Here is a 132,220-nt window from a genome sequence, read left to right on the forward strand (position 1 = left end):
CCTGAACATTACACACTTACACGTGCAAGACTAATTCCCTGCACTCCTGAAATGCAGCCCGCTATGGGTGGAACTCAGCAGCTGTTTAACAATGGACAGTAACACCAACACAGAAGCTAAAAGGCAGCGAAGAACACCCTGGCTAGTTGAACTAGCAGGGGACTCTAGATAGGAAGAATACAATTATCCACAATGGACTCTTACCCAGAGACCATTTCAGCTGGGCACAGGCAGGTCTGGATCAAAGCCATACGGGGAAACATCCCCCACAGCAACCACCCCAGCAGAAGGAGACCCACCCCCTCCCAAAGCAGAGTGGGGGCCTAGGCTTTTCTGAGGCTGGGTCTCCGGCCACCTGGCTTCCTCCTTGGCGCGAGCGGTTGCTGCTCCCCCTCCACTGCAGGCTGGCTGCAGACTCAGGCAGATATCACGGTTACCCTCAGCAGCACGGCTAGCAGGAAGACTAGAAACGACAATGAAAGCTGAGATACTGGCATCGCCACATGGACAGGGGTGGGGAGAGGTAGCACCTCGTCCTGGGCCTCTCTGCCTTAACCCGGCCAGGGGACAGGCACTTGTCTGTCCGTCTATTGCTGTTTGTGGGGCACCCTTCGCTGTAGCCTCTCAGCCCCAGCTGGGCACAGAAAGCCACCTGCTGCCGACCGTTCTCCCAGGGGGTGGCTCTGCAGACCCCACCCCAGGGCAAGCAAAGGAATCCAGGCCACGATCTCCTCCCCCAGTTCCACGGGCAGCCCAAGGACGACGTGTGCTGTCAGACAGGAGACAATCCCAGAGGGGACTTTGTTGGTGGGGGGGGATCCAGAGCCCACAGCTTGTTTCTCACAGGATGTAAAGCCTCCTGCTTCATGGTTTAAGCCATTCTAACTCGTAGGGAGAGGGCTGTGTAGGCTCTGTAGACTCTGGGCCTGGCCCAATCTGGCAGCGTCTACGTTCCTAACAGTGGCTCATGCACTGTCCCAGTGGCAGGCATGTCTACAGGCTTCTCATGAATGGGAGCTGCTCCCCACCTCCTGTCCAGCCCCAGCCATGCCTGTGTGGTTTCAAAGCTCCTTCCACATGCACAGCTCCGTCGCCGCCTGGGCGATCCCGTTCACACGGCAGCACGATGGTCCCGGCCAGCTGGTGAAACTCGACCATGAGAGACCGCCAGGCTCGGAACAAAAAATAAACCAATAAATCAGATGTTACGGAGAATCTGGAGGCGAAAACAGGAGAAAGAGCGACAGCTGGAGAGATCAAAGCACCCTGCCCGACTCCACTGCAGAGGCACTGCCCTGCTCCTGACCCGTTCTCTCGCTCCAGTGCACGAGAGAGAGAAGCCGAGTGAATGAGGATAAGGGGTGTCTGCAGGGGAGTAGCCCCCTGTGGCGTGTGCGTGGTGCTCACACACCCCAGAGGTGGCTGCATTTCACAGGTGCCGGCTGTACACAGGGTAGTTGGAAAGCGTTGTGTGAGCCTGCTTTTATAGAGCACCCAAAGAGCTGCTGTGTGTAGAGCCAGCACCCCTGAGAGCAGCCCAGAGGACAGCAGAGGAGGGGGATTTTTGGTTAGGACAGTGGGGCAAGCCCCTGGCTTAGGGAAGTCCCCTGGGAGCTGCATGCCATCACTGCTGAATCGGTCTCGTCACTAAGGCGCGGCAAGGAACTCGGCAACGCACGGGGCGGGGTGCTGGGGGGGAGGGGGAGAACTGAAGCAGCCCCACTGGAATTGGAACCTGCTGTCCCAGAGCGTTTATTAAAGCAGGACTCAGAGACTGTGGCACCCGGCACCCCCTGTCATGAGCCAGCTGGAGAGGGCCCGATCCCGGGCTGCTTGCACGCTCTCAACTCCCATTGGCTTCAAGGCGAGCTGGCTTCGAACATCAGCCTTCCTTGTGCTCTGTCTTAAGTGCCCAGGGCCGTTGCTGGCCATTCCCCTAGCCTGGCAAGGGAAGCCATTTGCAGGGCACAAGAACCAGGGGATTTTGTCAGCCCAGCTACAGTGCTGCTCCTTGTCCAGCCCCGTCCTCTATTAACCCTTTACACACACAGACGTAGCTTGCACAGAGGCTTAGATCGTACAGCGGGAAGGCCCATTGTGATCGCTAGCCTGAGCTCCTGCGTAGCACGGGCCAGGGGACCGAGCTGAATTAATTCCTGCCTCAGTAGAGCAGATCTTTCGGGAAACCAGCCAGTCTCGACTGAAAAATTGCCACTGCTGGCTGGGTAACCCGGATGCAGACGAGCCAGCCCCAGCTGTGCCGAGGACTTGAAAACCGGCCCCGGAGCCCCTTCCTATTCTTACATATCTCAACTGATTCCAGTCCTGTCCAGAGTCGGACGCCCTGTAGAGTGGCAGCCCCTCTGCACTGCTGTGCTAACGTAGGAAGGGCGCCTGCGGTAGCAGCCAGAACTCCTGGGTCCTCAGCACACGTGCTGCCTTGCGAGGTAAAGGTGGGGAGCAGACCTAGGGCCAGACTCAGACTCGAGGGCTGCACGCCTGCATCACCCAGACGTCAGTGGGAATTCTGGGTGCTCAGCCCCTCTGAGAACCAAGCACCTGGTGTTTCAAGTCACCGAACCCCAGGTCTGTGCGGTGACATACGCTCCCAGACAGCCCTTTGTAATGAGAGGTGCTGGGTGAAGCCCAGACACCAGGCAAAGCAAGCATGCCTCATTGTTCAATATTACAGCAGCTGGAGAGCCCAACCAAGAGTGGGGCCTCCCTGTGCCAAGCACTGCACAGCCACACAGCGCGAGACAGGCCCTGCCCCAAAGAGCTCACAGGCTAAACAGACAAAGGGTGGGAGAGGAAACTGAGGCACAGAGCAGGGAAGTGACATGCCCAAGGTCACCCAGCAGGCCAGTGGCAGAGTCTCCTGTGTCCCCGTCCAATGCTGTGACCACTAGACATCCCTGCCTCCCATCACCCCATGTATTTGCTCTGGTTAAGCAGCTCCCCCTTCCTCTCCTCAGCGTTAGCTTTGCAGATGGGCATATTCCGGGGTATCTCTCGTCATACCAGGGTTAATTACAGCCCAGACTCACCCCCTCAAATTCCTGAATAATTTCTCCCACCTCTGAAATGCAGCCAGCTCTGGGGTGCAACATGACAGGCAGGTGAAACAGCATGCTGCCCCTATAGGAGGGGAAATGTTGCCTGATGACACAGAGCCAACTCTCTTACACTTGAGAGAGGTGCATTATTCTCGTCTGTGTTACCGGAGTGCCTCCATTGTGCGGGGGGCTGTACAAACACACACCAAAGAGCTGGTCTGTGGGCCCAAGCGCCAACAGGCGGGTACAGAGAGAGCCAGGAAGCAATGAGACAATCCTGATCAGCGCCATGGCAGCTGGTGTGCTGCACCTAGGGACCAAAGAGCAAGTGTGAAAAATGGGGATGGGGGGCGGGGGTTAATAGGCGCCTCTATAAGACAAAGCCCCAACGATCAGGACTCACTGTAAAATCAGGACATCTGGTCACCCTGGCTGAGCTCAGAGCCGGAATCATTGTCAAGTGTGTTATCAGCATCACAGCAAAGGAGGGATTTGCAGGACAAGGAGCGGGTTTGTGGGGGTTTCCAGGGAGCTGTTAATTTCAAAGGATGAATGGCCCCAGACAGTCAGAGGTGTGAACATGAGCCTGTCACCACCCCAGGTCTGAGGTCCAGAGACCTCGGCCTGCTTAGTCCCATGGCAAATGAGCTCGAAAGTTCACGCCAAAGACTGGGAATTATTGATCAGGGGACACAAGAGAAACAGGTTCAAACCCAAACCCGAAAGCCTTCTGCGATTGACGCGGAGTGGTTCTGCAGGAGAAACGATCCAATGTATCACAGGGCATTGGCTAGAGTCGCTTATTCTGTCCCTCTTAGCAGACAGGAAAGGGTTCGTTCTGTAGCTGGATTGCTGTGAATGGGGATCACTTTCCTGGCTTTTGACCCAAGAGACCGATGCAGAAGGAGAAGAGACAGGGTAGTAAAGGTGGGGCAGTACGGCTTTCCACCACCTTCTCAGGATACAAGTCACTGGCTGATACCTGGGCTGGCAGGTCGGCCTCCCCCCAGCTCACTTCCCCAGGCTGGGGTGTCATCTGGCTGGTCTGGTCCCTCTCCTTCGCTGGCAGGGCAGAGCCGGGGGGGACTGTCTCCTCCTGTCATGCTGGTGTTGGGCCGTGCTGATGGTCTCACATCAGGTGAAAAGCGGAGAGAGAGAGAGAGAGAGAGAGAGGACAGGAGGAAGACGGTGGGGGGTAGAAAGGAACACACGGGGAAGGGGAAAGCAGAGCAGGTTCTCACCTGTATTAGGTGTGGTCCTCGCTGTCCAGCGGCGACGGGCCGGTGTCCTCACTGGCGGGCTGCTGCGGATGTCCCGATGATCGAGGCTCGCCAACCAAGGGCAGAGCGTCTGCGGTGTCTCTGTTAGCACAAGAGAGCTCCTGCCACGCCGGCTCGGGCCATGCTACAAAGCACAAGGGCCCACGCAGCAGAGCTTTTAATGCCCCTGCAGTGCAGACATGGTTTGGCCTCATTTGCAGGATCCCTTGCCTGGAAAACGTTAGCTGGGAGTCAGTTTCTCCATCACGTTTCTGGGAGGGGAGTCCAACCTGCGCTTGTGTAGCGCGTTTCACACGGCCCCAGCCGTCGCCTCCTGCTGGGCTTGGGGTGGGTTTGATTTCTGGGCCCATTTCCAACCCAGGCCCCTCACAATGACCCAATCTCCGGAGACCCCCTCAGAGCTCTCCCCCTTTGCCTCCCTGACAGGGCTGGAGTCGTTTAGCCAGCAGCAGCCTGCCGTCGCTGCTGCATCCAGGCCAGGACGCAGGGAGACACCAGAGAGAACCACTGGGTCTGGCTGTGTCCAGCAGCCTCAGTGGAGGGTCTCCTGTGTATCCATGACAGGCCAGGCCGGTCTCTCCCCTGCCCCGAGGGACACAGCAGTGCTTGGGCGGTTGGCACTGATAGGTGAGTGTCGGCTTAGACTTGAGCCGGGCCTGAACCAAGAGCTGATCCCAGGCACGTAGAGAGTGGGAAGCTTTTTCCTCCCTGCTGACCAGCTCAGTGGGGAACGCACTAGACCGGGCTGGAGGCCAGCGACCCCCTGAGCCACCCATCGTCCACCTCCCCCACTGAACCACAGCCAGTCCCCAGGGCACGGGACACCTAGGCGCAGAGCCAGCGCTTTGATGTCCCTGGGTGGAGGCTGATCCCCTTGGTCACATGAGCCCAGTGAGGCGCTGGGAGGCCCTGACAAAGCCCCATTGTGGGGCAGGAAGTGGGAACAGCCTGTCCGGCGGGGGGAGGAGGGGATCTGGCTGCACAGAGAGAGCTGTTCCTGGGAGTCAGCTGGAATGAGATCAGCAGGTCGCGGGTGTCCTGCAAAGCTCGTGCTACGGGGCGAGCCAAGGGGAGACTCGGTGGCTGGAAGCTGAAGCTGGAGACGTTCAGGCTAAACATAAGAGGCCCTTTTTCACCGATAAAAGGCCCTTAGCCAGTGGAACAACGCACCAGGGCGGGGTGCGTTCACCATCACTTGGAATCTTGCACGGGGATCAGCTGGGACGGGCTCAGAAGCAGGCGCCAACTCTGCCAGGAGTCATGGGCTGGATGCAGGAATCACTGGGGGACAGTCTCCATCCGGGGCGATGCAGGAGGCCAGGCAGGCTGGTCACTGCGGTCCCTTCTGGCCTGAAGCTCTTGGAACTGGTTTCCTGCCCCGTGGGACCTGCCTCTCCCCAATTTCTGAGTTAACTCCTGAGCAAAAGGGAGGGGTAAGACTTGGAGTTGGACAACCGGCCCCCTTTAATGAGGATACGTCTGAATTACATCCCAGATGCCCCATCCACAAACATGGGCTAGTTTACCTCACTCCCCATGGGTAGGTCAGGTGGGGAAACCGAGGCACAAAGCGATTGAGGCCATTAGTATTTGTATTTCACCTAGGGGTACATCCACACTGAACCCCCCTCCCCCCATGACAGTAAGTCTCAGAGCCTGGGACAATGGGCTCAGGCTTGTGGGGTCATGCTCTGGGGTTAACAACAGCAGTGTGGACGTTCCCACTTGGGCTGGAGCCCTCCCCTCTCGCCGGGTCTCAGATCCCGGGCTCCCGCCCAAGCGGGAACGTCTGCCCTGCTATTAGCCCCAGCCTGAGCCAGTTGACACGGGCTCTGAGATTTGTGGCGCGTGGTTTTCATTGCGGTGCTGACATACCCCTGGAGACCCCAGCCGAGAGCGGGGCCCTGCCGGGCTGGTCGCACAGGTCCTGCCTGGACGAGCTAACAGCCCGCCTCGACGAGTCCACCCTCGGTTTGGGAGCCCAGCCTGAGGCACCTCAGGCGGGACGTTCCAGGGGTGCTGAGCCCCTGCAATGCCCATTGATTGCAGCTTGAGCAGAGGGCATTTGGCACTTCCTATCAGGCCTCAAGTGTCTCCAACTGGGGCTCCCCAGAACGAAGGCTCTGGCAGTCAGCCGAGAGTGGCTGGCCTGAGGTCACGCAATGAGGCAGAAGTGGAACCCAGGCATCCTGGCTCAGTCCAATAGACCCCAACTCCCGCTTCTGCGGCACGAGGGAGATCCTGGCACCACCTGTGTATCATAGACTCAGAGAATCATAGAAGATTAGGGTTGGAAGAGACCTCAGGAGATCATCTAGTCCCACCCCCTGCTCAAAGCAGGACCAACCCCAACTAAATCATCCCAGCCAGGGCTTTGTCAAGCCAGACCTTAAAAACCTCTAAGGATGGAGATTCCACCCCCTCCCTAGGTAACCAGGGCCGGCTCCAGGCACCAGCTAAAGAAGCAGGTGCTTGGGGCGGCCAATACCAAGGGGCGGCACTCCGTCCGCTATTGGGGCAGCGTGTCCGGGTCTTCGGCGGCAATTCGGCGGCAGGTCCCTCAGTCCCTCTCGGAGCGAAGGACCTGCCGCCAAATTGCCGCCGAAGAGTGGAGCGGCGCGATCGCGCTGCCATGGCTTTTTTTTTTTTTTTTGCCGCTTGGGGCGGCAGAAAACCTGGAGCCGGCCCTGTAGGTAACCCATTCCAGTGCTTCACCACCCCCCTAGTGAAATAGTGTTTCCTAATATCCAGCCTAGACCTCCCCCACTGCAACTTGAGACCACCGTAGAGTGCACCAGGCTGCAGCCTCTCGGCCAGATCCTCCAGGGCCTCTCACTGCACTTTGCCCCTCACTAGCTCAGTCTCGCATGCCCATTCGGAGCCCCAGGAAATCGCGGGACCTCCTGGTCAACCTCCTGCGGGCGCTGGGCAGGACAACCGGCCGTCACAGCAGGAGGAGGACGCTGGGCGGAGGCTGCTCTGCGACTGTTTCCGATCCCTCGTTGTGTCACACCTCCACGCAGCGTCCACCGACTCTCTGCAGGCAGTGGGTGCTGTCTGGGGTTCTCTGCTCGGGCACCCCACCCGCAGCCCTGAGCTTCAACCTTTCAGCCAGGCTCCCGGAGCTGGGTTTTGCCTTTGTTGTTTCCCGAATTCAGCTGTGGCCTGAGTGTATTGGTGCTTCCCCTTGGCAGAGGGTGGTCGACCTGCCCGTCCCAGCACTTGCAACAGGTGTACCCCGAGTCCTTATCCCTTGTGCTGCTGGGACGTCCCGGCCACAGGGAACGCACAAGGGCAGAAAGCAAGACCTTTGCCACAGAGGGCGTGTTTAAAGCAAGCTAAGCTAGGACACCCCAAAGGTACCCCCATTCCCCAGCCCTGCGACCACAGATCCCAGCCTCCCCCCAGCCCAGCCCCAGCTCAAGGGGAGGGGAAGCGGGGCTGAGGTTAACCACTTGTTTCCTTGGCACCAGGCGATGCTCCAGCCCCAGATGAGCTGCAGCGTTTGGGCTCTTTACGGCAGGGAGAGGGCCCCAGTTTGGCCAGCCGGGAGCGTCATAGTCCTGGCCGGCTCTTGCTGCACAGAGCTCCCGCGTTTGCTGGCAACCCAGTGCCCCCCCCACCCCCCATTAAACATACAGCGCAAGCGGATTAAGGGGCCCCCATTGTTTGATGAAGCCTATTTTGCTCAGGTCCCCAGGAATCCCATTCGCTCTGTTCCACCTTCATGTTACTCTTTCTACCCCGCTCCAATGGCCCCAGCCTCCCTAGGTCCCCTTGCCTGGGCGCGGGTCAGCACACATACTTTAAGGCCAGAAGGGACCATCATCATTCAGCTAGTCTGACCACCTCTGGCTGAGTTACCGACGTCCTCAAATCAGGGTTTAACGACTCCACGTTACAGAGAATCCACCACTGACACTAGTTTAAACCTGCAAGTGACCCGTGCCCCATGCTGCAGAAGGAGGCGAAAACCCCCCAGGGTCTCTGCCAATCTGACCTGGGGGGAAATTCCTTCCTGACCTCCAAATATAGTGACCAGTTAGACCCTGAACATGTGGGCAAGACCCAGCAGCCGGACACCTGGGAAAGAATCTGCAGTGTTGTCCTAGCTGTGTTGGTCCCGGGCGATGAGACAGACAAGGTGCGGGAGGGAATATCTTTGATTGGACCAACTTCTCTTGGTGAGAGATACCAGGACCTGTAGAAGAGCTCTGTGTAGCTCGAACGCTCCTCTCTCTCACCCGCAGGAGTTGGGCCAACTAAAGATATTCCCTCCCCTCCCCTCTCTCTAAGAAAGAGGCTCACAGTGTCAGCTGGGACAAGCGCTCACTGATTTAAAGAGCAGCTGAGCCCCCAAGGAGTGTTTGCCGGTGGGGGACTCTGCCCTACTGGTCAAAACATGGGCTCTAGCTTCCCTGTTCTGTGTCCCCAGGCCGTCTTGTATGAAGACAGGAGCCAGCACCCCCAGCTAATCATTCCTAGGCCTGAAGGCCTCTCTCCAGGAGGTCATAATTATCCGGCCAAGTGGCCTTGATCCAAATGGCTCATCCCAAAACTAAGGAGTGAAAAAGCCGCTGGAGCCTCATCCCCATGCAAGCTGTTCTCAGTAGCCTGCAGCCAGGACCAGAGGCAGATTAAGGTTTTGTGGGGCCCTGGGTCAGAGCACCTCTTCTGCCTCTAGTCCCATCCCCCCTGCACTCCTGGTGCTCCTGCCAGGGAAATGGGGTCAGGGCGTGGGGGCTTTCCCCACCCCCAGGCAGGAATGCTGGGTGGGCAGAGCAGGTCACGGGGGTGCCCATTTTTCCAGGGCCCCCCAATTGCCAAGGCCCATGGGCATGGGACCCATTGGCCCAGTAGCTAATCCGCCACTGCCCAGGATTTCAGAGCTACAGAGAGGAGAAAGGAAGGATAAGCATAATGATACACTGGATTATTATAGATCTCATTCCTTATTGACAGTAGCAGTGTGGCTCAGGCACAGAACTGGGGACCAGGAGGCATGGATTCTGTCCCCAGCTCTGACACTGACTCCCTTGTGTGACCCGGGGCAAGTCACTTCCTTTTGCTGTGCCTCAGTTTCCCCCCACCTCAGCCACACACCCTTAAGATCTCTGGCTGGATCATGATTAATGAAGTTTCACAACTCCCCCGTGAGGCAGATGGGTACCATTATCCCCACATTACAGGGAGGGAAACTGAGGCACGGAGCAGGGCGAGTGATTTGCCCATGGGCACACAGTGTGCCAGAGCTGGGAACAGACTCCAGGAGGCCTGGCCCACGGTCCCCTGTTCCAACCTCTAGACAATGCTCAGTTCCTACAGCGTGTGTCTGATTAAACACTTCGCGGGGGGGCCAGCCACTCCTTAAACCCCCAGGGATGCCCACTGACTTCTGGGGGAAGAGCCCTGAGTTCCGTCTGAGCACAGGCTTAATTTCCCTGCCAACTCCCCGGCTCTCCACCCCCAGAGACAGGGCCGGCTCTGGCTTTTTTGCCGCCCCAGGCAAAAAAGCCTCCCGCCGCCCCTCCCCGCCCCCCGGCGGGGAGCGCAGCAGGGGAGGGCGCCGAGCCCGGCCACGGCCCCGCTCTCCCCGACCAGCCGGAGCGCCGGGAGGAGGGCGGAGAGCCCGGCCGCGGGCCCGCTCTCCCTGGCGGCAGGAACGCCTGGGGGAGGGCGACGAGCCCGCGGCGGCTCCACTCTCCCCGGCGGCAGGAGCGCCGGGGAGGGGGGAGGGCAGCGAGCCCACCGCAGCCCCACTCTCCCCGGCCGGCCGGAGCGCCGCAGGGAGGGCAGCGAGCCCGGCCGGGGCCCCACTCTCCCCGACTGGCCGGAGCGCTGGGAGGAGGGCGGCGAGCCCGGCCGCGGGCCCGCTCTCCCTGGCGGCAGGAGCGCCTGGGGGAGGGCGGCGAGCCCGCCGCGGCTCCGCACTCCCCGGCGGCAGGAGCGCCGTGGAGGGGGGAGGGCGGCGAGCCCGCCGCGGGCCCTGCTCTCCTGGACCGGCAGGAGCACCGGGAGGAGGGCGGAGAGCCCAGCCGCGGGCCCACTCTCCCCGGCGGCAGGAGCACCTGGGGGAGGGCGGCGAGCCCGCCGTGGCTCCGCTCTCCCCAGCGGCAGGAGCGCCGTGGAGGGGGGAGGGCGGCGAGCCCGCCGCGGGCCCCGCTCTCCTGGACCGGCCGGAGCGCCGGGAGGAGGGCGGCGAGCCCGCCGTGGCGCCGCTCTCCCCGGCGGCAGGAGCGCCGCAAGAGGGCGGAGAGCCCGGCCGGGGCCCCGCTCTCCCCGACCGGCCGGAGCGCCGGGGGGAGGGCGGCGAGCCCGCCGCGGCTCCACTCTCCCTAGCGGCAGGAGAGCCGGGGGGAGGGCGGCGAGCCCGCCGCGGGCCCCGCTCTCCCCGACCGGCCAGAGGGCGGAGAGCCCGGCCGCGGCCCCGCTCTCCCCGGCCGGCCGGAGCGCCGGGGGAGGGCGGCCCCGCTCTCCCCGGCTGGCCGGAGCACCGCGGGTAGTCGCGGCCCCGCTCTCGGGCCTGAGCGCCGCCCCCCTCCAGGTGCCGCCCCAAGCACATGCCTGGTAGGCTGGTGCCTGGAGCCGGCCCTGCCCAGAGAGCCGCTGACTGCCTGGCTCCTTTCCCCTCCCCCGCACCCCCCCCCAGGGGGACCCCCTGCTGTCACTCGCCAGGGCTTGGCCGCAGATGGTCCCTGCGACAGCCACTTCCCGTTTATTAAGTTAATAAATAAACAACATGGCTGAGAGCAGATGGGCTCTATTGATTCCTTCCTATGTACCCCCATTGTCCTCCTTTCTTTCCTATTCTCTACAGCCTCATTCTGGCTCCTTTCTCTTTTCCCTCTTGTGCCCGCCTCACCTATCTCTTTAGGCAGAGGCCGCATAGCCCTTGGCCCAACGTGCAGTGGGGCTGAAGTGGTGTTGGGACATCTGTGGTCCTTTGATTATAGAGAAGCCTAACTCTGATTTAGTTGGGGATTGGTTGATTTAGTTGGTGTTGGTCCTGCCATGAGCAGGGGGTTGGACTAGATGACCTCCTGAGGTCCCTTCCAACCCTGATATTCTATGATTCTATGATTCAGCACGTCCCACGGGACCCATAATTTCTCTGCATTTTAATCTAGATTAGCCGGGGAGGAGCCAGGGACTGGGCTAGCAATGGGCTTGCACTGCTTCAAACCAGAGCGTGCAGCCCAGGGGGCCAGAGGGGAGGAGAAGCACTGTCCAGCAGGGGGTACCGTGCAGCCACCCCCACCGCACACCATGACAGAAGTGCCGTCCTGGCAGCACTGGCTGGGCAATGCTGTCTTGGCTGGGGTGGGGTGTCTCTGGCCTTGTCCCAGATCACGCCACGCTGGCAGGACAGCACGGACCCCTGGAAGCCACGGCAGGCCAGATTCTCCCAAGAGCCCAGTCCCCAGCATCGGGCTCCTTGGGCAAGTTTGCACAGCGAGGGAGAGGACGAATTCAGCAGATCAGCCATTCGCTACAAATCCCGACCCCAGCACATCTGCTCCCTCCACGACTTTCAAGCCCTATCGGGTTCCTTTCCTGGTACGAATGAATTTGGCTCCGGTTCGTCGCCGTAGAAGCAACGGGGCTGGATTATCAACTAATCCAGGGGTCGGCAACCCACGGCACAAGAGCCAAACACGGCACAAGAGCCGATTCTGAGTGGCACGCTGCCTGTCCGGTGAGAGGAGGAGGAGGAGGAGGGGCGGAGCGGCCGGAAAGCGCCACGCTGGGGGAAGAAGGGGGAGGGGGGGAGCTTGGCTGCCGCAGGACCAAGCTTCTGCCTCCTGCCCCTGCAGTGGAGAGCGGGGGGGGGTCCCGGCCCCCCGCCCCCCTCAGCCCCCCCCCCCGCCCACTGCTCTCCCCTGCGGGGGCAGGAGGCAGAAACTTGGTCCTGCGGCAGCCAAGCTCCCCCCCTCCCCCGTTTCTCCCCACAACGTGGTGCATTCCGGCTCCTCCTCCTCCTCCCCCCCCCCCCTGCCGGGACGGCCCTTACGAGGGGGAGCGGAGCCCAGCAACAGCGTGTTCCCTGCTCCGTAGAGGAGGCAGAGAGAGGTAGGGACGGGCCTTGGGGAAGGGGGTGGAACAGGGCATATCCCTCCCAGCCCCCTGCCATGAGCCGCTCAGGGCGGGGGCCTGGGAGCACTCCCACGAGCCGAGCACCCCAGCCCTCTGCCCTGAACCCCCCCACACACACCCTCCAGCCCTCTGCCCTGCACCTCCCCCCTCTGCCCTGAACCCCCCCACACACACCCTCCAGCCCTCTGCCCTGCACCTCCCCCCTCTGCCCTGAACCCCCCCACACACACCCTCCAGCCCTCTGCCCTGACCTCACCCCAACACCCAGCCCTCTGCCCTGCACCTCCACACACACCCCAGCCCTCTGCCCTGCACCTCCCCCTCTGCCCTGAACCCCCCCACACCCCCCCCAGCCCTCTGCCCTGCACCTCCACACCCCTCTGCCCTGCACCTCCACACACACCCCAGCCCTCTGCCCTGAACCCCCCCCACACACACACCCCCAGCCCTCTGCCCTGCACCCCAGCCCTCTGCCCTGCACCCCAGCCCTCTGCCCTGCACCCCAGCCCTCTGCCCTGCACCCCAGCCCTCTGCCCTGCACCTTCACACCCCCCAGCCCTCTGCCCTGCACCTCCACACACCCCTCTGCCCTGCACCTCCACACACCCCTCTGCCCTGCACCTCCACACACCCCTCTGCCCTGCACCCCACCCCTCTGCCCTGCACCTCCCCCCCCAGCCCTCTGCCCTGAACCCCCCCACACACATCCTCCAGCCCTCTGCCCTGACCTACCCCCAACACCCAGCCCTCTGCCCTGCACCCCCACACACACCCCAGCCCTCTGCCCTGCACCCCCACACACACCCCAGCCCTCTGCCCTGCACCTCCCCCCATCCCTCTGCCCTCTGCCCTGCACCTCCCCCCATCCCTCTGCCCTCTGCCCTGCACCTCCCCCCACCCCTCTGCCCTGCACCCCCCACCCCTCTGCCCTGCACCTCCACACACACACCACGCCTCTGCCCTGCACCTCCCCCCAGCCCTCTGCCCTGCACCTCCACACACACCCCAGCCCTCTGCCCTGCACCTCCACACACACCCCAGCCCTCTGCCCTGCACCTCCCCCCTCCAGCCCTCTGCCCTGAACCCCCCCACACACACCCTCCAGCCCTCTGCCCTGACCTCCCCCCAACACCCAGCCCTCTGCCCTGCACCCCCAGCCCTCTGCCCTGCACCTCCACACCCCCCCACCCCTCTGCCCTGCACCTCCCCCCACCCCTCTGCCCTGCACCTCCACACACACCCCACCCCTCTGCCCTGCACCTCCACACACACCCCAGCCTTCTGCCCTGCACCTCCCCCCCCAGCCCTCTGCCCTGAACCCCCCCACACACCCTCCAGCCCTCTGCCCTGACCTCCCCCCAACACCCAGCCTTCTGCCCTGCACCTCCACACACCCCTCTGCCCTGCACCCCACCCCTCTGCCCTGCACCTCCACACACACCCCACCCCTCTGCCCTGCACCTCCCCCCACCCCTCTGCCCTGCACCTCCACACACACACACCACGCCTCTGCCCTGCACCTCCCCCCAGCCCTCTGCCCTGCACCTCCACACACACCCCAGCCCTCTGCCCTGCACCTCCCCCCTCCAGCCCTCTGCCCTGAACCCCCCCACACACACCCTCCAGCCCTCTGCCCTGACCTCCCCCCAACACCCAGCCCTCTGCCCTGCACCTCCACACACCCCTCTGCCCTGCACCCCCAGCCCTCTGCCCTGCACCTCCACACACACCCCAGCCCTCTGCCCTGCACCTCCACACACACCCCAGCCCTCTGCCCTGCACCTCCACACACCCCTCTGCCCTCTGCCCTGCACCCCCCCACCCCTCTGCCCTGCACCTCCACACACACACCACCCCTCTGCCCTGCACCTCCCCCCACCCCTCTGCCCTGCACCTCCACACACACCCCAGCCTTCTGCCCTGCACCTCCCCCCCCCAGCCCTCTGCCCTGAACCCCCCCACACACCCTCCAGCCCTCTGCCCTGACCTCCCCCCAACACCCAGCCTTCTGCCCTGCACCTCCACACACACCCCTCTGCCCTCTGCCCTGCACCTCCACACACACCCCTCTGCCCTGCACCTCCCCCCACCCCTCTGCCCTGCACCTCCCCCCACCCCTCTGCCCTGCACCTCCACACACACCCCAGCCTTCTGCCCTGCACCTCCCCCCTCCAGCCCTCTGCCCTGAACCCCCCCACACACACCCTCCAGCCCTCTGCCCTGACCTCCCCCCAACACCCAGCCCTCTGCCCTGCACCTCCACACCCCCCTCTGCCCTGCACCCCCAGCCCTCTGCCCTGCACCTCCACACACCCCTCTGCCCTCTGCCCTGCACCCCCCCACCCCTCTGCCCTGCACCTCCACACACACACCACCCCTCTGCCCTGCACCTCCCCCCACCCCTCTGCCCTGCACCTCCACACACACCCCAGCCTTCTGCCCTGCACCTCCCCCCCCCAGCCCTCTGCCCTGAACCCCCCCACACACCCTCCAGCCCTCTGCCCTGACCTCCCCCCAACACCCAGCCTTCTGCCCTGCACCTCCACACACACCCCTCTGCCCTCTGCCCTGCACCTCCACACACACCCCTCTGCCCTGCACCTCCACACACACCCCTCTGCCCTCTGCCCTGCACCCCCCCACACACCCCTCTGCCCTCTGCCCTGCACCCCCCCACCCCTCTGCCCTCTGCCCTGCACCTCCACACACCCCACCCCTCTGCCCTGCACCTCCCCCCAGCCCTCTGCCCTGATTCTCCCCACACACACCCCAGCCCTCTGCCCTGATTCTCCCCACACACACCCCAGCCCTCTGCCCTGATTCTCCCCACACACACCCCAGCCCTCTGCCCTGATTCTCCCCACACACACCCCAGCCCTCTGCCCTGATTCTCCCCACACACACCCCAGCCCTCTGCCCTGATTCTCCCCACACACACCCCAGCCTTGTGCCCTGCACCTCCACACTCACACCCAGCCCTCTGCCCTGATCCTCCACACACACACCAGCCTTCTGCCCTGCACTCCCCCCACACCCAGCCTTCTGCCCTGCACCTCCACACACACACCCAGCCTTCTGCCCTGACCTCGAGTCGCCCCGCTCAGCCCGCTGCAGGCCTAGGTGAACAGAACCCCAGGCTGGAAGCGGGCTGAGCAAGCTGGCGGCGTAAGATCAGCATTTTAATTTAATTTTAAAGGAAGCTTCTTAAACATTTCGAAAACCTTGTTTACTTTACATACAACAATAGTTTAGTTATATAATATAGACTTATAGAGAGAGACCTTCTAAAAAACGTTAACATGTATTACCGGCCCACGAAACCTTAAATTAAAGTGAATAAATGAAGACTCGGCCCAGCACTTCTGAAAGGTTGCCGACCCCTGAGCTAATCACAGAGAAGCCACATCCTCGGCTGGCCCAGCTCCATTGACAGCAATGGCACGATGCTGATTTACCCCAGCAGGGACCCCTGCGCTCCCCTCGTCTGACCTTCTGTTTAACCCAGGCTGGAGAATTTCAACCCATTGTTCCTGCCTCAAGCCCCTGCCTTGTGGTTTTTGGAAGGAGCCATCCAGATGCAGCAGTTGTTCTGATTGTTAATTTCCACCCCCACACACTAAGAAGAGGCGCTGTATCTGAGCTAGATTTCACCTAGAGCACTTATTCCTGCTTTGAAACAGAGCGAGGCAGCCCCACTTTTGAACCCAGCCAGGGAAATTTACCACAAAAGGCACCAAATCTCCTCTTTATTGGGCTGATTAGACCACACGTGTGATTTTACTCAGCGGCCGGAAATGCCACCTGTCCTGGGCGAAGACAGTGCGACACGGGAGATTGACCCAGGGCTTACGTGGTGAGCCGGCCCCTTAGGGCACGGACCTTCTTTCTGTCCTGGGCTGGCACAGCCCCGAGCATCACGCCGGGGGCTCCTAGGCACTAGGGTAATAGCAATAATAAATCACCACAGGGCAAGCTGCCCCTCCCAGCTCAGGGTCCAAGCCAAGGGCAGGCTCAGGCCGAGGCTCCTGGGACAGAGGAAGGGAGGCCGTGTCAGAGGAAGGGTGGGCTCGTGGTTAAGGCTCTGGCCGGGACTCAGATGTGGGGTCAGTTCCCACGTTGGCCACAGACTCCCCCTGTGACCTTCGGCCAGTCACGCCGGCGTTGGTTTGCAAAGGCTCACGTGACAATGAGAGGCGAGGCCTCCCGGCACGTCACAGGGAGCGAGATAAATAGTGAGAATCTCCCCCTTCCCCTCGCTGGGCCTCGTCCCCCATCTGTAGCAGGTGCCTTGTCTAGATGGCAAGGGCCGGCTCTGGCTATGTATGTTCAGCCCCACAGTTGGAAAGTGGCCGCTCATTCGGCAGGCCTGACTGGAGACACCTGGGGGGCTGGTGTTCAGAGGGACGGGCACCCACGCCTCCCGCTGGCGTTGGCTGGAGCTGCGGGTGCTCAGCACTGCTGGAAAGCAGGCCCCCAAGGGTCTCCGCTGGCCCCCCTCTGATCGAAGACCAGAGCACTGAAGGACAGAGCGGAGCAGCGCGATCGCAGTGCCAGGGATTTAATGACCCGTCCGGCGCACACGTTACAGCTCTTGAGAGGGCAGGGGGCGCACCTTGCCCACACAGCACCAGACACCCCTGTAGGAAATGCCCCCGGAGTTCAGGCCCTCACCGCTCCTCCCCAAACAGCCCGGCGAGTCCTCCTCTGGCTCCCATCTGCCTGGCCCGGGGCAGAGAGCAACCAGTCAAGGCTGTGCGTGGGAGGAGATGGCGCTGTGTTTCCATGGTAACCCTCTCAAAGCCCACAAACGGGCAGCACCTCCCGGCTGGCACCGTTGGCGAGGGGGATCCTCGGCAGCGTCTCACAGGCAGGGCTGGAGATGGCCTCTGGGAGCCAGGCGTGCCGGGCCCAGGGGAGCTATGCAGGGACGTGGCCAACGCGTGTCAGTGGGTGGAACCGGCCTCTGCTCCCTCCGGGCTTTCCCTTCCCCTCAGCAGCTCGGCCACGACCTCTTCCATCAGCACCATCTCCAGCTGGCAGGTGGCAGCCACCTCGGCTCTCATGGCCGTCACAAAGGATGGGTCGCGGGCCAGAGCGCCCAGGCCCCTGGAGAGCAGAGCCTGCAGCAGAAGAAAGGGATCAGCATAGCCTGGCTGCTCGGGCTGTGAAGAAACGACCTCTGGGCTCTGTGCAGCTGATGCCTGCGCTTCCCAGCTTAGCACAAACCCGTGGAGCTGGGAATGTTCACACTCGGGAGCAAACCGGGCCTAGAGCAAAGTGTGAGCAGATGCTCGGCAAATTCCCCATATGCAGCTCCGCCGGTGCGCCTCAATCCCGACCCACAGCCCCTGCTATCCCAGCCCTGGGCTCGCCCCAGCTCCACCGGAGCCCCTCAATCCCGACCCACAGCCCCTGCTATCCCAGCCCTGGGCTCCCCCCAGCTCCACCGGTGCCTCGCAATCCCGACCTGTAACCCCCTGCTATCCCAGCCCTGGGACCCTGGACTCCCCCCCCACCCCCCCCGGCTCCACCAGTGCCCCGCAATTCCGACCCACAGCCCCTGCTATCCCAGCCCTGGGCTCCCTCCAGCTCCACCGGTGCCCCTCAATCCCGACCCACAGCCTCTGCTATCCCAGCCTTGGGCTCCTCACACACACAGCTCCGCTGGTGCTCCTCACTCCCAACCCACAGCCCCCTTCCTGTGTCTATCCCACAGCTGGCTTTCTGCCTGTCTTACCGCTGTGCCAGCACCATTGCTGATCTCTGCTTTCACCCCATTCCGATCCCTCCAAGTCCCCCCATTGCCCCTACTTTACCACCCCATAGATGACCTTCGACCCCTCTAACTGGGGATGAACTCTGCTCCCATCCCATCCGTAGGCTCAGGGCTGGCAACTCCCCACATCCCATCCTGCCTCTGCCCCCGCCCCCTGGCCTCACCCCATCCCACTCCAGGAGCTGTGGCCTCTCTCCTCCTTTCACCGCTCCCCCAGGAACAGTCTCTCCAGTCCCACCCCAGCCAGTCCCCCTGCTGGGTGCTGCCCCACTGCTACCTCCTGGATGAGTAAGGTGGTGGCTGGGGTGGAGGCAGCAGCGTCTCCCTCCCCGTTCATGTCACTGCCGCCATCCAGCTGGCACTCGGAGGTCAGGTCCGCTCCCCGCTCCTGGGCAGCAGCCTCCTCTCTGGGCAGCTGGGCAGAGAAGGAGCCAAGAGTCACATCCTGGGGGGTGAGCAATACTGAACGTGCTGCAACAGCCTCGACAGGTGGGCGAGGTGGGGGCTGGTCCGTGGAATCGCCCAGGGGCCACCCCCCAGGCTTGCAGAGCAGCTCAGATCCCTCTCGCCCGCCGTGGCGTCCGCTAGCCGCCCGGTGGCACCCCTTTGGAGGAAGAGCGCAGCCTCTTCCGGGGAAATGACTCGGCACTTGGACAGCGCTACCTGCGCCTGCCCTGCTCCACGCCGGGCTCCGGGAACAGCCGGGTGCCCCGGTTAGTTTAAGGAGAGGTGGCGATCATTGGCGATGGTACAGAACCCGAGGGCCAGTCCTGCCTGGCTGGGCACTAGAGCAGGGACCAAGCTCTGAGCTCCAGGATACTGCCCAGTCACTTGAACTTGGCTCCTGTAGAGTCAATGGCCAACTCCCCCAGGCTAGCAACAGCCCCGTCCATAGCCCCAGGGGCCTTCTTTCCTCTGGAGCGCAGGGCGGAAGAGGACAGGGGAATGGGCAGAGAAGGGGCAAGGCTACAGAGCCTCATCTCCTTACATAGCGGAGCCGTGATTACCTGGATATAACAAGGCACGACCCCCGCCCCCCAGTGCTCCATTCCCTGGTACGCCCATCCCCACTCCTGGCCACCGGTGGCCCCGGCAGAGGCTCCAGCCCTGTGGGCCGTTCCAGTTCCAGTTGCCATTGGGAAGAGGGCAGGGGTGCCGGAGACGAGGGTCTTTGCGCCTGAGCCATTCGGGGGGCTTGTGGCTGGACACCGGGACACCCCCAGCTTCCTCCAGCCCCATGGCCGCGTCTCTGCTGCGGATAGGCCAGGAGTGCAGGCTCCGTTCTGCTTCCCAGGGGCCAACCAGGCTGGGGCGGACGCAGCGCACGAGGCAGATGCCAAGCTGGGATCTCCTGCTAGCTGGCCCCAGGGGACCCGGCGCCTCTAGTGCACAGTTGTCTTGGCCAGCCCAAAGTGGGAGGGGGACTAGCCTCCCCCTGCCGCAGATGAGCCAAATGATATCCCAGCACCATTTACCTGCAGCTCCAATCCCGGGCATCCGCCGACACTGGCTGCACGCCTCCTGTCCAGCCACCGCTGCCGCTTCTCCAGGCGGAAGGAGCGGTTGTGGCCTGAGGGGAAGGGAACGGGGGCATCACGTGGGGAGCCCACGGGAAGGGCACTGCTGTGGCCCTGAGGCATAGGGGGTGCCAGCTGGGAAGGGGCTGACTAGTGCGGGGGCTGGGGAAGCAGAGCTGGTGCACTTGGAGGTCCTGTGCACATGCCCCAGCCAGCCCTGGGCCAGCCCCCTCCCCGGCAAACCCCCGAGAGAGGCAGAGGGAACCGGATGCGCCCCTTGCTCACAGGGAAAGAGCTGAGCACGGGCCTTCCCTCGGCCTTACACCCAGCCCGCCCCTGCCCCCGGCGAGGCCTGCACATGGGGATGGGAAAACGGAGACCTGGATGAGACCTGGATGACCCCTCCTGGGAACCACGACCTCCTGTCTCTGCCGGCTGAGGGGGAACTCAGCCTGCAGCACCCCAGGAAATTCAGCCTCCTGCTTCACCTCCCCTTGAGGGCCATGGCGCCCTGGGAAAAGGACCCCCCCCCCCCGAACTGGCATCCCTAGGGAAGGAGGTTATCTGCATTCGCTGCTGCAGGGAATTCCAGTGTTGGCTTCTCTTTCTATTGCTTAGTTCATCCTTAGGCCATGAAGAGACAGCCCCTGCTCCCCGATAAAAGGGGGCTCACCAGCTGCCTTGGTGAAAAATGGAGTCCCACCCCCACATAAAATGGGGCCCCTCCCTTCCACGCCTTATGGGGTCCCCCCAATAAAAGGGGGGCCTCCCTCCCAACCCTCTGACAAAAGAGGGTCCATCCTCCAGGCAACTTGGTGAAACATGGGGTCCCACCCTATGCCCATCTGGCAAGCTGGGAGTTTCCCCAGGCCATGACCCTGCCCCCCCAGGACACCCCTCCCAGTAAGGCCAGGAAGTGCCCGGTGTGACGATGCTGCAGGTACTGACCCAGGGCAGAGTGTGGCTGTGGCTGTGGCTGGCAGGATGCCGGCAGCATCCTCTCCCTCCGCAGCTCGTCCTCGTACTGCATCCTGTCAGGGACAGGAAAGAGCGTCAGGCTGGCGCAGGGACCACCACCCAGCCACCCCTCCAAGGGCTTCCATTCACAAGCGTCAGTCACCATGCGAGACCCTAACTTCCTCCTGCCCTCTGTCCACCACAGCTCCCTCCTCTACCCCGCATCCTCTTCTTCAGCACCTCTGGGCTCCTCCCCTCCCTCCTCTACCCTCCCTCCTCTTCTTCAGCACCTCTGGCCTCCTCCCCTCCCTCCTCTACCCTCCCTCCTCTTCTTCGGCACCTCTGGTCTCCTCCCCTCCCTCCTCTACCCTCCCTCCTCTTCTTCAGCACCTCTGGCCTCCTCCCCTCCCTCCTCTACCCTCCATGCTCTTCTTCAGCACCTCTGGTCTCCTCCCCTCCCTCCTCTACCCTCCATCCTCTTCTTCAGCACCTCTGGTCTCCTCCCCTCCCTCCTCTACCCTCCATCCTCTTCTTCAGCACCTCTGGTCTCCTCCCCTCCCTCCTCTACCCCGCATCCTCTTCTTCAGCACCTCTGGGCTCCTCCCCTCCCTCCTCTACCCTCCCTCCTCTTCTTCAGCACCTCTGGCCTCCTCCCCTCCCTCCTCTACCCTCCCTCCTCTTCTTCGGCACCTCTGGTCTCCTCCCCTCCCTCCTCTACCCTCCCTCCTCTTCTTCAGCACCTCTGGTCTCCTCCCCTCCCTCCTCTACCCTCCATCCTCTTCTTCAGCACCTCTGGTCTCCTCCCCTCCCTCCTCTACCCTCCATCCTCTTCTTCAGCACCTCTGGTCTCCTCCCCTCCCTCCTCTACCCCCCCATCCTCTTCTTCAGCACCTCTGGCCTCATCCCCTCCCTCCTCTACCCTCCATCCTCTTCTTCAGCACCTCTGGCCTCATCCCCTCCCTCCTCTACCCCCCCTCCCCTTCTTCAGCACCTCTGGCCTCCTCCCCTCCCTCCTCTACCCTCCATGCTCTTCTTCAGCACCTCTGGTGTCCTCCCCTCCCTCTTCTACTCCCCATCCTCTTCTTCAGCACCTCTGGCCACATCCCCTCCCTCCTCTACCCTCCATCCCCTTCTTCAGCACCTCTGGGCTCCTCCCCTCCCTCCTCTACCCTCCATCCTCTTCTTCAGCACCTCTGGCCTCATCCCCTCCCTCCTCTACCCTCCATCCTCTTCTTCAGCACCTCTGGTCTCATCCCCTCCCTCCTCTACCCTCCATCCCCTTCTTCAGCACCCCTGGTCTCATCCCCTCCCTCCTCTACCCTCCATCCCCTTCTTCAGCACCTCTGGTCTCCTCCCCTCCCTCCTCTACCCTCCATCCCCTTCTTCAGCACCTCTGGTCTCATCCCCTCCCTCCTTTACCCTCCATCCCCTTCTTTAGCACCTCTGGGCTCCTCCCCTCCCTCCTCTACCCTCCCTCCTCTTCTTCAGCACCTCTGGGCTCCTCCCCTCCTTCCTCTACCCTCCCTCCTCTTCTTCAGCACCTCTGGCCTCATCCCCTCCCTCCTCTACCCTCCCTCCTCTTCTTCAGCACCTCTGGGCTCCTCCCCTCCCTCCTCTACCCTCCATCCTCTTCTTCAGCACCTCTGGGCTCATCTCCTCCCCGCCATAATCACCCCCCACCCAATCATATTAATAAAAACAGCACAAACACCACTTGTATTAGAGAGAGAACCAATGACTGGACAGACAGACACTCTAGGTACTGGATGGATGGATGGATGGATGTGTAAGATGGACAGATGGATGGATACATGATGGAAGGGTCTGTCTCGGGATAGATAGATAGATAGATGAGGTGAATGGGGACAGACAGGACAGCATCACTAAGTGTGAAGAAGGAGAGGTGACTTACCCTGGGTTCTTTTGGCACCTTAGAGACTAACAAATTTATTTGGGCATAAGCTTTCGTGGGCTAGAACCCACTTCATCAGATGCATGAAGTGAAAAAAAGTAGGCAGGTATAAATATACAGCACATGAAAAGATGGGAGTTGCCTTACCAAGTGGGGGGTCAGTGCTAACGAGGCCAATTCAATTAGGGTGAATGTGGCCCATTCCCAACAGAGGACAAGAAGGGGTGAATATCAACAGGGGTGAACACAGACTAACATGGCTACCCCTCTGAAACCTGGGTTCTTTGAGATGTTCTGGCCCGATGGGTGCTCCACCACAGGATGTGCATGCGGAGACGGCAGTCGTGCTGGCAGGCCTGCACAGAGTCACACCTTGTACTCTGAAGGAGGGAAACGGGGCGACGTATCTGCAGCGGAGGGGAAGGAGGCCGGGAAGGTGGAGCACCCATAGGAACAAAGCATCTCGAAGAACTCAAGTTATGTAAGGTAAGTCACCGTCCCTTCTTCGTCGAGCGTATGTCCCTGTGGCGCCCCACTGCAGGGCACTCCAGAGCAGTAACTCAGAGAGGAGGGGCATGCCACAGAGGTGAGTCAAGGACTGTTCGGAGAACGATATCACCAAAGGCAGCGTCCTCTCTGGAAGCAGGGGACATGGCACATGCTTGGCACAGGGCTGGCAGAAGACCAGTCGCAGTCCTGCAGATTTCTGCTATGGGAACGTACTGGATGTGGACTGAGTTCCAGTGGAATGTGCTGTCACCGTGGGGGGCGGGGGGGACGCACCCCCATTCTGTCATAACAGGTTAAAATACAACCTGCAACACACAGACAACCCCTGTATGGACTAGGAACAGGTTGGCCCTTCATTCATTCTGTTAGCAACACAAGTAGCCTGGGAGAGGCCCTCAAGGACCTAGTCCTGTCCACAGAGAAGGCAAGGGCCCATCAAACATCCAGCGAATGAAGGCTTGAGACCTCTCTGGAGGCCTGAGGATGTGGGTAGAACACTGGCAGGCGAATCTCCTGGTTAATGTGATCTTCCAAGGAGACCTTAGGAAGAAAATAGGGCTGGGGACACAGTAGAACCTTGTCCCTATGAAAGGGTGGGATATGGTGTGTCAGCCAGGAGTGCCCCCCGCTCTCCAATTCGTCTTGCTGAAGTAATGGCGCCCAGGAATGAAATTTTGAAGGCGATATGGAGGAGAGAGCAGGTGGTCGTTGGTTCAAAGGAGACTTTCCTTGGAGCATTAAGAAGCAGGTTGAGGTCCCACTGGGTCCCAAACAGGAGGAAACCAATTGTATAGAGCCTGGAGGAATCTGGCTGTGACAGGGTGGGCAAAAACCGAGAAGCCCTGGATGGGTGACTGGAAAACTGTGAGAGCAGCCACCTGCACTCTAACAAAGCTCACGGAGAGACCCTGTATCTTTAATTCCAGCTGGCGGTCAAGTAGTTTGGAAAGGGAAACTTCTAGGGCTTGGGAAGAAGAAAGAGAGCATCAAGAGTGAAAGTGTTTCCATTCCGGAGATAAGTCTTGCCGGTACTGGGCCATCTGCCAAACGAACTGACTGAACTGCAGCCAAATGAGTTAACTCCATGGTCGAGAGAACCATTCGGGAGCCAGGCCCTGGGGTTCAGAGAGGACGTATCTGTCATGAGGATCTTTGATGGTGTGCGATGCAAGAATGGGGTTCCCACACCGACCCTATGTGGGTCTTTCTGTCATGTAAGGGAATCCAACACCTTCTGAGGCACCGTGACCCCTTTGGACAGGTGGTGTCTGTCTGGGATATTTACTGTTCTAAACCACATCCTGGAGACATCTGAGATGGAGTCTCACATAGGAAGTCATGAACGTGCAGGAGGATGTATGTCCCAAGAGTGGAAGACGAGCCCTCATGATTGTTTATGGGCTGAACTGTAGCACCAAGATTAGGCCAGGTAGGGTGGAAGATGTCTCCCAGAATAGATAGGCTCTTGCTGTTGTGGGCTCGAGTGGCTCCTATGCAGTTTATCCTTTACACTGGAGTTAGTATCAATTTTTTGTGATTGATGCGAAGTCCTAGTTAACGCCTTGGCCATGGCTGGTTGGACCTCTTGGAGTGATCAACCCCTGATCAACCAGGTGTCCAAATATGGGAATACCAAGATCCCCCATTGACAGAGACCAGCTACTACTGCCAAGAGGAACTTCGTAAACACCCTCGGCACCGTGGAGAGTCCGGAGGGGAGAACTTGATGTTGATCGTGGTCCAATTACAAGGCAAAGCAAACACTTGTGGTGATGGGCGTCCTGTAGGTCGTGGGCGACGAGCCCGTGTCCTGGATCCAACAATGGGAGCGAGTGTCACCATGCTGAACTGTTGTGCTAGAACTTAGTTGCTCAAGTTTCTGAGGTCAAGAATCGGCCTCCCGCCTCCGTCTCTCGCGGGAACTAGGAAGTAGTTGGAATAGAATCCTTTCCTGATGGATGCTGTTGGAACCAGCTTGATTGGCCCCAGGAGGAGGAAGGATGGGACCTCCACAACACTGGACTGAAACCGGTCTCTTTGGTCTTGTGGCAGATGTTCAATGAAGTGTGTACGTTCTGAGTATGTGGTAAAGTCCCATTTCACCACCCAGGCCCGAAATTGCCACTACGGAATTGAAGAGCAGCTGGTGAGTTGCTTTCTGCCCCATACGTCCAGTCTCCTGGATTCATTGTCTATTGGAGAGGGTCTAGATCGAGTCTGACGGCTCCTTTCATTGGCTGCTAAGGAATTAGTGCGAGGGTGGGAAAAGAAGTGCTCCCTCCCCTTTGGTGGGATGTAGTACTTCTTATCAGATCTCTCTCAGGTGGGAGGAATTGTGCTGGGGATAGCAATGCCTCATTAACGGGGGGAGCAATCTTTCCTTGGGGATTGATATTCACCAAAGAATGTTATGACTCCTGGACTTCCTCTAGCGGGATTTGGAGAGAGTCTGCCAGCCTCTTCATGAGTTCCTGGAATGTTTCGAACTCATCAGCAGAGGAGGGCTGGGATGGCGTTACCGCCTGGGCCACAGATGAAGAGGACTCAGCTGAAGGAGGTGAGACCTCCTCAGGTGGAGGCTCTGACTCCTGCTGTGTATTGTCCGGTACCGAAGACGTGCATGGTACTGGGAGAGAGACAGCTGCTTGCCATGGATGGCATGGGACCAGTGGGTGCCTGTAATCTCTTCTTGGCATCCTGTGGAACTGGTCACCAAAATGGCCCCCAGGACTCCTATTGATGGGGGGGAGGAACAGGGAGAGTGTCCCCAATGACAGTTATCGTCTCTGGGTCTGTGAGACCTGGCGGGTTCTCTAGGGTCCTCCTTGGTACAGGGACCCTTGGCAGCCGGATGGTATGGCACCAGGAAGGATTCCTGTACCGAGACCTGAGAGGCTACTTGATGGCTCAGGTAATGTGGCGGATGCTGACTGCTGGAGGCTTGGGTGGGTTTTGGCCTGCAGGTGCCTGGGCTGTACCGGTGAGGAGGCTCTGACGGATCCCATAGCAATGGCGTCAGGCTCATCTGAAATGATGAGATCTTCAGATAACTGAAACCTGGAAGGAGCTGGAGGGCACTGACAGCCGCTGACAGCCAGAGGTGAAAATGTGGACCTTGAGATGGAGACTGCTGCAGTACTGAGGCGGATGCAGGGTCCTGTATCACTTCAGAGCTGGGGTCAGAAGCCGATGCCAAGGGATGTGCGGTAGCCCCATGCGGATCATGGTGCCACGGAGGATCAGGTACATGGTACCGACACCTCGATACCGGACTCAGTCGGAGCCTCTACGGTAACCCTTAATGGACACGAGGGCTCCTGAGAGTGGGTCTTATGAGGTGACCTACCCCTTTTCTCCCTGTCTCTGGATGGGAAGGAGTGCTTTCTCCTCTTCAAAGGCTTTGTCTCCGTGGTCCCAGCTGAGGCTGGGCTGATGCCTGAAGGAGCCAGTGCTAATGCCTGGGGGGAAGCGGACCTCTCCAGAGCTAGAGCATGTCCCATTAACAGGACTGCTAGTCTCGTCTCCCTGTCATTTTGGGGCCTGCCCCCAAACCCCAGACAGATCACACACTTTGAGGGGATGGGGGAGTTCCCCAAACACCGTAGGTAACTCCAATGTCCGTCACTGTGGGGAAAAGACCTGTGGCAAGTCTGGAAGGGCTTAGCCCTTGGGGTGTTAGGCACGACAGATTGATCGGCACAAAGAAAGGTGCAGGAGTAGATGGGGAACCCCCTCTCCCAGAGCACAGAAACGTGCCAGATGAAATACAAATGAAAATAAAATATAGGGCAGGAAAACAAATGAGAAACGAAAATACGCGAGAAAAGTCCCAAGGTGAGAGAAAGGCGGGAAGCAGAACACAGCTACCCGCCGAAAACTCGGTCTCGAGCCACAGGCGGCTGAGAAGGAACTGAATGGCGGTGGGCTCTCGCCTCCCTGTATCCCGTCGCTCGGAGCCGGCGCAGGCCCACCAGCACGACGTCGCAGGCTCCAGTCCAGGACGCACACATCCTACGGTGGAGCACCCACCAGGATGGATAGCGGAAGGACTCATGAGGGCAACCTAGTTATGTTTGTGGGGTAACCCTTGTCCCCCCATTTCGCCGCCCTCCTGTTTCTGTCCCTCCTGTGTTGTTTTGTCCAGGTGTCCGGGCCCCGGGCTAGCACAACGCTGCAGTCTATCGCCCCCTGCTGGCTGGACCATGCGAAGATATTCCTGGGTCTGCTGCTGCTGAGCTACAGGCCTTAAAGCAGTAGCAGCTGATGCGTTCAGATCCGAGGTTCGCCTCCTCAACCAACCCCTGCTGATGACCCTGCCAGGGGCATGTCATGCTTCAATTACAAGCGCTCTGGGCGGTGGCTGTGTCTTTTCTGCACTCTCTGGAGCTGTCTAACTACATAACATCACCGCCAGGGCCAGAGGGAGCGAAGAAGTGTTTGGGAAACCGAAAGCCACATGCAGATGGGCACAACTGGGTTCAGGCCAAAGGAGTCACGCTGCTTATGCCAGCCCTGGGGCCAGCCCAAGGTCCTTGCAGCGTCCATATGGATAACAGTCACAGGGGCAGCCTTGGAGGGGCAGTCTGCCAGCAGGCGCCATTCATTACACCTACAGCTGTCCGGGGCTTCACAAAAGCTGTACATCTGCGCACAGAACTAGTCTCAGTGACCAGAGCTTTAGCCTGGGCGCCTGAAATCACGCGGCCCGATTCGAAGTGGGGCTGAGCCGCCCCCGGTGTCAGAGCAGCTCTGCTCGCTGCTGCTCTAAATCGCTCTCTGCTCTGTTCGAGACTCTAAAGTGCCCCACCAATAATCTGGGGCCACATCTTCCTCTGGGGTAAAACAGCCTGGCAGCTGCACCGTGCCTGTTGCTGGGATTAGTCTGACATCTGCTGGTGTAAACAGGATCTGCGCCGGCTGTACTGGGATAGTCGCTTTCAAAGGCACTGTGCTCAGGGCCAGCTCCAGGCACCAGCTTACCAAGCAGGTGCTTGGGGCGGCCACTTCGGAGAGGGGCGGCACGTCCAGCTATTCGGCGGCAATTCGGTGGACGGTCCCTCACTCCTGCTCGGAGCCAAGGACCTCCCGCCGAATTGCCACCGCAGATTGCAATCGCGATTGCGATCGCGGCTTTTTTTGTTTTTGTTTTTGTTTGGCTGCTTGGGGCGGCCAAAACCCTGGAGCCGGCCCTGACTGTGCTCCCACTTTTTTTAAGAGGCGCTGTATTCTCCTTAACCCCGCGTGTGCCCTATGGGAAGCACAGTGTAGAACAGCGGTTCTCAACCCGTGGCCCGCGTAGGGTGACCAGATGTCCCGATTTTATAGGGACAGTCCCGATTTTTGGGTCTCTTTCTTATATAGGCTCCTATTACCCCCCACCCTCCGTCCCGATTTTTCACACTTGCTGTCTGGTCACCCTAGGCGGGCCGCATGCGGCCCAATTAGTACACAGCTGCGGCCCGCTCAGCTGTGTGATAGAGGCCGCAAGGCGGGCCCTGGGACCAGGCAACTAGCTACCTCGTGGCAGGGTCCAGGCAGACGGCTGCTGCTGGGCCCTGTACAGTGGGGTCCTGGTAGGGTCTGGAGTCAGGGTCCTGGCTGCCCCCCAGCCCCACACAGTGGGGGTTGGGGTTAGGGGTCCCCGCACAGCAGTGTCCAGGTTGGGGTCCCTGCCCCACACCCCACATCCAATTCTCCGCTTCTGCCCCCACTCTGTGGAGGGGTCTGTGGGCGGAGGGCACTGAGCATAGGGGTTTGTGGGGGGATTAGATGGGGGGCCCTGTGGTTCTTAGCCTGTGGCCCAGGTAACACTTTGTGGGCCACAATGATAAATAGGTTGAGAACCACTGGTGAAGGGGTGAAGCTGCCTGGCCATGGGGAGGCATGTGCCATGCTCTGTAAATGAGACCTGGGCAATGCAGGCATCTGGTTTTGCCTGAGACCTGAAGGCAGAAACTGCACCCTCCCATGGTTAAAGGGGAGTAAGGTGGCCAGTGTCTGGCCCGACCCACACAAGAGTAAACATATGCACGGGTGCACACTCACATGTGCACGCACGCACAAGCACCCACGGCTGCACCCGGGCTCATAGTCCCCGAGCGCCGAGCTTCCCCCTGCTCCCCAAGTCACAGCAGCCGTGCAGTCGGGTTCCTCTCTTATGGAGACTGCGCCGTTTATACAGACTGCACATTGCCTTGTGGCCCCCACTGCCACACGCCCTGGGGGGCTGTCTCCGACCGCCGAGCATTACCGTGTGGCTGTGTTGCTGTTGTTGGTGTTGGTGTTCCTGTCCGGGGGGAAGTCATCGAGGAAGACAGGGGAGTCCAAGTCTTCACTCCCCACTTCGGTGAACTGCAGGGGTCTCTGGCTGGTCACGTGGGGCTGCAGGGGGCTGTTCCGCTCCATGAAGGAGTCAACATGACCGAACAAGCCACCCGTCCTCTGGAACCAAGAGGGGAGAGGTCAGAGCGGGCCTTGACAGTGGTGCTTCTCGAGGCTTCCCTGCCTGTGGCACATGCTGCCCGAGGCACATGCTGCCCGACGGTCCGGATGGGTTTGGACCCATGGTGAGCCAGCAAAGGCCAGTCATGATGGCTGAATTTAAGATCATGCACAGCAGGGCAGCAGTAATAACAGTCCCAGTTCTTACAGAGCTGTTCTCAAAGCACTTTATAAATAGGGGGGTCAGCTCCTCACTTCACAGTGGGGGAAACTGAGGCACAGAGCAGGGAAGTGAGTTGCCTTAGGTTACCCAGTAGGTCCATGGCAGAGCTGGGAATAGAACCCAGGTCTCCTGAGTTGCAGCCCAGTCCCAGCCCATCCACTAGGCAGCACTGCCTCTCCTACCAGATAAACCCTCCCATACTCACAGGCAGCTCTGAATGTGAGGGATTCCCTGAGGAGTGAGACTGGGCAGGACACTGTCACAGACTGCTGGCAACCTGGGTTGCCATGGTTATCATTACACCACAGCCAATTGGAAGCTCCCAGCATAGTGATTGCAGAGGGAATCTCTGTCAGCAGTGTTCGGTCTGTGCACATAGTTGTGCACCTGGCAGAGGTGCCAATACACACTAGCCAGTCCATCCCAGGAACCAGCACTCTTCCATCACGTTAACTGGTTAATATCCCGCTCTGCAGTCCGGGGGGGGGGGGGGGGGGGAGGGGGTCAGTACCATTATCCCCATTGTACAGGGGAGGGGAAGGGACAGCCAGGGAGATAACACCAGTGCTGGGATTAGAACCCAGAGATCCCTGAGCTCAGGTCACCAGCCCACAGCTCCACCTAACACAGGGGTGGGCAGACTATGGCCTGCAGGCCGGATCTGGCCCACCAGCCGCTTTAATCCGGCCCTCAAGTTCCTGCTGGGGAGCGGGGTCTGGGGCTTGCCCCGCTCCAGCCAGGGAGCAGGGTCAGGGGCCGCTCCACGTGGCTCCTGGAAGCAGCAGCATGTCCCCGCTCCTATGCGTAGGGGCAGCCAGGGGACTCCGCTCTGCACACTGCTTCTGCCCCAAGCACTGCCCCTGCAGCTCCCATTGGTCGGGAACCACGGCCAATGGGAGCTGCAGGGGCGGCGCCTGCAGGTGGGGCTGGTCGTGCCTCCACATAGGAGCCAGAGGGGGGACATGTCGCTGCTTCTGGGAGCTGCTTGAGGTAAGTGCCGCCTGGAGCCTGCACTCCTAAGCCCCCCCTCCATGCCCCAACCCACTGCCCCAGCCCTGATACCCCTTCCACGCTCCGAACCCCTCGGTCCCAGCCCAGAGCACCCTCCTACACCCCAAACCCCTCATTCCCAGCCCCACCCCAGAGCCCGCACCCCCAGCCGGAGCTCTCAACACCCCCTGCACCCTACCCCCCCGACCCAGCCCGGAGCCCCCTCCCACATCCTGAACTCCTCATTTCTGGCCCCACCCCGGAGCCCGCACCCCCAGCCAGAGCCCTCACCTCGTCCCGCACCCCAACCCCAATTTCGTGAGCATTCAGGGCCTGCCATACAATTCTATACCCAGATGTGGCCCTCGGGCCAAAAACTTTGCCCACCCTAACGCCTGGGAACAGAGGAGACGGTGACCCAGGACCCACCTAGCCAGTCGGTGACGTGGTTTCCTGTGACTGACACTCTCCTCTGTGATCAGGCCCATCTCCACGGACTGTGGCATCTCCCGTGCTAGTGGCTTTGTGCCCCCCAGCCAACTCACGTGCTCACACAGAGCTGGGTCCTGCCCAAGCGTTTGGCACCAAGCGGCCATGACAATATGACTATGATCTCGGGCATCATCACTCACCCCTGGCACCTGCTGGCTGGCCCCTACCCTGTCTGCAGCAGTCACCTCTCAGTGTGCTAGGCTCTGCATGGGACACAGACAGTGGGGCTGGTATGTGTGGGGTTAGAGGGTGGTACCTCCCACTGTGCTCACCCTGTATATCCCTTCCTCAATCGCTGCCTCCATCATGGCCCTCTCCAGCTCCTCCTCGGCGGTCAGGTCCCCAGAGATCGCTCGGTGTATCTCGGGCGCGGCTTCCTCTTCGATGCTTCTCAGACCAGCCTGGTGGGATGGACAGAGATGGGGAGGTCGCTCACGGGGCTGCTGGTGGCAGGGTGAGCTTTTCCTCACCGGGCAAGGGGAGAAGGAGGCTCAGCAAAGTCCGGTGGCCTGGCAGCTCCAGCTTCCTTCCCCGAACCCTCAGCCCTGGCCCCGCAACTGCCTTCACCGAGCCCAGGCTGCCCTGCCTACTTCCCAAAGGGGGCGCTCTGGTGCCTGCTGGTTCAGCAGCCTCTCCCACGGCGCTAGCTCTGTGCACTGGGTGTGGAGGAAAGGGGGACTTCACACAATGGGGCTGGAGGAGGGTAAACGGGCTGAGCCGTGGGGTGGGGGGTGACTCTCTAGGGCAGCGGCATCTCTGCCCCTCTCGCAGGGCCATGGGGGCTGGCACATCTCACCTTGCACATGTTGGAATTGGATTTAATACCCAGGGACAGATGATCCTACACCCCGCAGGGAGGCCATGGGAAGCCCGAGACATGGCTCCATTCCAGGTTGGACAAGAGAAATGCCCCCATCTCCCCAGGGGAGGAGTCCTCTGTGCTTGGGACATGCCCCCCAGGACCTCTGATGCAGGGAGACTGGACTCCAGTTTGAAACTCTTGCGTGGGGCTGTTCGTTCCATCAGCCAGAACGGGGGGCAGGGAGCGACACGAGCCTCAGACCTTCCCCTTGTCCCTGCCTCTTTGTCCCCATTTCATGGGTGGAGAAACCAAGGCAGACAGGAGGGAAGTGACTTGCCCATGGCTACACGAGTCAGTGGCAGAGCGGGAAAAGAACCCAGGAGTCCTGCTGCTCACCACTGTGCTTACTCCTCTAGAGCGCGCTGCCTCAGTAGAGACTGAGCCTGGGCTCTTGTGGAAGGAGCAGGGCTGCAGGAAGGGTGGTGTGAGGGCACCAGCTCTGAGATTCCATCATGGGAAGCCCTTGAAAGCCCAGACCTCAGTCAAGGCCCCAGTCCAAGCTGTGTGCAGCAGAGACCAACTGCCAGGCCCCGAGGAGGCAGCCTCCAAGCGCTCCCTTAGGCCGGGCTAGCCTCCTCCGTTTCAGGACTGTTCCTCTTAACATGAGGTCCCCTCACTTACACACTGAGACCTGTTTGGGGTCATCCACGGGCTTGCCCATGCAACGTACCCTTTGTGCAGCCCCATTTCCAGTGTTCTAAGGGACAGAGCTTCCACCCACAGACTGTTCCCCTGTCTCCATTTCCCTTTGTTCAGCTCCGTCCCAGTGCTTCCTCTCCAGCCATCCTCGAGAATTCCTCGGCCAGGTGTCGTACCGACACCTTCAAATACTTAGGCCTGCTTCCCACCTTGCCCAGCATATAACAACACCACCACCTAGCTCTTGTGAAGCACTTTTCACGAGGAGATCCCAATGTGCTTTACCACAGAGGTCAGTGTCCCTATCCCAATTTTACAGCTGGGGGAACTGAGGAACAGAGAGGGGAAATGACTTGCCCAGCGGCGCTGGTGGCCGAGCCCGGGTCTCTATCCACTAGGCAATTCTGCCCCCTGAGCCCTGCCCTGCCCTTGTGCAGGAGGGACAAGCTGGCTGCTTTATCCAGGCAAGAGGAGCGGCTGGGATCCCCAGACCTGTTTGCACTGACCTGGATAGCAATGGCGTTCTTTTTGGGCCGATACCCATAATACTCCTCCTGGCGCTTCATGAACTTCCTAAAGTGATCCTGGATGAGGAAGGTCGCGTAGAACTTGCCCACGGTCACCTCATCCTCTGGAGGGGAGAAAGCCAAGTGAGGCCATTAACACTGCCCAGTGGCTATACCCAGCCCCCGTCCGAGTGGTGTGGGGCAGCGGAGGGGGCAGGCAGAGGGTGCCAGGGAGAAATAAGCCAGGGAGCATGGCAAAGACGCACCTCCAATTGGTGGAATGACCTGGTCCAGGAGTTTCATGCTAGTTCTCTTCCAGATCTTCTTGATAATGGCCCTCAGCTCCTCGTTGGCCTGCTCAAAGTTACCTGTGGGGAAACAAACCACCGATCCATTCGTTCCGCCCCGAGGGAACACCGCACACAGCCAATGGCTAAAGGGAAAGCCAAGATGCAGTGGGTGAAATCCATCCTGTCAGCGGTCACCCGCGTGAAGGCCCATCCGTGTTTTCTAGAGCACTCGGGGTTCCCCTCGCAGCTGCGTCTGTGTTCCCACCACTTGCGTTAGGTTCATTCGGGAAAAAAACCACTGTCTCTTGTCATCCTGACTTTGTGGCTCTGTCCTGGCATGGTGCCTGAAGAGTGGGAGGCGGCAGGATGGGATGACACGCCCTGGCCTTGTTGAAACTGGGACAAGCCTAGAAAAATGGGAGGGGTGAGCCTAGGGAGGGGGCTCACTCAGCATGCTGTGATGGCTATCTTGGGCTGTGAGCTTGGGCTTTAACATGCTAAACAGGGAACAGTCTGGCCTGGCTGTGGATGCTACAGGAAACAGCTTTGGTAACATGGGAAGTAGTCAGTGCCCTAAGAGAGGGCTGTTAGGGGTCACCATGTGGACGAGGCTATTGGTTTTTGAGATACGAAACTGTTGCCTTGGCCATTTATGGCCATTAAAAATGCAAGGGCACCTTTTTACAAGTGCTGACCCTGACGGCCTTCCCAGCTTCCATCTAGGGTTGCCAACCCTCCCGGATTGGCCGGGAGTCTCCTGGAATCGGGCTCGATCTCCCAGAGGCTACTGACGCCAATCCGGGAGATTTTAGGCTACTAAAAGTCTGGCAGCGCAGCGGGGCTAAGGTAGGCTCCCTACCTGCCCTGGCTCTGCGCCGCTCCCAAAGGCAGCTGGTAAGACCCTCTAGCTTCTAGGCAGAGAGGCAGCCAGGGAGGGTCTCTACACGCTTCCCCCCACCCTGAGTGCCGACTCTGCAGCTCCCATTGGCTGGGAATTGCAGCCAATGGGAGCTGCGGGGGAGGTGCCTGCAGGCAGGGGCAGCACGCGGAGCAGTCTAGGAGCCGGACATGCCGGGTACTTTCGGGAGTGGCCCGAGGTAAGTGCCGCCCGGCTGGAGCCTGCATCCCAACCTCCTGCCCCAGCCCTGGGCCCCCTCCCAAATGCAAACTCCCTTCCAGAGCCCGCACCCCCTTCTGCACCCCAACCTCCTGCCCCAGGCTCAGCCCACAGCCCCCTTCCACACTCTGAACCCCTCAGCCCCAGCCCAAAGCCTGCACCACCTCCCACACCCCAACCCCCTGCCCCAGCCCAGTGAAAGTGAGTGAGGGTGGAAGAGAGCGAGCAACGGAGGAAGGGGGGATGGAGTGAGAGGGGGGCACCTCAAAGAAGAGGCGGGGCCTCAGGAAGAGGCAGGGCAAGGGTGTTTGGGTTTGTGGGATTAGACAGTTGGCAACCCTACTTCCATCTCAATCCCACCTCCCGAATTTCCCTCTGCCATTTGAAATAGATGGAATTGCGGTTCACCTTCCTGTCTTTACCTGCTGGGTGGTGTCGCTTCCTGCGCTCCGACGGCTGCTGTATCCCCCCCAGAGAAGGAGAGGTTACTCACCTTGTGCAGTAACTGGAGGTCTTCGAGAGGTGTGTCCCTATAGGTGCTCCACTTCAGGTGCGCATGTGCCCCATGCGCCTCTGACTGGATATTTTTGGTAGCCGTTCCCATTCGGCCCATGCATGCCCTCCCAGCAGCCTCCTACCCTGTACCGGGGATAAACAGGGCTGCGCAAGTGAACTGCCCTCAGTTCCTTCTTGACCCTGAAGTCCCGTGAGACAGAACTCCAAAGCAGAGGGGAAGGAGAGTGGGTAGTGGAGCACCCATAACAACACACATCTTGAAGACCTCCAGCTACTGCACAAGGTGAGTAACCGCTCCTTCTTCTACAAGGAGTGTCCCAATGGGTGCTCCACTGCAGTAGCCCCTGAAGGAGGAGGGAACAGTGGAGCTGCCTCTGACCTAGAGGCGTGTACCAGGGCGCAGCGTTCGGGAAAAGTGTGCACCGAGGCCTCGGTTGTCACTCTGCAAATTTCAGCAATGGCTGCATTTTTAAGAGTGCCATGGAGGCAGGCTGGAGAATGGGCTATTCTTCTCGAAGGGGGATGACCATTAGCAGCCTGGTAACGAGCACGAATGTAACTGGGAACCCACTTTGAAAGTCTCTGGGGGGAGACTGTGGATCCTTTGGATCTGTCCACAACTGAGATAAACAGTCTGGGAGACTGTCTAAATGGCTTGGTTCTGTCCAAATAGAAGCTACCGCCCCTCTAACATCCAAGCTGTGGAGGGCAGCTTCCTCTCTAGTCTGGCGTGGTTCTGGGGGAAACACAGGAAGGTGGATAACTTGGTTAATGAGCAAATCAGAGGATATTTTAGGTATGAACTTGGGATGTGGGCCTAACAAAACGTTATCCTTGAAGAAAACAGGGAAGGGGGGCGGGAAATCAGCCATCAATGCTCCTAATTCCCCAGTGCTAATTCCCCAATGCTCCTAATTCCCCAATGCTGCCTCTAAGAATGCCACTTTCGTAGGTAAGTGCACCAGAGAGCACTTAGTGAGCAGCTCAAAGGGAGATTTCATGAGACAGTTCAAATCCCATACGGGAGCAGGCTCTGCGGGAAAAGGTTAACCAATTCCTTGATGAATTTTGCTGTCATGGGATGAGCAAAGCCTGAATGAATCCCTGCACAGGGGAACGTAAGGCTGTCGTAGCTGATGAATGAACTCTGACGGAACTCACAGAAAGAGCTGAATACTTTAAATCCAATAGATAACCAAAAACAGGGGAGAGGGAAGAAGGAACAAGGTCCATTTCTGAAGGTATTTCTAATAGAGATCTTTCTGATGTTTCTAATAGGACCTGTTGGTTCTCTGTCGAACAGGAAACCTCTATCCCCAAAAACCACTGAGGAACCAAGCTCGGAGTCAGCAGATGGCCAGGTTGGGATGGAGAGTCCGACTGGAGTCCTGGGACAGCACATAGGACATGGCTGGAAGCTGCAATGCTGGACAGGAAGTGAAGTGAGTCATGGAAGGGTACCAGACCTGCCTCAGCTCAGCTGGTGCAACTAGACTGACTCTGGCTTTGTCTCGTTTGATCTTGTTCAACACCCTCTGAATCAACGGTGTCAGAGATGTATGGAGTAGGCCCAAGGAATGAGAAAGGTGTCTCCCAACGACTGATGGCCCAGTCCTCCTCTCAAGGAGAATTTCTTGCACTTTCTGTTGGCGGTAATTGCAAAGATGTCTGCTTCTGTAAACCCCAGGTCAGGAATCTCTGTTTGAGGATCTGAGGGTCCAGTTCCCACTCGTAATCGTGGGAGAAATGTCTGCTCAGATCATTGGCCATGGTGCTCTGCATGCCCGGAAGGTAAGCGGCTGTGAGGATGTGACTGGGGCTTGACACCAATTCCATAGCTTTATTGCTTCAGCACAAAGAGAAGGGGATCTCGCCCCTCCCTGAGATTTACGTGGAACATGCAGGTTACATTGTCTGTCATGACCTTCATGGATTGGCCCTTGCTTAAGGGAGTGAAGTGGATTCAGGCATTCCTGACTGCTCCTAATTCTAGGAGGTTGATGTGCAGGAGAGACTCTTGAGACAACCATTTCCCTTGGACAGTGTGTCCCATTAGCTGCACTCCCCATCCCACAAGTGAGGCATCCAAAGTTATGGCGATGGTAGGAGGCGGCTGGGCGATAGGTACTCCTGCACGGACTTTGGACAGGTCCTTCACTTGAGCGAGTGTAGCACGTGATGAGGGCCAGACACCAGATTGTCTTGACTGTTTGTTTGTTCGGGTGATAGACTATTCTGAGCCAACCCTGGAAGCAGCAAGATGTAACCTGGCATGTTGTGTTATGAAAGTACAAGCTGCCATATGAGCCAGCAGTTGGAGGCAATTTCTTGCTGTTGTCAGGGGGTTATTTGAATCTTGGCACTAAGACTCATCAGTATCAGAAATCTGTCGGAAGGAAGGTAAGCTCTGGATCTTAGGGCATTCAGAGATGCTCCTGTGAAGTTTATCTGTTGAACTGGAGTCAAAGTGGACATTACAGATGGCTTCTGTATTGCAGAGAAGACTTTGACATACAATGGTCCTTGAACAGCCAGTTGTCGTGGTAGGAAAGATGATTATTCCCCACCTGTGCACAGCTACTATTGCCAGGACTTTGGAGAAAACACTTGGGGCAGATATGCTTTGTTCTGTCTGCTACCTCCTTAACTACTTAAAATACACCTGTTCTAGTTAATACATTTATTTCTGGTTTACAATAGAACCCAGTCGATGTGATTTCTAACGGGGGGGGGGGGGGAAGATGTGCACACCCTCCTCCACACTGAGAGAAGAGGCGAATCTCATATAATTTCGGGTTTGTACTCCAAGGGAGGGTGGACATCTGGGTGCTGTGGCAAGCTCCTTAAGCTGAGCCTTCCCAGAGCGGATCTCTGTCTCTCTGTGCAGATGGGTGTGGCCCTGCCTGTGTGCTGGGCTGGAAAAGACGGGGGAGCCGAGCCCAGCAAGACCAGGTAAAGGGGGGCCCAGGCTGGCAGAATGGTCTGACTCAGTGAAATCCCAGCACAGCAGGTGACATCCCAGGGGGTCCAGCCCGTCACAAAGGTATCAGGAGAGATGCTGCTATGGTGGTACCTAGGGGATCCCTGCACAGATAGCTGAGAATCTGAAGTGGAGTCCTCAGCACAGTCCAGAGGAGGAGCAGACATTGGAGGCGAGGATGGTTCTCCACCTGGGACAGGTGGTACAGGAGAACCCGGGGGTACCGGAGGAAAGTAAGGTCTCAGAGGCCCTGCAGATTTCACTACCGATACCCATGTGGTACCCATTCTGGCTCATCAGACTCCAACAAGTCTTTGGAGAATCTAAAACTTCTGTGGTACTGGGTGAACCTGGACTGGATGGGGCTCTGACGCGACCAGTGTCAGTACCGAGGATGTGGATTGTTCTGGTGGTATCTGTCTAGTCAATAGCGCTGATACTGAAGATGCTGAGCTCGGAGGAACCGATGTTGCTGTCAGGGTCACATGTTTAGGCACCGGAGGTGGTATTGAAAAGTCTGTTTATGCTACAGACTTTTTAGAGGCAGAGCGTTTAGGGTCGTTTCTATAGCAGGATGGAGCCTCAGCGGTGCCCTTCCCGGTGTCAGGACTGGGGCAGCCCAGCCTACTAGTTGGAGCCAGAGCAAGGAGGGACTGGGAACCAGAACCAAGGATCAGAGCTTTAGTCCGGAGCCAAGGGGCAGAACCGGAGTCAGGAAGAAGGAGTCAGAGTCCAGAGCCAGAGTAAACTGGGTTTAAACAGGAATCAGGCTGGGGCAGGGCTGGGAGTGGGCAGAACAAGGCTGGAGCAAGATAGGTCTGGGGTGACTGCAGCTGTGGGCAAAGCATTGAGCAGCCAGTGACCTGCTGCTGCTGCTGGGCTTACAAGCACACTGGCTGGTTCCCTTCAGCCAGTCAGGCGGTCCTGCTGCAGCCCATCTGGGCTTGCTATGCCTGGAGACTAGCTAGTCCCAGGCTCAGCTGCAGGCCCTCATTCCTGACACCTGGGACAGGAGGTCTCTGAAACGGTCAATCTTGACGGTGACTGAGGGTCGTTTGAAGTGGGCCGTCCAGGAGGAGAGCCGGAACTCCGCTTGGGAATTTTAGCAGTGCGCTCTGTCTTCCTACCCGCAAAGTCCGAGGCGAGCGGGGTACGGCGATTGAGGGGCACTGTGCTCACTTGGCTGCGGCTGTACAGGGGGTCTCTTGGGCCTGGACCCTGAGCTGGTTGGACGGCGAGCTCCATCATGAGGATCCTAAGCTGAATCTCCAGGAGTTTTTAGATCTGCTTTGAAAAGCTGAGCAGATCTTGGAGTTGGCTGGAATTGGAGGCGTGTCCCAGACAGCGGATACACTGGGAATGTCCGTCGCTGACCAGGGTCGATTCCCAGCGGGAAAGGCAGCGCTTGCATCCCAGGAAGCCCGGCACACCAGGTTGATGACAATCCCCAAGGCAAACCCCTCAGAAAGGGGGAGGAGGAAAAAAGGGGCTATTAAGCAGAACCTCCCCAAATTAACCGAAGAGGGACAATTATAAAATAAAGGAGAGAGGCAAGTAAACTAAACTAAACCTTGAACTAGGAACTCGAGGCTAAGCTAGAGCAAAGCGGAAGCGGGCAAGCTTGACGCTCTGTCTCAGGCCAGCGGGTAGTTGAGAAGGAATCGAGGGCAATTTGCCTGGGCAGCTCTATATACCCTCAATACGGAGCCCGGGGATGTCTGGAGTGCATGCATGGGACGAACAGGCACTGCTAGTGAACATCTCCAATCAAAGGTGCTCGGGGTGGAGCACCGCCAGGGACACTCCTCAAAGAAGAAGGCAGCATTCTGTGGATGGGTAAAAGGATCCCTACACAACCCTCACCTACCTCACATGGGCGATGTGAGGCTAAATTATAAGGGGCCAAGTTCCCAGCAGGTGTAAACAGGCGTCTCTCCTTTGAAGTCAAGTCATGCTGATTTGCAGCAGCAAAGGATCTGGCCCTCGGTGCCCAGATGAAATGCACCAGGGTAGCCGATATTACTCACGTCTCACGCTGATGGCTGGGGAGGGACCCCTGCATGGGTGGGGCTAGGGAAGCATTCTGGAGGCGGTCTCTATAGATGCACCAGCCAGCGCTATGCTGGCAGGGCAGGGCACCAAAGCAGACAGAGCGTGTCCCTCACCTTCCGTCTTGATCTTGAGGGCTGTCCGCACCAGAGCGAAGAGAGTGGCGTTGAAGGTGACGGTGCCATCGCTGTTCAGAGGCATGTTCATGCACACCAGGCGCTGCACAACAAATGACAACTGCGTTCACCCCCAGCCCGGAGCACACTTCCCACGCACAGGGCCGGCAGCAGACCCCGGCAGGACCGCTCAGGCCAGGCCTAAGGGAGATGCTGCGCCGTGACAATGGCAGCACAGTCTGAGAGCTAGGGAACCAGAGAGACCCTCCTGGTCCATCTGTGTCCAGCAGCCCCCTTAGAGAGAGTCCCCTTTATATTCATGACAACGGAGATCCGTCTCTATTGCACGGCACTTGTGCAAAGGACGCTCTCCAGAGCACAGCTCACCAGTCAGCAAAGACAGACCACGGAGGCATAGGCTGCATGGGAACAGTCAGGTTAAAGGTTATAACTCAGACGGGTTGGGTTATTCGGCAGGCTGCATATGGCAGGTGTGGCCTCACCAGTGGAGATGTCGAAGGTGAGGGAATTGGGAAGACATAGAATCATAGAATATCAGGGTTGGAAGGGACCTCAGGAGGCCATCTAGTCCCACCCCCTGCTCAAAGCAGGACCAAGACATCCTTCTATCAGGGATGGGATCAGTGAAATCCATTCAACCACAAAGGCAGCGGGGTGCACTAGAAGATCCACTAGAGAGCCCGTCCAACCCAAAGGATTCTGGGATAAGACCGCATGGCCTTTTGATAACATGCCATTTCACCCAGTGCTCCAGAATCCACAGCTGGTTTAAAATGGCAAAACTGCCTTGAACTCTGACCCAGGAACTGGGTGGCTTTGTTAACGCTTTGATGGCATGAGTCAGAAATGTCTCCCATGCTCTGTGGAGAATGAGCGGGTGCAGGAAGAAGTGCCGCCCACTCTCCCTGCTCCCTCTGCAGCCCCCGGCTTTTGGAGAGCTGCCCCCTGCGGACAACGGGACACGTTCCCCGCTGAGGAGTTTGGACTCCCACCATAAGAGCTTTCATGCAGCTACAATGGGACCCACCGAAGCTGAAGAAAGGCCTGGTCCCCAACCCCAGACCTGAACATGGGGACACTAGAGCTGAGCCGTGCAGCTTGGACCCATCTCTAGCTGAGATTTGTGTCTGACCAAGAGTTTGGGGGTCTTCTCAGAGCTGGGGGCCTCTGCCTTGTATTGGACTGACGGTACCATGGGGGATTATAATTCAGGAAACCTGAAGTGTGTCAGCCTCCGCCCGTTTAAATTGTCTCGCTCCCCCCAAAAGCCTCCTTCTCCATTAAACACTTGATATCAGATCATGAGGATACACAAAACCAACCCTGGATTTCTCCCCAGCCCCTTTCGGTGGGAGCTGGGGAACCCAGAGGCTGCAGGGTGTGCTGGAGGGAGGGGGCCGGGACTGGGATAGAGCCGTCCAGCATGTCAATCATGGAACCTTACCCTTTGCAAAGGGGTTGTTACCTTGCAAGCCACGTGGTGCGGACAGAACTTCCCAAAGCCCAGGGGAGGCTGGATGCGTCTCAGCAGGGTCACCACATCCAGATGTTTGATTCTTCCCCTGCAGGAGTCAAGAGACAGCTGTGCTTTACCCATCTGCTCCAGTGGTAGAATTGCAAACCCTGGCTGGGGATGGGGAGTTAATTGGCTTGGGGGGCAGGAGCTCAAGGTCCGATCTGTGGCTCAGCCACTGACTGCCTGTGTGACCTTGGGGAAGTCACTTAGGCCCAGATTTTAACGGTATCAGACGTTGCTCCGCTGAGTGATGCAACACCGAATTGATTCAGGAGCCAAAGGCTCGTTTCCAAAGGGATATAGATGCTGGCAATGGGATTTTTGGCTCTTTACGGCCTAAATCTCTTTTGAAAATGAACCTTAGGCTCCTAAATCAATTAGGCATTGCAAAACTCAGTGCAGCAATGCCAAAAACCTTGAAAAATCTGGGCTTTAAGTCTGTCTGTACTTCAGTTTCTCCATGTAGCAGGGTGGACACCCGCTCCTGCCCTGAAGGGCTTGAAATCAGCCCTGAAGGAGGGCTGCAGGGGTAAAAGCAGCCCTGGAGAGGGCTGGTGCTCTAAAAGCCGGGCTGATTGGGGAAGTGGCCGTAGCTGAGCCACACCCCAATCAGGCCACAGCTGGCCTGTATAAGAGGCTGGGAGCCAGGAGCCTCTTTCTGCATTCAGAGAGAGAAGGGCCTGGCTGCAGGGAGGTTAACAAGATATCTGGAGTGGAGCAGAGCTGGGGAAAGGCCAAGGGAGCCAGGGAGGCTCCGGCCTAGGAAAGCCCCAGGCTGCAGGCCTGGTAAGGCCTATTAGGTACTGGGTTGCAGGGGGCAGCCCGTGGGTAGGCAGAGGCAGCAGGTCCGAACCCCTTTGCCTGTGATGAGTGGCTGATACTGCAGTCTGCCCCAGTGAACGGGGGCTAGACGGAGACTGGGCAGTAGCCAAGACTGAGGCGAAGTGGGGATAGTGGGTGGGGGTTCCCCTGGGAGGGGGAGACCCAGAACTGTGGGGTACTGCCAGGGGGCAGCACCCAGAGAAAGGGGCACTGGGGTCCTGGGAGGGACACGGGGCCAGTGGCAAGGCGGATCACCAGCCTGCAGAGGGCGCTCCAAGGCTGGCAGAGCTAATTCCCAAGGACAACCAGCAGGAGGCGCCGCAGGGGTGAGTCCCTCACTGCTACACTCCATCTTCAACATGGACACTTCTGTGCTGCACAGACTGGTGCGAGGGTAAATTCATTAATGTAGGCAAGGCCCCCAGGCACTACAGAGATGGGGGGCAGAGAAGTATGTAGGTAGACAGATAATTTTGGAACTGATGGGGTTTCATATTGCAGGCCATTGTAGAATGACACTACAGTGCTGACATATTATGTCACTGGGGACTGGATGCTTCAATATTATGTCACTGGGGACTGGAAGCTCCCAAGTCTAGAATCCAGCTGGGGGCAGTTTGGGGGCCTGCGTTAAATGAGTTGGTGTGTCTCAGGCCAGTTCTTAACAGGTCTCAGAAAGCCACTGTTATAACTAGCACCTCGGATGATCATCTCAGCAGGGCTTTAGAGCCATAAGCCAAAAGAGCCTACTGTGCTCATCCAGTCTGACCTCCTTGTAGGATATGTAACATGTAGCATGTATATTTTTGGTGTTGGGACATGGTCTGGCAGGGAGGGAGAACAGCTGGGCGAAAAGATGAGCCAGCAACCTGATCAGCTTAACAACTGGGTCAGCAGTTCAATCAAGTGAACATCTTGGTCAGCAACCTCATCAGGTAAACAACTGACTTAGCCAGCTAATCTCGGCTAGGCAGGAAAGTGTTTATACCGTATATAATGAATAACTTTGTAACAATGTATTCGAGGCGAGTACCTGAACCTGGGGGTGCGCCTGTTTGGCCCTGTTTCGGTGGCCTGATCACTCACTGAAGCAGTGAAGAAATGACATTCTTTTTCAAGCTCAAGGGCCTGTCTGTGACCCTGTGCGTTCTGGGTAGCGGGGAATAGAACCGGTCAACGCTCCTGTATAATACCGGCCAGAGAACTTGCCCCAAATAATTCCTTTTGAACTAATGCACATCTTGAAAAACGTACAGGCTTGATTTAAAAATTGCCAGCACTGGAGAATCTGCCACAGTCCTTGGTATTGACGCTAACTGTGCTATGGCTGAGCTGTGGATAAACAGGGGACTTCAGTCCCACAGGCTGCCAATCCAGCACCTTCCAGCTGTGCTAACTTCTCTCAGCCTTTTAAGGAAATAATCCGCTGGCCTCCCTGGCTGCCACTCAGACCCAGGCCAGCCACAGACCAGTGCTCACTCACTTGGCTTCCGGGTCGTATTCTGCCCAGATTCTTTTGAATTCGTCCAGATGGTGAGGACCCAGGATGGACCAGTCCCGCGTGAGGTAGTCAAAGTTGTCCATGATGACAGCGACAAAGAGGTTGATAATCTGGCAAGAGAGGAGCGTACGTGAAGGGGACCAGATGCGGAGCCAGATCCTCAGCTGGCACAAAGCAGCTCCCATTGAAGTCAGCTGAGCGTCTGTCCCACAATGCACCAGAGAGGGCAGGACATGAGGTCTCCAAATGTGAAGGACGTATATAAAATGACAGCGCACGGCCTGGTGCCCTGCTATCTTCCCTGTGCTCTAAACTGCTACTGGTTGGTCTCCTCTGACAAATTACACACTTTGTACAAAATTCTCCTCTCCAACCTGCCTGCTAGATCTCCGCCCCGATATCCTCGTTCAGACATTCTCTGTCTTCTCCCTGGGGGACCCATCGTGCAGGGACCAGGCCTGCTGTGTGGATTAGGGAGAATTTGGTCTTTACATCGATACGCGATGGGCAGCCAATCCAAGCCGGAGAGCGTTTCACAGCCTGTCTAGTAGAACTACTGCATGGAGAACACACTAGAGGGTCGTTTTTACATGCCTCGCTCTCACCAGAGCAAGACCCAACCCAGGACCCATGTGCCCCACAGGATCCCAGGCTGAAAAAAGAGGGTGAAAAGGGTCAGTGGATGGATCCCCTCATGCAGGGGCTGAGTGAGGGCCAAGCAGAGAGGGTTTCCTGAAGCCAGCAGAGTCTGCAGCTACCGTTGGGCAGGGAACAGACCTTAGCTCCCTGGAAATATTTCATACCCAGCCAGTAAAACCTGTGACAACCACAGGCGAATCCTCCCCTCGCCCCTGCAAGATGGATGCTGACATTTGTCCTCAATCCGCATGGCAGCCCATTCATGTCAACCCCTCCAGCGTGACTGTGGGTAGCTCAGTGGCTTGCCAGGGGGTGGGCTCTGGAGGGTGGAGGACAGCGCCTCCTGGTGACTGAGTTCTGGAGCAGCACTGGTGTTTTTCTTCCCAGCCTTCCTTCTGCCACTGGCGAATGAAGCGTGCTATACCCTCAGCCTCGCAGGAAGGGGGGTGGCAGCTGCACATTGCAGAACACCCTGAACCCTTTGGACCCTGTCTGGACTGCTCTGGACTGCCCCGGACCTGGGGTGCCACGGGAGACCTCATGGGAGAAAGCCTTGGCATTCGCTCTCTGGTTGGTCCCCGGCTGGCACAATCCTATGGCCTCCACTTTCACCCTTCTCCTGTTAAGGACAATGAAGGGACCGGGAGCTAAACACCAGGGGATCCGGAATCAGGAGCCGTACCAGGAAGGCGCAGAGCATGGAGAAGCTGATGAAGTAGAAGTAGGCGAAACCTGTGCCACAGGTGTACTCCTCCCCTGGGGTCCAGTCAGACTCGGGGTCACACTTTTTCCCGTAGCTGCAGGCCAGCAGGATCTCCTGCCAGGCCTCGCCTGTCGCACACCTAGGGAGAAAGGGAGAATGCCAGCTAGGCTCTGCAGGGAAGGGCTACCCTGCCCAGGAAGTATGGGATGAGATTAGCTGGAAGGGAGCAGGAGCTAGTGGTTACAGCAGGGGCCGAGAATCAATATTATTGGGTGCTAGTCCCAGCTGTGGATGGGCAGGGGACTAGGCGTCCGGACTCCTGGGTCCTAGCCCCCGCTCGGGGAGGGGAGTACGATGCAGCAGGTAAAACAGGGGACTGAGTCAGGACTCCTGGATTCAATCCCTGGATCTGGGAGAAGAGTGACGTCTAGCAGTTAGAACAGAGGAGTGGAAGTCAGGGCTCCAGTCAAAAGTATTTCATTTCTGAAACATCGAATGTTAGGGACAATTTGGTCCTTACATCGATACACGATGGGCAGCCAATCCAAGCCGGAGAGCGTTTCACAGCCTGTCTAGTAGAACTACTGCATGGAGAACACACCACTTCATTTCCACAACGTGGAAACAAACCTAACCTAAGCTGACGAGGAATTAAACATTTTTAAAGTTTTGATTCAAATCATTTGGAAACGTTGCCATCAGAACTGGTGTTGAAATCAACACGTTCCCAAGAAACTTTGCAATTTCAGCCCAACAGCGTCTTTGGGTGGTGAAAAACTAAAACTTTCCGACCCGCTCTGCTCCAGCTTGGCCTTGCGTTCAGCACCAAGCCCAGCTGACCTCTGACTTGTGAGTCAGGCACCACTGATGGGCTGGGGCTCTGTGGGCATCCCCAACAGGGCTCATGTGTCTTCTTTGGGCGAGTTCTGGGGAGCCCAGTGTGGGCCCCAAGGCACATTCAGGCCACAACCTGAACCCACAGTGTATTTTCCCTGGAACCTGTTGCAACCGTAACCAGCTGGTCAGCGAGCCATACTTCCCCCTCTGTGCCAGGTCCCCAGCGGCTAGGACGAGCCCGTGCCAGCTGCGGGACTTACGCCCAGATCCTCAAAGGTATTTCGATGCCACCGATTTCAGGGGCCGCGTGTGATGCCGAAATATCTTTGAGGCTCTGGATCGTAGCCCCGCAGCACAAGCTCCATGTTCAGCTCTGGAGGTGCTGGGTCCAGCTCCTGGGGATGGCCAGGATGACAGTGCCAGGATGGTTACACCTCATTGTTGCTTCCGTGTAGGGAGACCCAGGCCCTTGTGTTGCACCACCATGGACTGGTGCATTGTGATCCAGTGCAACCTCATGGCACATATGAGGGGCCCTTTAATGACCCGTGGGAGTGAGGGACTAGCCTGGGGTCTTTGCTCCTCGAGGAAGTCAGGCTGGCTTCCCCCAGCAGTGGCTCTGCATTACAAATGCCCCCAGGCTGGCTGTACCGGGCACCCCCAGGGGATGGAATGGGAAGGGATGAGGTGGGATGAGGAAGGGGTGGAGCCTACACAGACCTGAAGAGCAGCAGGATGGCTTGTGGGAAGGTCTGGAAGTTGTTGTTCCGGTTGATTTGGGTTCCATCCACCAGGGCGATTTTTCCCAAACATCTGTGAATGACATGCTCAGGTCCCAGCTGCCCTGCAGAGGAACGCCCTGCCATAGGCATTCATTGCTACCCTCCACCCCACGTGCTCCCGCTCCTGGCCTCACCACTGCTCCCGCTGGCTCCTTTCCAGCCAATAGCCTGGCACCACAGGGAAAGGGCTGGCCTGGCAGGATGACCTTGTGGACTGGGCACAGCGCTGGGAGTCAGGGGCCCAAGGTGTGTTCCCAGCTCTGCGACTGACTTGCTGTGTGAAGCCGGGGGAGTTTGACAGCTCTGTGCCTCAGTTTCCCCATCAGCGGAATGGGGATAATAACAGTGGCCTCCCCCTGGCAGGGAGGCTGCTGGGGCTTGATTCACTAGTGACTGCAGAGCACTCTGAGACCCCCCTGGTGGAAAGACAGTGGGGTTGTATCTGTCGTGCGGCAGGAGTGCCCGAGGGGTGACCCCTGCTCCCTGGATCCTGGCTCTCCCACGCCCTGCCAGCCGGGGCCCCAGCGCTGTCCCCACCTCCTTACCTGCAGCCCGATCACAGCGTACGTAGATGAAGAACAGCATCACGATCAGCAATGCCACGTAGGGCAGGGCCTGTGAGACAAAGGGTCCAGGGCTCATGTGGGAGTGGAGCTGAGAGGGAGCAGCCTATCCCCGCTGTGGATCCCGCCTGCTTTAGGAGTAGGAGTTCTCCGGGCTGGAGCTACCAAGCTCTGGTGCCAGCCAGGGTTCCAGCGGGGCAGCTGGCCGGAGAGTGAGGCTGTCTGCTGCTGGCTGGGGCTGGAAGTTGACACTAAAAACACCCGTTCTCCAGCATTCCTGCTGCTGTCACTCACTCCACAGCCTGCACAGGGAGCTCCCTGCCCCTGCAGCTAGGAAAAGCACTGGGGGGGGGGGGGGGGGCAGGGAGAAAGGGACATGCACAATCTCAGCACAAAGAGGTGCCTACGACTGAGGTGCTGGAGAGCACCCTCAGCGCCCCTCCAGTCCTGGAAGTTCCTGTCCAAGGGAGCTGGCGATCTTACTGATCTGGTCTGGGGAATATGGGGCCAGCTGAGGCTCTGAGACATGCTGACACCAGTATGAATGAGCATCTGGGAAGCCCTTCGTGGCTCCTCCTGAACTCCTAGATGCTTGGGTAACATACATGTCAAGTGCGTGCCAGCTAGTGACCAGTCCATATCGAGGTTAACAGCCTGCTGCTGCTACCGGCTAATGGAGCTCTTGAGCAGTAGAGGCCTGTGCTTTGGGGCTGAAGGTCCCATCTTCAAAGCCAGTTGCCCAGCCACACTGGGGATTGGTCCATACGCACCTGGAAGGACTTGATGAAGGTCCAGAGCAGGGTCCTGACTCCTTCCCCCCGGCTCAACAGCTTCACCAACCTCATCACCCAGAAACGTCGGAAGAAGGTGATGGAGACGCGGGTATTGTCTGCAGAATCCTGCAGGCAAAGCACGCCCCTTAGCTGCTCAGTGGGAACAGAAGCCCCAGGGAGGGGAGGGAGGGAGCAGGCCCAGGAGACCTGCTGAGCTCTTCGGGGCTGCTTGGCCACAGGGAGGAGCCACTGCTGTGCGGAACTGGTGGCATTTCCCCCACTGTTCACCACTACAGCCCAGGGATCTCTCGGATCTGCAGCCCGGCTCAGGGCTCTCCTGCAGTTGGGTGTTATGTGTGTTAGAGTAAGCCCACTCGCTGGGCCGGCTCAGGGGAGCTGCATGCTGTAGTGAGGGTGGAGGAGTGCTACCAAGTCAGTACATTCCAGCGAGGGTGATCCAGAAGAGAGCCTCCCTCCCCCATGCTCAGCTCCACTGGCAAGGGTTACATGATGGAATCCGGTCCCTCCTGCTTCACCTGGGGCTCTGGTTGCCACCACACTGGGCCCGAGAGCCTCCTGGCTGCAGCAGGTCTACGGCAGGGGGCAAAGGGTTTGAGCTGGCTGGGCATGTTTGGTTTGGGGTCATAGAGCGGGGCCGACCAGGGTGGGGTGGGAGGAAGGGAAGGAAGGAATAGGGTAGGTTAGGGTGGGGGAGACCTTCGAAAGACGATATTGCTGCCCTAAGTCCCCGCGAGTCCCTCCCTGTCTGGAGGGAAGTGGGGATCGGAGCCCTCCCGAGGGGGAGGTGCAGCAAAGGAGGCTATCAGGAGAGAAAAGCTCTTGGCAAGAGTGGGAACTCTCCGCTCCGCGACAGGGGCCACAGACACACAACTGACAGCACGACACCCGCTCGAGTAGCCAAACGCTGCTGGGCATGGGACCTGCAGTAATAACACCTCCTAGCTCTTCGTGTCAGCAGATCTCGAAGCAATTCACAGATCCCAGTCTTCGCACCCGCCGGGCGGTAAGGCAGGGCTAGGTTCTGACGGGGATCTGAGGCCCAGCGTGACTTCCCCAGGGAGCCTGGGGCAGGGAATTGAACCTGGACCTTCCGTCTCCTTAGCTAGAGCCCTAACCCCATCTTCCCTGTAGCTCACACGCTGCCTTCCCCACCAGGAGCCCCAGGTGTCTGCGTCGGAGCAAAGGCTCCCAATAACTTTTGGAACAAGCTGAGCAAACACTCCATAGTGCTGATCAGCCAGGATCACAGCTTGTGGGGAAAAGCCCCCGCCACGCCCACGTCAGCGTTGTCTTGTCTCATTGCACCGTCCTGTTCGGTAGCGTTCGCTGGGGAGCAGCCAGGAGCTGCTGTGGCTGGCACACTGACTCACTGGGCGGCGTGGGGCAGACGGGGGAGCAGAGACCTGACCTGCCTGTATGGACAGAGGGGGTGTGCCAGGCACAGGCCATGGGCATGAGATCAGATGATCATAGTACAAGATCCCACTCCCCACAAGGCAGCTGTGGCCTAATGCTCGATGTGGGGAGCCACGAGTCCTGGGTTCTAATCCCGACTCCACCAGCAACTTGCTGGGTGACCTTGGGCAAATCACTGACCCGCTCTGTGCCTCAGTTTCCCCAGCTGCCCAATGGGGATAGTGACATTTGGTCACCAGGCTTTAACACCACAGTGGTGCCAGTGCCAGAGGCAGCAGTCCAGCAAAAACAGCAGGTCATCTCCAGCCGCTCCAGGTTGCCACACTGAAACCCCAGCTGCCCCTCTTGATAGCCATGGGGCTGGCTCGTATGGGGGGAGCTCTGCAAAGGACAGAGTGGGTTTATCCCGAGGGGTTTAGTGAAGTGTCCCAAATTCTGCTCTCCAAAGGACTCCTGGTCTGAAAAATCAGCCTGTTGTGATCCCTGCCCCAGCTCCATCTCGGCCCCAAATCGCATCCCAGCCTCCATCTCTGGCCTCTCCTCACGTTCCAGCGTGCTGCTGTCCACCCAGAGCAGTATCAGCACCAGCAGCAAAAGCCCTTCCAGGTCTCTGGGTACCGCCTTCTGCTTTAAAACACCCCCACTTGTTCCAGCCAAACTGATGGAGTTTGTTTCTATCTGTTCCCCTCCATCTGTCCACCGCCGACTTCCTTCATGACTGCTGGCGCGAGAGCCTTCTCCTCTGCATCGCCGGCTGTCGGAAATTGCCTCCCTGTGCTATTCCGCTTCACTGAGCTTTGATCGCACGTCACATCTCAGCTGGAAAACGTGCTTCTCGCTTGCCTTCTCCTCCCTTCCTTTCTCTCTCTTGCCTTCTCTTTCCCCTTTTCTTTCTGTCTCAATTCATAAACACTGCCTGCCATCTCCCCTAGGGGTGTGTGCAGCCGCTCGAAACACCTGACTCAGTGACGCACCGCCAGCTCCAAAGAACTCGGCACTGCCCCGAGCCCAAAGAAAACTAGCCAGCACCTGGGCAAATGCCTAATAGCCCTGGGCCCCATTGTACCAAAGAGGGGAAGGAAACTGCAGTCAGGGCCCCTGCCCAGCACTAAGGATCCCCAGACTCTTGTCCCCCCGGCATTCAAAGCTGGGGGCTGCCAGGGACTGTCTCAGCTGATCTCGGCTGTTGGGGTGGAGCACGGGGAGAGTGTCTGAGGCGGCTAGGAAAGCGGCTATGTAGAGCTTCACTGTGGGGGGGGGGAGGTGTTAAAGGGCCCACGTGACTTAGGAGCACAGAAAAGTAAAATTAGACAAAACACCCACGCAGATGTCTAGAGACCTTTACCTGAACCAATAGCAATAAAGGGTAAAAAAGGGGGGGTTTGCCCACAATTCTAACAGATACACCACAAATGCGTACATACCTGTCATCCATACGCACATACATACTAGCCTATGGGGTAAGTGTACCCTAACATTTCCGTGGGGGAAGAATGAAATTTGGGCATAAGAGGAAGGATTTCCGACTAATGCCCTATAAAAAGGAGAAGCAGCTCACCATTAGGCAGGCAATCTACCCACCTATCTGCTCCTGTCTACTCTTCATTGCCTCAACTACGTATTGATGCTACCCATCGACCACGGCTATTAACTATTAATAGGCCATATTTCTATTTCTTTTCAAATTGTAAGTTAAATAGGGATTTGAGCTCCCTTATATTTTATTTTAGTACAGCTTAGAGTTAAATTAAAAGAGAGTAAACAGCTCTGCATTAGCTTCCTCTGCCAGAGGTGTGAAAACGGAAATTGCCATAGGCGTGGTATCACATCTCCCAACACCGGGTTATCAAAACAGGGTGTGAGTATTAAATCAACTGTGCAGCTTATAATCTTATATTCATATATCTATATCTATATCTTAAAGAACTGTGATATTTGTAACTCTGTAATTCTAACTGTTTTACCATTTGCTTACTATCTTCATTGATTTTAATAAAAAGGTCTTTATGACTATATCTGTCTCAGTGTAAACTTCCTGTCATACCCCCGAAGTTCCTTTTATAAACTCTGTGAAGCCTGATTCAGGACGAACTTTATCTTCTGATCAAACAACTTGGCGAGCCAAAACCCATACTAATTAATATCCACAATAATAATTAGTAAAATTATTAAACTTATTAATTAATTAAAAATGTATTTAAATAAAATTAAATTAAGTGGATACATTAAATTAACACTACTAACACACCCCAAATCAGGCTACACCCACAGCCCGAACCTTCACCCCCTACACTCAACCCTCTGCCCCAGCCCTAAGCCCCTCATCCCCGGCCCCACCCCAGAGCCCACACTCCCAGCTGGAGCCCGCACACCCCTGCACCCCAACCCTCTGCCCCCTTCCACACTCCGAGCCCCTCAACCCCACCCCCACCACATGAATTTTGTTATGTTCACCAATATGGAGGTGATGTGTCACACGTCACCTCCATATTGGTGCACATAACAAACTTCATTCCGCACATGGGTGGGAAAAATTAGAGGGAACATTGCTTCTGGGACTCCTGACTTTTGTCCATCACCAGGGGATCAATTACCACCGACACCAGCACAGGCTCTGTACCATACACAGCCGAACAGGGACTGAGGGAACCCAGAGCCCAGGGCAATGTCAGGCCAGGAGGGAAACTAACCTTCCGCAGAGAAAGGGAGGTTCGAGAAACGTATCCCTGCAATTGCACCAAATCACATTGTAAGAAGCTGTGCGCATACAGCTGGGGGGAGAGACCTTCTACAAACTAACGTTGCGTTAGATGATACAATGAACAGATAGAGCGACTGTCCTGTCTGTACAACAGCTGGATGGAACCTTAGTTAGATGGTTCTGTCTCTGGTTGAGTTTTGCTGTATTTCATGGACGAAGGATGGATGGATAGAAGAAAAGTGTAATATGGATGGATGGGTCGGGGTGGGATAGGGAGGGGTGGATGGATAGACAGATGGATGGAGATCACATTTCAATGTGAGGTAAGAAGATCTCCTAGAGGTTGGGTGTGTTTGCTCCCAGACCATTGGTGTCTTTAGCTCCTACCCCCGCTCCGCTATGGGAGAGTCACCCTGTGCATTGCAGAGCAGCTCCCTGGATTCACACCATGCAATCCACGCAAACACAGCAGCCGAGTGCAGCAGAGAAACAACTAGAGGAAGAAAAATAAGGAGACCCACTGCAAGCACATGCAGCTGATATTTACAATGCCATTACAGCCTCCGCTTAGGCAGTACAGTCCGCCACTGGAAGCAAGAAACGTCTGTCGAGAGAACAAGAGAGTCAGCAAGAGAAACTGTCAGAGAGGCAGGAAACAAAAGAGAGACAGAGAGAGAAAGAGAAACAGGCGGCTGGGTTCCAGAGAGAGCCAGACAGAGACACAGATCCTTGGAGGGAAGGGAAAGACGGGAAACAGAGAGAGAGAGAGAGAGAGACAGAAAGAAGACAGGGTAGGATGGCCCAAAATCTAACACACAGAACAAGGCAGATCTGAATCCAGGCCCAACCCCTAGGGCAGTTTGAAGGAAATATCAAGCTGGGTAAGACTGGAAGAGAAATGTTCTGACTTGGGAACCTAAAGATAGGCACTAGGGGAAACATCTGCAAAAGTACCAGAGCAACTTAAAGGCCTAAGCCCCCAGTGACGTTCAATGAGACATAGGCCTTGTCTACACTAGAAAGTTGTTCTGCTTGAACTGTTCCGGGGTAGTTAGAGCAATACAACCTGCCTTGGTGTGGACGCAATTATACTGGTGTAGAAGGTGCTTTATACAGGGATAGCTATTCCCATATGGGAACGGGAATACAAGTACATAGCAGCTTTATATTGGCATTGTTATAGCTACATATTGGTCAAAAATTCATGCCTGTTGCCAACATACACAACAGTTACATTTTCAAGTGCAGAGCAGGTCTTACGCTCCCAGGTGTCTGAGCCACTTTTGAAATGAGACTTCAGCTCCTAAGTCACTTCGGGTTCATCTTCACTATCAAGTTAATGCAGGCTCTTTCTCGGGTGTTGCCCTGACCCCAGCTCGCGTCCACACACAAAACCCTCTCACCCAAGTGTGCTGAATTCGTTAATTCCTAGAGAGTAGCTATTCCTAGAGCCCTGCGCGGATACAAAATTTGTATCCACATTCGATCCGCAAAAATGGTCCGCGGATAGAAAGCAATTCTCCCCTATGCCCAGAATACAGCTACAAGCACCACTTACAGCGTCACACCAGGCCTAAGTGGTGTCTAGCCCTTGTTCTGGCCCTGTGTGCAGGAGTGAATTTCACTCATAAGGCCTTACCCACCGTGCAGTGATGTCAACGAGTGTATTGACTTAGTGGGCTTTGGATCACGGTCACAAGGCATGATCCAGCAACAGTGCTTAACTTTAAGTCCCATTGGGACCACTTGCATGTGCTTCAATGTTTTGCTGGATCGGGACCTGAGTGACTCAGGAAAGGGCTTCAAATAGCAAGGCCTTCTCCTCCCCATCTTGCACGAGTCAGTGAACAGCCGTACACAGAAACAGGAGAGAGAAAGGAAGCAGAGAGAAAGCAAGAGAGGATAGACATAGCAAACCAGCGTTAACATTTTTCTGGGAGAAAACAACTGCCAGGGACGGCTTTGTTACTGGTGAACCCGTCCCAGTGGCGCCGCTGGGACCCAGTTGGCAGAGTTTTGTGAGGGTACTGTTTCCCTAAACCACGGTGCTCCCGGGGTCTGTGCGCTTGGGCAGGAAGCAGCATTCCAGAGCCAGAGGCAGTGCTAGCCCATTGGGCTAAGCAGGAACATTTTGAGGGGCCCCCACACAGCACATACTGAAAAAGCCAGTAGGGAGCCCCCATCAGCTGCTCGGGGCCCTAAGCAATCGCTCAGTCTCCAGAGCAGACAAGGCTACAGACTCCAGGTGAGACAGGTGCAAACACATACCCTGATGGGCAATGACCACTTGCAATGACCCAGAAACCCCAGCTGCCAACGGCGGGCAGAGAGGAGTACTTACCGGGTGGGGTTGATGCTCTCCAGCTACATGCCCGGCTTCACTAAGCCTAGTTCCCCCTAACCAAAACCTCCAGCACGGTCCCTAGAACTCTGGGTCCCTTAGCTCCTGGTGGCCAGGCAGGGTCTCCCCTTACCCCTGGAGCTTTGACAGTGGCCATGAGGGGGGCTGTCAAGGTGCGTGCCTGGGAGCGATGTCAAGGGGGAAATGAGGGGTGGGGGGATCGTGGGGTGGCCGAGTGAACCCTCTGGAAGGAGACCAAAAAACCAGCCCCGAGGTCTCTTGTTGGAGGAGGGGATGTGGGGTGATTTGGGCAGCGTGCCCAACCCGTTAGTGTTTCTCGATACCCACTGAATGCCAAGCTCTTTCCAGTGGGAAGCCAGAGCTCCAGTGGATCCCTTCCCAAGCAACAATGGGATCTGGAGCCCAGGTGCCCTCATGTCTGAGAACTGCTGGGAAGGACACAGCAGCCCAGAACGTGTTTCAAGGCCCCCCGGGCAGACAGAGAGCACTCCGTGGGCACAGAGCCGCTCGATGGCAACTCGGCGCTTGGGGAAAGAGGCTGGTAGCTGCTGCTCTGCCTGGAACTCCTGACAGCAGCTGGCAACTGCCCAAATGAGCAGGCAATTTGGGGACCTCTGCAAGCTCCCTAAGGGGTTTGTCCTTTGTGCTGGCTGGGAATGGTGAAAAAGCAGAGGGGCTGACACAGTGCCGGTCACTAAAGCTGGGGTGGCAGTCCTGCTTAGGAGGGCTTTTGGTTGCTGTTAGCTGGTGGTGACATGGGAATGGAGCCAATGACCCAATACCTGGTGCGGGGGCGGCTCTGAGGAGTCCTGCTCTCTGGAGTTCGGCAGCTCGCTCAGCCAGTGCAGTTGCCCCAGGAGAACGGAGCCAGCCAGAGGGCTCCTCTGGGCTGTAGGGATGGCAATCCACCATGCAGGACTGGTGTGCATTGGGGCTGGGAAGCTGTGCCCGAGAACAGGAGAGGATGACATTTCATCTCCTCCGGGCCGGATCTCCTTGCCGATGGTTCGCTCTCAGATGCAGGGGAACGGATCAATGCTACTCTGGGACAGCACAAAGAGCGGGGACTCTCTGCAGTGACAACTGGATGGGCTTTTTTATTAGCGAGGATGTGCTAACCCCACTGGAGTGCTCACTTCAGAAGCTACTTCTCCGACTACAGCTGGGTCGATTGTACGCACCGCACACCCGATGTGTGTATGGAGCCGGTTTCCATGCCACGTGCTAGCAACGAGGTACACAGCTCCCAGCAATGCACCGTGCACGCCTCTCTGACAATGCTTCTGTATGCAGGCTGCTCAGTACATACACACTGCAGCGTACACGTGTGGTATCATGTAGACGGTATATACCGAATATACTCCGGTGTATATTGGATATACAGGCACACATATACAGAGTAGGCACCGGGTATATGTGGCAATCGTCATACACACTGACACACTCCAAGCACATGCAGCAGATTGAAACGGTGCCTGACCCTCACAGAGCGCAGGGCAGAAACTTCTTATAGGGACCATGAGGCAAGGGGAACCCTTTCAGCCATCTCTATGGTGATCTCAGGCCAATGAGCTGATTACTAGCCATCTGGGCATGAGTTTAAAGAACACGGGCAGGGCACGGCATGGGTGCAGCCTCTGGGGAGTACTGGCATATGTCACTGCGGAGTCAGCTTGAGGTTCTGGTTCTGTCCCAGGACAAGGGCAGTTTCCACAGGGTACCTCTCCAGGCAGATTCAGGAGGAGGGGTGGGGCGAGGGCCACTGAGGCTAGGGGGGGTCCACCATGGCTGTGTAATGGCTGAGGAGAGATCCCGTCAGCGCTGTCTCTTAAACAGCAAGGAGAAGGTTAACCCGTGTGCCCATGCCCCTGCCCCATTCTCCTTCTGCCCGGCCCAGGTTGCTCTGCCAGCCGGACCGGTGTCCCACGCAGTCCTGCAGGAACCCGGGCCTCCCATGTGACAGTGGGACGCTGGCAGCCTGCCAAGGCTGTCACTGCCATGACATCACTGTCCTGCCCGTGCTCTCGGACACGTTCCCTCTGCCCATCGCGGCACTTACATCGATCTCGCTCAGGATGACGTCAATGATGCTACCGATGATGATGAGGAAATCAAAGATGTTCCAGGGGTCGCTGAAATAGCCCTGAGATTGGAGAGAGTAATGAGGTGGGAATGACTGGGGGGGCCGAACAGGGGGAAAGGAAAGGAAGAAGCTGAGGGTCAGACAGGGGGGTTATAAACTCCCTGCGGAGGAGACCTGCCGTTCCTGAGCGCAGCGCGCTTTCTCCCTTGCAAACCGCTGCCCCGCTCACCGCGCCAGAGGGAGGGTCTCCGTTCGCCCACACAGAACACAGCCAGCATGGCCAGCCTGCCCCCCATGCCTCGAGATGGAGAGAGCACTGCAGAGCTTGGATTTAGATTTCCTTCCATGTCTACTCTTATCCGCTGGCACCCAGCACCCACTGAGCTCTTGGGGTCAGACCTTCCCAGCTGATTGGTGCCGATGCTTATTCTGGGAGAGTCCTCGGCACGCCAGGGAACGAACGCTCCTAGCCCCCAACAGGCCCAGCAACAGTGTGATTGTCCATCAAGGGAGCTCGAGTCAGGGCTGGGATGGCGGGGAAGACACGGCTCGCAAGTACAGGGGAGGTGTGTGGCCAAGGAGCTGCACTGGGAAACATTCCCTGCAGTGCACCTGCCCCGGCCCACATCACTGTGTATGGGTCGCAAGCAGCGGCTCTTGCGGCATGCCCCACGCTGGCTGCCTGGGGCTACAGGCGTATAGGGAAGGCAGGGGGAGGCTGGAGGAGGCTGTTCTTGTACTAGGTAAGTGCCCGGTGGGCATGGATCTGTTTGAACCAAGTGGCAGCAAGACAACCTGTGATTATCCCTTACGCTCAGAGGGATGACCTGGAGGGGGCTTGGTTCCCAGAGGACCATCCACATTTGGGGTTCTCTACCCCCGAGGGCTGGCATTGGTGGGGTTCAGGGAAAAGCGACCATTGGATGCCAAGGCAGCCCATGGAGCAGCGGCTCACGTGGCTGAATCGCTCGTGAGGTCGGGCAGGGGAGGGATTCCCCTCCGGGCACATCGACAGGGACCACGGAGGTGATGGCCGTCTCTCAGTGGCATTGGGGACAGGCCTGCGGGGCGGGGCGGGGGGCTCTGCCTCGCCTCTCACGTGGCTCAGTGGCTGTGGTGGGGGGAGGTTCAGGGGCTCTCCCAGGGCCGCTCACACGCAAGCCTGGTTTGATGGGGGGTCCGGAGAGCTCCAGGGAGGACCACTAGCCTCCCACCCCCATTGGAGAGACACCCAGGACAGTGAGAGCAGCGGAGTGGGGGTGGGGGTGTTGGGCGAACAGGTAGCTGGAGGAAGGGCTCCCCCTTGTGGCCTGGATTGGCCCTGCTCTTCCCCTCAGGAGCTGCCAGGTCAGCCTGCAGCCCTTGCCCAGGTGACTTCAGTGGCACTGTCCACATGAGTGACTGGGCGTGGGCAGGTCTCTCCGGGGCCCCAGGCTCCGAGGGGATTGTGTTCCCGGGACGCCGCATGGGGAGAAAATGCCATGCCCACTGCTTGGGGTGAGCCCCTGCCCTCCTCCAGATTCACACCCCCTGGGCCCCCTTCCGGACTCGCACCTGCCAGTCAGGAATCGGGGTCTGCAGCGGAGCCAGTCTCCAGGCAACCCAACGAGCACAGCTGGCCTGCAGCAGGCTGCCTGTGGATACCGCGCTTGAGGGGTGGGGAGAGCCAGCAGACAAGCTCTTAAGCCCAGCAGCGGCAGTAGCAGCAGTCCAGTGGCTACTCAAAGCATTTGTCCATGGCTGGGACAGCTCCTGCCTTGTCTCAGCTCAGGTAACTCGGTTCTGACCCTGGGCTCTGACTCCTGCTCCAACCACTGGGCACGGCTGCCCACATCCTGGTCACGTTATGCACCCCCCCAGCACCCCTCTCCAGACTCATGCCCCCCAGACTTTCACCCCACACTCACCTTGGCTTTGAAGGCCATGAGCTTGAGGAACATCTCCAGGGTGAAGAGGATGGTGAAGGCCACGTTCAAGTTGTCCGAGAGGTGGTTCATCTCAGCTGACTGGTTGTAGTGCTGGGGAGCCAGGAAGAGGCACAGGTTAGCCCACTGGGCTATGGGGAGCAGGTATGAGGCTGGGCTCTCAGATTCTGGGCCAGATGTGAGAGTCTGAGACCAACATACAAAGCTAGAGCTCTGGCGGGGTTGGAATGTGAGCAGAAGTTGTGATGCTTTCCCCCATTCCACACACAGCTCTGCCAATAGTCCTGCCACCTAGCCCCCTCCCTGTTCCAGCCCTGGGTCCTGCCCCACAGCTCTGTAGATGTTCCTGACTCCTGATCCGCAGCCCGGGGCATCTCCACACTCACACACAGCTGTGCCACCGTCCCTCCCTCCTCACCTATAGCACCCGCGGCTTTTACATAGGAGGGGCCTCCCTGGAGCAGTGATGCTGAACTGCCTGAAGTATTCCAAGCCAAGATCCAAACCCAGATATCCAGGGGCACCCGACCAGTGGGCCAGCCTGAGTCTCACTTTGATGGCTTGCTAGTCTGCTATCAAGAGCAGGGTGGTCTCGGACACCCCACCCCCAGGTCCCATGGACAGTGATCAAAGGTTGCCACCCAACAGCGAGGTCGTTAGCTTTGCTCCCTCCTCACCTGCATGCCCAGGCAGATGGTGTTCAGCATGATCAGGAAGAACATGAGGTACTCGAAGTAGTAGGAGGTCACCACATACCAGGTCTGGTACTGATAGGGGTTCTTGGGGATGTAGCGTCTCAGAGGGCGGGCTTTCAGCGCGTACTGGACACACTGGCGCTGAGGCAACAGGAGGAAAAAGGTCAAGCGTTGACGCCCGTGGAGCAGAGGTGGCACCGTGGGCAATTATGAAACACTCCCAGCTATAAAACCTCCAGCTCCGCTCCCTGCCCCTCTCCCCTGCAGAGCCAGGCCAGACCCGATTTCTCACTGCGCAGGAAATCCTGTGATTTTGAACATTTTTTTCCCTGTTCTGAAAACATAAAAATTAGAAAGTTCCCATGAAACAAAAGTTGTGTTTGGAGCCGATCTAAATGTTTTGCTCTGAGAAAACGGGAATGTTTCCCGCCGCCTTCGACCTTCGTCAGCTTAAATCTGTGGTTTGGTTCGAAATGAAAAATCAAACCAACCCCCCCCCAAACATTCCATTCAGAAAATGGCTGAATGGCTGACGCTAGCAAAACGCTTCATTGCGGGAGGGGGTTCCAAATGATATTTCATCAGAAGGGAACGTTTTCAACAGCATCAGCATTTTCCACAGGAGAATTGTTGTGATGAAACATTTCTGCCCCTCTCTGACTCCAGGCTGCCCTGGTGCACGGTTACCAGCAATCGCTTGGGCGTTCTGCTCTCGGCCCCTTCTGGCCCAGGTCGCCTGGGTTAACTCCCTCTGTTCTTGCACATTGGGCACGAGACTCATAACAACCCCAGGTGCTCAGGATCTGAGATCCACCCATCCATCTGTGAAGCTGGACCACAAGTCCATAGGGCCATTTGTGATCACAGAAAAACTTGACCCGGTAACCTTTTGATTGCAGCTGCCAGAATCCCTCAAGGTCCACCCCTTGTTCCACATCTCCTTCCTGAAACCTTTCACCGAGAATCCCTTCCCACCCCATGCTACTCCTCCCCCTCTGCCAATAACTGGGCTGGGCCAAGAGGAACGCATGGGCCAGCGGATTCGGGACTCCCGCCAAGTCCGGGGGCGACTCCAATAGCTGAGTGATGGGGAGGGATGCGGCCCAGAAGAGCATTTGTGGGAATCCCTGGAACACGTCCATGCCCTGGACCTCCTGCAGGCTCCCCAAGAAACCCAGCCCAAGGGCTCCAGGGAGGCAACCCTAAAAGAAGCGGGGTGCTGTCAGGTATCAGACCAGCTAGGCCCAGCCGCTGGCCTAGTCCCTGACTAACTTCGCTGCAAAGCAATCAGTGAGCCTATCTGCACTACCTTGGAACTGACAGAGAGGTCACAGCCCCTGACGGTTCTAAGCCCGGCCCCCACCGCAGATCAGCAGCTGCTTACCGGGTACCTTGCCTGCAGCATCACTTGCCCTTGTTCCAGTCCCTGCTCCCTTCCAGCTTCAAATTTCTGGCTTCGATCCCCAGCTCTGCCCATGGCTTACCACACCTTCGGCTCTGGCATTTGGCTTCTGACCCTCGGCTCATTCCTGGACTTTGCCCTCCCTGGACCCAGTTCTAACCAGTTATTAGTCTGAGTGGGAAGCCGGAGCCCCTTGCACTCCCAGGCAGGAATGGGCCATATAGGGCCATATTCTAGCTTTCCTTGGGCGGGGGAGAGGGCACGGGGGCAGTATGAATCCTGCATGACAGTCGTGGCGGGGACTAGCACCACTGGGAATGCCGGAGGTCCCTCATGGGGTGTGGCTGGGGCCCAGCTGCGAGGCCAGTGTGCAACGGTGGGAGCATTTTCTGCACCTTCTTAAAGGGAGCAGCAGGTCCCACTCCCGAGGGGGCTCCCCAGCCCACCGCCACCCCTTGTTGGCAGGCCACCGCCAGTCACTGACCTGTAGGGTGACCAGATCTCAAGAGTAAAATATCAGGACACATGGGGGGGCACACCGGAGGCATGGGGGAGGGGAGTGCACAACCCTAGGAAGCTGCGAGGGGGGTGCATGGCCCCAGCTCCGGCCCCCTCTGCAAGCCGCGGGTCGGGGACACATGGCTCCGGTTCCGGCCCCCTCTGCAAGCCGCAGGTCAGGGACGCACGGCCTTGCTCTGGCCCCCGCCGCAAGAGGGGGTCACAGGGCTGGTGCAGGGGGTTGGGGCGCAGGAAGGGGGTTCGGGGTGCTGACTCCGGGAGAGAATTTGGGTGCGGGAGGGGGCTCAGGGCTGGGGCAGAGGTGCGGGCTCCGGGCGGCGCTTACATCAGGCAGCTCCCCAGAAGTGGCAACATCTCCCTCTGGCTTCTAGGCAGAGGGGCGGTTAGGTGGCTCTGTGCACTGCCTCGCCCACAGGTGCCGCCACAGCATCTCCCATTGGCCGCGGTCCCCAGCCAATGGGAGCTGCGGAGCCGGTGCTCATGGCGGGGCAGTGCGCAGAGCCCCCCTGGCCGTCCCTGCACCTAGGACCCAGAGGGAGATTTTACCACTAGCCATCTGGGTAGGGAGCCTACCAGCTCTGCACCAACCGGAGGCCTGGCAGCCCTACAATATTGGGACAAATGGGGTGAGGAGCCCCCTCGGGAGTGGGACCTGCTGCTCCCTTTAAGAAGGTGCAGAAAATGCTCCCACCGTTGCACACTGGCCTCGCAGCTGGGCCCGAGCCACACCACATGAAGGACCTCCGGCATTCCCAGTGGTGCTAGTTCCCGCCACGACTGTCATGCAGGATTCATGTCCATCATACATCGGTCGGGACACAGGACAGAGAGTTAAATATCGGGAAAGTCTGGTCACCCTACTGACTTGGGGCAGGCCCCCACTGCAGCTCAAAGGGTCGATACTGTGCTGCTCCCACATAGCCAATACGCTAGTGTGGTGGGGCGGCTGCCCCACACAGGGAGGAAGGATTAAAGCAGGCCAGAGGGAGCCTGCGCAGAACCCTCCCATTAGAGAGGCGAGCCAATCAGGAGGCTTGTTGCAGCGGCCAATCAGGGCCAGCAGAAGCCATATATAAAGGGCTGCTCAACAGAGCAAAAGGCAGTCTCTCCCTGGCCTGCTAGGGAGAAGGACTGGGTGCCTAGGAGCACCGTGGCTAGAGCAGAGCAGAGCAGAGCAGTGCTGGGCAGGGTAGCAGAGCAGAAGGAGCTTCTGGCTGACCGCTGCCAGACTGAGGCCCCGGAGGAAGGGCAGACAACATGCTAGGGCTGCCCCCCACTTGCCCTGAGGGAAGTGGCCCACACAGACTGCAGTTTGCCCCTGGAGCAAGGGACTAGACTGGTGACTGCAGCAGGCCACTGAGGCGAGTGGCTGGACTATAGACTGCCAGTCCCCCCGAAAGGGGTGGGAGACAGCGGAGAGAAGAGGACGCCGGGGAGCAACGCGGGTCACAGAGTGTTGGAGACAGCAAAGCGGGAGTAACGGCGAGCGAGACACCACCGGAGGAGGCCGCCCTGTGGAAGGATTTGAGCTAATTCCAGAACGGCCAGCAGGAGGCGCCATGGTGGTGAGTCTCGCTCCGTCACAACTAGTTAGTGTAGGGTTACCATACGTCCAGGTTTCCTCGGACATGTCCGGCTTTTCGCTCTTTAAATAGCCGTCCGGGGGGGATTTCTAATAATCTAAAAATGTCCGGGATTTCCCCCGGTCGGCTATTTAAAGAGTGAAAAGCGGCTGACAGGGCGGCCGAGCGCCGCTCGCATTGGGGCCTCGGCAGTCAAAGCCCCTTCCCAGCTCCCCACATCCCCTGCAGCCTTAGCACGCCGCCCGGCGACGCAGTGGCCAGAGCCCCTCCCCCGCTTCCCCCCTCCTCCATAGCCTCAGCACGCCGCTCGGGCGGGGCGGAGCCAGACACCTGCTCTAAGCCGAGCGGCACGGTAAGGGGGCCGGGGAGTTGGAGAAGGGGGGCAGTCAGGGGGAGGGCTGGATGGGTCGGGGGTTCTGGGGGGGCTGTCAGGGGGGCAGGGGTGTGGAGAGGGGTTAGAACAGTCAGGGACAGGGAGCAGGGGGGGTTAGATGGGTTGGGGGTTCTGGGGGGGCTGTCAGGGGGGCAGGGGTGTGGAGAGGGGTCAAGGCAGCCAGGGAGCAGAGGGGGTTGGATGGGTCGGGAGTTCTGGGGTTCCTGTCAGGGGGCGGGGAGCAGTTGGATAGGGCATGGGAGTCCCAGGGGTCTGTCTGGGGGCGGGGGTGTGAATATGGGGTGGGGATGTGGATATGGGTCTGGGCAGTCAGGGGACAGGTAGGGTCCTAGGGGGGCAGTTAGGGTGGGGGGTTCTCAGGAGGGGGCAGTCAGGGGACAAGGACCGGGGGGGGGGGTTGGGAGTTCTGAGGGGGGCAGTCAGGGGGTGGGAAGTGGGTTGGAGTGGATGGGGGCAGGGCGGGGCTAGAGCGGGACTCCCCCCCCCCCCCCCCCCCAGTGTCCTCTTTTTTGATTGTGGAAATATGGTAACCCTAAATTAGTGGTCTGTGCAGCCTGGCTTATGGGAACCATCCTGGGCTCCCAGTGTGGTGGCCAAGCCTGGATGTGTCGGTGAAGGTGTCAGAGAGCAGACAGAGAGAGGCACAGAAGAACAGGGGGTCTCGTCTTTCAACTCTGCAGCTTGGACACACCCTCGTGCCTGGGCTCCCGGCCTCTCCTGCCTGGGGTCCCCTGCACCTTGGTCTTGCCTAGTTCACACCCAGCTAGGGCACCCCGGCTCTCGTCCGGCTGGCACTCATCCCGCACGCTTAGCCACGTCCAGACCCTGGCACCTAGCTCTGGTACAACTGGCTCCTCGCACCCAGAGCCTGGGCATCCCTGGAACCGGGAGTTACCCATGTCATGGGGGCTGGGGTGGGAGGAGACTGGGGGGTCGGAGGGAGGTCTCTGCAGGGTGGGGGAGGTTCCATGGGGGGGATTCCACGGGGAGTACCTGATTCTTGTCCAGCTCGCAGTTCTTGTATTCGCTCTCGCCCTGCTCCTGGAAGGTGATGATGACAAAGCCGACGAAGATGTTCATCATGAAGAAGGCGATGAGGATGATGTAGATGATGAAGAAGGTGGCGATCTCCACCCGGTAGTTGTAGATGGGGCCCATGTCCTCGGTGTGGGTGTCAATGGCCTTGTACAGCAGCCTGGGGGGGTGGCGAGTAGAGAGCATGCAGTTTACCAGGCTGCATGGGGGGGCGGCTCAGTCCAGCTGAGCTAAGGCAGAGAGGTCAGGACATCCCAGACAGCTGCTTCCCCTTTGACTGCACTGGCACCTCTGTGCCCCTGATCGGGGGTGGGGGGGTCTGACCCCTCTCTCCATCTTCGGGAGAAGTCCCCTCACATGGCATTCCCCAGCCAGGCAGCAGCGTCAGTGGGGTGCTGGGATCTCCCCCCATGCAGCCGGACCCAGTGCCCGGCCCCCATGCTGCGTGCTCCCCCCGGCGGACTCACTGCGGCCAGCCCTCGAAGGTGGAGATGGTGAAGAGCGACATCATGGCTGAGAGGACGTTGTCGAAGTGGAAATCGTTGTGCACCCACTCGCGCGGGTACAGCTCTTGCATGCGTGTGTCTCTTCACCCCCTCCCGCAAGGCTCCCCTGCAAGCAGACTGGGGACAGGAAGAGGACGAGTGGGAGCGGGAGCTCAAGTGGAGTGCGGGCAGGACCACAGCCGGGCTGCCCACCCTTTTGGCAGCGGTGGGCTCCAAAGGCGGCAGGCCGTCTGTTTGGGGAGGCTTGGCTAAGCCTCTGGCCTCTTATACCCACCACCCATGCCTGGGGGCTGCCATCTTCTGCTCCTGCTTTTAATGATGAGTGAAGAAGGCCTGAAAGAGCTTTTCCAGGTCGTTCCATAAAACACAAGACAGTCCCAGGCTTAGGGTTGCCAACTTTCTACTCACACAAAACTGAACAGCCCTGCCCTGCCTCCCAGGCCCCGCTCCCCGCTCACTCCCTCTGTCACTTGCTCTCCCCACCCTTACTCACTCCCTCATTTCCACCAGGCTGGGGCAGGGGGTTGGGATGCGTGAGGGGGTGAGGGCTCCGGCTGGGGATGCGGGTTCTGGGGTGGGGCCAAAAATGAGGGGTTTGAGGTATAGGAGGGGCTCCGGGCTGGGGGATGGAGCCGAGGGGTTCGGAGTATGGGAGGGGGTTCCGGGCTGAGGCAGGGGACTGGGGGGTGGGAGGGGGTACGGGCTCTGGGCTGGGGGTGTGTGTTCCGGAGTGGGGCCAGAAATGAGGGGTTCAGGGTGCGTGAGAGGGCTCCGGGCTGGGGCAGGGGGTTGGGGGGTGGAGGTACAGACTCTGGGGTGGGGCTGGGGATGAGGGGTTTGGGGTGTGGGAGGGTGCTCCGAGCCAAGGGCGTGAGGGGGATCAGGGCTGGGGTAGGGGGTTGGGGCGTGGGAGGGGGTCAGGGGTGCAGGTTCTGGGCGGCGGTTACCTCAAGCAGCTCCCGGAAGCAGTGGCTTGTCCTCCCTCTGGCTCCTATGCGGAGGCGCTGCCAGGTGGCTCTGCGCGCTGCCCTGTCCGCAGGCACCCCCCCTGCAGCTTCCATTGGCTGTAGTTTCTGGCCAATGGGAGCTGCAGAGCTGGCACTTGGGGCGGGGACAGCGTACGGAGCCCCCTGGCTGCCCCTACACATAGGAGCCAAAGGGGGGACATGCTCCTGCTTCCAGAAGCCGCGGCTGACTTATCCCTGCTGTGCCGCTGACCGGACTTTTAATGGCCTGGTCAGTGGTGCTGACCGGAGCCACCAGGGTCCCTTTTCGACCAGGCGTTCCGGTCAAAACCCGGACACCTGGCCACCCTGCTAGTGCCTTAACCGTTGGCCTGGCCTTCCTCTGGCTTACGAGCCCAACTCCTCCTTGGTCCTGGCCATTCAACACTCCCCTCGGCTCTCTGCCCCCTAGAGCAAACTGCCCTGTGCTGCAGGCTTTGCTCTGCATAGAGACCCACGCCTGGGCTCCTCTGCTCAGCAGACTCCCGGGAACAGGCTGTGAGCACAAGAGACCAGGACTGGTTCCTCACCTTCCCCACCAGTCCCACCTCAGGCAATGACACCCCCAGTCACTGCGCTCTGGCTGCGATGTACATGCAGTGACGACAGGGGGCGCCTACCTGCATTCCTCTTCTGTCATCTTGGCCGGATCTGTACAGCTGCTAAACTTCCCCTAGGTTTAAGCAGAGAGCAGAAGAATCAGGGATTGTACTGTGAACTGCAGGGGGCCTGACTGATAGACCTGGGGAGCAAGGACAAGGGCGGCTGCTGGCAACTGCAGTACATCCTGACATGACCCCACGGCTTGGCCCTGACCCAGGGGGCAGCGTCTCCACAGCCCATTCCAGCCTGAAAGGGGGCTGGTTAGTGCCGGCCGTGAGCGTCTGGGCCCTACCCCAGCTGGGCCTTTCCTTAGAGGTGGTTAGAGCCCAGCCAGATGTGCCAGCCCTCAACTCTCCCTGCGCAGTCAGCAGCACCAACAACCCCTAGGAGCCCTGCAGGGCCCGAAGGCCAGACCACTGCTGCAGCAACCCATAGCACTTCTAGCCAAAGAGTCACGTCAACCTCATCCATTCGCACAACAGCGCAAGCGCAGACCTGCCTGCAGTGCCACGGGTGGTCAGGAGGAAACACCTGTGATCCTGCAACACGGTGGGGAGCTGGAGCGGGCGGGGGAAACCGAGTCACAGGTGGGGAAGGGACTGGCCCAAGGCTACCTGGCTGGTCAGCACGAAAGCTGTGAAGAGACCCCCAAATTGGCTGACTCCCACTGGGCCATGGGGCTGCCTTGCTTGGGCACAGATTATGCATACACTGCCCTGTTCTGCTTGCAGCGTGCTGGTACCCCAAGGGGATGGCCGGGGATGGTCCTCGGCCTCCCTCTGAATTTCTGACATGGGAGAATCCCCTCTCTTAAAAGAAACGAAGGGGAGCCACTTCCTGGCACTTCCCTGAGCTCAGCTCCACCCCAGCTCTCCCCAGGACAGGGAGGGTTGGGGGATACCAGCACTGGGTTCTGGCCGGGAGGGGCTCTCACCTTGAAGAGCTGCACCCCGATGCAGGCGAACATGAACTGCAGCAGGGTGGTAACAATCACAATGTTGCCGATGGTCTTGATGGCCACGAACACGCACTGGACTACGTGCTAGAGAGAGAGAGAGGCCAATGCAGAGATGGGCCAGGCCTGCAGCACCACGACCTGCTGTGGGTATCGGCCGTGCCCGTGTGCAGGGGAAGGGGCCATCCCAGACACGGACGGGGGACACAGCACCACACCGGTGTGCCGGGGACGCGGCCGTCCCAGACACGGATGAGGGACCCAGCACCACACCAGGGGAAGCGGCCATCCCAGACACGGACGGGGGACCCGGCACCACACTGGTGTGCAGGGGAAACGGCTGTTCCAGATGCAGCCAGGGGACCTAGTACAAAACCAGTGGGTTGCCTCCCAGCTGCCCACAGACACCTAACAAAACACCCGGGTGAGAGTGAAATCAGGTGGCCTGAGCCCTGGGACGTGCAGTCCTGGGATCCTGCTCAGATGGCCCATGATCTGGCAGGCCCTGGATTCCTGTGGCAGATCTGAGGGGGGCCGTGTCCACCCCCTATGGAGGGCCCTTGTCCCCGCCTTGCTCTCACCTTCAGCCCCTTCGCTCTGTTAATGGCCCGCAGTGGCCACAGGACTCTCAGCACCCTCAGGATTTTCACCACGGAGATGGCGCTGGACCTGGGGAGGGCGGGGGGAGACGGGGTGACTCAGCCAGCTTGGGGTCTGGCCAGACAAATCAGCTCCTCACACGCCGTCAGGAGCCAAACCGGCCTGCAGCGATGCATCGGGGGAGAGCCAACACCTGTGCCCCTCCAACATGGGCAGGGGAGCTGTACCTGCCAGGGACAGGAGGGGACAGACTGGGGGGACAGACAGGGGAGGACGGGGCATGCTGGAGGGGGCAGGCTGGGGGACATGCTTGGAGGGCAGGCCGGGGGTTGCAGAGCAGCAGGGGCAGGAGGGGGCAGGCTGGGGGGCAGGCTGGCGGTGTGCTGCAGGGGACAGGCTGGGGGGTGTGGAGTGGCAGGGGCAGGAGGGGGTAGTCTGTGGGGCATGCTTGGGGGGCAGGCCGGGAGGTACAGAGCAGGAAGGGGCATGCTGGGGGGGCCGGCTGGCGGTGTGCTGCAGGGGGCAGGCTGGGGGGTGCGGAGCGGGAGGGGGCGCGCTGGGGGGCAGGCTGGCGGTGTGCTGCAGGGGGCAGGCCGGGGGGTGCAGAGCGGCAGGGGCAGGAGGACAGGCCGGGAGCATGCTCTGGCGGGGCCAGGCTGTCATGTGTTCTAGGAGGGAATTGCAATCCAGTTTGACAGAGCTCCCCAAGGGCAGCACTTCCAGGCGCTTCCCACCATTCCTGTAAGGGGCAGGCGGCTGCACAGTACATCAGTAGCAGAGTTGGGCCTAGCCCCCAGGATCGCTGACATCCCTGTCCTGAGCCCTAGCCCCTAGGCCACATTCCCACCCACTGTGAGGAACAGAACCCAGGAGTCCTGAAGGAACTTGGGGGAGGAGGAAGGCAATTCCAGATTGAAGTGGGTGCCTGCCCACAAAATCCTTGTGTATCCAATTCATGGCATAGCCTCTCCTCCCCATTCTCAGGGGTTGTTTATTTCCTTACTCCCAACAGCGTGGCTGGATGACTTAGTGGCACTGAATAGTGTATGAATGCTAATGCAAGGGGAATCAACCAACTCACATGCTTCTTGGCACAGGCTGATTGTCACAGGGATCAGGAGGGAATTACTCCCCACCCTTCATCTACAGCCCTGCATCTGCCCAGGTGCATCCTTACCATCTGCAGCATCAGTTACTGGTCATTGCTGGAGGTGAGATACTAGGCTAGACAGACCAATGGCCTATCCCATCCTACGTCTCTATTGCCAACGTAGATGACAGCACAGCAGATGGCCCTATCCTCTGCTGAACAGGCAGACCTGTTGCTACAACGGGTGCTTACTCAATTCCCATGGAGATGAGGGAGACAGCAACCACCAGCAGATCCAGGATGTTGAAGTAGTTCCGGCAGAAAGACCCCTTGTGAAGGAATGCACCGTATGCGGTCATCTGAAGGGGAGCAGAGGGGAGTTAATGGGAACGGGGCAGATCACCTCTGATCCTCTTTCTTTTTAGTGACTGCTGCTCATGAAAGAAGCCAGATTGGAGCCCTGGACACTTAAGTCCTCTCTAGATCCACAGAATAGGCACAGTAAAGGAAGCTTATCATGTACCACCGAGCCAGCGAGCCTCAGCCCCACCCCACAGGAGTCTCTCCAGGGAGTTCATTCTCCACAGCCCGTTCTTGGCCCAGCTGCCAATTGTGACGGTGCTTTTCTCACGCAGACACCTGTGGCCTAGGAACTGGGCTGACAGCCACTAAACAAATGCTTCCCTGGGCGCCCAACCGGCCACAGTAGAGCACGGCCCGCAGGGCCTTCTCTGACTGCTCCGTCTAGGGCAGGACTCAGGAGCGGAGCTGGTCAAAACTCGGCATTTCTGTTTCGGGGGAAATTTCGACACATCATCATTTGGTTTTGGTCCCGATTGGAACAAAAAAACTATTTTCAAAATATCGCATGAAATGGAAGTTTTGAAAAATGTTGGTTCTGGAACACTGAAATTTTGTTTTGTTTTATTTTCTTTTATTTTCTTTCTTTTTATTGTTTGTTTAATATTTTTATTTTTCTATTATTTAATGACATGCCTGTGGCATACACTACTACTACTGGTGTCGTAAAATGACATAATCGTTTAATTATTCTATTGATTTTATTTTAAATATTTAATAACGGGTGCTTCAGTCTAGCAGAGAAAGGCATAATATAGTCCCATGGCTGGAAGTTGAAACTAGACAAATTCAGACTGGAAAGAAGGTGTAAATTGTTTACAGTGAAGGTAATTAATCATTGGAGCAATTTACCCAGGGACGTGGTGGAGACTCCACCACTGACAATTTTTAAATCAAGAGGGGATGTTTTTCTAAAGGCATTCTCTAGGTTCTATGGTCTGTGTCACATAGTAGGTCAAACCAGATGATCGTAATGGTCCCTTCTGGCCTTGGAATGGATTAATCTGTGCATTTTTAAAACAGTTAAGGGCAGCTGCTACTTAGCACTGATTGAAACATCTTCTCTTCTCTTCTAGGTCAAAACATCTGCTGTTTGCATTGTAACTCCAGTGTCAAACTATTTCATTACAACACAAACAGGAGACATTTTGATCTAAAAGAAAAGCGAAGCTGTTTCAATCCATGCTAAGTGGCAGCTGCCCTTAATAAGTTTTAAAATAAACGATATTAAAATAATATTTCTACTAGGGCTGTCAAGCGATTAAAAAAATTAATCGCGATTAAAAAAAATAATATTGATTAATCTTGCTGTTAAACAATAGAATACCATTTGTTTAAATATTTTTGGATGTTTTCTACATTTTCAAATATATTGATTTCAATTACAACACAGAATACAAAGTGTACAGCGCTCACTTTATATTTATTTTTGATTACAAATACTTGCACTGTAAAAAACAAATGAAATAGTATTTTTCAATTCACCCAATACAAGTACTGTAGTGCAATCTCTTTATCATGAAAGTTGAACTTAAAAATGTAGAATTATGTACAAAAAATAACTGCATTCAAACATAAAACAATGTAAAACTTTAGAGCCTACAAGTCCACTCAGTCCTATTTCTTGTTCAGCCAATCGCTCAGACAAACAAGTTTGTTTACATTTGCAGGAGATAATGCTGCCCGCTTCTTATTTACAATATCACCTGAAAGTGAGAACAGGTGTTCTCATGGCACTGTTGTAGCCGGCGTCACTAGTTATTTACATGCCAGATGCGCTAAAGATTCATATGTCCCTTCATGCTTCATCCACCATTCCAGAGGACATGCGTCCGTGCTGATGACGGGTTCTGATTGATAACAATCCAAAGCAGTGCGGACCGATGCATGTTCATTTTCATAATCTGAGTCAGATGCCACTAGCAGAAGGTTGATTTTCTTTTTTGGTGGTTCGGGTTCTGTAGTTTTTGCATCAGAATATTGCACTTTTAAGACTTCCGAAAGCATGTGCCACACCTTGTCCCTCTCAGATTTTGGAAGGCACTTCAGATTCTTAAACCTTGGGTTGAGTGCTGTAGCTATCTTTAGAAATCTCACATGGTACCTTCTTTGCGTTTTGTCAAATCTGCAGCAAAAGTGTTCTTAAAATGAACAACATGTGCTGGGTCATCATCTGAGACTGCTATAACATGATATATGGCAGAATGCGGGTAAAACAGAGCCAGAGACATACAGTTCTCCCCCAAGGAGTTCAGTCACAAATTTTATTAATGCATTATTTTTTTAACGAGCGTCATCAGCATGGAAGCCTGTCCTCTGGAATGGTGGCCGAAGCATGAAGGGGCATACGAATATTTAGCATATCTGGCACATAAATACTTTGTAATGCCAGCTACAAAAGTGCCATGTGAACGCCTGTTCTCACTTTCTGGTGACATTGTAAATAAGAAGCAGGCAGCAGTATCTCCCATCAATGTAAACAAACTTTAGAGACTGGGAATGGTTGGGTCATTACACTAATTGAATTTTTTTCCCCCATGTTAAGTTCTCCTCACACCTTCTATGGGTCATCTCGATTATCACTTCAAAGGTTTTTTTTCTTCTGCTGCTGATAGCTCATCTCAATCGATTGGCCTCTTACAGTTGGTATGCGTACTTCCACCTTTTCATGTTCTCTGTATGTATAAATATCTTCTGTCTGTGTGTTCCATTCTATGCAGCCGAAGAAGTGAGCTGTAGCCCACGAAAGCTTATGCTGAAATAAATTTGTTAGTCTCTAAGGTGCCACAAGTACTCCTGTTCTTTTTGCGGATACAGACTAACACGGCTGCTACTTTGAAACCTTTTTTGTCTTAGTGATTGGCTGAACAAGAAGTAGGATTGAGTGGACTTGTAGGCTCTAAAGCAGGGGTTCTCAAACTGGGGTTTGGGACCTCTCAGGGGGTCACAAGGTTATTACATGGGGGGTTGTGAGCTGTCAACCTCCATCCCAAACCCCGCTTTGCCTCCAGCATTTATAATGGTGTTAAATATATTAAAAAGTGTTCTTAATTTATAATGGGGGTCACACTCAGAAGCTTCCTATGTGAAAGGGGTCACCAGTAAAAAAGGTTTGAGAGCCACTGCTCTAAAGCAAGGGTGGCCAACCTGAGCCTGAGAAGGAGCCAGAATTTACCAATGTACATTGCCAAAGAGCCACAGTAATATGTCAGCAGCCCCCCATCAGCTCCCCCCCCCACCTCCCGCCCACCAGCAGCCCCGCCGATCAGCGCCTCCCCCTCCCTGCCCGCACCTCCCAATCAGCTGTTTCGTGGCGTGCAGGAGGCTCTGGGGGGGGGGGGAGGAACGAGGGCACGGCAGGCTCAGGGAAGGGCACGGGAAGGGGTGGAGTGGGACCAGGGCCTGTGGCAGAGCCAGGGGTAGAGCAGTGAGCACCCCCCGGGCACATTGGAAAGTTGGCGCCTGTAGCTCCAGCCCCGGAGTTGGTGCCTATACAAGGAGCCGCATATTAACCTCTGAAGAGCTGCATGTGGCTCCGGAGCCACAGGTTGGCCACCCCTGCTCTAAAGTTTTGCATTGTTTTGTTTTTGAATGCAATTATGGAACCAAAAAAATCTACATTTGTAAGTTGCATTTTCACAATAAAGAGATTGCACTCCAGTACTTGTATGAGGTGAACTCAAAAATACTATTTCTTTTATTTATCATTTTTACAGTGCAAATATCTGTAATCAACAATAATATAAAGTGAGCACTGTACACTTTGTATTCTGTGTTGTAATTGAAATCAATATATTTGAAAATGTAGAAAAACATCCACAAATATTTAACAAATTTCAAGTGGCATTCTATCGATTAACAGTGCAATTAAAACTGCGACTAATCGTGATTTTTTTATTTAATCGCATGAGTTAACTGCGATTAATTGACAGCCCTAATTTCTATTATATTATGACATGTCACAGTAATAGGGCATATTATGGGCGTACATTAATGGCAGTTGCTAGTTCGTATTGATGGAAACCTATTATGCGCTGTTACTCCTGCCATGGTATGAAATAATGTAAACATGAAAAAAGAAAGGACATCAAATTCTAAACAACATTTTGAACATTTCCAAACCTCTTTTTTTTGGCAGGAATTTTTGTCAGAATCAACACAATTTCATGACAAATTTCAGTTTTGGAGAAACTAACGAAAAACGTTTGAGGAAAATGTTCTGACCAGCTGTACGGAGGTGGCCGTCCTAGTGGTAACAGTAAGTGGCACAGGCTGGCCAGCGAAACCCCAGTGTCTGTCTGTGTGCAGCAGCCTCAATCAAAGATTCCCCATTCACTGCAGCCACTGCTGACGCCTGCCTCTGCTCTGCCCCGATCAGCAGCTCCCCTCACGGCATCACCCCATTATGCACCGTCTCCAGAAAGATGGGGTGTGACTCACCTTCAGGACTATTTCAACTGTGAACACGGAGGTGAAGACGATGTCAAAATATCCCAGAACCTGAAGATAAAAATCAGGCAGAGGTTTTGGTAACTCAGGAGACCAGATATTATTTGAACGTCCTACAACCGGGAGCTTTGGCAGACAGACGGCACACTGCCCGCTGAATGGAAACTGCACACCTGGTGCTAATAATAAATACAACAATAATACATACATGCTTTGCACTGTGACTGCTTCTTTCACGCCAGCATCTTTACGACACTAATGAATTAAGCCTCCCAGCCCCCACAGCAGTCAGGAAAGGATTATCCTTGGCAGAGCACAGCAGTCCAAGGGTTAGAGCCCGGGAGCCAGGATTCCTAGCTACTGTTCCCATCTTTGGGAGGGGAGAGTGTTCATAGAATCATAGAAGATTAGGGTTGGAAGGGACCTCAGGAGGTCATCAATTCCAACCCCCTGCTCAGAGCAGGAACAACCCCAACTAAATCATCCCAGACAGGGCTGTGTCGAGCCGGAACTTAAAAACCACTAAGGATGGAGATTCCACCACCTCCCTAGGGAACCCATTCCAGTGCTTCACCACCCTCCTAGTGAAATAGGTTTTCCTAATATCCAACCTAGACCTCTCCCACTGCAACTTGAGACCATTACTCCTTGTTCTGTCATCTGCCACCACTGAGAACAGCCGAGCTTCATCCTCTTTGGAACCCCTGTTCAGGTAGTTGAAGGCTGCTATCAAATCCCCTCTCACTCTTCTCTTCTGCAGACTAAATAAGCCCAGTTCCCTCAGCCTCTCCTCGTAAGTCATGTGCCCCAACCCCCCGATCATTTTCATTGCCCTCCGCTGGACTCTCTCCAATTTGTCCACATCCTTTTTGTAGTGGGGGGCCCAAAACTGGACACAGTACTCCAGATGTGGCCTCGCCAGTCAGTGTTCTAGTGGTTAATGCTGGCGATTTAGGGTCAGGACTCCTGGGTTCAATTCCTGGTTCTGGGAAAGGACCATGGCCTAAGGTGTCAGGATTCCTGGGTTCTTTTCCCAGCTCTGTAAGCATCTAGCTGGGTGACCTTGGGCAAGTAATTTCCCCTCTCTGGGCCTCAGTTTCCCTATGTGTAAAACGAGGTTAGTGACAGTGCTTTGGGGTCCTCAGATGAAAGGCTCTGTACATTCACAGTATTACAATCCAAGACCATTTAAAGGTGGGGAATCTGAGGCACAGAGTGATGTTAAGTGACTTGCCAGTGATCACACAGGCAGTTAGTGGCAGTGGTAGGGGCAGAAGCCAGGAGTCCTGATTCCAGTTTTTTAGAGCAGTCCCATTTTACCTCAGCTGTGTGCCCCACGCTGCTGAGGTTTCCACGGAAACCTGAGCCAGCAGTCCAGTGATCGAGGGGCCCACCAATGGCTCAGGCCCCTGCAATGGCAGGGATTTGTTTTATTGAGACATACCCAGCGGGTCCTTGCAAGTGATCTGTGCCCCAGAGGAAGGCAAAACCAGCCAGCCCCAAGATGCCAGCCGGTGTGACCTGGGGGGAAACTCCTTCCTGACCCCAAATATGGTGATCGGTTGGACCCTGAGCACGTGAGCAAGAACCAGCCAGCCGAGCGCCTGAGAGCACGAATGCTCGGTGCCACCTCTGCACCCTGCTCAACGGCCCACCTCCAGCCGTGGAGTTCTGATGAATAACTCCATCCACACTTGTGGGGTCTCCGAGTGCTTCACAGGGCAATGGACTGCTCTGCGGGCATCCCTACCGCTCCCTGCACCACAGGGGCCGAGCAGATCCCAGCGGGGAACGAATGTAACCTCACAGGGCAGCTTTATCATCCCTCTGCTACAGACTGGGATGGTGAGGCACAGAGAGGAAGTGACTTGCCCAGGGCCACAAAGTAAAGTTAGTGCCAGGCCAGGAATGAGAACCCAGAATCCCCTGCTGCAGCCCTGAAACAGGTTTCCCTTCCAGAGCCAGGAAAAGAACCAAGGACTCCTGATTCCTCATCCCCTGCACTAAACTCTCCTTGGGCACAAGGCAATAGCCTGGCAAGCAGCTCCCCTGAAGCTGCACGTTTCTGGTGGCTCAAACTGCTTTCCCCAACAGCCCATCCTGGGAACCTTGTTCCTGAAGGACACAGGCCGGATGGGATCCTCAGCCGCCAGGGAGACGCTGCTGAGCAGGATGAAGTTGGTGAACCAGGTGGCGTTGACGATTCGGTGGCACAGCACTCGGATCCTGGGGAAGGGAGAGAGGGGAGGCAGGCAGTCAAAGCATTGTCAGCTCCAAGGGGCTGAGTGACAGCCCAGGTTAGAGCTTGGGGACTGGTGCAGCTGGGGAGATCCCTGCGTGAATCTCGGGGGTGGCACCCCTCATTCTGTGTGCCCGGCATGCTTCTACCCTGGGACAGCTTGTGGGCACAGCTGGCTCCAGAGGCTGTAACAGCCCATTATAGTTAAAGGTGTTACTTTATAGCTCAGTCGGGAGGTTCCAGGTTCTATCCTCGCTGATCACTGCTGGGTTTCTGACAGATGGGAGGAGAAGCAGCACCTACTTGTTGGTTGGGCTGAAGATGAAGAAGGCACTGGCTTTGGGCATGGGTACTGCTTTCTCCTTGAGCTGCAGCTCTGCCAGGGGGCGTGGCCGAGGGCTCAGGGGGATTTCGGGCTCATCTTCCTCATCGTCACCTGTGGAGCAGCCAGAGGGAGGGAAACATAGTCAGTCACTTTGAGCTCGCATGTTGGGGTCATTCACTTAGCAGCAGCCAAAAAAAAAAAAAAAAAAACTTAGCAGAAGCTGAAACTTAGAGGTAGAGAAGGATCACTTGGCCCCTCTCCATCCTGGGCAGCCAATGAGGGATTGTTTCCTTAACCATCCGGAGTTGGGGATGATGAGACCCCCGTGGTCCAACTGCAGGATGAGTCAGCAGAACAGCTCTGACCCTCCATGCAGGGATCAGGAACCTGACATCTGGCCATGTTTCCTTTTATGCTGGGCAGAGAGATTGTGGCCACCACAGTTAGATGAAGGGCTGTGGCTCCCCTCGCACCCCACAGCCCCTGGGGGTACTCACACTCCCGCTGTGGAGCAAGATGCTGCTTGCCATTAGAGACCCATAGGACAAAACCCTGGGGTATCCCCCGACGTCCTGACTTCAAATCCTCCTGGCCAAACCCAGCTCCCATTGTTCTCAGTGTGTGTGCGGGGATCCCCCATTTTATGTCTCCTAGTGCGCTCCCTAGTGGCCAGCAGGACTCACCCGTCAGTGAGGCAAGTAACACCCCACAAGCAATGGAAGAGGCATGTGCAGAGTCTGGTATCCTCCCCAGAGAGACGTAGAACTCCCTGATCACGCCCCTACCCTCATACACAGACCAAGTGCTGCAGAGAACTGCACAGAGTTTATTCCAGCTCGGCGTCTGCTGGAAACAAACCATGTGGCTTTCTGCATCGTAATAAGCCACTAGCTGAGCTGCACTCTTGGGACCAGAGCCCTCCAATGGGATTTCTCTCTGCAAGCCACCCCAACCCTTTCCATCGCTCCCTCAATCTCTCCGGCTGGAGGCAAGGATCAAGCCAGAGCCTTACCTGGGAAGTCAGCAGAAGGGTAGGGGTTTTTGATCTCATTCACGTTTGATTCAAACTCGTCCACTTTTAACTGAGAAGGAGAGAGAGAGGCGACTAGCTGAGCATCCCAGAAACACCACCCATGGCACTGCCAGGGCTCTGCGTGCCAGCCTTCCCCAGGCCAGCGGGACAATGCTGCAGGCGAGAGGCAGGGAGAGCTCCCCCGATCTCCCATTGGGGCAGGAGCCATCTGTTTGTTCTGTGTTTGTACAGTGCCTGGCACAATGGGGCTCTGACCCACGATGGAGGCTCCTAGGCAGAGGCGGATTAAGGTTCCCTGGGGCCTTGGGCCAGAGCAAGTGGGGGGCCCCTCCCCACCCCTTCCGCCTGTGGCCCCACCCACAGCCCCACCCCTTTCTGCCCCTTCCCCTGGGGCCCGCCCCTGTTCCACCCAGGGTCCTCCTCATTCTGCCCCCCCACTGCAGCCCCACAACCCCTTTTGCTCCTTTCTGCCCCCCCCACTGCGCCCCAAGACCAAGAAGCTCTGTCCCGTGCCACGGCAGGGTGTGAGAGCTCCTTCAGTCCCAGGATCTGGATGCTGAGGCTTCCCCCGCCACCCCCGTGCTTCTCTGTGGGACCAGGGTCTGGCTGCTGTGGAGGGGGCTTCCCCTGCCCAACACTTCTGCCACGGAACAGGGTCAGTGCGTGGGGGCTTTCCAGCCTCACCCGCCCGGCGGCCGCAGCTCCAGGCTTTCGCTGCCGCCGGCAGATTTTTTCCGGGGGCCCCCCAGTTGGCTGGGGCCCCGGGCCCAGTGACTAATCTGCCACTGCTCCTAGGCGCTACCATAATAGAAATAATTAATAATAAACAACACGAGGCAGGGGAGCCAGGATCACTGGCCAGTTGGACAAGGGCCTCTGATGGGCCCTACATGTGTGTGTGTCTGTGAACACGTGTGTGTAGAAAGATCTTGAGTGGAAACTCCACCGAGACAGTCCTTTGATACAGGACCTTTGATCCTGGGCCTGTACCCACTGAGTCCCACTCCCCGTCCCCCCGCCACGCGTTTTGGGGGGGGGGCAGGAAAAGCAGGCTCGCTCGTCAGAGGAATGATCCGGGCCTACAGGGCATACAGAATGGATGTCTTGCTACAAGACTCTGGAGATGCGTCTGCTGAAGCTCAGGATTTTGTCCCCAGTCATTCGGTGGGCCCTGGGGAAATCTCCCTCCCTCCCCCCATGGCCATCCACCTTTCATGCACGACAGGACAAATAATGGGAAGACATTACTGCTCGGTACCGTACTCCTCAACTGCCGGGGAAAGTTCCCCTAGACATTTGTTCAGACGAGCTCAGAGGGGTCGCGGCACTGACCTTGGCTGTGGTGGGGATTCCTTCAGCCTTGGCTTTCTGTCCAGCTTCTTGGCCAGCAGGAGCTGTTCCTCCTCAGATTTCTCTGGGTAACTTCTGGACGGGGGAACCGAAAAGGAGAGGTGAGGAGTGAGGCCATGGCAGAGACGCAATGAATGCTGCTGAGATGATGCCCAAGACCAGCAGCTCACACTGATTTGCAAGCCCTGGGCCCTTGGGGGTTCCCGCTTTTAAGCAGCAGAGAGCAGCACCGACCTGGACATTTTCCTCCGCTTCTTCTCCTCGGCTTTGGCTTTCTGGGCCAACGTCAGGCTCTCGGCCTCGGCCAGATTGTCCACAGCGATGGCCAGGAAGACATTGAGCAGGATATCTGAGAGGGGGTGGGGCTAAGGAGCTTAGGGAGCATGCTCATATGTAAGGAATGAGTCCCTTCCATGGCCCAGGCTTAGCGAGAGCCTGTGTGGTGACACTAAGCAATGTACGCAGGCAGCTGGGGAGAACCCCAGGTTCAGCAACGAGCCCTCTGTGTACCCATGACAGCTGCCTCTTGGCTGTCACCAGTGAATCTCTGTTGGTGTTCAGTGGGATCCAAAGCCATGAGACCAAGAGAGCTACCCAACTGATTTTTTCATCCCTTTTAACCCCCACTCCTGTTTCACCATTTCCCTCACTCCTGGTACTATGATGTCTGAACATACCATACCCAGCCCCATAGCCCTTCCCCGATGTGTACTTGAACCTAGATGTGACTGTGCTGGATAAGACAAGAAAACGCCCAGCTGTTACTCCCCAACTGACTAGAAAGAGGATACAGTTCCCGCAGACAAGGAGGAGGATGAAGTAAATGCATACCAGCACACCGGGGAAGGAGGGCCCTTTATAAGCCACGATCCCATTGTACATGATTGAATTCCAGTCTTCTCCGGTCAGGATCTGGGAGACGGGGTGAGTGAAAGAACAGGTCAGGTAGAACCATTCCACTGGACCAGAAAGAACAGAACCCAGGAGTCCTGACTGCTTGTTCCCTGCTCTAACCACTAAGTCACACTGTCCCCCAGAGCCCAGGTATCCTGACTTCAGCCCCTCCTCTATGCGTTAGACCAGCGGGATTGATGCCCGCTGCACCCCATGCCCCGTACCTGGAAGACACTGATGAGCGCCTGGGGGAAGTTATCGAAGGTGCTGCGCTGCACCTCCATGTCTTCAAAGTCGAACTTCCCGCCGAAGAGCTGCATCCCCAGCAGGGAGAAGATGATGATGAAGAGGAAGAGGAGGAGGAGCAGGGAGGCGATGGAGCGGACCGAGTTTAGCAGGGATGCCACCAGGTTGCTCAGAGAGGTCCAGTACCTAGCGTGAGGAGAGGCACACAGGCTACTTACGTCGAGGGGCGCCGCTGGGGCGCACAAGCAGAAATGGGGGCAGGGTGATGAGGGGAATGCCCTGCTCAGTTCGAGGGGGACACTCCATCATCTCATCTCCACTTGGCCAAATGTCTCCCGTGTGGTCCTGGGACCAGGTGTTAGACAGGAGATGATAAGAATAATGCCTAGCTCTTCTGTGGAGCTTTTCATCAGTAGATCTCAAAGTGCTTTGCAAAGGAGGCCAGGTTCCTTGTCCCCATCTCACAAGTGGGGAAACTGAGGCACTGGGCAGGGTCATGACTTGCCCCAGGTCCCCCAGCAGGCCAGTGGCAGAGCTGGGAGTAGAAGCCAGGTCTCCTGATTCCCATTCAAGTGTGCTCTCCATTAGGAAACACATCCTAGTACTCAGTTCCTGGCTTCGCCACAGATGTCTTGTGCAACCATGGGCCTGGCACTTAGCCCCTCCGTGCCTCCGTTCCCCATGCATGAAACAGGAATAAGGATGCTGCCCTGCCGCACAGGGGGCGTGAGGAGGAATCCGTTGCTCTGATGTTATGGTGATGAGGGCAGATAAGTACCTATCTAGATAGATCTGGGGAGCCAGGTGAACCCCATGCCCAGCTTCCCCCCATTTTCATTATTGCCACCAAATATCCCAACCTAGGGAAGTGAGGTTCATGAATCCGGTGGCATTCTCAGCTCCCAGCTCTGTTGTGTCTCCGGGACCCCTCTGGCAGAGCGGGTTCCTGCTCCTGCTCCGGGTAGCTGGGAGGAGCCTCGCTGGGTCCCAAAGGACAGGCTGAGCTGCTGGTTTGTCTCGTGGCAGGAGGGCTCAGACCCTGCACTCTCCACGCCCTCCTTCCAGCAGGGCCGCAGGTAACTACTCAGAGTGTGGTTTGCCCCACCACGCACAGGACAGCCTGATCAGCTGGGGGCTGATAGCGGTGAGCCAGTGTCAGATTAGAGCCCCAGAGTTCTGTGTCCCAGCCCCCCACCTCCCCTGCTCTGATCCACTAGACCCCCCTCCCCTCCCCTCCCAGAGCCAGGGAGAGAACCCAGGAGTCCTGGCTCCCCGCCCCCTGCTTTGACCCACAAGACCCCACTCCCCTCCCAGAGCTGGGAACAGAACCCAGGAGTCCTGACTCCCAGCCTCCCTGCTCTAACCACTAGACCCCACCCCCCTCGTGTGGCTGGGATAGAACCCAGGAGTCCTGACTCCTAAGCCCTTGCTCTAACCACTAGACCCCACTCCCCTCCCAGAGTTGTAAACAGACACTAGGTATCCTGACCCTGGCCACACAGAGGCCAGAGAACTCACCAGTTCCCCTTCCTCAGCCTCTGGCAGCTCATAGTTGTAGTCATGCCTGAGGCCTCAGAAGGGGTAAGGACAGCCCAGCCTCCCAGTGCAAGCCCCCCTGCCCGTACTGCCTGACCCCAGGCCCTGAGGAGAGGTGCCCCCACCTGGTTATCTTGAAGATCCTCAGCAGGCGAATGCACCGCAGGACGGAGATGCCCAGGGGTGACATGACGTTGATCTCCACCAGGATAATCTCCAGGATGCCGACGCACACCACGAAGCAGTCGAAGCGGTTGAAGAGGGACATGAAGTACTGGCGCAGGCCCAGCGCATACATCTTCAGCAGCATCTCGGCCGCAAAGAGCGCCAGCAGCACCCGGTTGGCGCTGTCTGCAAGCAGCGAACCCAGCCAGTCAGCGCTCTGGACTGAGGCGGCAGATCCCCCGATGGCCACTAGCAGCTGCTCATGAGACCACATCCTCCTCCGCCCTCTCACTACACCCCCTGCTGCCTCCCTCTCCCCCAGCCTACGATCCTGGGGCAGCGCAGCAGGGAGGAAGAGGAGCCTGACTCACACTTACCTGCCCAGCTCCTAGCCCTGAGCAGCAGCAGCAGAACGCTCCCTTCCCCACCCCAGCAAGAGGTGGGTCTGTGCGCAGGAGGGGAAACACAAGACCGGGAGGAAACTACATGTGCACAAAGGCACGGGGGTGTGCGTGCACTTTTGCGTGTGTGTGTGGAGCGCAGGCGCATGCACGTGTGTGCGTTGGTGTGTGTGTGTGTCTATGTGGGTGTTCACGTGTGGGCAGGCGTGTGCGCACGCACGCCCGTGGATGCACTGAACCGGCAGCGGATCCCCAGCCCCGGGCCGCCCTGCTCACCTTGCACACGGGTCAGCCACTCGGGCTGCCAGTGATGCTCGGAGGCGATTGACAGGGTGTTCAGCGAGATGAGCAGGATCACCAGCCAATAGAAAAACTTGGACTTCACCACCTCGCAGCACTTCCTGCGGAACAGGCGGTTCCATCGCCTCCACTGCTGGCTAGAGAGATGGGCCAAGAGGGGTGACTTCAGGGCTCCCTGCCCCCCCAGCACCCAGCCCCAGAGGGCAGAGTCACTGCAAAGCGCCCTGCCCACCAGCTCCTATGGACCCACGCAAACGCATAGGAGAGGGGTTCTGCAGGCAGGGATACCGCTTTGCCCCTCTCTACCACCTTTCCTCCATCCCAAACTATTATCAGCATGGGGTCAAAGTCCCCACTCAATCACCACGACGCCAAATGGGGATGCACCAGGATAACAAAGGAGACACTGGTGTGTTAGTGAACAACTTGTTTCAAAGCCCTGGGGAAGTGTGCTTCATTTATCCCCATTTTACAGATGGTGAAACTAAGGCACTTGCCCAAGGAATAGAACCCAGGTGTCCGGGCTGCTCGCCCAGCGCAGGATCCATGAGATGCCTTCCCTTCCGCATGGTGGCCGGTTCTGTGCATGCTCTGGAGAGGACACTGCCCCTTAAAGAGTGCACTGGCCTCACCTGTTCATCAGTCGGAATGACCTTGGATTTCCTGACACCACTCATGCAGTTCCCGGAGCCCTGGGGTGTGCTGGGTAGGAGGAGGGATAGTGGAGAGGAGCTTGACGCATGGTCCCCCAAAAGAAGAGGAGGGATACCACCTGAACTAGCCTTTTTCCAGAGCCGGACATAGCAAAATCCACCTTTGCGTGGGCTGCACTGAACATGGTGTATCCCCCCACCCCCCAACAAAACTACCAGCTCTTCCGATAGGGGCTCTCACAACAGGATTGATTCCAAGAGCAGGAGAGTCAGGATCAGGCAGGAGAGAGAGAGACTGTGTGTGTGTGTGTGTACTCACAAGAAGAGAATCCATTTGTTCATGCCCTCAATTTCATACAGGCTCTCGGTCTCTGAACCCCCTTCCTCTGATGGCAGCATCCCTATGAAAGAGAGAGATCTTCAGTGAGCTGGGGACCCCCTCAAGAGACACATGGGGACGTCGGCAATGGATTCCCACCGGGGAGGGAAGGGGAACTCTAAGGGTATGTCCACACTGCAATCGGAGGTGTGATCGCAGCTTGTGCAGATGCACCCGAGCAAACTTTAATCTCGCTAGCTCCGATACTGGAGCGGTGAAATCGGCGCATAATCACTCACGGGGCTATTGCGGCGTCACCCACTCTGGTGACCGAGCTGGCTAGGTGAAAGTGATTGCAGTGTAGGTATACCCTGAGAAGCACATCTGCAAAGGAAGGGTTCCCATCTAATAACTCCCTAAGAGACACAAACCTCCTCAAGAGACACGTCCACGCTCAAGAGAACAAGTTTGGGAAGGAGGTTTTTTTTGGCATCGTAATGTGCGAAGAAATGGAGCGATACTAGACACCACGGGAGTGTAACCGGTGGCAATAGAGAGCAGGGGACCAGCGATGGCGTTCAGAATTGTGATCATTACATATAGCTCCACAGCTGTGTAAAATGCCCCACAGAGTAAACAAAGAGCCAAGGGATTATATCCAAGCACATAGCATCCCAGGGAGGTAATGGGGAAGGGGGCCAATAACTCTCTTCTATAGCAACTTCCACTTCAGGTTCTCAAAAATCCTTAGCATATGTGACTAATTTCAGCCCAAAATGGGCAAGTGTTAGTACATCCCACTACACATGGGGAAACAGAGGCACGGATTGGTGAAGTGACTTGCCCGAGGTCACCCAGTAAGTCAGTGGCAGAGCCAGGAACAGCCTACAGACTTCCCAAGACCTTGGCCTGTCCTATGCCATAAGACTGTCTTTCCTCTCCAAAAACTCTTCATCTCTGGCGGGTCTGAAGCAGCTTCTAATCCTTGAACCTGGATAATGTCAAGGGAGGGGCAGCATCCCTCAATGAGTAAACTAGGAGCAAGTGCACACCTTCCCCCGGCCTCCCACCCCGCTCATCCCACAGACACCCGCCCCCCCCCGCCCCCCCGGTGGAGGATTTAACCATTCTCCAGAAGCGAGAGGGAAGCCAGGCCTGGGCGTGTCCTGCCTGGCTTTGCCCAGGTGAGGATGGTACCTTCTCCCCTGGCCCGGTGGCTGTCCATGACTTCGGCATGGGTGATCCAGTCCATGTAGTCCTTCAGATCCTCCTCCAGCTGCTGCTTCTCCCGCAGCTTCTGGAACGTGCCCCGTGACTTGGCCTTCTCACGCTCCTTGGTGAACTCCCTGGAACAAACCCAGACGGTTGGCATGAGACCAATGGAGAGGGGGCTCTGAGGGCAGCTTCAATCCAGACCTTGCTCAAGGGACACACTCATCAAGTGTGTGCCATGTCCTATTCTAGTGGCTAGTCCCCAGAGAGGATAAGAGCCTACTACTGCTGCCAGCTGGTGGAATTACTCCTTTAACTCAACTGAAGACTGAGAATGGATCAGTCCTGCCTTTTACCTTTGTTATATAATACAAAATTGCGGGGGGGGAGAGGGAGGAATACAGACCTAATAACAGGAAATGCTTCCTTATTCCTCATTTTTTTATCATCCTGTGGAACTCCTTGCCACAGCACACCACAGAACCAACTACTACAGCTAGATTGTAAAGAGGGCAGGTTAACATTAGGAGCACTAATGGCTGTCCCCACTGCTGCTGTTGAGGCACACAGGAGTATCCGATACTGGAAAGCCTTGAGGAAATCATAACAGAGTGTCAGAGCTAAAGGGGAAGCTCACACAGCTGGAGGGTGCAGAGAGATTGCCAGCTGTGCCCACTTTCCCATCTGTCAAGGGGGAAAAACATCGGGCTTGGCCTTTTTTTGCTCCCTTCTGAGGGATAAAGCAGGCCTGGAAAGGACGGGTGGGTTTGTTTTCAGTGGTATTTTACCCGTTTGCTTTAATTCATGTCTTGGCTATGCTGGAAGACTCGAGGACTAGTAAGATTGTGACACTGCAGGGACCAAGGAAGTGACACCTTGTTAACTGAGAAGGGAAGGGAATTTTACAGGGACTATTTAAAACTGCTGTTGGGGCAGGGACTGTCTTTTTGTTCTGTGTTTGCACAGCACCTAGCACCATGGGGTCCTGGGCCAGGATGGGGGCTGCTAGGTGCTACCACAATACAACTGAATAATTACAATGTGTTCATTGTCTGGTTTTGTTAAGGCTGGGGAGAAAAGCTCTCTGTGTTAAGAATTCCGCCATCCTGTCCCTTCAATTAAGGGCTGAGAGCGCCCCTGCCCCACATTCCTGAGTTATCCAAAGAGCTCTCCAAGAGAAAAGGGAAGACAAGGCTTGATAGCCTTGGTAGCCAAGGTACCAAGGAAGAAGGGAAGAAAAAGGTTAAAAACCCCCTTCAGACTTTCTGTTCATATCCCCAAACTCAATAAGGGCCCGGCCCGGCCCCTCCCTCGGGGCAGACCCCTGCTGGGACAGAGAGAAAGGAGAGCGGCACCATGCAGCCCACACGCCTTACCCGCTGAGCACGCCCAGCACCAGGTTGAGAATGAAGAAAGAGCCCAGCAGAATGAGGCTGATGAAATAGATCCAGGGCCACTCGTTCCCGAGGGCGTCGTTCACCTGAGCAGGACAGAGGCAGATGAAGATCCAGGGGGAGAACCAAATCCACCTGGCTCAGGTAAGCCCATTACTGGAGTAGCTGAGCACCTCACAGTCTTTACGCATGGGGAACTGAGACACAGAACGACTAAGAGACTTGCCCACGGTCACAATGGGAGTCTGTGGCAGAGCAGGGAATTGAACCTGGGTCTCCCAGGTTTCAGACTTGTCCCTATTCATTGACCAGCCTTCCTCCCAGGAACCCAGTGGTTAGGGCACTAGTTTAAGGCTTTGAAGACCCAACTCCCTACTCTGCCACAGACTCCTTGTGTGACCTAGAGCAAGTCACTTAGCCTCTGGGCCTCAGCTCCCCATCTGTGCAATGGGGATAATAGCACTGTCCTGCCTGCCTCCCGGGGGGGGAGGTATAACGACGGTGAAATGCTTTAAGATCTAATGGTGAAAAGCACTGTATAAGAGCTAGGTGGTGTTATTATTAAAAGCCACCAGATACAATATCAGACACTGGCCCAGCAACCTGTGTCTCAAGCTGCCCTCAGCCCACACTCCTGGGAACAAAGGATACCCAGAAGGGTAACACACCAAGCGCTTTCCAGAGGCAGAGGCGGGACTGGAACTCAGCTCTGCAATTCCCAGCCTGTCCCTGAGCCGTCACACCATCCTTCCTCCCCTACCATTCTTCGTGGCTTGGAGGGCAAGTTTATGGTCGCATAAGCATACCTGAGCTCCAGAGCTGAGGAGCCGTCCGAGGACTCGCTCCCACCAGGCTCCTGTCTTTTAAGGCAAGGGTAGGGTTCGTTTGAGAGTCTCAGCGGTACTTGGACAGGGACTCTCTTGGCTAGGCAGGGTTCAAACACTCTGCTGCACTGGCGGGTGCCACTTTCTCCCTGGGAGCTCATTGCTCAGTGGATGCATCATCCAATAGCTGCAGAGTCTGCGGGGCTCGCTGCCCCGGAAGGATTCCCACCCTTTGGGAAGCCTGGCCAGCCCAACCCGCTTAGTACCATGTTCTTGTTCAAAGAGCGTGCCGGCGTCTCCTCCCTCGCAGCCAGCGGGCTCAGGCCTGCACCTACCCAGTAGAGGACTTCCGTCCATCCCTCCATGGTGATGCACTGGTACACGGTCAGCACGGCGAAGCCAAAATGATCAAAATGGGTGATACCGTTCCGTTGTTGGGCCCCGGCCACCCGCTCCTGCACTCAGTGCCGTTGAGGGTGCAGTGATACCCGTGGCCGGTGCTGGTGCATGGGGATGGCTTCTCCATTTCCCCTTTGGCAATGATATCTGAGGGTGAAACCGAAGCACAGAAGTCAGGCTGAGCAGAGGAGAAGGACAACTACACTCCTGCTGCTGCTTGTGCCTTAGCCCCCGGCCCCACCCAGAGGAGGGCTCTGGTGCAGTGCAATATACCTCCTAGCCACACCATATAGCCATATAACGCCCCCAGCCATGCCATAACCCTCCCAGCCATGCCATATAGCCATATAATGCCCCCAGCCATGCCATACACTTCCCAGCCATGCCATATAGCCATATAATGCCCCCAGCCATGCCATAACCCTCCCAGCCATACCATATAGCCATATAATGCCCCCAGCCATGCCATAACCCTCCCAGCCACACCATATAACCATATAACGCCCCCAGCCATGCCATAACCCTCCCAGCCACACCATATAGCCATATAATGCCCCCAGATATGCCATACATCTCCCAGCCATGCCATACAGCCATATAACACCCCCAGATATGCCATATACCTCTCCATCATGCCATATAGCCTTATAATGCCCCCAACCATGCCATACACTTCCCAGCCATGCCATACAGCCATATAACGCCCCCAGATATGCCATACACATCTCAGTCATGCCATATAGCCTTATAATGCCCCCAATCATGCCATACACCTCCCAGCCATGCCATGTAGTCATATAACGCCCCCAGATATGGCATACACCTCCCAGCCACGTCATATGGTTATATGGCTATATGGTGTGGCTGGGAGGGTTATGGCATGGCCCCCCGGCTGGTGGGAGGGTCGCCCACGTTCCAGACCTGTCCCGATGTAGTAGCAGGTCTTGTGCAACTTTCCCTTGAACAGCTCCTGCCCGACGATGGCGTAGATGATGATCATGAAGAGGACCAGCAGGGCGATGTGGAGCAGGGGCACCATGGCCTTGATGATGGAGTTCAGGACCACCTGCAGGCCTGCAGCCGAGAGAGAGAGAGAGAGAAGGGTAACATGTCACACCCCCTCCCCTCCTAACTGGCAGCACGGCTCTCACAGACACATTGAACTGCTTCACCACCCCAGCACATGGCAGGGAAGAGAGGGAGGGACCTGGGCCCAGCTCTCACGGGTGTCAACCACTAGGCCATCCTTCCTCCCTAGCATGTGTCCCTACATGTCCCAGGAGGGGTGTGTGTGAGAAGGAAAGCCCTGGTGACTGAAATCTCTCAATCCCATTACAGGCAGCAGCAGCTCCAGGCCCCCTCACACTGCCCCAGAGGGATTGGGGAAGGCTGAGTCCCCGCAGTCCATCTCCTTGGGAGATGGTCTCAGGATGGGGGCATCTGGCTCCTAGAAACTGGGGTGACCCCCACCAGCTCCTTTCACAACAGGCTATGGTGGGATTGGCGCATGCTGGGTCTTGGTGGGTTATGTCTCCGCGAGGGGCACTAGCACTGGGACTATCTAGTTCAGGGGTGGCCAACCTGTGGCTCCGGAGCCACATGCGGCTCTTCAGAAGTTAACATGCAGCTCCTTGTATAGGCACCGACTCTGGGACTGGAGCTACAGGCGCCAACTTTCCAGTGTGCCGGGGGGTGCTCACTGCTCAACCCCTGGCTCTGCCATAGGCCCTGCCCCCACTTCACCCCTTCCTGCCCCCTCCCCTGAGCCTGCCGTGCCCTCGCTCTTCCCCCTCCCACCCAGACAGGGCCGGCTCCAGGCACCAGCTTGTCAAGCAGGTGCTTGGGGCGGCCACTCCAGAGAGGGGCGGCACGTCCAGCTATTCGGCGGCAATTCGGCAGACGGTCCCTCATTCCGGCTCGGAGCGAAGGACCTCCCGCCAAATTGCCGCCACAGATCGCGATCGCGGCTTTTTTTTTTTTTTGTTTGGCTGCTTGGGGCGGCCAAAACCCTGGAGCCAGCCCTGCCCCCAGAGCCTCCTGCACGCCACGAAACAGCTGATCGGGAGGTGCGGGGAGGTAGGGGGAGATGCTGATCAGCGGGGCTGTCAAGAGGGTGGGAGGCTCTGGGAGCGGGGGGGAGGGAGCTGATTGGGGGCTGCTGACGTATTACTGTGGCTCTTTGGCAATGTACATTGGTCAATACTGGCTCCTTCTCAGACTCAGGTTGGCCACCCCTGATCTAGACTTTGCTGATCGGTTGGAATTCCGCTGAGGCCCAGCTGGGGGCTGGCCACAGACCCGTGCGAAGGGGAAGCCTACTGCAGCTGCTGTGACCCTAGCCTCCCGCCAGCGAGCCGCCTGCCGTCCGGGCAGCTTTCACCCACTTGGCACTCCCGACACCAGGCGCAGGGGTCTCAGCACGCGGAAGGCTCGCAGGGCTTTGATGTTAAAGCCGTCCTTCCCCGACGGCAGTATGCCCTGCATCACGTTGATCTGCTCCACAACCACCGTGACCAGCCTGCCAGAGCGGGTGAGGAAGGGAATGGGACAGGGAAGAGAGGGGAAAGGGGAGGAGGGGGGCGAGAGAAGGAACGTGGAGGGGGAGGGAAAGGGGGGAAGGAGACAGGGAAAAAAAAATCCAAGCAAGGAAAGTCAATCTCACCCTGTACAGGCCGCACCAGGGAAGTTCACACCAGAGCCCCTGCCAGCACAGCTAAACCATAACCTCATCTCAGACCGGTTCAGTGCGGCTTTTTTTCTGTTTTTCGGCATGGCCAGTGAATCGAAAGATCGGTTATTCTCCCAGCTCTGATTTCAAGCCAGCCCGTGTGCAGAACCTGTAGGTCTCGAAGGAGGACTTAAAAGTGGAGAGGGCATGCGGGCGAGCTCAGGGGAGTCATCTCAGGCAGAGGGGCGCCGTGTGGGAAAAGGCAAGTGAACCTCCTCCAAGGGGAGTCACTAGAAACGCTCCCACCGGCTTCAGTGAGCTTTGGCTCCAACTCCAGGTGTCGGGCCTGGTCACGCTCTCCCTACCGTGGTCTCACAACCCGCCCCAAGAACAAACAGGACATTTTCTAAGAAACCTTCTGCCCACCCCACCAAACCAGCTCTCCTTTACCCCAAAGAGACAATGGCGAAGTCCAGCACGTTCCAGCCGTTTCGGAGGTAGGCATCCGTGTGAAGTAGAAACCCATAGGCGATGATCTTGAGTGTGGCTTCAATGGTAAAGATGATCAGGAAGACGTATTCTATCTTCTCCTATGAGAGACAAAGGGCAGGAGGGAACCAGGAGTGAGGTGGGTAACAGACCAGCGATGCCTAGTGAGGGGGAACGACCCAGCAGCCCTGGGACCCCCCACAGCAGTCATGCAGCAAAGTGCAGCTTCTGATTTTATAGTGGGTGACCGGATTTCAGGGGGGTCTGGAGCCTGTCTGGCATTGACGCAAGAAGCTACAGCCCTCTTGCGAAGTTTGGTCCTGCTGGAAGCTGGCTGAGCCAGCACTGGCTCCGTTCCCTCCTCCCATCCTGTGAAAAACATGGACAGGGCAGGACCTCTGCTCTTTTCCCCTCCAGCACCTGGCCTGGAAAGGGACAGAGGGAGCCATCCCTAACCCCCCAGCCTGGGAAAGGGGAGATGAGAGGGGACCCCACTACAACCCCCAGGCCTGGGAAAGGGGGGTGAGGAAACCTAGGAGGAGCAGAGGTGAGGCTCCGGGGGCTGGATTGAGGGGTTGGGGACTGATGGGGGGCCTGAACTGATGGGGGGATGGGGAGGCTGCGAAAGAGAAGACTATTTAAAATTAAAAATGATTTATGTTTAGTTATTTGGACAATTATTAATTAAAAACCAAATTATTCATTGTAATTACTGGATCGTGTACATATGTATGTAGTTATCAAAATTATACAACAACAGAAGACGGTCGAAATGCTTTGAATGTGACTGAATTGATTATTTTAAAAAAAAATCATATTCAGGGATTATGACTGTAACTACTGCACTGAGCTAAGGAAAGCTCTGAAAGGGGCTTGCTGTTGTAAAGATCTTCTTACGTGTCAAGATCTTTACAGCTCACCTCATTATTCAAAAATCGTTGGAAAACGTGCTGCACAGAGAGAATGCTTTGTGTTTCTCAGCTGTTCATTGCTCATTTGCCGGCTCCATGTTATAGGCCTTGTTCAGTCTATTTCTAAATGTGTGTGAATTAGGTTTTTCTATCATATTGTAACTTTGTCACACGACAGAGCTCTCCACTGAGTACTTAGGGTTATACCTGTGTACAAGAACTTCCCATACATCCTCCCCTTTTTCCAACCAGCATGGATGCCTTCCCTCTACGATAGCTCTCCATTTTGGAATGGATACTTTTGAGGGGCTCCATCCTCATAAGGAGATACCATTACCAGAAGCACGACTATTATATTGAAATGAATCTCTTGGTACTGAGGACTAGCCCAAATACAACATCTTCTGCATCTTCTCCTTTTGAATTCTCCTGAAGTATGTCTGTCTACTTGCAGCTTCCATTCAAGCAGCCAGAGAGAGGCACGTGTTCATTAAAGGTTGACTTGTCAACCGGACATTATCTCTCTCTCTCTCTCTCTCTCTCTCTCTCTCTCTCACATACACACACACACACACACACACAAGCAGAGGAGAGTTCGAAAGGCAAAAGACAGATTGAAAAACAGAGTTTGATTTTTTTTTTTAAATGTCACTGGTTGTGGGGCCAATCACATGATTTTAGAGGATGTGAGTCATGGTCCTGCTTTGAGCAGGGGGTTGGACTAGATGACCTCCTGAGGTCTCCTCCAACCCTGATCTTCTATGATTCTTGATCTCTTGAGGTTGGCAATACTGCTATTGGGTGAGAATCTCTAATTCACGTATCCCCTGTTGTTAAGAGGGAAAATGGAGCAAACCAGTTTAATACTCTTTGAGAGAAGCCCCCCACTCTCTCACTAAGTGGCTTGCTGATCTGCATGTGATTTGCATCCATAGCCTCCCAATAACTCTGTACCCAGCTAGCATTCCTTCCACAGCCAACTCCCAGGTCACCTCCACACCTGCTGCTCCTGCTCACGCACAGCCTCTTACTCCTTGGGGGAATTCTGCGCTGCCACACAATGCAAAATTTTGCAGAATTCCCTGTTGCCACTGCAGAATTTCTAACTGCCACTAGGGGCCGCTGGACTCTGCAGAGTGGAGCACTTTGATCCTCATTCTCCCAGGGACGGAGAGGGCCTTGGAGATGCAGCCAGCTCTGGCAAAGGCTGAGGAAGGACAGGGCTGCACCACACCATGTCCCCCGGTGGGACAGTAAAGAAGCTGGGGGGAGTAAAGGCTCTGGGGGTGCTGGTGTCTGTGCCGGGGGCTGCCCCGCGACTGGGCTCTGGGGGGAGGGGGCGTTGGTCTCTGGGCCAGGGGGTGCAGTGTGGCTTGGCTCTGGGGGGATGGGAGTGCAGGTGTCTGGGCTCTGGGGGGGCCCCACACAACTCCTTCCAGCACCCCTCAACTGGAACTGGGTCATCATAGGGGTTTCTTTAATTCTCTACTCCTGGGAGAATCTTTTTTGCTGTTGTCTGTATTTTGTTGACATACTTGTTGACAGGTATTTTGAAATAAATTACCAAAATAATTGAAACTAAAGGGATTATATTGTGTCATTTTGACAAATAAAATATGCAGAATTTTTAAAATTTTGGCACAGAATTTTTTAAATTTTGGTGCAGAATCCCCCCAGAAGTAGCCTCTGTCTTCCTCCTGAGCCCGGCCCCCTCTGATCCATTCCACCGTGATCTTGTCCCTCTTTATTAAGTACAGTTGAATATGACATCTGAGCCCCTCACCCCCACTGCGGCCAGTCCCCCCAGCTGGGCCCCTCACCCCCACTGCGGTCAGTCCCCCCAGCTGCCCCAGGCCCCACTGAGGCCAATTCTCCCATCTGGGCCCCTCACCTCCACTCTGGCCAGGCACCCCAGCAGAGCCCCTTTCCCCCACTTCAGCCAGTTTCCCATCAGTGGGGCCCCTCGCTCCCATCGAAACCCAAACTGAGCCCTGGTTTTGCCCATGGCTGTGCTTGATGGGTTTGAGCTAGGGTGACCAGGTGTCCTGATTTTATAGGGACAGTCCCAATATTTGTGGCTTTCTCTTATATAGGCACCTATTATCCCCCACCCCCTGTCCTGATTTTTCACACTTGCTGTCTGGTCACCCTAATTCCAGCTCCCTTTGTGTTGTGAGCCCCTCTTGCCACTCGTGGCAGGAAACTGAGGTTTGGCAAACCAGGGGAAGGGGAGAGAACTCTAAACTCCATTTGGGCAGAGAGGATGCTGCCCCCCTCCTCTCCTGCCTTCATCCAGAGGCTTTGCTGTCTGGCGCTTCAGCTGACTCAGCGCAGCTGCCTGCGGCCATCAGGGCCCGGAATAGTTGCTGCGTTTTGCACCGGGCACAGCAGTGCCGGCCGCCTGTCCATCACCCCAGCTGACGCTAATCACTGCCTGTTGCTGGGGCCTCTTCCAGGTCAGGATTTAAATACTTTAGAACCAGCCAGATATGGGGGGGGGGGGTATTTATATTGATGTTTTTACATTCACACCCCACAGTAACAGGGCAGGGAGATTCCCCACTTTCAGTTTGCTCTGGGGGCCGCTGAAATCCTGACCCCACCTGGAATTACACCCTGAATGCTCTTCGGGGCCAGACTCTAAGACAGATGCCCATCTCCTGCTGCCATCAATAGGGGTGCATGCCAGGTTTGGCCCACACATATTTTCCTAAGTATTCATTTGACTGGTAGATTAGAAAATGCCAGAACTGAAAGAGCGAATTCACCCTAACAGAGGATAGGACCCAGGATTGAAATCTCCTGCCTCTAGGTGCTGTGCAAGAAATCAGACCAAAGCCCACGTAGCTCCCTTTTCACCCCCACACAGACAGCGAACATGCCAGGTATCACTTTATAGCTAGCAGCCCCATTCCATATTGTGACCCGAGAACCTGTTAATGCCAACCAACAAGGAGGTACAGAGGGGTACAGGTGTACCCTGAGGCCAGTATGCACCTTCTCATTCACCCAAGAATGTCATGAGAGGTCTCCACTGAAAGCCGGTGTCACATTGGTTATTGATATCATTGTGAGATGTATGTACTGATATTATGTAAGGAGTTAGAATCATAGAATCATCGAGTATCAGGGTTGGAAGGGACCTCAGGAGGTCATCTAGTCCAACCCCCTGCTCAAAGCAGGACCAAAGTATATATACTGAAAACATGGTCTTATAGAATGGATTAAGGTGTGGTGGAAATCTATGAAGTCTGGGCTACAAACTTAAAACTGCCTTCACCAAACAAGGGCACTCCACCAGAGAAACAGATCACATCAAGGAACGACCCCACACTGGAACCCATATCATTGGACATCATCGAACAGTTACAACCTATACTCGATTGGGACCACATCCTGAAAGAGCTTTCCTGAACTCTCTCTTCTGGCCTTCAAACAACCCCCCATCCTCTCCAAACTCATCATCAGAAGCAAGCTCCCCACAGACCAGGACACACCGACTCAAAGTGGCACCAGAACTGCCAGAACAACAGATGTAAAACCTGCAGACATAGGTCCACTGCTGCGATGACCAACACCCCACACAACACACCTTTCAAGATCCATGGGTCCTACACATGCCTATCACAACAAGTGGTGTACCTCACCCAGGGCACTAAGTGCCCAACAACAACTACGTGGGTGAAACCAAACAATCACTACACTCTCGAATGAACTTGCACAGTAAAATGATAAAAAACAAAAACACCCAATCACCTGCGGGCGAACACTTTTCACCAAACAACCACTCCGTATCTGGCCTCTCAGTTCTCGACCTCAAAGGAAACCTGCACGACGCTTTCAAAAGACAAGCCTGGGGGTACGTCCGGACTACCCGCCGATACGGGTAGTTATATCGATTTATCGGGGATCGATATAACGCGTCTCGTTAAGACGCGATATATTGATCCCCAAACACGCTCCCCGTTGATTCTGGAACTCCACCGGAGCGAGTGGCGGTAGCGGAGTCGACGGGGGAGCCGCGGCCGTCGATCCCACGCCGTGAGGATGGGGGGTAAGTCGGAATAAGATATGTCGACTTCAGCTACGGTATTCCTGTAGCTGAAGTTGCGTATCTTACATTGACACACACACACACCCAGTGTAGACCAGGCCTGGGAGCTTAAATTCATAATGTTGCTAGACACGAAAAATCACCATCTTAATAAGAGGCCCTGGGGTTTTTTTGCCTTCCTCTGCAGCGTGGGGTATGGGTCACTTGCTGGAAGATTGTCTGCATCTTGAAGTCTTTAAACCATGATTTGAGGACTTCAGTGGCTCAGACACAGGTTTGATACAGGAGTGGGTGGGTGAGATTCTGTGGCCTGCGTTGTGCAGGAGGTCAGACTAGATGATCATAATGGTCCCTTCTGACCTTAAAGTCTTTGATTCTATGACACTGGATTTATGGCTTATTACAACAATCTGTAACCCACTAACCCCCTTTGTTTGTCCCATGACTGCAGAGGTGGTAACGGGCCACTTCACCTTGAATGGTCCCTTAGAATATGTGCAAGACTAGGTGGGTGAATGTGTTAACTACTTATGCTAAACCATCTGTTCCACCTTGTATTTAGTACAGAGCACCTTTCCCAGACCGGAAGAAGAGCTCTGTGTAGCGCCAAAGCTTGTCTCTCTCGCCAACAGATGTTGGTCCAATAAAAGATATTCCCTCACCCGCCTTGTCTCTATAGTCTTTTTAAGCAGAGCAAAGTCCCCTCCCCGGTTCTGCTTTTTACAAGTCTCTTTGGGTCTGTACCACAGCCCATACACTCCATGTAGCAAGGAAGTACTGTCTTATAGACCAACACTGGCTAGCCATGTGGCACATGTTTGTCTCATAGCTGTCCAGTAGGCCACCCCTCCTACTGCCAGTGGACTACTATCCCCTCTGCCACAGCATTCACGCTGGCAACACACAGGGACAAGGCAGGGAGGGAGGTGACACTGCAGGCATTGGGGTTTCCAGGGTAGGATGTATGCAGGGAATTGCTCAGACATGGGCCATGGCCCAGTTAAATCTGGCAGCCAGAGTGCTGACCTGCAGGATCCAGACATGCATGGATAGTCGACAATCAGGAGAAGGATGCTAAATTTAAGGGGCACCTGCTATCTTGAAGGCCTTCATCTTGACTAAGGACTTGTCTACGTGGATAAGCTATTCCAGAATAAGGTAGGGTGTGAATTTAAAGCATGATACCTATTGCAGAATGGCTCCCGTGTAGACACACTTTTTCCAGTAGGAGTGCTTTTTTATGATGTAGCTTCATCAAACTTTGGAAGTGGATTATGCTAAACTGGAAAAAGGCACTTTTATAATGGAAGAAGAGTGTCTACATGGGAAGCTATTCTGCAAAAGCTGTTCCAGTCAACTTCCCCGTGTAGACAAGCCCTAACTAAAGCCCTTTTCTGAATGGTATATCCTAAAATTGAAGTGTCCCTCTGCTCCTTTGCTTGTGTTTAGGATCATTTGGGTGCACCCAAGAGCAACACCACCACATGCCCAGTTCCACCCTCCCTTTTCTCTCTATGGAGATGCTTGTGCTCTTGCTGCTTTGGTTTCAGATTTGCTGGTGGTGGTTTCAGAGTAGCAGCCGTGTTAGTCTGTATCCGCAAAAAGAACAGGAGTACTTGTGGCACCTTAGAGACTAACACATTTATTAGAGCATAAGCTTTCGTGGGCTACAGCCCACTTCTTCGGATGCATATAGAGTGGAACATATATTGAGGAGATATATATATACACATACAGAGAGCATGAACAGATGGGAGTTGTCTTACCAACTCTGAGAGGCCAATTAAGTAAGAGAAAAAAACTTTTGAAGTGATAATCAAGATAACTCAGTACAGACAGCTTGAAAAGAAGTGTGAGAATACTTACAAGGGGAGATAGATTCAATGTTTGTAATGGCTCAGCCATTCCCAGTCCTTATTCAATCCTGAGTTGATTGTATCTAGTTTGCATATCAATTCCAGCTCAGCAGTCTCTCGTTGGAGTCTGTTTTTGAAGTTTTTCTGTTGTAAGATAGCCACCCGCAGGTCTGTCATTGAATGGCCAGACAGGTTAAAGTGTTCTCCCACTGGTTTTTGAGTATTATGATTCCTGATGTCAGATTTGTGTCCATTAATTCTTTTGCGTAGAGACTGTCCGGTTTGGCCAATGTACATGGCAGAGGGGCATTGCTGGCACATGATGGCATATATCACATTGGTAGATGTGCAGGTGAACGAGCCCCTGATGGTATGGCTGATGTGATTAGGTCCTATGATGATGTCACTTGAATAGATATGTGGACAAAGTTGGCATCGGGCTTTGTTACAAGGATAGGTTCCTGGGTCAGTGTTTTTGTTCAGTGATGTGTGGTTGCTGGTGAGTATTTGCTTTAGGTTGGGGGGTTGTCTGTAAGCGAGGACAGGTCTGTCTCCCAAGATCTGTGAGAGTAAAGGATCATCTTTCAGGATAGGTTGTAGATCTCTGATGATGCGCTGGAGAGGTTTTAGTTGGGGGCTGAAGGTGACAGCTAGTGGTGTTCTGTTATTTTCTTTGTTGGGCCTGTCTTGTAGGAGGTGACTTCTGGGTACTCGTCTGGCTCTGTCAATCTGTTTTTTCACTTCAGCAGGTGGGTATTGTAGTTTTAAGAATGCTTGATAGAGATCTTGTAGGTGCTTGTCTCTATCTGAGGGATTGGAGCAAATGCGGTTATATCTTAGAGCTTGGCTGTAGACAATGGATCGTGTGGTGTGTCCTGGATGGAAGCTGGAGGCATGTAGGTAAGTGTAGCGGTCAGTAGGTTTCCGGTATAGGGTGGTATTTATGTGACCATCGCTTATTAGCACAGTAGTGTCCAGGAAATGGACCGCTTGTGTGGATTGATCTAGGCTGAGGTTGATGGTGGGATGGAAATTATTGAATTCATGGTGGAATTCCTCAAGGGCTTCTTTTCCATGGGTCCAGATGATGAAGATGTCATCAATGTAGCGCAAGTAGAGTAGGGGCGTTAGGGGACGAGAGCTAAGGAAGCGTTGTTCTAAGTCAGCCATAAAAATGATGGCATACTGTGGGGCCATGCGGGTACCCATAGCAGTGCCGCTGACTTAAAGGTATATATTGTCCCCAAATGTGAAATAGTTGTGGGTGAGGACAAAGTCACAAAGTTCAGCCACCAGGTTAGCTGTGACATTATCGGGGATACTGTTCCTGATAGCTTGTAGTCCATCTTTGTGTGGAATATTGGTGTAGAGGGCTTCTACGTCCATAGTGGCCAGGATGGTGTTTTCTGGAAGATCACCGATGGATTGTAGTTTCCTCAGGAAGTCAGTGGTGTCTCGAAGATAGCTGGGAGTGTGGGTAGCGTAGGGTCTGAGGAGAGAGTCCACATAACCAGACAAGCCTGATGTTAGGGTGCCAATGCCTGAGATGATGGGGCGTCCAGGATTTCCAGGTTTATGGATCTTGGGTAGCAAATAGAATACCCCTGGTCGGGGTTCTAGGCATGTGTCTGTACAGATTTGTTCCTGTGCTTTGTCAGGGAGTTTTTTTAGCAGATGGTGTAGTTTCTTTAGGTAATCCTCAGTGGGATCAGAGGATAATGGCCTGTAGAATGTGGTATTAGAGAGCTGTCTAGCAGCCTCTTGGTCATATTCCAATTTATTCATGATGACAACAGCACCTCCTTTGTCAGCCTTTTTGATTATGATGTCAGGGTTGTTTCTGAGGCTGTAGATGGCGTTATGTTCAGCATGGCTGAGGTTATGGGGCAAGTGATGTTGCTTTTCCACAATTTCAGCCTTTGCACATTGACGGAAGCAATCTATGTAGAAATCCAGTCTGTTGTTTCGACCGTCCGGAGGAGTCCACGCAGAATCCTTTTTTTTGTAGTGCTGGTAGGGGGGATTCTGTGGGTTAGTATGCTGTTCAGAGGTATGTTGGAAATATTCTTTGAGTCGGAGACGTCGAAAGTAGGATTCTAGGTCACCGCAGAACTGTATCATGTTTGTGGGTCTGGAGGGACAAAAGGAGAGGCCCCGAGATAGGACAGACTCTTCTGCTGGGCTAAGAGTATAGCTGGAAAGATTAACAATATTGCTGGGTGGGTTAAGGGAACTACTGTTGTGGCTCCTTGTGGCATGTAGCAGTTTAGATAGTTTAGTGTCCTTTTTCCTTTGTAGAGAGGCAAAGTTTGTCTTGTAAATGGCTTGTCTAGTTTTTGTAAAGTCAATCCACACAAGCGGTCCATTTCCTGGACACTACTGTGCTAATAAGCGATGGTCACATAAATACCACCCTATACCGGAAACCTACTGACCGCTACACTTACCTACATGCCTCCAGCTTCCATCCAGGACACACCACACGATCCATTGTCTACAGCCAAGCTCTAAGATATAACCGCATTTGCTCCAATCCCTCAGATAGAGACAAGCACCTACAAGATCTCTATCAAGCATTCTTAAAACTACAATACCCACCTGCTGAAGTGAAAAAACAGATTGACAGAGCCAGACGAGTACCCAGAAGTCACCTCCTACAAGACAGGCCCAACAAAGAAAATAACAGAACACCACTAGCTGTCACCTTCAGCCCCCAACTAAAACCTCTCCAGCGCATCATCAGAGATCTACAACCTATCCTGAAAGATGATCCTTTACTCTCACAGGTCTTGGGAGACAGACCTGTCCTCGCTTACAGACAACCCCCCAACCTAAAGCAAATACTCACCAGCAACCACACATCACTGAACAAAAACACTGACCCAGGAACCTATCCTTATAACAAAGCCCGATGCCAACTTTGTCCACATATCTATTCAAGTGACATCATCATAGGACCTAATCACATCAGCCATACCATCAGGGGCTCGTTCACCTGCACATCTACCAATGTGATATATGCCATCATGTGCCAGCAATGCCCCTCTGCCATGTACATTGGCCAAACCAGACAGTCTCCACGCAAAAGAATTAATGGACACAAATCTGACATCAGGAATCATAATACTCAAAAACCAGTGGGAGAACACTTTAACCTGTCTGGCCATTCTATGACAGACCTGCGGGTGGCTATCTTACAACAGAAAAACTTCAAAAACAGACTCCAACGAGAGACTGCTGAGCTGGAATTGATATGCAAACTAGATACAATCAACTCAGGATTGAATAAGGACTGGGAATGGCTGAGCCATTACAAACATTGAATCTATCTCCCCTTGTAAGTATTCTCACACTTCTTATCAGACTGTCTGTACTGAGCTATCTTGATTATCACTTCAAAAGTTTTTTTCTCTTACTTAATTGGCCTCTCAGAGTTGGTAAGACAACTCCCATCTGTTCATGCTCTCTGTATGTGTATATATATATATCTCCTCAATATATGTTCCACTCTATGCATCCGAAGAAGTGGGCTGTAGCCCACGAAAGCTTATGCTCTAATAAATTTGTTAGTCTCTAAGGTGCCACAAGTCCTCCTGTTCTTTTTTTGGTGGTGGTTTGTGTTTGTATTGTAATAGCACCTAGCCCCGTCCTGGACCAGGACCTCACCGCTAAGCATGCTGCAAAACATCCTTTTGCAAATGTTTTGGTGTGTGGGAAGAGCATGGAAACAAGCTCTTTCTAGAGTAGCACGAGGTGCCCCCAAACATCAGCAAAATAGTGAAGTAGCTTGCTAATAAATCCACAAAGTAAACACTTGAAAGCTGTTTCGTCTATTTTTTCTGCTGCAGTGATTTTTGTCAAGTAACGAAATGGCCAGAGGAGAAGTGCAATAGTTCAAGTGGATGGCGATCCCTCTTTAGTGTGACAAATCATACGCTTGTAAGCTCCATTTTAAAAAGCAAAATGTGTCACTGGTACATTGTAACGCCCGTAAGACTCTACACTTGCACCTTTTCCACTACCTGGAACTGCATCCTAAGCATCAGCGAATTGGGCTGAGGTAAAGGAGCAGTGAAGAGGTCTCCAGTCGTTGTTTGACTTCACCTACTGCAGAACTGCAATCTTCTCTCATTGTGCATGTGGCAGTTTAATAATGAAAAGCAACCCTACAGCGTGGCAGGCAGCGAAGAATACCTTAAGCAGTCCAAACTACTGGGGAAATTTAGCTGCACAGAATGCATTACTCAAATTGGAACTGATTTAGAACCGTGGGACCAAACTCCCCACCCCATGTTATTTTTCAAAAATGCCACAATCTATAATAGAGACAAGGGAGGTGAGGTAATATCTTCTTTGGGACCAACTTCAATCTAGAATAATCTCTAATCAGAAGTGGTTAAAACCTCAATTTTATTTAGGTCTCATCTGAAATATAGGAACTCCACAAAATCACGCCGTGCCATTGGGTCCCTATTGACCCAGAAGGAAGAGTGCCATCTACTGAATTATTAGTACAAATCTTTGCACTCCACTGCGCTATCGCTGGAGATTCTCTCTGTATACTGACTATACCTGAGCCTGCTTAACTTACAAGATCGCACAGCCTGAGACTACCTAGCTTCGTGCCCCACTGTAAAGAAACAAATAATCTTTTCCAGAAAAGAAGTTGCTTGCTGATCCAAATCCCAAGTGCCATCTTCCTCAATAGAAAGCTGGCTCAGATACTCTCTATAGAGGTATCAGTGTTACCAGTAGTTTTCCTTCCCTCACACTAATGCAGTGTTTGGGTGTGTGGCTAATCCTCTGCCTTCTCTAACCAGTGATGTTAAAGCTTCTTATCAACAGACTTCACCAAAGCTGAGAGTTAACAGAACTTAAAGCTCACGCTGATGGTTTAGAGATGATTTCAAAGCAATCTTTCAGGGGGGAAAAGGAAACCCTGTCTGAATAATGTAAATCGGGTGACAAAACAGCCTTAAGTGGGGGTTAGACATGTTACAGCAGAGAGATCTATTTCACTGACTTGTGCCAAGTACTGTATGTGGCTGGATAAAAATAACCATTGCACCACTTGTAGTAGTACTTCATGTCTGGCAAAGTTGGTTACCTTTATCCTGTGCTATTACATTAATTAATGGTTTCAGTCTTTGTGCCATTTGATGCTGCTGCAACCAGCAAGAGGATGGCAAAAAGCTTTATGGAGATGGTCATTTAGATCCTGAAGGGAAAGAGAGCAAACACGAAAGGCAAGGCTTGAAGGGGAATTGGCTTCGAGACAAGAGCACGAGTGTCAATGTGACTGCATGCCCCATGTGTAACTGTATCCCTCTAATGCTAGGCATGGGAAGAAGGGAGGGGTATGGCAGCCTCCTCTGGGGTGGCCCTGCTTTCCTAGAGTTCAGGCATTACATTTAATGTCAGGTTCCCTGTCTCGGATTGTAGCTATACCCGGGGAGCTGATAGAAGAAAAACCCCGCTGTGCCTGCTTGCCTAATAGCCCAACCACTAACAGCATGATGGCACATCAGTAACCAGGCTGTAATTTAACATTACACTTACATATTGCCTTTTAGCAGAGGATCTCCGCAAGCACTTGTCACAGTTTCAGGGTAAGTGCACCTGTATCTCCCCTCAGGTCTTAAGCCATTATATGTCTCTGGGCAGGGACCCTTATCCTACTCCCTTCTTCCTGAGGGCTTTAAAGCTGCCAAGCTCCCTGCCTTGTGCTGTGATATCCCCAGCAAACCAGGCTGCCTAAAGCCCAGCACGGGTGGTTGCTTTCTCTCCAGGGGCTATGCACAGTATAGTTACCACCTGGTTCCTTCTAAGCAAGCACATTTATTCTTAAGGTAAAATAATTACAGAGAAAACATCAAAACAATAGATTTAAACACACACTCAACATACCAGGAGTCACCCCTTAGTCTTAATGCCCTGGCAGGCTAAAGTCTTTGCAACCCTTCCACAAGGGTTGGGGGGTCACCCGTGAACAGAAGGCCCTGTCTGTTTGCTGGATCAGAAGCAAGGCCCTGAACCAGTTTAAACCCAGCCTTTTTCTATCCAAAGCTCTTTCTGTTGTCTATCTGTCTCTGGAAAAGCCAGTTTGAACCAGTATATGGAAGCCCCCTCAGGGGGGGGTGCCTCTCTGGAGGGGTTTACAAGCTGTCTGAGTCCCCTTAATCACCTTCCACTGGTCTTAGTTCCTGGCCGAGCTGTGCTATCTCTGCCCCTGGTGCTACATGCAGTCCTGGGCCCACAGTGATACGGAAACCATTCGTAGATGGCCATATGGCCCCCAAAGATATTGCATGGGGTTGCAGTATCTGTCACCATGCTTTCCAAATATCAACTATCAGTAAGCCCAGGATTATTCACGCTTGTGTGTAGCACTTATAGAGTGAGTGTGTGTGTGTGTGTAATACATAATGTATATAATGAAGCTTGATCAACGCTTTGTTTAAAGATGGACTCTTCTAAGCACTCTAAAATCTGCCTGTTAACTCAGGTGGTCTTGACATTTCCTGTGCCTCAATGAGGTGCTAGATAGTGGTTCAAAATTTGGGTCATTCAAGCAAGGTCTTCTCTAGATCTAGCCCCCCTACATCTTACAAAATCTAAAATTCTTCTAATATTCTTTGCCCACACCTGGGGCTCAAACGATGGTTCGGATCCTCCCCAAACTCTTGAGTTGTTTGGGATTTGTCTCAGCCAGCGCATGGCACTGGTTGTCGCTTGGAGAGGGAGGAATTATACGGGATAAATTATTTAAAGTTAGGTTAGGAAAGTAGCTAGCGTCAAGTGGAATGAAACGTGCATGTGCAGTGAGACTTGAGCTCTGTTGAAACAAGGGGTCACAGGCAGTCCATTCTCACAGCAGCTTGTTGGCTCAAGAGGCAGGCTGTGGCTATTGAACTGATCTCTGCAATGTAAGTTCAAACCCTTTCCTTGGCAGGAATTTGAGTATCATCTGTAGGCATGTTGCACTATCCACTTCTGTCAAGGGGGTTTTAGACTTTTGGGAAATGTGCCCCAAGTAGTACAACTACTGTAGAAGGGGCTGTAATGTTTTTTTTGGAGGGGATGCTCTATGCCTCCCATGTGAACTGGGATCTTGTGTCCTTATTGATGAATTGGTGACTGAATTAATTCACACTAATTAATGTCTTAGGCTGCTGTGGGCCACAGCACCAGGAATGTGATCAGTATCATTAGAATAAGAGACTCTAGATGCCCATGAGAAACAATGTCAATTTATCACGTCCCTTTATTTAACGCACCCACTAAGTGTACAAACAATCCTGCAAACACAGATACAGTATCCGATAGTGCAAAGTATTGAGTGCTGATTGGCATCACGCACAACTGCTGGTGGTGGACCCTGGGGTGACCATCCGTATCTTCCTCCACCTCATCACTACCACCACCTGTAGTCTCAAAATTCCTGAGTATCTAGGCTCTTGTATGGCCCTACTTCCCTGTAATATTTCAGCACCTGAATGGCCTAGAAGCTGGTTATCTGAGGACTCCGCTACAGGTGACACTCAGGAAAGTTTAGACAAATCAGGTAAAGGAGTGAAGTTAAAGTACTCTCATTCAGAGGTAAAGTGGCCTCAGTTTGCTGTAGCTAAGCCCACTAGCTGGTAACTAAGGCCACTTTACTCCTGAACAAGAGTTCTGTTAACTTACACACAAGAACTTCACATCTTTAGCTGATTTGTCTTAACTTTCCAGAGTGTCCCCCTGTAGACAAGCCCTGAGACAGCCTCTCATAACATAAGAACGTCCATACTGGGTCAGACCAATAGTCCATGTCGCCCAGTATCTGGCCAATGCCAGATGTGTCAGAGGGAATGAACAGAATGGAGCAATTTCAAGTGATCCATCCCCCGTTGTCCAGTCCCAGCTTCTGGCAGTCGGAGGTTTAGGGACACCCAAGTATGGGGTTGTGTCCCTGACCACCTTAGCTAATAGCCATTGATAGACCTGCCATCTGGGAACTTACCAGATTCTTTTTTTTTTATTCTTCTCCCCCTCCCTTTGTGCATCTGGCTGGGAGTGAGTGGCCAGAGGCAGGGCTTTCTTGGGGGAGGCCCATCCTCCTGCATTGTGGAAGTTGCACACTGTGATGGGGTGTTCAAACCCCATGCCAACCAGGCGAGGGCCAATGAACCGCTCTGGGCTCAAACAGCCTTGCGCCCCCCACCACCTAAGTCTGGTGAGGAGGGAGGGTGTGAAAGGGAGAAGCCCAGCTCAGATGCTGGCAGACCTGGGAGGAGAGCAGATTTCAGCTCCGGGGGAGGGCTTTGTGGAAGTCAGGACCTGCTCCAGCAACTACTGCTGGTCTGGGCTCCCTTGAAGGGAAAAGGAGGGCCTAGTGCTGAACCATTACTTTGGGGCTATTGCTAGAGACTCACCTGGGGGAGCTCCAGTCTGCCTGAGGTGCTCTGCCATGTTCTTGGATCCATTTGCACTGGTAGCCCCCAAAAGGGGGTATGCCCAGAGACTAAGTTGGAGGAAGGGCTGAGTCTCCCACCACCTCACTTGGGCTGCTGACTTCCTAGATATTGAAAACCAAAGTCTGGGCGAGGCTAGAGCTGTGTCATGCCCCTAGGGGGTGCCCTAGGAGACTGACCCTGTAACACTTCCCTTTGTGGGTCATTAAGGTCAGGGTCTAGCATGTTTCAGGGCATGTGCAAACCCTGTTTGTTTCCTGGGAGTTGACTACCCTCTCTGACACCGTGGCAGCTATTCACTCCCGCAAGCTGCAGCCGTGGGTTTGATGAATGAGGGCGCTGATGAAGGTAAGTGATTCTTGTATGGGAAAGGCCAACTCCCAAGAGGGGCTGAGTGCCTGCAGCTCTCAGTTGTTAGCTACCTGTGGGGTTTGGTTCAGTGTGATTGGCTGCAGAGTGCTAAATGGCCCTTCAGTGGTAGATGAGAACGACTGTTCCAGCGGTCAGAGATCTGTTTTCGTTCCCAAGCGCTGGGGCAGCGGAAGAGCAAACCTTCCTACGCAGAATTGCAAGATGTATTCGTCGCAAGTATACAGCAACACTGGATTGGCAATGCCTAGGCCCCTGTTACCACAAGTTCAAATCCCAGTAGGGCTATCTCAGCCTTTCATCATTCTCTGAGCGATAAACTGAGTTGCAGGGAGTTGACACCTGTGGGAATGAGCTCTTAAATTATAAGGGCTTGTGCTGATATTAAGGCTTCTGTGAGCACTTTAAGAGTAAGTGGTTTCAACCCTCAGCACCAAGCTATTGTACAGGGCTCGGAGCTGCCCTCCACTCCAGAGCTGGCCACCATGCTGCATGTGGGGCTTGCAAAGTGACTTGGGATCTTTCTACTTTCATGCCAGGCAAAGGGGAGTTATTTCTATTACTTTGTTGAGAACATGCTAGAGCCTAAGGCAGAGGGTTCTGCAGTGAGGTAGTAAAAACAGCAATGCCCTTTCTATGGCATTGCTTGTACCGGTGGTGAAATACAGATCCTAATTTTCCTAGGTCAGACAACACCCAGCCTGAAACTTATTTCAACCATGGTTCCAAGCTACCCTGAAGGCTGCTCCTATATAATAACAGATTCCCAGAAAAGCTCAAAGGCCTCTTTCATGGGGGGATAATAAGCCAGAATGACCCAGTTTCTTTTAGGCAGCAGCAAGACCCCTCTTCACCTCCAGAGGGCGCCCACTCTGCATGTTTCCCTCTCTCCAAGGAAATTTCCTAGAAATTCTTGGTTTATTTTTAACTGCGCTATGGAAGGGGAGGGGGAACTACCCACCACCTCCCTATTCTGTTCTCCCCAGCATTTCTCATGCAGGAAGCAGAGACCAGCGAAGTGCATGATGAAAGGTTACATCATGCAAATATTCCATCTCTATAGCTTTCAGCTAATGCCTTAGACAGGCTGGGGTGGATTTAGCCTGGGATTTTCCAAGCTGCTAATGGAGTGAACTGCCAAACTTCCAGTGACTTTCAGGGGGATGTGAGCATCTGGCTCCTTTGCCTTATATCCCATAGGGGGCAGGGTCCTCCCTATGCCAAATAGTCTGCAAGTGGAAAATTGCAACACACCCACCTCGGCCCTTCTTGTGACTGTTCTTCTGATTTGAACACGTTAGGTTGTTAGTGAGGAGCAAATCGCAAAACAAGGGACTTAAACAGGATGCATTGCTACGAAACCTTTCAACCTCTAATGCACATTAGCCAAGCCGCACAGTCCCATCAACCCCACAACCCCTCTCTTTTTTTTCCCCTAAGAGTGGATAGGAATGTGGGACACACACAAGTTACACCCAAAATTCTCTAGAGGGGCCGGTAATTTTGGGTCACCATTTCTGGGTGCACAATGGTAGAGATGTAGGGTTGGATCTTTTTTTGGAGATGCTGAGTGCCCATAACCCCGCCTGTCTTCAGTTTTAAGCACCTCAGAACAGGGACCGAGTCTTCCTATGTCTCTCCAGCACAACGCGACCCTGGTCCTGAGTGGACACCCTGAGTGCTCTGTGATACAAATAATGGCGACCAAGTGTGTGAAATCCATGCTGTATCTCAGCAGGGTGGCTTTGATCTTTCTGAGCAGGGGAGTCAGTGCTGTGGTTGGAGAACTTGCCTGAGGACAACTACATCATCCTCTCCTAGGCAGCTGCCTTCAAATCCAGGTCACCTCTGAGGTAACCAATGGATGGGGCAGAGATGGGCTATGAAATTGTGACTTACAGAAAATGAATAGGAGTACTTGTGGCACCTTAGAGACTAACAAATTTATCAGAGCATAAGCTTTCGTGGGCTACAACCCACTTCTTCGGATGCATATAGAGTGAAACATATATTGAGGAGATATATATACACACACATACAGAGAGCATGAACAGGTGGGAGTTGTCTTACCAACTCTGAGAGGCCAATTAAGTAAGAGAAAAAAAAGAGAGAAAAAAAAAACTTTTGAAGTGATAATCAAGATGGCTCAGTACAGATAGTTTGATAAGAAGCAAGTGTGAAAATACTTACAAGGGGAGATAGATTCAATGTTTGTAATGGCTCAGCCATTCCCAGTCTTTATTTAATCCTGTGTTGATTGTGTCTAGTTTGCATATCAATTCCAGCTCAGCAGTCTCTCGTTGGAGTCTGTTTTTGAAGTTTTTCTGTTTTAAGATAGCCACCCGCAGGTCTGTCATAGAATGGCCAGACAGGTTAAAGTGTTCTCCCACTGGTTTTTGAGTATTATGATTCCTGATGTCAGATTTGTGTCCATTAATTCTTTTGCGTAGAGACTGTCCGGTTTGGCCAATGTACATGGCAGAGGGGCATTGCTGGCACATGATGGCATATATCACATTGGTAGATGTGCAGGTGAACGAGCCCCTGATGGTATGGCTGATGTGATTAGGTCCTATGATGATGTCACTTGAATAGATATGTGGACAAAGTTGGCATCGGGCTTTGTTATAAGGATAGGTTCCTGGGTCAGTGTTTTTGTTCAGTGATGTGTGGTTGCTGGTGAGTATTTGCTTTAGGTTGGGGGGTTGTCTGTAAGCGAGGACAGGTCTGTCTCCCAAGATCTGTGAGAGTAAAGGATCATCTTTCAGGATAGGTTGTAGATCTCTGATGATGCGCTGGAGAGGTTTTAGTTGGGGGCTGAAGGTGACAGCTAGTGGTGTTCTGTTATTTTCTTTGTTGGGCCTGTCTTGTAGGAGGTGACTTCTGGGTACTCGTCTGGCTCTGTCAATCTGTTTTTTCACTTCAGCAGGTGGGTATTGTAGTTTTAAGAATGCTTGATAGAGATCTTGTAGGTGCTTGTCTCTATCTGAGGGATTGGAGCAAATGCGGTTATATCTTAGAGCTTGGCTGTAGACAATGGATCGTGTGGTGTGTCCTGGATGGAAGCTGGAGGCATGTAGGTAAGTGTAGCGGTCAGTAGGTTTCCGGTATAGGGTGGTATTTATGTGACCATCGCTTATTAGCACAGTAGTGTCCAGGAAATGGACCGCTTGTGTGGATTGACTTTACAAAAACTAGACAAGCCATTTACAAGACAAACTTTGCCTCTCTACAAAGGAAAAAGGACACTAAACTATGGCAGAGGGGCATTGCTGCCATGAACATGAATAGGGACAGTAGAAAGAGCCTGGGGATGTGAGTCAGCTTTATAGCTTTAGGCAGGAAAGTGGTCTAGTGGTTAGAGCCTGGGCTTCGGAGTCAAGACTCTGGGGTTCTCTTCCTGGTTGTGCCAATGACTTGCCAACTAACTGTAGGCAAGTTGCTTTTACTCCTCTGTGCCTCAGTTTCCCCCAGTCTGGCAAATGGGACTTAGCACTCAGGCTCACCAGGGTGTTGTGTTTAGTTAAATGAATGTGTAACGTGCTGTGAGATCCTCCAATGCAAGGGGCTAGAGAAGGCCAAAGCATCTCAGCAAAGGCCATAGCTCCTCTGGCAGGGCTGCTGGGGAAGGCAGGCTGCAGGAAGAAGCAAGGCAAAGGGCTTAGCATTGGTGCAGAACTTGTGTTCAGCTTAGGGTGACCAGACAGCAAATGTGAAAAATCGGGACGGGGGTGGAAGGTAATAGGAGCCTATATAAGAAAAAGACCCAAAAATCGGGACTGTCCCGATAAAATCGGGACATCTGGTCACCCTAGTTCAGCTCCAGGCATGGCTAACCTCACAGTCAGGGCCGGCGCTTCCATTTAGGTGACCTAGGCGGTTGCCTAGGGCGCCAGGATTTGGGGGGGCAGCATTTTGCCGCCCTCAGCAGCAATTCGGCGTCGGGGGGTCCTTCCGCGCTCTGGGTCTTCGGTGGCAATTCTGCGGCGGGTCCTTCACTTGCTCTGGGACCCGCCGCCGAAGTGCCCCGAAGACCGGGAGCGCGGAAGGACCCCCCCGCCGCAGAATTGCCGACGACGCCCGGGAGCGCGGAAGGACCTCCACCTAGGGCGCCAAAAACCCTGGCGCCGCTCCTGCGCACAGTGCTACATGATTCACTTTCCCCAGGCTCGAAGCTGATTTCCTCTCTCTCTCCCCCCCCCCCTTTTTTGCTGGATTTTGTGCCCTATTAACTCTTCATTCACTGGGATGAAACAAATGAGATGGGGAGAGAGGGAGGAGGTGTGTGCAGAGTCTCTGCTTTAGAGAATGAACTAAAGACGGCTTTCAGATGCCCTTAAAATAGGCCTTGCTCCAGGGATACACAGATAGCTGCAGCAGGAGGCTCTGGCTGGCTTTTGGCTCTAACCAGCACCAGGAAACTCTAGCTTACGCTGAGCTCTCTATCCATCCATCCAGGTTCTTATTCTGGGGTGAAGTTCAACCTTACTCTGGGCCCAGGCCTGCAGTCGCAGGAACTTTGGGTTTGCCCAGATCCCAGGCACAAGTGTGGCTGCCTTAGGGTTTGCTGGACAGGTCTAGCAGCAAACCAAATGCTGGGAATAGCTAGGTATGCGAGCGTGGGGTGGGCGGGGAAGGAGTGAGATCATCTTTGCTGTAGCCCATTGGCTGGGGAGTCGGGGTGGGGGAGGGGACGACGAGGTAAAGCCCATGGGAAGTTTTCCCACAAAATGTCCTGCAAAGATACCCAGGCAGCCGGATCCCTGGGGAGGCTGCACTGACCTATTTCTACCAGGCTCATCCGTGTGATGTTAGCTGGGAACATGCTCACAACTGGGCCTGGTCGTGGAAGGGGAGACAGAAGTGATATCAAATTCAGGGCTGAGCTAGAGGTGCAAGAAAGCTGGATGTGTCCCCTCTGTCTTTTATTACACTATAAGTATAGGAAAGGTGGGGCTCCTTCTCCCAGCCCGGGAGGCTAGCCCCCTCCCGGGCTGGGAGGCCCATGCCATGCAGCCCCATTAAAGGGATAAAGCTAGTGGAAACTATTCATGCATGATATTCCCAGTGGAGCTGGAGCTGCAGGGCTCAGAGTGGGGGTGAGAGTGGGGTTATATATGATCCAGCACCTCTCTTATAGGGCATCCCAGCTTCTTTCTCCCTCTGGAAGGGGGCTGTGTGTGCCATGCCCTCACCTTGCCTCAGGGACAAATCTGTCCTGTTTCTATTCATGCCACTGCCCTCAACTTCAATAGGCCCTGCCGTCAGATGACAAAGTAAAGCAAGAGAGCGCCCATGATGGGAGGGATGGGAGCTTCCCCAAGACCTGGGTGTGCAGCCCGCTGACTGGGGCAGGGCATGTGCTATCAATCAGTTTCACTGGTGGGGCAAGGGATCAAAGCATTTCTAAAGCTAAATGTCCCATGTTATCAATAGGGTGACCAGATAGCAAGTGTGAAAAATTGGGACCTGTTTATTTTCAGGGGGAGGGGGAAGGGGTATAGTTGCCTGTATAAGATAAAGTCCCCTAATATCAGGATATCTAGTGGTCACCCTAGTGATCAAGCATCTGCCCAGGACAGAACTTTGCCAGGACAATGGGCCCAGAGCAGAGGTGGGTAAACTATGGCCCGTGGGCCACATCCAGCCCATGGGACTGTCCTGCCCGGCCCTTGAGCTCCCGGGCGGGGAGGCTAGCCCCCAGCCACTCCCCTGCTGTCCCCCTTCCCCCGCAGCCAGGGCCGGTGCTACCATTTAGACAAAGTAGGCGGTTGCCTAGGGCGCCAAGATTTGGGGGCGCCAAAAAGCGGTGCCCCCATTTTTTTTATAGCATTCCTGGGCTGGGCTGCGGCACGGTTTCTGCTCCACTTCTCCCGCCTCCCAGGCTTGCAGCGCCAATCAGCTGTTTGGCGCTGCAAGCCTGGGAGGGGAGGAGAATTAGAGCGGGGGCGGCGTGCTTGGGGAGGAGGTGGAGCAAAGGTGAGCTGGGGTGGGGAGCTGCCGCGGGGGGGGGGGGGCGCCTCAGGGTGGGGGTGGCGGGGAGCTGCCGCGGGGCTCGGGAGGGACCCTTGCACCGGCCCTGCCCGCAGCCTGAGCTCACTGTGTTGCCAGCACTCTGGCCCACCACTCCTGCCAGACAGCGCGGCGGCATGGCTGGCTCCGGCCAGGCGGCGGAGCTGCGAACTCCTGCTGCTCTGAGTGGCATGGTAAGGGGGCGGAGAGTGAGGGGGTTGGATAAGGGTCGGGGGTACCGGGGGGCAGTCAGGGGACAGGGGGTGGTTGGATGGGGTGGAGGTTTGGGGGGGGCGGTCCGGAGATGGGGAGTGGGGGGGTTGGAGAGGCATGGGAGTCCCAGGGGGGCTGTCAGGGGCGGGGGTGTGGATAGGGGTCAGGGTAGTCAGGGGACAGGGAGAAGGGGTGGTTGCATGGGGGTGGGGTCCCAGGGGGCAGTTAGGGGTTGGGGTCCCAGGAGGGGGAGGTCAGGGGATAAAGAGCGGGGGGTTGGATGTGTCAGGGGTCCCGAGGGGCGGGAAGTGGGGGGGCGGGGGCCAGGCTGTTTGGGGAGGAACAGCCTTCCCTATCTGGCCCTCCAAACAGTTTCGTAACCCTGATGTGGCCCTCGGGCCAAAAAGTTTGCCCACTCCGGTCTAGGGGGTGGCATTATTAATTTCTGATCTCCGAGCAGGATCTGCCACTTGTCCCAAAATCCTGCTCGTGTAACCTCCTCTCTCCCCAGGCCTCTGTGGGGTTTGAACCCCTTGGCCTTTAGCATTGACCTGAGGCAGGAACTCCATCAGCTGGCAGCAGCCTGTTATCCACTAGCGGACCAGCCTCTAAAGGGACAGAACGCCGTTATCTCCCGGGCAATGCCCGCCCTCCCGTCTCTGCCCAGTGGGTGGGGCCCTGGGGCTGCCTTGGGGAAGGCGGGGGGGGGGGGGGCTCCAGCCCCGTTCATTGCTCCGGGCAGGGAGCCGCAGCGATCTGGCTGCCTATCGGCTGATCCTGGTCGCTCCCCCAGGGACCATACACGTGTCTTGTGGTGTGTGTGGTCCCCCCCGCTCCCCTAAGACACTGCCTGGATCCCCCTCCCCTCCCGGGCGCCCCCGCCCCCCTTCAGCGGGCAGGGGTGTGGCTGCACGAAACTCCTCCCCCAGCTCCCCGGGGAGGAGCCCCCTCCGCTACCAGGCACTGTCCGGAGCTGGCGGGGCGGGGCTTGGAGTCCCACCCCCAGGGAGGAGGCTGCAGCGAGCCCCCCAGTGCGGTGCCACTTGCCCGGATACCTGCACGGTGCTTGGGGCAGGGGGGCGCCAGCCAGCGGCCCCTGGTGCATTTAGCACGGGGGCGTTGCCTGCAGATTCCTTCCCCCAGCTGAGCAAGCAGGGGAGGGACCCCCCCTTTGTCTACCCCAGCAGCCGGTGACCCCCCACACACACCAGCCCTGCAGCGGAGCTCCCCGGGCTGCTCGGCTGGGACTGTCACACCTGTGCGCGCTGAGCTCCCGGCCGGAGAGCGCCTCCTGCGCTCACTCATCCCCGGCCCGGCGACCTTGAGACAGGTACCGACCGCTCCTGCAGGCGAGCGCCCAGCCCGAGTCCGTGCCCTGCCAGCGCCCCGGGCGGGGAAGCGATGCCCAGGTGTGTGCCCGGGCTGCACCTGGGGAGGGGGACTGTGACGGGTGGTGGTTTGGATAAAGGAACGGGGGGGGGGTGTCTTGCAGGGAGGTCCCCCCCCCCCACCGCAAGGTGGCTCGTGCCTCCCTTGGGATGATTTTTGCACAAAGGCTGTTGGGGTGGGGGGGTGTTGTGGAGGGAGGGGGGGTTGTGTCTGTGATCAGCAAACAAAGAGCAGCAACTGGGCATGCCGCGGCGCGATCCGTCCCCTCCACCCCCTTTTTTGCAACGCTTCTTCTTTTGTTCGGTGAGCAGAGTCCCCCCCCCCAGCTCCAGGGTCTTTAATGCCGCCCGGTCCTTTCTTTCCCAGAGAAGGGGGAGTGAATTATTGATCACTTATTACCAAACTCTCCTTCCCCTTCGCCCCCCCTCCCGCCAGCCAGTTAGCTGCCCCTTCCCCTAAAACAACAGCACTGTGTGTGGGGAGGAGGGGGAGGGGGGGTTGGCGAGATCAGAGTGGGGGTGTCACCAGCAGAGAGAGAGAGATTCTTTCCGAGGCTGCTGACCCTGCCTGACTGCGGCGCATAGCCAAGTCTGCAGCAATGATTCCAGTTAAGCACAGCCCTGGGGAGGGTGGGCAGTGGGTTCTGTGGCCAGAGGGGCTGGAACTAGGGCTGCTGCTGCATCTCCTGGCTTGAAGTGGTTTCCATCATATGCAGGGTTTACAGTTTGGTTCAATGGCTCTCCCCCCCCACCCCCAATGGTTCCAACTTCCAGCACCCCCGTCTGTGGGTGCTCGGCAAACTAAAGGGACTAGGGAGCCTTTGTAAGTCAATCCTCCTCAATACCAAGCTGTTTCTGCCGAGGTGCAGAGGGGTGCATGCCCCTCTCTTTGTCTCTGGGCATTTGAGGTGGCACGAGCCCAAACCTGGCTTAAAGCATTAGCCTGTTGGACAACAGAGAGGCGGCCCTGGGAGAGGTGGAATGGGGGAGGGAGGTGTTGGTTCCTTGGCTTTCTGCTTGCTGGCTGGTCGGTGTAAGTTCTCTTCTTCTAGGAAGAGCCCAGAAGATGGGGTCTGGGTTGTGATTCCAGTGTGGATTGGTTGCCTGCAGGTTCTCCCCTCCCCTTGTAAGTTCTTTTCTCCAGAGTGACAGAAGAAACCCACCGAGGTGCAGTGTAGCCTGAGCTGTTTTTAATAACCCTGGGCTGGGTCTCTAGCGCCGCCTACTGCTAGAGAGGAAAGTGGGACACATCTGACTGCAGACTTCCCCAGCCTAGCTGCCAAGGCGGGGCTGCAGCCTCATGGTTTGATTGACAGGCGTCTTGCTCTCACCCTCTCCTATGCTCCTTGGCTGACTTTCATGCTGCACAGACCATTGGCGCATCAGGACGGGTAAGCCCATATTTGATGCTTCACACGAAGGCAAATGATGCACGTAACCAGTTGTCCCAGGCGGTATATTCATAAGTGGAGTTCTTGACCTCCCCCAAGCAATCGGCTTATGCCCTGTGCCATGAGCGTCCATCACCTTTATCCTAGTGGGAATAGTCACACGTGTCTTCATAAAACTGCCTATCAGAAAGGCTTAGGTTTGGGGAACCATGGACAGATGGTAACAGGGAACCTGTGAACACAAGGGGCAGCAGGCTTAGAGCTGGGGGGAGAGCTTTAAACCATAGGATAGGATGATGGTTCGCAGGCAGAAATGACCAGAAGCTCCTTAAAACAGACTATAATAAAGGAGGGAGACAAATATTTGGAGGAAATGTAGCAAGCCTGCTCCCAATGGTTTAATCAAAAGAGCAACCTAGAGGAGTCTCCTTTCTAAAACCTCTTGTTCCCGGTCGTGGGCTGTTGCCCGTTCTGTGCCCACATGGCTAGGCTGGCCTGTGAGGCAGGGTGCGGAGTCACAGGGATATATTCATACTTGGTGCCAGCCCATGAAACTCCGCTGAAGTCAATCATGCTTTCACCCCCTTATGAACTGGGCCCCGCAGCCTCTTCTCCACTGGGAAACGAGGTGGTGTCAGGACACATGTTGAGTAACGTGATTGTAAATGTGTGAAGGAGGACGTGTTGTCCTGGTTCACCGGGGCCCGCTGACTCTGTCAAGCAGGACACTCCTTTGGCCTGTGCTGAGTGCTAAGCTGTGTGTGACCTCATGAGGGCTATCCCATGTTATTTCCAGTGTAGACCAAACGCCCGAATGCAGCGACTTCTCTGCCGTGCGGGTGATGGAAATGGGTGGATGTGATTTCAAATAAATAAATAAAAAAGCCTAGAAGATATTGCACCGGCAGGGAGTTCATTTCCTTGAGCCGGGCTAAAGAAAGAGATCGTATCCACTTGAAAATGCAGGGAGAGGGGAGGGATTTGGCTGGGGACATGGCTTGGTAGCTCTCCGTTAATGTTTGATGATGATTGTCAAGTATGTGGCAATATATGTCCTGGCAGTTTTTCAGCGCTTCTTTAGGATGCAGGGATGTCAGTGTCACGAAGCAGCAAGCTCTGTTATTGTTTTATTGTCCTGGGGAGATTACTTTCCAGCTGGAGAGGGAGGAATCTGACTTTCCAAGGCATCCTCCTTCCTTCCTTCTATTATTTCTTTCTTTTTCCCCAAGATGACTTCTTCTTCTTTTTTTTTTTTTTTTTACAGCCTTTGGAGATGATCCAGAGAAGGTGAGTTTTCAGTATTTACATTCCATTCCTCAAGCCCCAGCATGTGGGATGGGCTGCCCTCCTCCAAGCAGAAGTTATTTTCCACTCCAGCCAGTAAAGGCTGCAGAATAATACGGTGTTTGTTGCCTTGCCTCCTGATTGCCGTATGTATTTGAAAAGAGTGTAACTGAGACTCTGGGCCCCCACGGACTTCACACCTGTTGCTATGCCCACTGTGACACAAGGTCATGGGAACAGCAAGGACAGACCTCAGATCCTTGTGCTCAGAGACACAGAACCCTGCTACATGAGCTGCAGGAGAATCTCCACTGGCTGTTAACACTATAGAGTCTATGACTTGCAACTGAATAGGTAGAAGGCGATGGTGTACACTCTGCCAATTCTATTTAGCATTGTCTCATTTTATTTTTAAAGTGCTCTTGTGGCTGCATAAACCATTAAACTACAGTCAGGAACTGAAAGGCTGGTGTTTTAAGGAGTAGCTTAAGCCCAAAATGGACCCTGCCTAAGAGAGACCAAAGATGTGGGTAGGGATCAGAACTAGAGTGCGGCAGGACCCATGTCAGTTTGAAGGTCAGATATCATACTGGGGCTAGAAACCAGCGATGAACTCAAGGCATGGAGTTTAGATCTGGGCTGTCCCAAATTTGGATGGTGTTTGGATAGGGCCCATTAGAGAGAGATGCTCAAGCCAATGGATCCAGCACTCATTGGGGAGAGGGTTCTGGATCCAGCACTCACTGGGGAGAGAGTTCTGGATCCAGCACTCACTGGGGAGAGAGTTCTGGATGCAGCACTCACTGGGGAGAAAGTTCTGGATGCAGCAGTCAGTGGGGAGAGGGTTCTGGATGCAGCACTCACTGGGGAGAAAGTTCTGGATGCAGCACTCATTGGGGAGAGGGTTCTGGATGCAGCACTCACTGGGGAGAGAGTTCTGGATGCAGCAGTCAGTGGGGAGAGGGTTCTGGATCCAGCACTCAGTGTTCCGATTATTTTCCCCGCTAAGGTGGGTTTTACAGACAATAAGGAGTGAGGTAAATGACAAGCCATGGAGGGTGAAATGTTTTACCGGCAGGGTCAAAGTGCAGTGGGGGGTTATTTTAGCAGAGTATTTTGTACAAAGCTCTGACAATTCCTCCTTGTCAATTACAGGCAACACTGTTCCACCCTTTACCCAGAGCCTGGAACTAAGGTGCTCTAAAATGCCCACCAGAGAGGGAGCATGCTGCTAGATAAAAGCCTTCTAACCTTGTTATCTAATGTTCTGCCTGGGGGTCGGGGGTGGTAGAAACCTCATGGCCACGGTGTCCTTGAATCTTCTCTTCTTTCCAGCTTACTGACTATCTCTGTGAGACCTTGGGCAAATCAGTGACCCTCCCTTTGCCTCAGTTTCCCCATCTGAAATACTTCAGGGACGTTGTGTAGATTAAAGAGTGGATGTTAGTACAACTCCTTGAAGATGGTGCATGTGTGTGTGCTACATTTTTACTCATGCGATCCATGTAGGTGTTAGCTCTCTGAAGAGACCCTCACATTCAGATGGTGGAAATAATCCTGATCAGAATAGAGGTTGAAGTTTTTGGTCCTGGGTACAGAAAGCAAAGCTCTTTAACTCATCATTAGGCTCCTAAGTAGAAACAATCGCTATTTGGATTCTAGTAGCACCTAAGGGCCCCGCTGTGCAGGGTGCTGTACAAACATAGTAAGAGACAGTTCCTGCTCCAGATAGCTTGATGTCTGAATAGGCAAAGCGGTGTGGGAGAGGGGAAGTGTACTGGGTGGCAGAAGTGCCGAGCCCCTGCAGCTCCTGTTGACTTCAATGGAATTTTGGGGTGCTCAGCAAATCAGGCCGAGTGGGGCTAGGTGAATTTAGGGAGCTAATTTTCGACACCCTAGGTTTGAAAACTTCAGTCCAATCTCACAAACCCACCATGGTGAAGGGGGTCGGAATTGGCCCTTGATCTCGGCATGGGGAAGTCGGGGACTATGCCTGAGTTGAGCCTCCGCTCTGCACCCCCCTGATTTCTTCCCCCCCCCCCCCAGTGTCAGATCTCTGGCACGTTTGTCTCTTTTACCAAGCGTCAGTTCATTCCTCAGACAGCAAATCCCTCTCCATATAGATCAATATAAATCCACCCTCATTAGGATTCCAGAGCAGCCCTCTCCTGGCAGCCGTCTGCCCCTGAAATGCTCTTGCCTGGACAAACGAGCTCGCTTGACCCCTACCTGTCCCTGGCTTAGATGGGAATTAATTCAGTTGGCCTGTGGGGAGCTCTGGCAGGCAGAGGGGAAGCGAAGGCTTTAATCATAGGGTGACCAAATGTCCTGATTTTATAGGGACAGTCCCGATATTTGGGGCATTTGCTTCTATAGATGTCTATGACTCCCAACTCCATGTCCTGATTTTTCACCCTTGCTATCCGGTCACCCTACTTTAAGCACCTTGGCCAGGGTGGCAGCCAGCGTCCCAGAGACCTGCTCTCATTAGAGGGTTATCCAAGGTGAGAGCTGCTGTCACTTGAGTTGAATGCAGCAGTTGGACGGAGGCTGGAGCCAAGGTGCAGGGGGAGGTGGATTTAATTAGCCAAACACTGTGTTTGTTTTATGCTCCAGCACTCGGGGGACCGGCTGCACTGTGTGACCTATACGTGGTGGAGTCGCTGCAGCAGCTCGAGGTGGGGAGAGAGTCCAGGGGGGTTGCAGGCAGGTACCTGCTGCAGGTGGCTCTGATGCCGGACTGCACAAATCCACCATCATCGTTTGTCTTGTTCGCCTGCTCTTGTATGCAGGTCCTTTCCCTGCACCCATGTCCCCTTGCACCGTATCCTTCCTCCTTGTCTGTGCTTCCCAGTTTGCTCTGGGGGGAATTTTCATAGGCACAGCTGGGAGTTAGGCACCAAATTCCCATTGGGGTCTGTCATGAGGGGAAGGGGATTGTCTGTTAAGGGAGATGAGCTTAGCCCCTTGTGACTAATTATCTGCCTCCCTGGTGATGGGTCAGGGGCTGGGGATCAGGTGAGAGCCTGCAGATCATCTGGAAAGGGGCCAGGTGGCAGGACCTGGTTTGTCTGTCTAATAACTTATATGGGATTGTTTTAGTTTGGAGAAATAAACTCCTCCCTGAAGGCAGGGACTGAGATTCTGCCGCTGGTGGGAGCTTTCTTCCCTGTCCTGGCCGATGAGTGCGCCCCACCAGCTGGCACGCTCTGAACTGCCCTTTGGGCCTTCTGAAAACATCTCCCCTTGAGAGCCCGTGAGCTGAGTGGGGTGGACTCAGTCCCACTCCTACCAAGCTTTGGGTGCTGTCACCTCCACCAGGAGAGGGCTGTTGCAGGGGCACTTCTAGGGCTTAAATTCAGGGCCCCGAAAGGTCGTCAGGTTTGAAACACTAAGACTCATCAGTTCGCGTGCCGGCGGGGCTGATGGAGTGTTTCGCATGTGCAGAACAGATAAACTCAGGAATTAGCTGTCTCTTTAAACAAAGCTCCTCTCCGTTCGGCTTGGTGCTAGGCATCATGGTACCATCTCTCAGCGTCTGGTGTTTGCCCAAGTGGCCTTGGCTGGTATTTGAGATATTGTGGCCTAGTGGTTAGAGCAGGGACTGAGCGGCAGGACTCTTGAGTACTAATCTCGGCTTCAACAGTCACTTGCTGCATGACCTTGGGCAACTCACTTAATCTGTCCGGAAAAGGGGTGGGGAGGTATCATGATACCTTGCTCCCCTGACGACTAGATGGGATAGAACCTGGGGCTTCCCTCTCATTCTAGGGTCCCCTCATCAGGGCTTCGCTCCTCCCGGGCTCAAGGGATCTCAAAACATGCTTAACGAAGCAAGGGTGTGTACCAGCATGGCTGTTGCTTAACCCACTGCAGCCTTGAGCACCAAAAGTTAGAGTCGGCTATTGATTCATATTAATGGCATGGGTCGCTGCCCCTCTTGGCCCCCAGGGAAATCTGGTTTGTTACCCAATACCTCAGTGAGGATGCCAGGATCTGGTCTATCCCTTCATCACCTTTGATTTAAACAGGGCAAATAACATGGTGACGGAGGGCTTGGTGGATTTCATCCTGTCCATCCCATTCTTAAGCTGGTCTTGTCTATCTGAAATGTTAGGAGACAGACATAAGAACCTGTCAGGTTCCATCAGCCTAGGATATGGTTTCCAGGGCTCTGTCCACTCCCGGACGTTTCTACCACTTCCCCTGCAGAGTTGGTTCCATGTTACGAACTCTTCCCAATATAACTCAGAAGCAGCTTCTGTATTTCCTCACACGTATAGAATTGGACAGAAATAAGCATTCATGGTTTTTTGGGTTGGTTATTTTTTTTTGTTTACTTTTTTCTCCCCCTAAGTCCTGAAATTTCATAGAAACATCAAAATCCCACCCCGCGATCTAGAACTGGTCAAATTTACAGATTTAATCCAAATTTTGTTTGGGTAGAATATTGAAATTTTGACCCCAAAAGCCCTTGGTTGAAAGTTGGATCATTTTGACCAGCTCTACCCCATTCTCTTATGAAGTTGCAGCAGCCACCGTGTCTGCTCTTGTCCCTTCCTGTTGTCTTTTGCTCTTCATCACTGTTGTTGGATTTGGTGCCTTCAGTGTAGCAGTCTTGTAAGGAACGCCCTGCGGCAGTTGGCAGTGTCAGTAGTGATAGTCTCTGGTGAAGCTAAGCTCCTGGGTGAATGGCTTTGTACAGGTTGGACCTCCTAGCACTGGTTTCTCCTTTCTTTACTCTTCTGCGTTACCTTTTAGGTGTTGAGAAGCCAAATGAGATGCCCCCAGTGATGCCAGCAGCACTCCCTTCCCTGAGTGACCTCCCCTTGATCGCACCTTGAGATGCCCTCCCTGAGCCCCCCTGGCCAACAGAACAACGCTGGACCATGAAGTCCCCCAGTGCTGTGATCTGCAGGGAGAACCCGGCTCTGAACGTTTACCCTTATGGCTCTGAACAGGATGGCTGGGAAGAGGCCAGGGATGAGGACGTGAATTCAGCCCAGATCAACTGCACCATAAGCCACCTGGAGCAAGCTGGTAAGGGAGAATGGATGTTGGTCCAAGAAGCTGAAACCTATTATTGTAGACACTAGACATGGGCAAAGCTGTTAGATCCTCTAGCCTCACCCCTCTCCAGCCCAAGGCTGTTCCTTAGAGACTATTCTCCAGGGCTCCGTCCAGGCCAAGTCTTAGATATCCCTAGAAGCAGCTTCCCTTGGTTCTGGTCATTTGCTTTCCAGCCAACCAGATCTCAGGGTCAGGAGGCAAGCCAAAAGCAGCTAGTGATTTTTGGGCGTCCGGCTTGAGACCCCTTAAATGTGTCTGATTTCCAGAGGGCAAGTACTCAGCGCTTCGCTAGGGCTTCTAATGCAACCTCAGTCATGCTCTGAGAACTGCACACACACTTGTCAGTAGCCTCAGCAGACAGATCACTGACTGGCTGGGTCACGGAGACCTGAATTCCCTTCTCCTCCTTAGAAGCTTTCCTCTGGGTCAGAAAACACGCGCTGGGCAGCATGGCCTCACCCTGGGTTAAACAGGGGCCATCAGCCTCCGGGGATGTCAATCTGGCAACTCATTACTCTCATTAAATCCCGACGCGTCAGTTCGCACCGGCGGGGATAGACCCCTAGAGCTGCCTTTGCTGCTGGAGAAATCTGCACCAGGGGACAGGGAAGTGGGCCTCTGTTATTTGAATCTTGCGATGGCCCCCGCCCTAGGGGTCAGGGCCCCACTGCACTCAGAGCCCTGAAGAGCTCTCAGACAATAGACAACAGGTGGAGAAAGCAAACAGCTGGGGGAACATGAGGAAGCAATGAGGCGATACTGGTCAGCATGAAAACATCGGTCACAGCACACCAGCTGCCTACCCATTGGCCTTCTATCTCTGCCCCTTCTATTCCCTTGTCCCCCAGCTCCCCTGGAAATCTCTTGCATGGGACAGCCATCATGCTCCTTCCACCTTGGCTCTTCCCCTCTCTGTGTCCCCCAGGGCCAGCTTTGTTGGGTGACGTGCTAGGGCTGACCTGCGTGTGACGTGCTTTCTCTCTTGGGCAGGTTGGTACTGGGGTCCCCTCACAGCAGCAGAGGCCAGACGCGTTCTCTGCCCTTCCCTGGAAGGCTCCTTCCTGATGCGTGACAGTTCCAGCCCAGACAACCTGCTCACCCTGTCGGTCAAAACCTCTGTCGGGCCCACCCACATCCGGATCTGCTACAGCGCCGGCCGCTTCGGCTTCGACTCGTCCGTCCTGGCCAAGCCCAAGCTCCAGAGCTTCAAGGACGCCATGGCCTTGGTCCAGTTCTACTCCCTGGCCTCGCTGAAGCAAGCCGAATGGCTGGGGGCGTCGGAGCAGGAGACCACGTCCGTGTCCAAGGATCCGGCCATTCACCTGAAACTGATCAAGCCCCTGTATGTCTCTGTGCCGGCTTTGCAGCACCTGTGCAGGCTAGCTATCAACAGGAGCACTCGGCAGGTCTCGGCTCTGCCCTTGCCTGTGAGGCTCAAGGACTACCTGCTGAAGTACCCATACGTGCTCTGAGAGCCCCCCCCCCACCTTACTCACCTTTCCATCCTACCCTGGCAAAACATGGTGCTCTCCCCGCAACCCACGCCGCTCCGGCACCAGCACTGATGGCCTCCAAAGGGTCCCTGGCGTTGCTCAGCTGGAGTGCTGCAGTACGTGGCCTCGGGGTCAGGTACAAGTGTGAGGGGCTGAGCGAAAGGCAGGGATCTCCGGAGCTCAGATCGAAGCAGGCCGGGGGCAGAAAGCGTGGTTTGTTTTTGTTTTTTTCAGGCTCTGTCTGGCTCTGTCGTCCCTAGCTAGGGCCGCTAATAAAAATTCATTGTACTATTGCTTGTTCTCCCATTGCTACATCTTTGCACTGACTTCTGCTTGCTTCACTGAATGTCCCTTGGACAGGGCTTCCGTTCTGGCTGTTAGGGGGAGAGGGTGGGTTGGTTTGGGTAGGGTTTGATGCTGTTTCTTTAATATAACCAAGTCCTGATGCACATCTGGGGCTGGGATTTTTTTTTTTCCAGAAGCAACTGATGATTTTTTAGGGCCCAACTTGAGACACCGTAAAGGGGCCGGATATAGGGTGGGTGCTCGGTGCTGCCTGGAAATCAGGCCCCTTTTAAGGTGTCTCCAGCTGTGCACCCAGAATCACTGGTCACTATGGGAAAATCTTCACCTGGGTTTCCCCAGGGCGGGACTAGATCTCCAGGCATCTCTACGGTGGAAGCAGCTCGGGCTAAAACACACTGAAGCTCGCCCTATGATGCTCTTTACACCCCAGCAATTGCTCCACTGGGAGTTTAAAAAGCTCACCTAGGACAGGATTGTTTGGCTGGCTTCTCTGGAGATGTCCGAGTGAAACAGGCAGGCTCCTTTCTCTAGCAGCATGTGGTTCTTTGTTCCAGTGTTTTGCTAGTTGCATGAGGCCCAAGTAAAACCAAGCTCAACTGCTGCAGCTAACACGGGCTCCCCTTCCCAGAAGCAGTTCTTGGTCTGTCCACAGCGCACAGCCAGATTTATACTGGTGCATCCAGAGAAAACCTTCCCCACTCCCATAAGGCCTTGGCTGTTCCTACCACAAGGAGGATGGTGGGTGGCTTCTCCCACACATGGTGCAATGTCCTTGGGAGGTAGGAGGACTGGCTCACCCAGTTCCACAGACCCCGTCAGCCCCTTCTCCACAAGTCCTGCATTACAACCCTGACAGTTTTGTAGCCCTGCTTAGAATCATGACTGAGCTGTGATTCCTATTCATGTGGGAGTGGCGGGGGGGCGGGCGGGGGTGAGGGGGTGGTGGTGTATTACTCATGTTGTGTGTGGAATCTACCATGTTCCCAAGGCAGGATGAAATTCACCCCTGTGCAGAGGGCCAGCACAAAGACTAAGTGCTCATGTACCCTGCACAGGGCTGAACTTCCTGGTCAGTAACCTCTAGGCCCAGATGTGTGGGCATAATTACTGCCTTTGGGGTAAGAGTCCATGCGTTTTTGCAGCTGGGTCGTTCTATTAAAAAAAAAAAATTGGGAGCAGTAGCTTAGATGGTCCCTACCTCAAACCCTGCTGCTTTCCTCAACTGGGGCTAGGAACAAGTGCCTGTAAAACAACCAACATTCTCCTGTTTCCTTTTAAACAAACAAACGGTGCTAACGTGGATTCACAACCTCGTGGGGCTTGTGTGTGTGTGTGTGTGTCCAAGCCTAGCACGCGTGGGGTTTTAATCACAACCTCATAGGGCTTGTGTGTGTGTGTGTCCAAGCCTAGCATGCGTGGGGTTTTAATCACAACCTCATGGGTGGGGTGTGTGTGTGTGTGTGTGTGTGGGTGTGTGTCCAAGCCTAGCATGTGTGGTGTTTTAATAGCCTTTCCCCTTGCAAACCCTGAGCCTCTGCAGGAGGGTTAGAGTCTCTCACCGGCTTTTCTAGGAAAGCGTGATAACAGGCACATCTGCTCATCGTTCTGCCAGCGAGAGAGGGGGAGAGCAAATATGTTAGCCCAGCGCAGTTCTTGGAAGCTGATGCGTTTCGGCTGAATCTGTGCAGGGAGGATGAGCCGCCCTTTGGAATTGCCTGCCGTGAGTTGCTGCATGTCAGGAGCAGCCTGGTGCCTGGTTTATTGTTTCCTCTTTCGGAGCTCACGATTCTGGATTTGCTTCCTGTGGAGCTGCTGAAAGACTTGAATGAGGGGCTGCCCGTGGCCATCATGCTCTCCCTCTCTGAGGGAGGCAGGTTGGTTTATTCCTCATTTTATGTCGGCACCCCAGCAGTGCTAAATTCTTCAGGGCAGGGGATGGTTGTTTTGTTTTGTGGTTTGTACAGCACCAAGCACAATCAGGCTCTGGTCGAGGGGAGGGATAGCTCAGTGGTTTGAGCATTGGCCTGCTAAACCCAAGGTTGTGAATTCAATCCTTGAGGGGGCCATTTAGGGATCTGGGGCAAAAATCTGTCTGGGGATTGGTCCTGCTTTGAGCAGGGGGTTGGACTAGATGACCTCCTGAGGTCCCTTCCAACCCTGATATTCTATGACTGGAACTTCTGGGTGCAAACATGGCATAAATAATAATGGTACTTAGGAGGAAACCCTGTCCCTCAAGCCTGTGCACTTAGTACCATGGGGAAAGGCAGAGGCTGGATCCAGGAGAGCTGGGCTCTGTTCCCAGTTCTGCCACAGACTCCCTGTGTGACCGTGGGCAAATCACTTAAACCCAGGTGCTCCTCTCTGCTTTCATGAGGGGACTGAGTTCCAGCCAGTCTCTTCTGGGAAGAGTAGAGAATGGGGAGGTGAGGCTGTGTCCAATGTCCTACTCCCCAGGACCACATAGAAGCCCCTCAGCCAGGGCTCCATAGGTGACTGGTTCCCTGGGTGACGCAGGGAGAGATCTAGGGGATGAACCTGGCATGGTCCCCTGGCTCACCCTAAGAGTTTCCATTTGGAAATCCAAGCGGGAGTGACTTGGCAGCTGGGGGAGTAGGGCTGGCGCTGGGGTTTATTTGGTTTGCCGCCAGTTTGTCTGTTTTTAACTGTGTGATCTCCAAGCTGTGGAGGATTTCAAATAAAATGCAACCCCCGCCCCCCATCTTGGAGCCAGGAGTTCAGGCTGCCTGGCGGCATGGGCAGGGGCCCACACAGGGTAGAGCTCATAAATAAGGCCACGGGTTATGCATGCACCACTCGCACAGCAATTGAGATGCCTCTAACACAGAATACAGCCCCCTAGGCACAAGAGGAGGGGAAATTCTGCCCTGCAACCTCCAAAATACAGCCCCACTGAAAGGGACTCTGAGTCAGGACGTCTGGGTCCCCTTCCCGGCTCCACCATTGACATTCTGCAAAGGGGGAGGAGCTCTTCGGGTCACCTTGGCTCATGCAGGATGGATGTGGGGCGGGGGAGAGGGCTGCAGAAGGCTAGTGGCTGAAGAGGGTTGGGAAGCTGTGTTCTAGTCCCACCTCTGCCACTGCCTTGCCGCGCCGCCTTGCATAAGTCGCTAAGGGCGAAGTTTTCGGAGGCGGCGGCTGATTCTGGGTGCCTCAGCCCGCGGGAGCCCGACCTGAGCTGAACTGCCATGACGTCAGTGGGAGTCGATGGGAATTGCAGGTGCTCAAAGCCTCTGGAAGATCGGGCCCGAGGGGCCACCTAAGCAGAGCACCCGAAATCAGGTGCCCGTTCTGAAAGGGTTAGCTTGACCCTCCGTGCCTCAGTTTCCCCATCTGTAAAATGGGGGTGATACCGGCCTCCCTGCGAGGGTGTGGGCGAGCCCAGCGTGCTAACGTTTGCTCAGTGGCCGCGTGCCGTAGAAATCACTAATAGCCGCTGCCTAGGCAGGCGGGCGTAGCCGAGGGCAGAATTTCTTACAGCGTCAATTGAATGGAGACGGGTTGTCGCGCTGGGTGCGCTGATATCTGCAGCCCCCTCCAGCGCATTCCCTGGCTTCTCCCAGGACCACCCCGCAACCTGGGCCTTTCAACCCTTTTCAACCCGCTCCCCCACGCCCAACCACCCCCCTTCTCCCACTGCAGCCGTGGGCTTGCTGTAGCAGGGTTGCTGCCTGGCACCCATTCTCATCGCAGGGTGCTAGCGATTCTCCACCAGGCCAGCTCGGTTATTCCTCACTGGGCACGGGCGGGGCGCTTGTCTGGTCTCCCCAGTGCCCGCCTATTTCTTTGCAAAGACCCCCCTGCTTTGCTCTGCCTACGTGCTCTGGGGTCGGGTTCTCTCCGCCTCATGCTCGCCTTCCTCGTCTTTCCCTCGAAAGCAGCCTGCGCGGCTCCCAGCCTGCCTGCTGGCTTTCTGAGAATAGGACGCTGAGAGGCTTGTGAGCTGAGCTCCCCCGGCCCCACCCACGCCGGCTGCAATAGCCCTGGCAGCCGCCGCCCCCTCGCCTTTTGCTTTATGGATCCATTTCTCATTTGACCCAGTTAGCGGTGCCATCTGGTGCCTCCGCGCACGCAAAGAGGATTACGCAGCCGCCGGCAGGAGGGAAGGGAACTGGCGCAAAGAGGCTCGCCCTCCTCCCCTGGCTAAACCGAGGTGGGGGTTGGGTGCAGCGGGGAGGATCAAGGCTTGGGCTCCCCCAGCCCCGTGCGAGACGGCGAAGATAATCGGCTGGCACGTTTGTGCATCTCCCCAGCGCAGTGCAGAGGGCTACCCAAGCTCTGCCAGGCCAGCTGTATAGAAACAACCCTGTGCACTTCCCACCCGGCGTTCATTACCTAAGCTCGACCCCCACCCTGGAAGCTGGGGGAGTATCAGTCCCATTTTGTTTTACAGGGGGAAACTGAGGCACGAAGAGGTTGGTTCGTTTTCAGTGTCCTGCCCCAGATCATGGAGTGAGCCACTGAGCCAGGAAAACAAGCTAGTTCCACCTCCCAGGCCCACTAGCCAACAATTCCTCCCTACAGATAGCTTGATTCACTACTTCAGCACAAAGCAACAGAGGGTCCTGTGGCACCTTTAAGACTATAACAGAAGTATTGGGAGCATAAACTTTCGTGGGTAAGAACCTCACTTTTATGCTCCCAATACTTCTGTTAGTCTTAAAGGTGCCACAGGACCCTCTGTTGCTTTTTACAGATTCAGACTAACACGGCTACCCCTCTGATACTTCAGCACAGCCACTAGTGTGGAAGGCAGCAGCTGTTTGACAGAGCATAGCAACCGTGCAGAATAGGACAGGAAGTGGAGAATGCCAGAGCCAGTGAAACGGCGGGGGGTTTTAAGAAGGCGGAAGAGATGTACTGTCAGGACGCTTCGGCTCTTGCAAACAGTGCGGTTGCATTATGAATGTTCCCAGGAGAGCAGGAGCTTGGGTTTATGTCTCCTTTGAAACGTGGCACCTGGTAGCAGCGCGGCGCTCCCTAATGACACAACCTGGGGCCCTGGAGACGTGCTAGAGCTGCGTGAATTGGGGGGAGATATTCTCTGCGCGGTTCTGTTTGAATTCCAGTGCACATTGGTGTTTGTCCGCTTTTGTGATTTTTTTTTCGTGTCCTTCAGTGCTTAAGCTTTATTCGCGCGTGTGCAAGGAGATGACCCGTCTGGACCTGTGTTTATGGCACTGCAGTCAGGAGAATCTTGATACTGATGCTGCCACCGACTTTCTGGGTGTCCTTGGGCAAGTCACTTTCTCTCTCTGTGTCTAAAATAGGGGTAATACTTCCTTTCTCCCTCCCTTTGCTTTGGGGGTAGAGATTCTCTCTTAGTATGTGTTTGTACTACACCTAGCACAGTTATGCCCTGATCTAAGCTCCCGGGTGGCAATACAATGAATAATAATAAGATGCTCACAAAAGATGGATATAAAGCTTGAATATTTGCCAAAGGCGCATTGTAGATTCACTGGTAACATTTGCCGTTTATGTGCTGTTGGTCAGTTACATAAATCGTCCGCTCAAGGAATGGAAACAGTGCCCCGTGTCATTACGATCACTAACCAATGCAGTGCAAAGTGTGACTATCTGCAGCAAGGCATTTGTGAGCAATAGGCAGGCCAAGTCCGAGTCCCTGAAGAAATTTGCAAATCACGGCGGTTAGCTAATGAATTTGAGAATCTCATGGACAACGGGCCAGGGCATTTAGCCAAAGTTTCTGATTAAATGATTCATTCTGACTTATTTGCCGTAATTGCCAACACCACCTCTTGCAGCACCTGAGCTTTCCCTGGAGGGCATCTGACTGCAGCCATGCTTGGCCCAGCCTTATGAAATCAAACGAGACTGGAGCCTGCGATGGAACTAGTTGAGATCTCTCCAGCTAGTCTTGTCCATTTTCCCTTTGGTTACCTGTGACGCTGCAGGTAGGGAAGGTTGCAAAGTTGTGTGCGTGTTAAGGAAAGCAACAGTTTGCAAGAACCATGCAAACTAGGCAGCTGCTGGTAGAAGCAGCCAGTCTCTGCAACGTACCCCGAAGACAGCTGGAGGGAGGGAGTGATGGCTGATGCTGCGATTTGTGTTGCAGGGACAGTTTCCAGTAATGTTCAGAGCAGCTCAACAGTTCGTCTAGTCTGCTCTCCTGTCTCTAGCAGCAGCATCTCCCAGATATTTCAAAGGAAGGTGTGGGGGGGAAATAAACACAAGGCACCAGACCAGTGGTCCAATATACTGTATCCCAAAGGGAACCCTGACCCAGTTGGAGAACAGCTTATGCCTTGAAGCATGAGAACGGAAAGTCTGGTCATCTTGGCTACAGTGCCTGCAGATGCTGTTGTTATTCTAGTGCTGTTCATTCACAAGTGACTGAAAGGCACTAGCCAATCCGAATGGTAGCAGGGCAGCCGAGAGTCAGGCTCCTTCTGCCTTATTTTTTTTCTATTCTCCTAAACCATTTGCCTCTCTCATACCCTGCAGCAGTGAGTTCCCCAGGCTAACGATGTGGTGTCTGAAATAGCTCTATGTAAGCTTGGAAGGGTTAGATTTTATTGATCAATGTTGGTAAAGGTTGATTCCACCGTACACACACAAACCCACGAAACAGTATTTCCATCCACCATAATCACAATGTACAGTGAGGCAAAGTAAAGAAAATGCTGCTCGGGAACTTAGTGGGGATTGATTTCAGGATATTTACTTGGTATATTTTGACATGTGCTGTTGATAATTAGTGCTTTAATGGTTATAAAGCTTTAACTTTGACTAGCAGTGCCTATTGTCATTAAATAAATATTGCCTCTCCCCCCCCGCCCCCATAATTTCATGTAACTGTGAAAATGTAAATTGATAAGAAAATGCTTAAAAATAAACATCCATTGTATCTGTCGAAATTATAAGAAAATAAAAATCAAATTCTGCCAAGCCTAGGTATATGGTCCTTTTAGAATCCTTTCCTAGCTGTTGCTGTTTTCATGTATAACGATAATTCTCTTCTTACTCTTAAACCCTCCGCCTCCATAACAGTGTCAGCTTTTTCCACTTCCGCATCTTAAGTTTGACATCGAATTTGGGGCCATGCCTGTATTTAAATGTCAATTATCATCCCATCCACACACTGCTTTAAGCACATGAGGCCTGACAAAGCATGCGCCTCAGCTGGGATTAATCTGTGGCGCTCCATGGGAGTGGATTTATGCCCGTTGAGGGTCTGGCCTGGCAAATGAGAGAGGATCAAAAGAGCTCAGAAGAACAGAGACCCCTGCTGGTCTGGACAGGTTTAAGCCACGGGTGCATAGGTTGTGGAGCATGCAGACTTTTCAAGGAGCCTGGGCCTCAGGCTGAATTCCCCCCCCATAGGTTGCACGTAGCCCTGTGTGGGTGTCTGAGCTCATAAGCCATGCCCGGTGTGTGCCTGTGGGGATTGGTCCTGCTTTGAGCAGGGGGTTGGACTAGATGACCTCCTGAGGTCCCTTCCAACCCTGATATTCTATGCGTCTGATGAAGTGGGCATTCACCCACGAAAGCTTATGCTCCAATACATCTGTTAGTCTGTAAGGTGCCACAGGACTCTTTGTTGCTTTTATGATTCTATGGTGGGTGCATTTGAACCTGCTCGAGAAGACACATGGCATTTCCATTCAGACCTGTTAGCGCTGTGTTTGCCTTCTTGACATGCACGTTCAGGTCAGAATAACCAACTGACACGGTCCTGTCTACACTGTAATCTCTGTCTAGAATCTGTAACACAGTAGTCCTCCCACATGGATAAACTCGGTTTGCTCTGCAAAGTAGATAGGACTGAGACAAACTCTCAGACCATGCCACCACCTTGGACACCCCAAAGCGAGGGAGGTATCATCCCCATTTAACACATAGGGAAACTGAGGCACAGCGATGGCGTGTCACACAGGCAGTCACTGGCAGAGCTGGGGAGGTGGAACCCAAGTGCCCTGACTTTAACCCACTTCTCCTTTGCATTAACCTCAAGACTATGCTTCCTCCCATTCCACAGTTGCTCTTCATGTCCTGCCTATGCTTGCCAGAGCTATTGCCTTGACTACAGATTCCTTGAGGCTGGCTCTGTGCCTTGTGCACATGTAGGTTTTGAAGCATCTGGCCAGGAGCCAATCAGTGCTATGTGAAGAGTGGAGACATCTCCCTGTGGGATAAGGCCGATAACATACTGGGGATGTTGGAGGATCTGCTCTCTCTTCGGCATGCAGGTCTCTCACACGCACAGGGACAGGGAATGTCCAGGGAACATCCAGGGAACATCAGACTGGCACGTCCTGGGATTTCAAATGGAAAGACTTGGCAAGCCCGGGCGTAGCGCAATGCGGTGGCTGCCAGAGGCAGGCGGCCTCCTCCCCACTGCCGTGGACTCTTTGAATGCTGCTTTAATCAAGGAGAGAGTTCCGTCTCCCAAGGATACTGCAACCCAGCCCAGTCTGAACGGCAGGGCCAGAATTCCACTCAATGGGGTATCCAAAGAGAAGAGTCACAACATGGTGACCGGGGACGGGGGAGTTTCAAGTGAGGTCCCTACATCCCTATCGAGGCATCCAAATAAGTGGCCTGATTTCCAGAGACACCCAACACCCCACAACTCAGTGGCAGTCATGGGGCTGAGATAAGGACTTAGGTACACAATTTTAAGCACCCAAGTTTGAAGACTTCAGCCACCGTCTTTGATTCAACTCAGCCGTTCCTTGATTGCGAGTATGAGAAAGGCACCCCTGTGGCTTTGCTGTCATGAGCTCTGTACTAGCCTGAGTTGCA

General features: G+C 55.2%; 1 protein-coding gene and 1 pseudogene across 1 annotated transcript; one reads left to right on the forward strand and one right to left on the reverse strand.

The window, feature by feature from the left end:
- Positions 1-17,373: 17,373 nt before the first annotated feature.
- Positions 17,374-91,856, reverse strand: LOC135877886 (voltage-dependent L-type calcium channel subunit alpha-1S-like; annotated as a pseudogene).
- A 29,594-nt stretch (positions 91,857-121,450) lies between these two features.
- LOC135877044 (suppressor of cytokine signaling 2-like) lies at positions 121,451-123,103 on the forward strand. Its single transcript, XM_065402376.1, has 2 exons — positions 121,451-121,601; positions 122,622-123,103. The coding sequence occupies exons 1-2, from the start codon at positions 121,451-121,453 to the stop codon at positions 123,101-123,103; spliced, it is 633 nt and encodes a 210-aa protein (XP_065258448.1).
- Positions 123,104-132,220: the final 9,117 nt, after the last annotated feature.

This window comes from Emys orbicularis, chromosome 4 (genome assembly GCF_028017835.1).
Source record: "Emys orbicularis isolate rEmyOrb1 chromosome 4, rEmyOrb1.hap1, whole genome shotgun sequence".
In the NCBI taxonomy this organism is placed as follows: domain Eukaryota; kingdom Metazoa; phylum Chordata; order Testudines; family Emydidae; genus Emys; species Emys orbicularis.

Excerpts from the sequence above, each read along its gene's own strand:
- LOC135877044 (XM_065402376.1), top strand. The coding sequence starts at position 121,451 with ATGAAGTCCCCCAGTGCTGTGATCTGCAGGGAGAACCCGGCTCTGAAC. Across the intron at positions 121,602-122,621 it reads AAGCCACCTGGAGCAAGCTG|GTTGGTACTGGGGTCCCCTC; the intron begins GTAAGGGAGAAT and ends TCTCTTGGGCAG.